This window comes from Lonchura striata, chromosome 15 (assembly GCF_050655825.1).
Source record: "Lonchura striata isolate lonStrDom1 chromosome 15, ASM5065582v1, whole genome shotgun sequence".
Taxonomy (NCBI): domain Eukaryota; kingdom Metazoa; phylum Chordata; class Aves; order Passeriformes; family Estrildidae; genus Lonchura; species Lonchura striata.
Window position 1 is genome coordinate 12,566,274 of NC_140717.1, and position 120,599 is coordinate 12,686,872.

Here is a 120,599-nt window from a genome sequence, read left to right on the forward strand (position 1 = left end):
AGGTCCGAGCGAGGCTGCCCCCGTTAGCACAAGTCCATTATTGCTTCCCCAAAATCCTTGCCGCAGGTTCTTTGTGCCGCTTCACGTGTGCGAGGGCCTGCGGGAAGGGGGCATCCCCCTTATGAACTCTTGTTCATAATGGTCCCACATGGGCACGGGCAGCTCCCGAGCACCCCCTCAGCAGCTCCCTGTGAGCCTCCAGGGCTCACCCACCTCCCTCCATCCCTTCTCCCCCCGCTCCTTCCTCACAGCACTGAGGTTTGGCCACATTTGGGGAGATCTGTCTCCATACTGAGTTTTGAGGAGTTTTGAGTGTATCTGGCTTATTCTTTGGTCCTCTCCGCCTCCCCCACCGAGGGAAGCGCCAGCAGCTTTCCAAGCATCCATAATCATGGATTATTATCCCTAATGGTGGCAAGGGGAGAGCAGACACCCAGGGCCCATTTTCCAAAAACGTGAAGCTGCTCCAGTCACTACTTCTGATCCAGCAAATGCTGAAGGTTGGGAAATTAAAATAATAGCTAGATCTGCTTTCAGGAAAGCGACTCCTCTGTGCAATTATAACACGTATTATCCTCCCTGTGAAAATACATTATATTGAATAAATTCCCTCTCAGAGCAGGGCTATTCATACTGCTCATTTGTTTCAGTTCAAACATTTTTAGCTCATCTCTCTGGCAGGTTCTGGTGCAGTTTTATACCTTCTCTGCGGCTTATTTATCTGCTTCCCCGTGTTGCAATAGAGGCCGGCGATAAGAATAAAACCATTACAGATTTGTGAACAGCACTTAGATTTTTCAGAGATAATTTAATCAAAGCTATTAGGAAGGCAGGAAGAAAGATTGCTCTTTATTCAGGGGGGAAAAAAGAGATATAAAAAGGAGCCTTCATTCTTCTCAGAAAATGTTTTAGCCACCTGAAGTCACTCACAAGGACTTGAAAGGGTGACGGCGTCTTTGCCAGGGAAGAGATCCATCCTGGAATAGCAAACTTCAAAAGGTGGGTGTTTTGGCACTGCCTTCAAGAAGACACTATTAAGCAGTTCTGACCTCCCCATTTCCATCCTTTTTCTCCTTTTTTTTTGAAGACTTTACAGAGGAGAAACACTTGTGATTCAGGGAACCCGTGAATACTTTGCCAGAACATAAATTTCCCCCAGCGATGTTGGGAACACAAGGAGAGCCTTAATCTGCTAATGAATGAGCTCTGCAAAGTGAGACCGGCTCCGCTGCCACTTCCAGAGGGATTGAATTGCAGGGAGGAAGCTGGAGGAGAGAGATTTTTAAAAGTCCTTCTGCTTTAGCACAAATAAATAATGCATCAGCACGTCTGGGGTGGCGGCGGGTGAGTCCCTCCCCTGAGGCCCTGGGGAGCCCACCCGAAGTTTTCCATGCTCCCAAAACAGGAATAACATGGGATTGTAGTGACAGGACAACGGGAATGGCTTCAAACTGGCAGAGAGTAGGTTTAGATTAAATGTGAGGAAGAAATTCTTCCCTGTGAGGGAGGCGAGGCCCTGGCAGTGGTTGCCCAGAGAATCTGTGGTTGCCTCATCCCTGGAAGTGTCCAGGGCCAGGTTGAATGGGGCTTGGAGCAACCTGGGATTGTGGAAGGTGTCTCTGCCCATGGCCAGGGGTGGAACAGGATGAGCTTTAATGTCCCTCCCAACTCCAGCCATTCATTGATTCTCTTCTCTGATTCTGTGCTCTTTCAGATAACGATATCCCTTTAATTTAATATCATTATTTTTGACCGGCACTGGCAATTTGGAGCACGGAGTGTCTCCATCTCTCATCCTGACAAATGCATGCTGTAATTCTTTGCCCAAAATGTCACTCTGCCCTGGCAATGCCTGGCCCTCGGAACGAGAAAGATTTCCTGGGGATTAAAACCGGGCCATTACTCTCCACTTTAAATGCATTCAAGGTTCTGAAAGCTGTATCTGCTCTCGTTCTTTTTGTACGAAAAGTTATTGACTTATCAAGGTTAAAATCCATTCCGTATGGCCCAATAAAACAGGGATATCTCCGCATCCGTGCTGTCATTTGCAGGTCCGTTTTCATGGCAACAGGGCTCTTTTCTGCACATTAAACGGTTCAGTTGTGCAAAGTTCAGACATTACATAAACACAGAGGTAACAACAACAAAAAAAAAAAATCAATGAGCTCATAGGCATGGAAAGAGGAGATAGCATTGATCGGGGCCGCTGTCGATATTTGGGATCGCTGGCTCCTGCCCCGCACGCAGCCCTCCCGTGCTGGCAGCAGGGACACAAAGGGATGATGAAGGACATGGAGGGGGAAATGGCACCTTCAGCTCCCTGCCAGCCCCTGCCTGTATTTAATGTCACCAGGGCACAGCAAGGGACGCAGGGGTGCCCACCCACCCCGCTGAGGTTTATCGGTGCCAGCGGTGCTGTTGCTCGGCTGGTTTTGGCTCACAACCCCACTTCCCATTCCCATCAAATCCTTGGAGGTTTCCCCCAGCTCCCAGCTGTTTCCAAATGCAGCATTCCAGGGGGATGGGGTCTAAGAGGTGGCTCCAGGCAAGGACAGCACACCTGGGGGACACAAACACTGCCCTGGCAGCACCAAGTTGAGGACACGGAGCACTGGTGGGGCACAGGGTGTTGGGGTGAGGGATTTTGATGCTGATGGGAGATGTCAAGCTTTTTGCTTCCCAGTCAGAGGGGAGAGAGAGATTCCGGTGTTAAAATGCTTGTTAGAGGAGAGACACCAACATCTGTTGGGAAAGCAAATGGAGAGTGGAGTGAGAGAGCCAGGGGCAGCCAGGCGTGAAGAGGAGGAGGAGGAGGAGGAAGAGGAAGGAAGGCAGGAATGGGGGGGTCTCTCCAAGCTGCTGCTGTGGCACAGAGGATCTGCTGCCCCTCACCCTGTGCCAGTGCATGGGCACATTCCTGGATCCCAAATCTCACCAGAGTGAGAGTAGAATTTGGCCACAAAGAAAAACTGGTCCCTTACAGCTCCTTGCTGGGATCCTCGGGGCCAGAAGCTCCCTGAGTGCTGGGGCTAGACTGGGAGAGCTGGATCCAGGGATCACAGAGGCCATGGAGGGCACGGAGGGCAGGTGGCTGATCCAGGCTCACAAAGCTCCTGTTTAGGCAAGGAGCCATGTCCAGCAGCATCCTCCCTGCTGTCCCCTCCAGGTGCCACTGCTCTGGGTGGGCACAGGGGTAGAGCTGGGCAGCATTCGGGGGCAGCTGCCTGGGGTGCTGCAGGGTCAGCAAGGCAGAAGCTCCCGTCCTCTGCTCTTGCTTTCCCCTGGTTTATTTATAGATTCAGGAAGTTATTCAGCTGAAACAAATCCCCATTCCAGCCGGGTCCCGGGGCCAGCAGCGCCTGCGTTCTCTCCCAGCACATCAGCATTTTCTGGGGGTACTCACAGCCCCACAACACCACCCTGGCATCTGCAGGGCCAGAGGGTAGCCTGGGCAGGGTGGCAGTCCCCAGGTGGCAGGTGGTGACACAAAAGCCACCCTGAGAGCAAGCCAGGATGGACCGTCCATGGTGGGGGGGATCAGGGTGTGGGGTGAGGGGCTGGGGTCTACCTTACCCTCCCTCCCAGCCCCCAACCCCCTTGACAGTGATGCCGGGAGCGAGTGCTCACTGCCAGCCTGAGTCTATTTTTATTCCCTGCTTAAAAATATCCCTGTCCGGGTCACTGGCATATGATAGATCATCGTTCCTGTGACTCCCCTCAGGGTCTTCCCAGCTCCAACACAAGGAGCAGAGTCCAGCTTCCTGCAAGAGCCCCCATCCTGTAAAAGCACCGAGGGCACACCACAGAAATACACACGTGCTCCTGGGGCTGGATGTGATGAACAGCAGCCCCAGCCCTGCCCCAGCATGGCCCTGTGCCAGCTCTGCATCCCAGCACTGACCAGGAGCATCCTGAGGTAACTGTGTCCTCACTCTCCACCATCACTGCCCAAACAGATCCTGCGCCTTTTTCTTCCATCCTGATGGTATTTTGTGAAAAATTCAGCCTATTTCACCAAAATCTTGGGTGAGATTGTGAGCAGTGAGATGGGAGCATAAGGAGGAGCCAATTCCAGCCTGTGGAGCATTTCCTATCCCTGTGAGTCCTGAGGCTCCGATGCCACCTGAGATAAGGTGCTGACTGACAGGTGATTTGGTTTTATCTCACTGGGAATGTTTCACATCCGGCACTGGCTGTCCCACAGCCTCTTTGTGCTGGAGTGCTCAAAGCCATCCCTGGGTGGAGGCAAGGCCACGAGGTTCCAGGGATGTCCCCAGGCTCCATCTGCAGAGGGGACCCTCTATGGGCACAGCAAAAGTGCCGCTCCCAGGAAGGGCTCAGTGGGCACAGCTGGGTGTTGTCCTGTGGCCATCACCTCCTCCTCCTGGTCCCCAGGGTGCCAGGGCCTCAGAACCCATCACAGGGAATTTGCCAGCTCCTTGGCAAAGCCTTTTGGCTCTGTGAGTGACCATTTCCTGGAAGAGGACATGATCAGGGCCAGGCCTGATGGTGCTGCTGGGCTTGTTCCTGCCCCATTCCTTGCACATGGTGTTACCTCCCCTTCCCCCTCCCTTCAATATTTCATTTCCCTCCCATTGCTCACTAACCAGTTTCCTTCTGCCCCAAAATTCTTGATTGTGGTATTTAAGTGCATTTATGGAGCATTGCTGGGATGTGCTGCCAGCCTCGATTACAGGGTGGTCCCTGCCCTGCCAAGGGGGGCAGCCCCAGGAAGCTGAGCCACAGGAACGAAAGCAGAGAGAGATGGAGATTCCCAGGAGATCTTCACCTTTAACTTATTTGCTTCTTTCCCCTCCAAATCTGCTGACATTTAGAAAAGGGGAATCGTTGCAATTTGCTTGTTTCAGCAGGTTCCCCCTCTCCCCTGTGCTGCTCCCAGCTCTGCTGGGCTGTCAGCAGCCCCAGCACCATGAAGGCACCGACTGTGGTGGGAGAAGGAAAGTGAATGATCCCTGAACCTTCCACAGTGGGACAGAGCAGTGCCCAGGGCACCAAGCAACACCCAGCAGCTCTAGGCAATGCCACATGGTGGGACCAGAACCCCTGTGCCCCCCATCAGGGCTGCCAGGAGGGCTGGCACAGCCCCTCAGCCTTTCAGCCAGGGAAGCACCCGATTCAATGCTCCTGACAGTCAGGAATTTCAAATGATTTATTAAAAATGTATAGAGCCGGGTTGTCGGTGTCGCTGCTCTGATAAGAGCATCATCTCCCGTGGCAGCCGCCGGGTTTGTGCTCCTCTCCCTCAGCCTGCTCCAGGGGGAAGGATCCTTCCACCTGCATATTAATTTTTGGCACATTGCTGCAGGCAAACCCATCCAGATTCCATGAGGTGCTACAGCTGAGCCATCACCTCTGGGAAAGCATTATTGAGTCCCCTGCCCACACCTCTGCCTGTCCCCTGGCCAGCCTGGCCGTGGCACTGTGGCCAGGCCAGCACCAGCTCAGCTCCTCCTGCCCCTTCTGCCCCTTTTGGCTCCTCGGGATCTGGGGCTCCTTTCCTGATGACTCACAGCACCCAGGGAAGGTTAATGGAGACAGAGAGCACAAGGAACTCCATTCCCACGTGGTGTATTCCAGAGAAGGAGAAATGGGACATCTTGGCAGCTCTGCCATCCATCCACGCCATCCATGTCCCTGTTACCTGGCACTGGGACCTCCCCGTGTCCTCAGCAGGATGTGCCCAAGCCCTTTGCCTCCACAGCAGATGATCAATTTATATCAGGATTTTCTCCTGTTTTTTTCCAAAAGTTCTTTCTCTACAGCACCCTGGCTTTCCCTGGAAGCCCAGCTGGCAGCACTGGGCATCCCCAGCCCTGCTTGGGCTGTGATTGTTCCATGGGACCATCCTCACCATCCTCACCATCCTCACCATCCTCAGCTTGGGGCTGGGGATGAGGCAGCCAGGTCTCGGTGCCGAGCCAGCTCATCCGTCCCCATCAGCACAGCCTTTGTGTGACACCAGGACCGTGCAAATCAGGCTCTGTGTGCCCCCGAGCCAGGCTCTGCACGGAGCCAGCCCCAAAATCCCTCCTGGAAAAGGCACAGCACTCTTGGGCAAGAGCCTTGTTGTTCCAGGATGTTGCTCCCACGTGAGAGCTGCCAAGCCCAGTGGATTGGCAGGACCACCCCACCTGCTGTGGCATCCTGCTCCCAGATCCCACTCCCAGAACCCTGCTCCCAATATCCAGCTTCTGGAAGTCAGCTCCCAGCACCCAGCTTGCAGCTGGCCCCAGGAATATGCTCCCAACATCCCACTCCCAAAATCCCTCCTCTCACAGCCCAGTCACGCCACACCCTCTCCCAATTTTGAGGTCAGTTATGGCTCAGAAACTAGCACGGTGCCCAGGTGTACAATCCCAATTAGGCTTTGCTTAAAACCAATTAACCACCGTGATAAGTTTTCCATTTTGGAGCTGGGACAGCTGCTGTCCTGCTGGGCCGCTCAGAGCTGGGTGCCAGCAGAGCTGCCACAGCCTGGGGCTGCCCTTGTGTTGGGGGGACACCCCTGACCCCACCTTGTCACCCGGGGTGGCTTCCCAGCCCTGAGTCCCCATAGATGGTGCTGAGCACTGGGGTGGTCCCTGTGCCACCTCTGGGGACACATGGGGACACCCACATCGGGCTGACAGCCCGGGGTGCCGGAGGCCTTGGCTCCTGCTGCATCCCACGGCAGTGGGGATCCCATGGGAGCAGCGAGGAGGTGGCAGCTCTGGATGGGGCCGGGCATCTCCGGGCTCTGGGGCCGGGGGGCTGAGCATGGCTGAGCTTTCCGTGTGCTGCCGGTGCCCTCCTGCCGCGGGCTTTGATCCGCACGGCCAAAGAGCAAAGGCAGCGCCTTTGTGTGCCGGGAGGCTTTGAAGTCTCCCAAAATGGGACACAGGGGGGTGACTGGCCCCTCTCTGCCAGCCCAGCCCTACTTTCACTCCTGTTTTATTTCCTTCTTCCCAATTAGGAGCCACCTCCGGTAATAAAACCTGTAAACTTTCCCTGGCTGGTGTTGGGGGCTGTGACACCTCACAGAACCTCCTGGGGGGTCCCAAAATGCTCCCTCCCACCCTCTGTGGCCAAACTGACATGTTCCTCCAGCACAGTGACTTTCCCCACTCCGGGTGGAACAGGCAGGTCCTGCCCAGCGGGTGACACTAATTATCTCTGTCCTTAATTCTCATCCCGTTTTTAATTTCCCATTCCAACAGCAGGCACAAAAAGCGGCTCTTTTCCAACCCCCCTTTTCCCTTTCCGTGGCTCCGCTGAGCCCCGGGAGGTTGAGCGGAGCCCAGTGGGGACGTGTGAGCCTGGGTTTTTTTGTGAGAAAAATGCGCATTGATCATTTCTGGGAATCAGGCTGTGTTTTTTACTCTGAAGCATCCATTATACACAGCTGCTTAATTGACGAGCGCTGCCGAGTCACCTCGGCTGCCGGAGTAAAACAGCCTAAAAGCTCCAGCGCAGAGGAAGTCCACGCTTTATAAATTGATTCAGTGGGAGAGAGAGAGAGCGAGTGAAAAAAAACATTAATTACAGATGCTTCTGTGGGCACTGTTTTATGGCAGTGAGACCAGGATGTGGGCAATTCTCCTAAATGTGCTGATTAGACAGCACTTCATGTCTGGGAGCACATTAAATGGGCTCTGTAAAGCTATTAAAGATGCAGCGCCATAAAGAATTGACAAGAGCGAGAGGCAGCGGCGCAGCCCCGGGCTCTTGCTGGGCTCCAGCTCAGCTCCTGCCCCATTCCTGCCCTGGGCTCCTTCCCAGCTCCTGTCCCGGGTTCCTGCCCAGCCTCTGGAAACTCCCGCTGTCCAGAGGACAAACCCCCTGAGACCAAACAGCATGAAAGGCTTTGGGTGCTGCTCTAGTTCACCCCAGTCTTTGCCACCCCAGGGCAGGCAGGAGCCGGGGAGGAAGGAGCCATCCCTGCCGTGGCTCCGGGATCTGATCCCAGCAGGCCGCAGTGACCCCGGCGCGGTGGGCGCGGGGCTGGCCGGGCGTGCGATGTTAACACAGCGCAAATCAATTTGTCAGGACACAGCTCACCAATTAGCGCTGCTGGGATTATTACTCATTTGCGCACTGCAGGTTTCAGGGAATTAATCAAGGGCTCACGGGTAGCCGGGACAGCCGGGGAGGGAAGGGTGATGCTGGCACCCGGCACAGCCGATGGTGCCTGGAGCCGTGCTGGAGGCATCCGGTGTTTCCCTGGCACCAGGGGGATTTGGCCCTTGGAGGACACCCCAAAATATCAACCATCCCCTTCCCTGGAGCCCCACATGCCCACCCACACCCCAGCGGTGCCAGATCCTGACTGTGGTGGGACATGGAGCAGATAGAACCGAGCTCAATGCAAAATGACACTTCCCACATCATCCCAGGGAGGTGACACTGAACGGTGTCACCCATCCTCACCTGGCTTGGGGAGCAAGCAGGGCCCTGGTCCTGGCATAGCAGTGGAGGCACTGAGGGAAGCAGGTGCCAGTGCCAGGGGTTTTTGGCATCAAATGGGTCACCCAGGTGGGATTGTGAGCAGGAATGGAGACACGTGTGAGCAAACAGGATGGGAATTCACACCCCGGGCTGTCAACTAAAGCAGTGTGGGCTGGGCTGTTCACTGCTGGATCCCACTCTCCAGCAGTGAACCTCCACCTTCTCAGGGACCCTGTCCCTGCCCTGCTCAGGGGGACACTGGATCCAGGTGCCCTGGGGGTTCCCCAGCTGGGGGTCCCTGGGCTGCCTGGCTGAGGATGCTGATGAGAGCTGGGAGTTGTGTGCAGTGCCAGCCCCAGCCCGCCGTCCCTCTGATGGATAATCGATCCCTGCGAGCCGGGGAGAGACACCCTGTCCAAACGCATCAGCCTTGAAATGCCAACCTCCCTAATGCGATTTTACAATCTCCTATAATCGAGTGGCAGCGAAACTTCCCTTTCCCCAGGCTCCCCTCCCCTAGCAGGGCACGTGGATTGTGGCTGCATCCCCCCCAGAGCTGTGCTCTCCATGGGGGTCAACTCCTCTCTGGGATGAGATGTGGCCTCAGGGTGTCCTGAGGTGCCAGGGGCAACTTTCTGGCAGCCTCCGGGGCTGATGAACCTCAGCCCCAAAATATGGCCATGCTGATGTTCAGCCATCCCAAATCCACCTCCCTGGGGTCCCTGCAGCTGGGTGAGCACCCCTTGCCTTCCCAGCCCCCCAGAATTGCAAATGAAGCCCCAAGCAGTGCCGTGGGTATTTGGGAGTCTTGTGCCCCACCACAGGCTCCACAACCTCTCCCAGGGCCCAGGGGAGGGTGCAGAGCTGTCATTGCTGAGATCCCAACACCTTTTTTTTTTTTTTTTTTTGTGGGAACAAAGCCACAGCAGCCCCTTGGCCCCGTGTAAACCCCAAAGTCAGGCTGGGGGATGCAGGGAGGTCTGGCAGGACCATGAGGCTGAGCCTGCTGGGAACTCAAGGTTAGTGCTGGTAATTAAGGGCTGGGATTTGCATGCAGCAAACGACTCCAGCTAATTGCAGGTTTAAAAGGAAAATGATCGGACAGAGGATTGTTTGCAAAATTGGGGCACGGCGGAGGAAGGGAGGCGGAGGAAGGGATGCTCTGCTCGGCTCTGGAGGTCACCAGGGTGCCTGAGCCATCCCCCTGCACTGCTGGGGACAGCACAGCTGGGTGGCCGTGGTAGGAGCTGGCAGTGCCACGATGGCCACAGGGTTGGACTATCAGGTCAGTGAGTCCCGAGGGATGCAGAGTGACCCCCAGCTCTGGAGCTGCTCCTTTTGGGGCCCCCAGGCCAGGCTCCCAGACCCCCCACACTTGGGCAGAGTGTGGCACTGTGGCTGCTGGGCCACTGCCAACTTACACCCCACCCCCCCAAAAAAAAAATAGTTACAAACACTAAGGTGCTGAATTGATTCATTTAATTTTCCCTTCTCATTTGATCAAGAGCAGGGTGACATTTGGCAAAAGTTGCTGATGAGGGATTGAATGATTAATTGTCATGACAACCATTCCTGGTTAATGACAGGGATGAGATTGTGCCGGCATAAAAGCCGGGAGAGTGGCCTTGAGTGCCGCGGTGCTAAATTACCAGGCATGTCACTGTTTGTGCTTTTGGTAAAACGTGGCCATGCGTTTCTAATGAGAGGTTAACTGTGTCCCCAAAGTAATTACAACTGATTGAAGAGGTAGTTAGTAATTAGAGGATTAACTGTAATGAGTCTCACCTGCAGCTGTTGCCATAGTTACAGTATTTTAGATGATCGGAGTTAAAGTAGGACGAGGTGCTGGCAGAGGTGGTTCTGCCCCTTGGGGCACCCTGGGGGGCTTGGGTGGGCTGACGCCCCCTGCACCCACCACCCCACGGGCTGTCCCATGGGCTGGGCATGGAGCTGCCAGGGAATCCCATCCCAAAGCCCCGGGATGCTGGAGCAGAGCATCCCCCACGTCCCTGCCAGCCCTGGGCACCGGGGCGAGGCAGCAGGTGGGAGCCCCAGGGCTGGCTCTGCCAGCAGATTTCCAAGGGCAGGAAAGTCACCAAAAAAGCTTAAATCCTCAAATTCTGACAGCCAGGGCTGGCTCTCTCTGGGAGCTGGGAAGAGAGGAGCACAAGCAGGGATGGGGATGTCCCCAGAGCATCGGTGGCATCCTCCAGGGTCCCTGAGCTCTGACTGCACCAAAGGTCCACCTCCACTGCCCAACCTGAGCTTGTTCCAACTCTCCCGATCCTCTGCTTTCACGGCTGACAATTTACAGGCCCATGTAAAACCTCCAAGTACAGTATCTTTAATTATTCCATCCATAAATGATAAGAGCCATTCATTTCAGGGCTCTCATTACGAATTTATACCCCTGTTTAATGTGCTCACTAGCAGCAGACATCCCACAGCTCGCAGAGAAATATTGAACAATCCTTTCTGGAAGAGCCAAGCGGATACTGCCGGAGCTATTTTGGACTTGGGAAGAGAGATGGGCAAAGCAGGGGGGATTGGGCTTTAAAATCAAGAGTGAACCCCTCACCCCAGGGAGATTTGGGGGTTCCAAGGGCAGGTGGCTCAAAGCTTTTCATCCAGGTGCTTCCCAAGTGGAATTCTGCTGCTGGATTTTTTTTTTTTTTTTTTCTGGATGTGCTGATGGTTGAAAGTGAGTTTCATTTTGATAGAAGTATAAAAATAGAGCTTCATATTTATATATATGACTATAACTACGGGGAGGCTTTTGCAAAGGCTTAACTTGAAATAAAAAATAAAAAACATTAAAAAAAAAAAAGTGAAATCCCAAATATTCACATTTCCAAGCAAATACCCTGAGCTGGTTTGACCTTTCAAGATTTTTTCCTGGTTTATTTTGCAACACAAAAACCTGTGTGCTCCCAGGTTGGGATCAACCCCTCCCACGCCGTTCGCCTTTGGGAGCTGCCACCTCTGTTTTTGCTTTTCCACGGGGACAGGATGGTCCAAATGCACTTGCCCAGTTTTCAGTTTCCCAGGATTTCAAGGCATTTCCCTTGTCCTGTTGGTGATGTCCTGAGTCCCACAGGTGATGGGGAAAAGGAGTGGGCATCATCCAGCCCCCAACACCACATCCATCAGCCACGCTGGTGTTTTCCAGCCATCCGTGATGGAACCATGGAATCCTGGTTGGGCTGGGAAGGGACGTTAAAGTTCATCCAGTTCCACCCCCTGCCATGGGCTGGGACACCTGGCACTAGACCAACTTGCTCCAAGCTTGTCCCCAAATTTTGGGCCAGGACGTGTCTTTACAGAGACTTTCAAACCACTTCTGCAGAGCCTGGAGGGAAAATACACCACGTCTGCTGTAAATTGGCAAAAAAGCCCCAAATGTAACATAATTAATGGGAATATTGGCGCTCAGGTCTTGGGGTTTTTTCAACAAATCTTAAATTTAGAAGCTGCCAGGGCTCCTTTAAAGAGGCATTAATTGGAGGTGCTGTAATTGCCCAGGAGGAGTAGCTTCTGTGAGAGATAAGCTCATAATGAGCTGTCAGTGCTCGGTGGCTTTGGAGTAGGAACACCCAAATTAATAAACAGGGATAATTGGAAGGAATCAGGAAGCCTTGCTGGTCCCTGCAATCCCTGCTGGACCTGGAGATCACTGGGTGCAATGCTGGGTGGGTGGGTGGATGGATGGATGGATGGATGGATGGATGGATGGATGGATGGATGGATGGATGGATGGGAAGCCCTCCAGGTGGGATGTTCCCTGGAGGGGATGGTGCCTGGCTGTGGTCCTTGGCAGGTGGGACACAGCCCAGATGCAAAATTTGATGTTTGGGATGCTCAGGGGATGGGATGCAGGTGGGATATTCATGGGAAGGGATGCTCATTGAATGGGATGCTCATTGAATGGGATGCTCAATGAATGGGATGCTCCCCAGGTAGGATGTGACACCTGGTGGGTGGGATACCCCCTGGATGAGCTTCTCTGGATGATTCTCCCACATGACCCATGGAATGCTCACAAGGCAGGACAGGACTCTCCCTGGACACGATGGGATGCAGCATGCCCTGCTCACCTCCCCTTCCACCCCTGCCCTTGGCTGAGCACCCCAGATCATCCCACCACACCAGCTCCGCTTTCCTCCAAAATTAAAAATACAATGCTTGGAAACCCTTCCACTCGTGTTGGGCTCGGAAAACACCAGGCTGCCTCCCCCTCCTTTTTAATAACATCCAAACTGTGGAGCTAAACTACTTGACAGAGGCCTTTAAATATGTGCAAATATATATTTGGACTCAGTCGTTTTTTTTTTTTTTTCCTTTTTCCCGGAGGCTCTTCCATTAGGTAATATTTGTTGCCAACATTAATTTCATTAGATTTTCATGGCATTTTAATAGGAGCCCCGGTGGTTTTTTGCATATATTAGCATGCGGGAGGAAGGAGAGTCACCAAATTAGAGTAAAAAAATCTGGAGTAGAGGCAGCAAAGGGAAATTCCTGGGAGTGGGGGAGAAGGGGAGCCGTGCCATTCCAGGTCTGGCTCTTTCTCCTCGGCTCCGGAACCTGCCAGCCCTTAATGAAGATATTTCCACCCTGATTGTCAGCGGAGCCTGATTAGAGCCCGAACCCGCGTGGAAGAGCTCGCAAATTAAATACGTGTTGATTATGCAAACTCGATCCCGGGTTTATCCTTCATAAATAAGGCATGAGCCGGGCTCGGCTCTCCGAGGGCGATATTTATTGTATGCAAATCGGGCACGGGGCTGGGAGGAGAAGTCATCAACTGTTTATCAGGAGGGGACTGCCAGAAGCTTGGGAATAATCACCCGGGAAGAGCTGGGAATGGGTGGAGGAGGAGGTGGGATGGGGCCGGACAGGGGTGGCACCGAAATGCCCGCGGGCACCTGCCTGGCACCGAGCCCGGCGGCTGGATTGTAAGGTGGATGAGTGTTTTGATGTCTAACGGCATATTTTGGGGTGTACAGGGGTATTTTGGGGTGTATAGAGGTTTTTTGGGGTGTATAAACCGGCACCAAGCCGTGAGCCTGCAGGGAGGGGTTTTAGGGTGGACACGAATATTTTGGTGTCTAAAGGGATATTTTTCAGGTGTGCAAGAGTGTTTTACTCTGCATGGGGATGTTTTATTGTGTATAGGGATATTTTGGGATGCACGGGAGTGTTTCAGGGTGTACAGGAATATTTTGGGGTGTATAGGTGTATTTTAGGGTGCATAGGGATCTTTTGGGGCGCATAGGAATATTTTGGTGTGTATAGGAGTGTTTTACTCTGCACAGGAGTGTATAGGTGTGTTTTAGGATACAAACAGGTATCTTAGAGATCACAGGACACTTTTTAGTGTGCACAGGGATATTTCAGTGTGTTGTAGGTGCATTTTAGAGAGTGTAGGGGTATTTTATTCTGCACAGGGGCATTTCATCACCCACAGGTGCCTGTTCCTGTGCACAGCTGTGCCCCATTCGATGCCATGCAATTCCCAGGAGCTGGGCTCCAGGATGTCCAGCACCTCCAGAGCTCCCATGGGCTTCCAGCAGAATAAAAAATAGCATTTAAAGTTTTTAGAAAAACCAGCCCTGGCAGTCTGTGTGGTCCTGCCTGGCGGTGCCCCTTCAGGGAGCTCTGGCAAGGAACCTGTGATGATGATAAATGCATCCAGGGCAGGTTTGTCTTTTTTTTTTTTTCCCTTTCCCCCCCACATCATTTTATAGGAAATACATGTTGGAAATGAAATTGAAATGAAAATGAATAAATATTTCATAGAATACAATTACCGTGGCTCAGGACCAAGACAACTGCAGCAGCTCCTGCTGCACACAGCACGTTTGCAATTCAGCGGCAAAGAATTGCTCTCTGGGCTTTTAATCTGCCTTTTTTTTTGCCAACACAAATAATCCCCCAGCCCCCAGCAGGGAGCTGCCCATGGCAAGGCCTGGATCCAGACATTCCCCATCACCCCAGGGCCACCTTGGGTGCACGCTGGATTTGCCAGCCCATTAAAAAAAGTCAAGTTAAATTCAATTCTTTGCCGTAAAAGTGAGAAAAGAGTGAAAAGCCAGCAGGGAGCAGCCTGGAAGGGCTCAGCCTCAATAAAAAGTGACTCGGTGTCTGCCCTCTCCGTGCTGCTGCAGCTCCCGTGGAGCCAGGGACAAACATCGCTGGGACACGCCGTGCCTTCCAGCCACCACTAGAAGAAAAAGAGCTTTTTTCCGGAGCGCAGCGGGGAGCGGAGGATTTATGGGAAACAATTTGGTGGCGAAAGTTGGGTTGGTTTGTTTGCTTTGGCGGCCGGGGGCTGTGACAGCAGCCAGCGCCCATCCCGAGCGATGCTGTTGGGATGTCCCAACTTCTCCGGCTCCGCGGGCACATGTGCCAGTGCGTGCCCAAGCCAGGGCTGTCTGGCACTGCCAAAATCGCCAGGAGCATCCTCCTCCCTCTCCGTGACACCCGGGGGACACTCGGTGCTTCAGCCGGAGGGGACGGGAATTGTCCCCATCCTCCTCAGCCGGCCTGCAAACCCAAGGAGAAGCGCAAACCCCGCAGCCATCCCCATCCGGGCCCCCCTTCTCTCCTCCCGGTGGGGCTTTGATGCCGGCGGCGGAGGGAGCGGGGCCGCTTTGAACAGGAATTACAGGGAAAACTCAACAAAATGGCACAGCCGCGGCGGCGGCGTCGTGTTCTCCCAAAGCAGGAATAAAACAGACGCGCAGACGGTGCTTTGCAAACAATTTAATTTGCCTGATGCTTTGATATAGATGAGGATGCGGCGAGGCGGGCGCGGGGAGAGATGAAAAGCGCTGTCGGAGGAGGAGGGGGGGGCTGCGCTGTGTGAGATGTGCCGAGCACCGTGAGAGATGTGAGATGTGAGATGTGCCCGTGAGAGCTGTGCCCGTGTGAGATGTGCCCATGAGAGATGTGAGATGTGAGATGAGCCTGTGAGAGCTGTGCCAGTGTGAGATGTGAGATGTGCCCATGAGAGCTGTGCCCATGTGAGATGTGCCCGTGTGAGATGTGCCCATGAGAGATGTGAGATGTAAGATGAGCCCGTGAGAGATGTGCCCATGAGAGTTGTGCCCATGAGAGCTGTGCCCATAAAAGATGTCCCCATGTGAGATGTACCCGTGAGAGACGTGACATGTGCCCATGAGAGATGTGAGAGGTGAGATGTGAGATGAGCCCGTGTGAGATGTGCCCATGAAAGATGTGCCTGTGTGAGATGTGAGATGTGCCCATGAGAGCTGTTCCTGTGTAAGATGTGCCCATGAGAGCTGTGCCCATGAAAGATGTCCCCGTGTGAGATGTGCCCGTGAGAGATGTGCCCTGCACGGTGTGAGAGGTGCCAGTGGTGGCCCCAAAGTTCCTCTGCCATCTCCCACCTGCTGAAGTGACCACGAGCTCCCACAGGACTGGGACTGCACCAGGAGCACCACGCACTGCAGGGACATCACCCCAGGGACACTCGGGGACATCCAGTGCCACTCGGGGACATCCAGTGCCACTCGGGGACATCCAGTGCCACTCGGGGACATCCAGTGCCACTCAGGGACACTCTGTGGCCGGAGCAATGTGAGACTCCAGGCTGTCACAGCAGCCAGGGCTGGGGCAGGTGCAAAGCCCTCATATCGTGTTGGGATATCCAAACATCCCCAGCTCCGAGGGGACACGAGCCAGTGTCACCCAGCACTGCCCACACGGGGCTGGGTCAGTGAGAAACCTTCACCTCCCACCTCCCAGCCCGCCCTGCCATCGGTGCCAGGGTGACTCCAAGCTCCTGCAGGAGCAGGACTGCACCGTGAGCATCACCTGCTGGGACACAGCTGCCACCCAGGGACACCCTGGGTGCCACCCAGCCCTGCCCGATGGCCACGCCGGGCTGGGGCTGTGGGAAACCTCCACCCCCAGCAGCTGAAGAGGCGGGGCTGGCAGCGTGTGAGGAGCAGGGCTGTCAGATATGGGGCACGCTGAAATATTAATGGAACTAACATTTCAATTACCTTTTATCTGTACAGGCTCAGGCTGCGGCGAGGGGGTTGGGGCGGGCCCCCCCCCCGCGTGCTGTCACCCAGACATTCATGCTGTGCTGGTTCTTTTTATTGGTTTTCATCACTTTTGACATTGCCAACAATGAACCTTGAAGTAAATTTTCAGTAGTGACTGTGTCAGTGGAAAACCGTCTCCCTGTCATTTTTCTAAATTAGGCAATGATTCCCAGTCCTTGGGGCTGGCGTGGGAGGGGGAGCGGTGGGGCTGAGCAGCAGGAAGGGGTGGCCATGGGGAGCCTCCTCCGAGCCCCCCCAGCCCAAGCACCAGCACCTCAGCAGGACAGGGGACTGTCACCTCCTGCAGACACCCCTCACCTCCCTCCTGACACTGCAAAACCTGCCCCGAGCTGCTCCCAGATGTGCCCCAGCACCAGATGTGCCCCAGTGGCAGGGCCAGCAGCGGAGCCATGGTCCAAGCACCCACCCTGGCCCCCCCATGGCACCTGTGACCCCCTCCCCGCCGTGCCAGCAGCCTCCAGCCATCGGTCACCCCAAAACCTGGCACTGCCACCCCTGTGTGCCAGCCCTCGGGGGTGTAGCTGCTCCTCAATCCCGGGCTGGCTCCCTGCTCCAGCATTTCCTTGCCTTTGCTGGTCCTGGGAGCACTCAGGGCCGCCATGCCTCCTCTCCATCGCCACCCATCCCCATCCCACACCCCTCGGTGGTGCCAGGATCGTCCTTCCAGGCTGGCAGAGCTGCCTGGCACGTGGGCACACCTCACCTCTGCTCCGCCGCGGCCCCTCCTCGCCCCGGGGTGGGGGACTGAGCAGAACTTTAATTTTAATGTTCATTGAGCATGTAAAGGGGAAAAAAAAAAAAATCAATTTAATAACCTCTCTTCACAAACAGTGCCTGGAGGCTGCTCGGCACACGCGGCTCCGGGAACTTCACGAAGTCTTTTGTGCCGCTTTTGATGGCGGGGATTAAACGGAGACGGGAGGGGGAACAGCTCCGGTGCTCCCCCGTGGAGCTGGGACGGCTCCAGCCCCACATTGTCAGCACGAGATCCTGGAGATGAAGGGCACAGAGGGGTGTGGGGGCTCAGATATATCACGGGGAAAAACCCCTTTCTTGGCTTTTCCAAAACGAATGCTGCTCCTCCATCACCCACTCCCCAAAAACAGCTTCACCCTGAGGATGGGGCAGGAGTGGGGGGCTCTGGCTGGACAGCCAGGGAAGGATTTCTTGTCGAGCTCCGTGTGATTCCTGGAGAAATCATTCAACAAATGCAGCTCGATGCAGGGCAGGAGCCCCGGTGCTGTGGTGGGAGCAGTTTGCTTCCCAAAATCCAGCCCCAGAGCCGTGATGGGGTGATGGGCACCATCCCCATCTCTGCAGCAGCGTCCCCACCCACACAGAAACAAGTGGTTGTTGATTCCAACCTCCTTGTCTGCAAGTTTCGTCAGGGTTACAAATCCCAGTGTTATTCAAATTGCATCAATTATTCAATTCCTGCTGCTGGGAGGGTGATGGGAAGGTGGCTGGCGCTGAGCAGCACCCACCCGGCCTCCTTGGAGCATTTCTGATTCCCATGGGATGGCTTTGATCCTGTTAACCCGTGCCTTTGCCTCCTGTGGAATCAGCGAATTGCTCCAGAGCCACTTACAAGTTCGTATCCAAGAGGCAATTTGCAGTGGAAAGGATTTGAATAAACTTTCTATTGACTTTAAGAGCAATTTTCCCAGCAATTTTCCCAGCCCAGCACCTGGCATCCACCTCGGGTGGTGGGGCGGGCAGGGGCGAGCGATGCCAGGGCCCTGCCCCTCCTCATCCCATCCCCATCCCAGCCCCAGGGCAGGCGATGCTCCAGAGCTTCCCCATCACTTCCAGGGGGAAAACCCACTCCCAACACCATCACCCTGGGGGTCTTGGCCCCAAGGTGTCACCAGCAAAGGGACTGCCGTGGATGCCACCATCAGCTCCGCCGTGCCACCCTCTCCCAGCCCGAGGAGGGGTGAAAAGTCGCTGTCATCGGTGTCACCGGGATTTATGGCCCTGCCCCAGGCCCCCCGGCACTCCTTGTCCCCAGGGTCGGCTCTGGGGACACCGGCTCTGTCCCCACCACGGGGCTCTGGGGACCGCGGGGACCAGTGTGGGGGGAGATAAATCCCATTTCTGCGGGCGCTGAAAGGGGCGCTCAGGGCTCCTCTGGGGGCTGCTGTGGGGTGAGCCCTGCAGCATTCCCGGGAGAGGAACAATCCCATATTCCATTCCGTGCATCCTCCCCTCGCCTCGCTGCCTCCTCCATTCCCCAGGCTGAGATTCCCGCTAGGATTGAGGAGGAATAGGAGAGAATGCTCCGGGGAGCTGCGAGCTCCAGCCTTCACCCACAGGACCCACCGAGGCTGAAACATCCCCTTGATGCTCCAGATTCTGCTCTGCATACCCCCCACTTCATTTTATTCTTCTGGAGGAAACCAGAGACAGGTTTTGCCCGAGATCTCCAATATTGGTTCTTTCCCACTGGGAAATTGTATAAAATTCCAGAGAAACGATGCAGCCGGCGCTGGCAGCCACAGACCCAGAGCTGCTCAGAAATTGCCTCAGTTAAATGAAATCGAAATAAAATCAGAGACGTGGATGACATGCAAAGGTGGGTGATGGCACACGGGTCCCCCTCCACCCCCTCCCGCACTCCATCCCCACCCCCGCATCCCGACCCTGCTCCTGCCATCCCCGCCTCGCTGCCTCCCCTCAAATGGGGGCCCAGATTTCTTTGCTTTCGGTGACTTTTTGCAGGCACGAGGATGATTAACACATCAAAAGGCTGTTTTGCTTTGCTTAACAATATTATCTGCTTAACTGCCCCGTTAATTGAATCAGGCAGCGTTTGTTTGTGCAGGGGGAGTCACCCCAACAAGTCTATTTTATTTTGATGACTTTTGTGTCCTATTAGTGGTTTTTAATGCTGGCTCTGGGCAAGGAAAGCAGGATGGACGTGGAGCGGTCCCAGTGTTTTATCCATTAAATCCTGGCTCCTGGATTCTGTCCAGCACCTGAGGGCGAGGTTGGCACAAGGGGCAGGGATGGGACCCTCAGGGAGGACAGAGCCATCCCTGCTGCCCTGCAAGTGCCAGGTGAGCGCCTCAGGTGCCCCGAGCGTCCCCAGCCCCCCAGATTCAGCCCTGTGCCAGGTGCCAACATCCTTCCTGCCTCCAGATCCCCCTGCAGGGCTGGGAGGTGACAAGGACAGTGTCACCCCCCGGGAATGTGGTGGCTGGGGTCCCTCAGTGGGACCACAGGGAGGGTTGGGAGTGGGGTGGGTGCCCTGCAACCCCAGCTGGTGTCCCAGTTTCCCAGTCCTTCTGCAGCCCCTCCATCTCAGGGTGGAAACTCCGCCAGACTGGGAGAACGGCCCCGGGGGTCCCCCCAAATCACCCACTGAGGTTTTCCCCCCGCGGAGCCTCTGAGACCCCCCTGAAGCCCCCCCGGCTCGCTCTCCCCATCCCCTCCCAAGGCTCCTTCGCCTGAACTGCACGAAATCAGATTAAGGGCAGCACACAAAGCCCCGAGCAGGAACCAACACCGGCTGGGCCGGGAACGGAGGTGGCTGAGCCCCGTGTCCCCCACATGTCCCTGTCCCACCGCGGGCAGCGTGGGGACACAAGGACATCGCCCAGATGGGCCCGCTGTGCCTGGAGGCTTTCCAAGCCCTCCTGGCAACAGGAGGAGATGCGGGGATGTCTCAGGGGTGATGGGGACACTGAGGGCAGCTGGGGACGCTGCGTGGGGACAGTGACCCCAGCCAGCAGCTTCAGGTGCTCACGGCTCGGCCCGGGCGCTGCAGAGCCGGGGATTTTTATCCTTCCACTGTAACCGGGGCCGCCGCATCCCTGCTCCCCTTTTCCTCCTGTTCGCGGTGCTCCAGCCGGGCTGGGCTGGGACAGGCTGGGGACAGGCTGGGGACAGGCTGGGAGCGGGGGAGACGGGATCGCTGGAGAATCCAGACAGCAAAAAATCCGGCTCTGAAAAGAGCCGCTGATGCCTCATTAGCAACTTTGAAAAGCATCCGGTGAAAAAGCCTCTGCCCTTGTGCTGGGGGGTTTCTGCTCATTCCTCCTCTTGTCCTTGATTAATAAGGACATTTGCATGTAAATTGGCTCCTGAATCCTTCCCAGCGGTGCCGGCTCGGGTCTGGCCCCACCTGAGGCTCTCCCAGCCTGCACCCACTGCTCTGGCAAGGTCCGTGTGCCCCCGGCACGGCCTGGCACGGCCTGGCACGGCACGGCTTTGGCCAGGCTGGCACACGGAGCTGGGACACGAATGTCTCCTCTGCTCTGCAGTAACCGGCTTGAGTCACCAGCGTCTGCAGGGCTGGGACACGGGGCAGGGACACAGGACCGGGACAAGGGACAGGGATGCAGGGCAGGAAGGTGCAGCTGGGGCTGGGACATGGAGCTGGGGCACAGGACAAGGACACAGAGCTGGGACGTGGAATGGGGACACGGAACAGTGAGAGGGAGCAGGGACAGGGAGCAGGGACAGGGACTGGGGACACAGGGTCCCCTGGGGGAGCTGCCAGCTGCTGCCCAGCCGTGTGAGCAGCTCCGCTGTGGATCCTACAAAGGCTTTTCCAGTTGCTGGAACTCGCTCCTGCCCGCACTCCCCTGGGATGGCATTTTCCAAAACAAATTTGCTGGATGCATGTGGGGAAGTGCCTCTCTGCCTGTTTGATGTCTGTTCCCACATCGTGTCCTTTTAAAAAGCAACTTTTTGTTCACGGAAAACACTGCCCGGCTCTTCCCTCTCCTCTCTGCCAGCCTCGCTGGATGCAGGACAGGACAGAGGGGACAGGCCAGGTGCCACCAGCGCTGCCCCTGTGCCACTGCTGCTGCCACTTTCAGAGCAGAGGTGTGAGGAGGAGGAGAAACAACCCTGACTGTGGGAAGGTAGCACAGGGAGCAAAGCTCACCCCGCCAGCCATGGCAGGGAAAGGAGACCAGGGGACAGCCAGGGGACAGGGGTGTCACCTGCACCCTCCCATTGGGTACACCTGGACCACCATGGCAGGGAGCTGCTCCTCCAGGGTCCTGCAGAGCTGGAGGGGTCCCACACCCCCAGAAGGCACAGCCAGGCTCCATCTGCCCCCCGACCCAACCTTGGGGACCTCAGCACCCATCAGGGCAAAGCCAAGCCCGCGAGGGGCCGTGGAGCCACCAACGATGTGACAGCAGTGCCAGCAGGGACTGGGGGGAAACCAAAGAGGAGAAGGGCGCTATTTGTAGCTGGGCACAGAGTGCCACCGCCACCGCCGTCACTGTGTCACTGTCACCTCCTGCCAGCCCCTCGGTGGTAGATGGAGGGGGCTGGCTCCAGGCGCGGCGTCGCAGGGATGGCCGGGAGCCAGCGCTGCCACCGCTGGGGTGACGCCGATGTCCCAAACACGGAGCGAAGGACGACAGCGAATTCCCCAGCCCCCGCTAATCAGCAGCCGGTGCTTAATTGGCACATTTCTGCCCGGCTGGCGTCTCTGCCAAGGAGGGAACCTCGGCGCTGCCGGCAGCCGTGGCCTCCCGTGCCCTCGGTGGGGACAGAGCGGGGACAACCAGGGCCACCCAGGGCGTCATGGCTCGACCACATCCCTCAACCTTGGATGTCCCCATGCCAGTGGCAGCACCGTGTCCCCCGGAGCAGCCGTCCCGTGGCAGGGGTGCCGCCGCTGGCGCGAGCCCCCGGTTGTGTCGCTCCCGAGCTGCCAGCGCGAATCAAAGGATCTGCCACGCACGCCGCAGCCCTTTCTTCTCATATCACTCACACCACTGCCACGCTGCATTGTGACAATGGGGTGTAATTAAGGTGTCAGCATATCATTTAGCCTTTTCAATATAAAACCGCGAGACGGGCTGGGAAATCTGTAGTGTTCTCTGTAATGAGGAATGTAGGGGGGAAAGAGAAGTGGAGGTAGTGGCTTGGCCAGGGCGGGACAAAAGGCACCTCTGTGGTGTGGGGTGCTGGAGGATGCAGGGCACTGGGCTGGCACGCTGCTGTGGGCAGCTGTGCTCTGCTGGGACCATCCTGTTCAGGAGGGAGAGGGGACCCTGCTAGGGCCAGGCACTGCCAAGGCTCCGGAGCATCCCTGGGGGCTGCAGGAGCCAGCAGCACCCAGAGAAAGGGACTGGCAGTGCCACGCAGGGCATTCCAGGTGTGTCCCACCCGGAAATCATGCTCAGATGCTGCTCCCACCCAGTGGGGGCCTTGCAGAGCTCCGTGGGACACACAAGGAGCTCATGGCATGAGCGGTGACAAGGGATGGAGCCATGTGTGCCACGAGCTCACTCTGGTGCCACAGCAGCACCAGTTTGATCAGTGCTGCGTCCACCACGCTGCTGTTGGGGCCATCCTGGCCCTGTTAATATTTTTCCCAATTCCCAGCAGTTCATACAAGACCCCAGCTGCATCTCCCCAAAACTGGCACATCCCTGTTCCTCCCACCATCCCATGGGCACCGCAGTGCTCCGGGGCCGGCTGCAATCCAGAGGACAGCGAGCGAGTTCAACACCATCAATAATCCCTGATGGCTACAGAAAGCGCTTTCCCGAGGAATAAATTCTTGCTGCATCAAAAGGAAGCTGCAAATCAATGCAGGAATCGCTCATTCTGAACGATGGGAACTCGTCTCGCTACAGTGGGAAGCGTTAGCTGGGAACGAGGAGGGGGGACACAGGGCCGAGAGCAGCAGTCCCCTCCAGAAAATAGGAACCAAAATTAATGATGGGCTGAAATGGCAGTGGTGTGATCCATCCCGGTGTCCCTGCTCATCCTGCCGCTGTGCCAGCCCTCAGAGCACGGCTGCAAACTCCTGACCCTGCTGCCTGCGGAGCAAATTCCAAATTCCACTAGGAATTTTTTTTTTTTTTTTTTTTTTTCTGCCTTGTATGATCCCTGACAACTTTTCCGTGCGGCGCATCCCACTCGGGCCGGGCTGTTCAAAGCCGCAGCGGTGGTCCCGGAGCAGCCTCCGCCTCCATCCCCGCCTTTGTCTGCGCCGGCTCCGGCTCTCAGGGCACTTTGGGAGAGATGGATGTGCGGCCCCGCCGAGGCAGACATGTTCCAGGCGAGATCCTGGGAAGAGGTTTCCTTAGCAACAATAATGAAGTGTGAGCGAGAGAAAAGCACTCCCGGCTCTGCTCCCTTCTCTGGGGATTCCCAGCAGGTTTGGGGACCCCAAGAGGAGGCGTTCCAAGTGTCCGGGATGAGTGCTGGAAGATGCTGGCATGGGGAGAGGGGGATCTGGGTGCCAGCACAGCGTGTGTGGAGAAGCCAAACCGGAGCAGCAGTGGTGACCCTGGCACTGCCCGGGCATCCCACAGAGCAGCCTCGCCTCCCAAGCCTCCGAGCTGCCCCCGCTCAAGAGGATGGAGATCATGGAAGCAGCCCCTGAATCCCAGCTCTGGTGGGAAGCCCTGGAATGGATGACCCATCCCTGGCAGCACCAGGAGGCACGACCTGCCCGGCAGCTCCTGCTGGGATGCTTGGGAAGCGGGATGTGCTGTCCATCCTCCAGGTAACATCTGCTGGAGCAAGGGCCAGGGGCGGCTGTGCCAGCACAGCCCCTGCTCCATGCCCCAGGTCCAGCGGGACCCTCCGGACCCCTCAGGGAGCTGCGGCTCCTCTGCTGCTCCAGCCTGATCCGTGCTCCAGCCTCAGCTCCGCGCCCCCTCCTCCCGGCCGGCGGGGACGGGGATGGCACTGTGCCTCGAATCACAATTACAGTAAATAAATCCTATTAGAAGGACTTTTACTACCGCATGCTCCTCATTACAATCTGCCCAAACCCCCGGCTCCTGGGATCGCCCTGGTAATGAGGCCGGGATGGATGGATGCGGGAAAATTAACGCTGCTACAAGTTAATTTGTTTATATTAGCACGCGGCGGCTGGCGGGGGGTGGGTGCCATCCCGCTGGAGCAGCGCAGGGATGAGGATCCCTCGTGGCACCTGGATCACAGCGTGTCACCGTCCCCTCAGCCACCACCTGGCTGCTCCTGCCCTTGGGGACAGCACTGTCCCACCCCAGGGCGGGACAGGCAGATGGCAGTGAGGAAACAGCCCGCTGGATGAGGTCACATCTCATTAATAAAGGCTAATTAAGAGTAAATCATCAAAAAGAGGGGTTGGAGTTGTCTGAATAACCCACGCAGGTGCTGCAGGTAATTAACTCAGGGCTGTGACAGCTCCTGTGGCACCAAGGGGTCACCAGGAACATCCCTGTCCCCATCCTCTGCCCCGTGGCCACCAAGTGTCCCCCATGGCACCAAGAGCCATTCCTGTAGGAACAGCTGGGCCTTCCTTGGGCTTGGAACATATAGATCCCACCATTAATAATACATACATTTATTAAAATTAAACCACCGGCAGATATTACATCCAGCAGCCCTGAATTATGGATAGACCTCAGCCCAACCTTTGTTTTTAATTAAAAAGCCCCTTTCAGTAATTCCATTAAAGCAGCAGCTTATGTTTTCCTCCTCTCCCCCCCTTTCAAGCGCAATCCGGCAGCGTTCGGGTTGCGCTGATGAAACGGCTTTGAAGTTTCATGAATTGCTGATGTAATTGAATAAAAATAATATTAAGGGGAGAGAAGGGGCGGGGGCAGAGAGACAGAGAGAGAGACTTTTCTCTAAACCTAAATCCTAATGAAATCACCTTAGCGCGCCGAGCGGAGTGACAGCGAGCCGCTGGATTTGTGCATATTCCCCTAATCCTAAACCCATTAGGCAGGAGGCTCCGTGCAAACCACATGTTGCAGATTACAGCCGGGGAAAAAGGCTCCCACAAAACTCCAAACTTCCCTCTAATTGCCAGGGGAGACACAGACACTCCCTCCCCACTCTGAGGGTGGGAGGTACAGCTCAGACCCCCCCTTGCCAGCAGGTCATTAATGGGTTTTTTTGGGAATTAAGGAGGGAAAATTTCCAATTATTTTGCTGTGTACTGTCATTAATGGAAATAGGAATTTTTGCCGTCCCTCAGCTGCTTTTGGAAGAGTGGCTGCCCCCAGGGATGCTCTGCTGGAGGGGATGTTTGGGATGAGCTCTGGTGGCTGCTGGTGCTTCCAGAGCCCAGGTGGGAAGGGGACCAGGATCTCTGGGACTGGGAAGAGAAAGAAGCTGTCCTGCCCATGGGAGAGGAACCTGCTCTAGTGGAAGGTGTCCCTGTCCATGGCACAGGGTTGGAAGGAGATGATTCTCAAGGTCCCTTCCAACCCAAACCATTCCAGGATTCCATGATCCTATGGCAAACTTGCCTTTCCTCTTTTCTCTCTCTCCTAATTCCTTCCTTCCCAATTTAAGCTCCTTTCCAGGATAATGCAATAAAGACATGAAGCACCTAATTTTCGGTGGGGGACAACAGACACGACGGTGTATTTACCCAGTCAAACCATTATGAAATCCTACAATTAAGGCTTCAATCAGATAAATGCAATTACATAATACGATCTTATACGATATAATTAAAAACATCTGCAATCAAACCGAAGCTGATGGTACAGTATTCCTTAATCAGAAATTATCCACCTCCAGCAGAGAGGTTCCATCCCAGAATCTGGTGGGACATGGTGGGGACAGTGCCATCCCCACCATGGGAGGGAGGATGATGGTGGCCATGAGGAGCTGGAGGGACCTTTGGGCCAGCCCATCTGGTCCCTGCCTTGCTGTGCCCCCAAATCCATGCCCACCTCCCCTGGGACACAGGCTCAGCAGGCACGGTGGCACACAGAGGTCATGCCATGAACAAGGAAGGTGTCCCCAGCCCTGCTGGGGTCTCAGGCTGGCAGTCCCTGCCTGCAAACCAACCAGGGAGTCTTGCTGAGAATGGGAATGGACATCAACACCCACTTTTGGTTGTGCTGGCCACGGCAGTCCCCCATCCTGCTGCTGTGCCAGGCTGTGGCTCCAGGGCGTTGTGCCCAGCCCTGGCGCGGCCCCGCAGCCGCCGGCTGGCACCAAATGAAGACAAATGGGCTGGGTGACACATCAGCATCCATTTACTGATGGCAGCACCGTGTCGGGAACGCTGGGGATGTGCCAGCACCAGCAGGAGGAGTGGCAGAGCTGGGGCCAGCACCTCACCCTGGGGTCGCAGGGGGTCAGCAGGGTCAGCCTTGGGCTTCCACACCCCCAGCTCAGCTCTGCCCAGAGCCCACACAGAGCTGTTGGCAAGAGAAGGAGCTGGGTGGGATCCACCCTGGCAGCACGGTCCTGCCACATCCCCATGGCTCTGAGCCCCTCACCCCTGCAGCCCCAGCTCCTGCCCTCCCTCACACCTGCCTCTCACTGGGAGTTTTTGGGGGTGCACACAAGAACCTCCTTGCCGGTGCTGACTCAGGTGGCTCCGGCATCCAAAACCAGCACGTGGCATTCCCAGCTCTGGAAGGGATATCCCAGCACTGAAGGAGATATTCCAGCCCTGGAAAAGATATTCCAGCACTGAAGGGATATCCCAGCACTGAAGGAGATATTCCAGCCCTGGAAAAGATATTCCAGCACTGAAGGGATATCACAGCACTGAAGGAGATATCCCAGCACTGGAAGGGATATTCCAGCCCTGGAAAAGATATTCCAGCCCTGAAGGGATATCCCAGCACTGAAGGGATATCCCAGGACTGAAGGAGATATCCCAGCACTGGAAGGGATATTCCAGCTCTGGAAGGGATATCCCAGCTCTGGAAGGGATATCCCAGCACTGAAGGGGATATTCCAGCTCTGGAAGGGATATTCCAGCACTGAAGGAGATATCCCAGCACTGGAAGGGATATTCCAGCCCTGGAAAAGATATTCCAGCACTGAAGGGATATCCCAGCACTGAAGGGATATCCCAGCACTGAAGGGATATCCCAGGACTGAAGGGGATATCCCAGCACTGGAAGGGATATCCCAGCTCTGGAAGGGACATCCTGCCCATGCAGTGGCCATGCTGCAGTTGTCCAGGGGGTTCAGGAGCAGCCTTGGGATGAGGCAGCAGCACCGACCCCGCCAACCTTTTCCACGCCCTGACCTTTCCCCAGCCCCTCTCGGAAATGCCACGGAGCTCCTCGCCCGGCCAGACAAAATGTCAGGGAAGGTGGATGGAATATTTCCAGCCGCTGTGCCGGGAGCTGCAGGGGGATTTCCTCAGTGCTGCGAGTGGCTCTGGAGGGAGCACGGGCTATGCTCCAGCCTGTCCCCATCCTTGTCCCCATCCTCATCCCTGTGCCACCCCGGCGCGGGGCCGAGCCGCGCTCGGCTGGCTGCGAGCGTTTAAGCAGAATTGAGTGTGTGTTCAGGCACTTTCAAACACAAGTAATCTTCATCTGGGAGACGGGAAGTGAAATATGTTATTGCCGAGCACAGTAAATTACCCGTGCCAGCCCCGGCGGATAAAACATCGCCGTCGCCGGCCGGCGCAGTCACTCACCCGCGCTGGGCCGCCACCGCCCCATCAATTACACAACAAACGGCTGCTGGTCAGCCTGGACACGGCACCGGGACTCGTGTGGCCACCGTGGCACCGGGACCCGCCCTGGCACCAGGCAGGCACCCGGTGTCGGTGGATGGATTCCTTCTGGAAAGCACCAGGAGGTCAGCGGGAGTTGGGGATGGACTGGCACTTCCAGCAGCTCCTCCAAGCAGCTCGTGCCGGCTGGTTCAGCTCCTGCTCCCCGGAGTGGCCCCAGCGGGGTGTCCTTGTCATCGTGGTGATGCTGCTTCGTCAGGGCTAACGAGCTGCTGTGGCAGCGGAAGCACCCGGGGAAGGCGGGAGGCGAGCGTGCAGCTCCCCCTCCTTTATTTTCCTGGGAAAGACCTTCAGAAAGCCAACCCCGGGCCCATAAAATAAATAAAATAAATTCCTGCAACTTTAACAATCATTGTGTTGGATTTGGGAGATGTTATTCCTCGTGACAGACAAGGGCAATTATCTGCTATCCGCCAGCAGTTTTAGCCTAATTTCATTACTGCTGTGCAATTCTTCCCGAGCCGCCAGTCTATCACTGTCTCCCAGAAAGGATTAGCCGGCACTTTCTTCATCTTCAAATGAATTTTAGCTGTCATGCCCTTGATGAATAGAAGAGGGAGGACGGTGAACCCACGCCGGTGAGCAGCAGCCTGGCTGTGCCACGGCGCCAGCACCGGGACCGTGCCAGAGCATCACCGGAGCTGCCTGGATGTGCCCTGGGATTTCCTGCCATGCAGGATGAATTGGCCACTGGGTTTTTTGGAGAGCACCCTGGAAGCGGGCAGGGCTCAAAGGTGGTGCCCGGCATCCAGGAGGGATTAAAATGACAGGATCTGTAATACAAGGAAATAATGAACACGCCATCCTTCCCCCTCACCAGGAGATGCTTATCTGTCAGCCCGGTCCACTGAGGGATAGAGAAAAGCAATTTCAACTTCAGAGCTGAAACTGCAGAGATGTTGCAGGGAGAATGTCCGGGAAACGCTGTCCCAGGAGGATCCAGCACGGTCCCAGAGCTGATGGGAGAATTGAGGCTTCATTTTCCTGGCCGAGCTGGAATAAGGCACACGGATCCCAGCTCAATGTGTGCCAGCATGCCTTGTCCCCGTGGCCTCAAGCTGTGCCAGGAGGACATCAGGAGGAATTTCCTCATGGAAAAGGTGGTCATGCCTTAGCAGGGGCTGTCCAGGGAGGTTTGGAATCCCCATCCCTGGGGAAGTGTCCAAAGAAGGCCTGGATGTGGCACTCAGTGCTCTGGGCTGGTGACAAAGTGGGGATCAGGCACAGCTTGGAGGTCTTTCCCAAGCTGAATGATCCTGGGATTCTGTAAAATAGCAGAACCCACCAGCAAGGAGAGCCCAGCTGCCCTCAGGACACCCAGAGGGGTGCAGAGCCCATCCCGGGTCCCCCCAGGACGTCACCTTGCGTAAACGGAAGCTTGGGAGCCGGGGGCTGGCACTGCCCCAGGGCTCCGTTATTTTTGTAAACGTTCATTCCCACCCGGCACAGCATCCTGGCAGAATATTTTAGCACCTTTAATGCAATTTCCTTCTCCCCCTGAAATATCATTTTAATAGAACCCAGCCACACCGTGTACCTGCTCCCTAATAAACCTCTGCGACTTTAATGAACTAAATAGCAAATTACTTTTTTATTCAAGAATGAAATTTCATCATATTCATAATTCATATTTTATTTCAGACATCTGCTGCTGATTACATTACATTTAACTAAAATTAGATGATGCTCAGAATGTAATTAAGCCCCTGCCAAATTCTCTGGCCCACCAATACCAGCCTCGCTCAGCGGGGGCCGCTTGGAACCTAATATGTAATTAGGAGCTATTTTCTAGCTGTTTTTAAAGTCTGAAAATTAGCTGCCTTTATTAATCACACAGACAAATATAAAGCAGAGCCAACGCTTGCTGAAATTTCTAAAAAGGATTTTTTTTTAATTATACACCACATAGCGCTGAGACTCATTTTGAATGTTGATTTGTTGTGCACTGACATTTTGACAACTAGTTCTCAATTTGTCTGTCGTAGTTAGGCAACAACAAAGCAGACGGTAATACTTAACTTTCAAAACCTTCAGCACGCTGGGAGGGGAGAGGGATGGGGGGGGACGGGCTCCCCACGAGCCCTGGGAGTGGGGGTGTCCCAAAATCCCTGGGGATGGGAAGCAGAGGGGACAAGGGATGTGACAGATGCACAAATCGCCCTTAAAATGACTTGGGGGATGTCCTTACTCGCCCCGGGGGACCCCCACACTTCCCAAACCCTCCCAGGACACGGCACTGGCCCTGCAGGCCGTGCAGGGGGTCCCAGTGCCACCTCCTGTCCCCAGGAGGGACCCCTGGAGCAGCGGGAGCCCCAGGGGTGTGAGCAGCCCCCTGTGACTGCGCGCTGACATTTCCTCTCTCTCCCTGACCCCGTTCCTGCTCTCTCCGTGATCTCCAATAATGTCACTGCCTCCTCAGCATCTACTCAGTGGAGCAGAAAGAAGGCACTGCTGACACCGAGTGCAAACAAACAATAATACCATCTGTGCCTGCCAGGGCCGGGCGGGGAGCGCCGGGTCCGGCTCAGGGGAGGATGTGCCAGGGGGCAGGAGCCCTCCAGAGCCATCCCAGGGATGGGGAAAGACACCCCGGCACTGGCTGTGAAGGACAAGGAAGATTTAAAAGGTATTTTTATTCCAAGTGTTTCCCTTTTTGTTGTCCAGCTCTCACCGGACCCCCACGCTCTGCAATTCCTCAATCCCTCCTTCAGGCTGCAGCACAGCCTCCCCTCCCAGTCCCTGTGCTGGCTATTAGAGGCAAAGCCAGGCTCGTTAGTCTTGCTGCAGAGCTCGTAATGTGAAAAATGAAGCTCAAGAAAAATTAGCCAAATTACCAGGCTAATCCTTCAGCAGCAATCGCTGCCCTGCTGCACATCCGTCCCGCGGGGTGCCTGGGAGAGGAGGGGCTGATCCGTGGGGAGAACACGCTCCACAGGCTGCAGTTTTGCTTCCAAAGCAGCAAAACACAAGAGACAGAGCTGTGCCTCCTTCTGCCCCACTCCGTGTCCCCGTGGGGCACCAGTCCCACGGCAGCAGCTGCTCCTGCTGCCCCAGGCCGAGGAGGGGCAGGGATGGTTTCTGGGTGTCTCAGGAGTCACTGTGACCTCGGTGGGAGTGCAGGGGTGATTCCCGTGTGGAAGGTGGGCTCAGGAACATTCCAGCCACCCCTCGGGCTATCCCGCTGGGTGTAGCAATGCCCCTGCAGAGCGTTTGATGGAGCGGGTGAAGGAGGAGTTTGGAAAGGACTGAACGGGCACTCCCGACTCACAGATGGATGTGAAATCTGTGCTCGCTCCAGACTGGGACTGGCTCCAGCTGCTGACTTCGGCAGAGCTGGTCCCTGTGGCACAGGGAAGGCAGATCCCAGCAGTGCCTGTGTCACCCTGGACCCTTCCTGCAGACCCCAGAATGGGTCACCCTCCTGCCACGACACTGCCACCACTCTCCCTGCCCCGGAATGTCACCACTTCACTCTGCCACAGAGCAGAGCGGGATGAGCACTCAGGTTGGACATCAGGAGGAATTTCCCAATGGAAAGCATGGTCAGGCCTTGACAGAGGCTGCCCAGGGAGCTTTGAGTCCCCATCCCTGGAGGTGTCCAATAAATGCCTGGATGTGACACTCAGTGCTCTGGGCTGGGTGGGAAAGTGGAGATTGGTCCTAGGTTGGACTTGATGACCTTGGAAAGCTTTCCCAAGCGGAATGATCCCGGGATTCTGTGAATTTCCCCTCAGTTCTAGTCCCCAGCCCTCAGAGCCAACAAGGCTCAGCCCCAGACATGCTGTTTTGAAAGGAAGTTCCCGTGTTGGATCTGGCATCTCTTTGTGCCAACATCACAAAGTCGACACATGTAAGTGGTTAAAGTCAACACGCTCCCAGATCCTCACATTGATTACACTGTATTAGAAAATGGTAAATTATTTATCAGCCTTTCTGACTTGTGATTAGTGTAAAGCAGCTCTCAGATGCAAATTGGAATTGTAATTAGACATGTAGAAAGGCAGCATCTGAGACCTGCTTTCCCGAAGCAGTGTAAGGTGCTTTTTTCCTTTTGTATCCAGAATAATTATCAAAGAACACTTTGCACATAAAAAAACCCATGGATTTATTAAAACCAGAGACAGTTTTACATGGGATCAGGGAACTAAAGCTGGTCACCACAATGCTGAGAGTTCAGAGCTAGAACATCTCAGCTTCTCACACTTGACTTTTTTTATCCCTGGTCTGGAAGAGGAAGGCAAATGCCCCACCTCTGCCAATTCATTACTCAGCTTTGAGTGAAGTGATTCTTGAACACAGCTACACTTAAAAACCCACTTTAAAAACCCACCCCAGACAAACAGAGTGATGATAAAACCCCCTTGGCAGGTACAGCAGAGACCACAGTCCCTCAGAGTCAGCTCACAACTCCCAGAAATTCTGGCCTCAGCCACTTCCCCTTCATTCTGTGGCACAGCTCATTAAAATTTCAGGAGTAAAAAATGCATTTACATTTCTGTAATAAGTCTAAATGCATTTAGGTTTTACAGTTTGTCAACTGCAACTTATGGTGAGCTTTTGAGGACGTGGTTTGGGTTTCTTTCCCCTACTTAATTACACCAAAGTAAACCCAACACCAGGCAGGGTCAGGGACATGCTGGTTCAAGACTGAAGTGTGAGAGAAAAGCTTTTACAAGGAGGAATTTTAAGCCTGCCCTTGGCCTGGAGCTGCCATCCTTGCAGGTGCTGTTTGAGTCAGCCCTTGAACATGTGAATAAAAACCAGAGCCTGACTACAGGACTCTGATTATCAGCCCAAGCAGAGATTATGGAAAAGAGTGAAAATCAGTAATTTCACTAGAATTGCACTTTATCTTGCATTTTAATCAACCAACACTTAATTAATAGTGGGGAAGAGCTGTATTAAAGGTTTCCTCTTCACTAGGAATGTAGTGCAGAAGAAACAGAGACCTGAGCATCAAGCCCTGAGCTGCCAAAGATGCTCTTCACCCAAAAATGTCAAAGCACCATGCACATCCACCTTGCCAGCTCCCACAGGACAGCAGGGATGAGGGAAGAGACACCACAAGCATCTGAAGCAGCAAAGTGTCATTATCCACCCTGGAATCCAGCCAAGCCCCTCTTCTCCTGCCCCTTGGGATCAGCACAGCAGTTGAGGAAGGAAATTCAAACCAGGATTTTTGAGAGCCTTGGTCAAACACCACTGGGTGGACGTTCCCAGGTCCCCATTGCAGCCCCAAATCCCAGTGACACCAGGCCCCAAACTGGCTCCATACCCATGTCTGGAGGCCCTCAGCCACACAGGAGAGGGGACAGAAGTTTCCAGGCATCTGGGCACACAAAGCTCCAAGGACGTGGTGCCAAGAGCTCAGAGGCAGCAGCTCAGCTCTGGGCGAGCGCGTGCAGCACTTGGGCACTCAGAGAGGAGCAGGAGTGCAGGGTCACCCCGGGGGCCCCAATCTTGGTCTCCCAGCATTCAAATCCACAGGCACACAAGTCTTGCTTGGCTGCTTCCACGGCCAGTGGGGAGGTGTCTGCCAAGAGCAAGGCAAGAGCAGCCAGAGAGTCAGTTCAGCCACTGCAGGGAGAGGGAAAGGGCCATGGCTCCTCGAAACACAGCCCCTGGCACAGGGCCAGCGCCCTCGGGGGCTGACACACATAAATGAACACTCTGAATCAGCCCTGGATCACACACTGCAACCCACAGTACCAGGCAGTGCTGGGACACATCCCACCCATCCCTCCAGAGCCAGACCAGTGATTCCTCTGCTCCCGGACCTGCCCCCCCCCCAGAGCTATGAGGAAGAGGAAGATGCCCAAGGGGCTGTACTGACCTGGTGGCAGCAGGGTGATGCCACAGCCACCCCCACCAGCTCCAGTCAGTTTGCTGTGCAGTCCGTGGGATGCTGTCACCTGGCACAGCCTGTCCAGGGAGGGGTGGCCCACTCCAAGCACATTTAAGTGGTGTTGGTTTATGTCAAAGAATTCCTAAAAGCAACCACAAAGAGAGGAGATGAGCACACAAGGAGACAGAGGCTCTTTACAGCAGTGGCAGCCCTGCCTTCCCAACCACCTCATTTCTGCAGAAATTTGGCCACCAGCACAAAGGAGCAAGGTCAGGCCAGAGTCTGAGCTCTGAGCTGCTCGTGTGTCCCTGTCCCCCATCACAACTTGCACAGTGACAGGAGTACAACAGCTCCTGCACCTTCCAAGAAAATCCTGATCACTGCAAGCTGCCAGCAGGAATTTTTTCCAGAGTTCTCCAATGCCTCCTGACTGCTTCTCCTCTGCCCTGTCACTCGAGTGCTGAGCAGGAGGCTGTGCAAGGCCCCTCGCCGGCCGTGGGAAGGGCACCGAGCCAGCAGCTCTCATTCCTGGCTGTCACCCTGCCCTGCTCTGCAATCTATCCAGCAAAGCCAAAGCCAGGGACTTCTGACACGGCTGAGGCATCTCTGGAGAGGTGACACAGAGGGACGTCCCTTTGTTTGCTCTGTGCTGCACTTCTCCCTCCTCACAGGCAGGGCCTGGGCTGGGAGCCAAGGAGCCTCAGCAGCACCACGCTGGCAATCTGGCACCCAGCTCAAGTGGGGTCGAGAGGGTCCTTCCCTCTGGAAGCAGCACAGGCCCCTCTCTGAGCAAGCCCACCCTCCTGGCAGAGCTGAAGGAGCATCCCTGCCATGCCTCCCAGCCAGCCAGACCTGCTACTCCTGGAGAAAGCTGCCCCAGCGGCAAGATCCCAACAGCCCAAGGATGGACAACACCACACAGAAGTGGAAGTTACAGCTTCTCCCCTCCCAGCAGGACAGGTGAGGAATTCGGGAGCAGAGGGAGAGGCTTGGCCTGTGCTTGGAGCAGGACTAGGAGCAGACACTGGCTCCCTGAGCACCACAGGGCCCTCCCAGCCCTGTGCTCCCTCCCCCAGCAAGCAGCACTGAGCTCTTGCCTGCCTGCAGCTCCCAGTGGGCCAGGAGGAGCTCTGTGCACAGGGAGCAGCAGGGCAGGTGTCAGGCACATCCCCCTTCCTCAGTTCCACATGGGAATCCTGCCAGCACCACACAGGAGGGGACACTGCAGAAAGAATCCCTCTCCCCTCTCCAGAGCATTTCTTCCCAGAGTTTAAGGCACTGTGGGAAGAGCAAGGAGTGGGTGGCAGGCAGAGCTCAGCCATCACCCACCCCAGGCTGGGGAGGACACCCGTCCATCCAGAGGCCTCTTTATATGCCTGAGTGAGGGCACAGCACTGCCTGTGATGATCCAAGACACCTGTCATCTCCTGATCCAAAATCTGCCAGGAATCCAATGACAGCTTATGACACACTAGACTAGTTCCATGGCTCAAATACAGCACTGGCCAGAGCTGCACATTTCAGAAACAGCCCAAAAGATGTATTTATATATCTATGTGCTGCATCTAATCAGCTGGGCCTCTGTGGGCTCTTCAAGCACTAGACAAAACAAGATTCAAGACAGGAACCTGCTCACTGCAGTGCTGATTCCTGAGTGTGGGACACAAGGATGCTTTGGCATTTTCCATGTGAAGATCTCAAAGCACAACTCAAATTATCCCCTCTCTTCCCTGTCCCCTGACACTTCTGACAGCCTGAGGATGTGGAATTAAGACGAGGAGCTGTGTGAAGCTGTGCTGTGAACAGACTGCAGACCTCTCCCAGCTGATGGCAGCTCAACCCACCCTGGGGTGTCCAGAATCTCACCATCCCCCTGATGCCAAGGGAGCAGGACTCTGCTATGAATCCAATGGGAGCAATTCAGAATAAGAGCAAGGACGAGCAGAGGTCCTCCTGAGAGCCAAGGGGAAACATCCAGATACCACAAGGACTGGTACCAAACGGTTCCTGAGTGTCCAAGCTGGCTCCCAGGGCCAGGCCAGGTTAGCCACAGCTGGGACACAGCCACACATCCCTCCCCCACGGTGCTGTGGAGCAGCATTACAGCACTCTCAGCACTTCTTCCACTCAGAAGCCTGTTCCTCCCCCCTCCCCAGCCTCTGCTCTTTGAGCAAAGCCAAGACAAACAGATCTTTGTGTGCACCTCGTGCATCAATGTCAGGTCAGCTCTGGGCACAGCTCTGTCTGTGGCTCTGCGGAGCCAGGATGAGCGTGGAGCAGCAGGAGCTGGCTGGGAACCAGTCAGTCCATCACAAACCAGTGGCTCTGGGCTCTCCTCACTCCAGCCCTGGCAGTGACAGAGCAGTTGCTTCACATGCAGTGACTGCCAGAGCCGTGGCACTCAATGCAAGAGAAACAAACCCTCCAGAGCCCCAGGCCTGCCCCTCCCTCCCTGCACACAGTTGGGAAGAGGCACCAGCAGCAGCTTCTGCCTCCAGGCTCCAGGAAGGGCATTAAAAGCAGCACACCCAGACCACGGTTTCGCTTGGAACTGAACATTTCCTGCTATCACTTTTTTTTTTTCTCAGACCTAATGTTCTTTAAATGACATTTTGATGTTCAACAGTAACAGTGGCTAAAAATACTGGCGAACAAGCCCCTTACCTCCAGCACAGGGTAATGCTCTGGTGATGGATTTGCAGGCATCGCTTCCAGAACACTTTGGCACTCCTGAGAAATGGCATCGATGGAGTCCAGCACTGGGTTCATTATGGCAGGGAACTGGAAAGGGGGAAGGAGGGATGTCAGGTGTCTGCTTGCTGCTCTTCCAATACCTCTGGTTGGAAACTGGTCCCAGTCTCTTTGAGCTGGACAATACCTCACTCATTCCCAGCAGGGCAATGGTAACCAGTTCCTGACTGCAGAAAAGTGAGGAAGAGAAGGAAACAGGCCAGAGGAAGGAACTGCTCTTTTCATGATTGCAAAGTGGTGATTTTAACTCCTGTTAAACTGGAGGAAGGGAGGAGATGAGCTCAAACCCCATTCCCAAGCAGCTGGGAGACAGGAATACAGTGGCTACAGGAGAGATGTCCCAAAAGATCGCTGTGGGACCTGCAGTCCCACATGAGGGGAGTCCCTGAATGAGGGTTATTTCCCAAAGGTTATCCCCCACATCTCCATCCCACAACCACCTGCACCTTCAGGATCTTCTCCTTTACACCAGCCACCAGGATCTTGGTGCTCCGAGGGACTTTTGTGTTGGTCAGCAAGATCCTCAGTGTGGGCACCCTGAAAGCAACAGGAAACAGAATCTCAGAGCGCTTTGGACTGAAAGGGACCTTAAAGCTCATCTCATCCCAACCCTCTGCCATGGGCAGGGAACATCTCCTGGCCTCTGTCCTTCACACTCCCCAAGCCTACAGCTTTTTCTGCCTCAAATGGCCTCTTTGAGCAGGATAAGGAGTCCCATTCATTTTACAGGACTTCAGCAGGTGTTTCAGTGCTGGATGGGTTCAGGCTTGTTCCTCCTGGATACAAGGAACAACTGTACTAGAGCTATAAATAGGACTGTAATGTATTTACTAAAATCCACGTTCTTCAAGCAAATTTTTTCCTTTGAAATACTCTCTACAAGAGTAGCCAGTAGTGGCCATTAACTGCTAATAGAGCAATTTCATGCACTGTGAAAGATTTTAATGGAGTTAGATTATACTTCTCTGGCAGGAGGCAGAGGGAACACACAGGACCCAGATTTCTCTCTGCCAATGGGTTTTCCCACCACCAGGTAAGCACAAAGTTCCCCCTCCCCACAATGTCATTTGCTGCCAGGAGCAGATCCATTCCTGCTGCCCATAATGCCATGAAATTAATATTGATCCTTTGTGCTGTGTTCATCTAATGTCAGATAATGACCAAACGTTTTGTTGTCCCCATCCACCCCAACAACTGAGGCTGCCCACACCCAAAATGGGGCTGCAGAACCCTTCCCACACTCCAGCCATCTCCCATCATCCTCATACCCTCCAACACCCACCCAGAGCCTCTCTGACACGTTCCACCCACCGTGTGTGAGGGTTATTTTTAAACTCCAATATTACCTCTTTAACGGTGTGATTTTTCCTGCTTGGTATCTCAGGGCTCCACCTAAAGTAAAATACATGTATTGTCTCACTACAGAGTGAGCTGAGAGATAACACAGGTCTTTCATCTTCAGAACCTCACTCACAGCCTGTGACAATAATTGCAAGAAACACCAGCTAAATGAACCATGTTCTCCAGCAGCACGGCCCTGTCTCACCCTGCTGTCTTAATGAGAGAGTCTGGCTGAATGTGCTCAACCCAAGGCCTTTCCCTTTGCCCTCCTCTACTCCAGGATCCATTAAATAATTTTTGAAAAGGCAAAGTTTGGCCAGTGTGAAATCTCTCCTGAGAAAACAGAATCCAGCAGCGATTCCCTGTGGCAGAGCCAAGCACATGGGATTCCATGGACTGAACGTGTGCACTGGTGTCAGCAGCCATCCAGCAGCACGGAATTTCATTGTCCAGAAGGAATGTCTCACTTGGCTCCTACCCTCACAGAGGCACTTGTGATTAGGTCTCATTAGAAAGATTATTAACAGTCTCCAAAGACACTTTCAAAACACTGGGAAATCTCTGCTAATTGAAACTAAATGACAGCTGTCCAACTGCATTTTACCCTGCATTATCCCTGGGACAGGATTAGGTTTTTTTGTTCACTGCAGAATGTTTAAAAATCAGTTATTTGCAGTGAGGTCTCTGCCCCATGGCACCTGCCCAGGAGGACAGAGCTCTGGTGTTCCTGCAGCCCATTCCCAACATTCCAGCTGGCTCCAGGCCCAGCTCACAGATGGGGCAAACTGAGACAGGGGAAGAATTCCCTGTGCTCAGGCCAAAGCAGGGAGCTGAATTTGGGAGCTTCTGCCCAAGAAGCAGCAAACACACCTACCCCAGGTGCCAACAGCATTGTCCACACCCGATGGATTGCCATGGATCACCCGCTCCCCTCGGAAGGCCCAGCTGTTAATCAGAGTCAGCTCTTCTTCTGTCCACCTGGAAGACAAGGAAATAACTCCAACACAAACCACTCCAAACCAGTGCATAGGGAGGGTTCAGGGGCAAGATCCCAGCCCTGGTCTGGTGTTGATCAGATTTAATGGAATTCAAGTCCAGACTCATCCCCACCTCACCGAACAGGGTGTGTTACCACACACACTGGAAAGGCTGAGGGAGTTGGGATTGTTCAGCCTGGAGAGGAGAAGCTTTGGGGTCACCTAATTCCAGTGCCTGAAGGGGCTACACGAAAGATGGAGAGAGGCTATTTACAACGGCCTGGAATGATAGGACAATGGGGAATGGCCTTAAGTTGACAGAGATCAACAGGTTTAGATTGGATACTAGGGAAAAATTCTTCCCTAGTGAGGGTGGTGGGGCCCTCGTTGGGCAGGGACATCTTCCACTATCCCAGGTTGCTCCAAGTCCCATCCAACCTGGCCTTGGACACTTCCAGGGATGGGGCAGCCCCAGCTTCCCTGGGCAGCCTGTGCCAGAGCCTCACCACTCTCACAGGGAGGAATTCCCAGTATTCCATCTAATCCTGCTCTCAGTCTGAGCACAAAAACACACCTCTGACCCTCCCTGCACACCACAAGTGCATTCAACAGGTATTCCATGCTGAGGCACTGGCACAAATCCACGTTTTGGGAAAGCCTCACAGCATCTTGCAAGGCAAGGCAGAAATTCCATGAGCCACCTGCTATCTAGAAACCATTCCCCTTTACTCCTGCTTCCCTGGGCTTTGGCTGAATGTCCTTATCCTTGTCCACACACCTCGCATTCCACCTGCCAGGATTTAATCTGGGAACATTCAGGAAACAGCTCACACCAGCAGCCTCAGGAACAGGAGTAAATCACTTGTTTTTAATCCTCTTTGAGAGGCTGCGATTCCTCCCGACACAGGAGCCTTTCTATCCCGCTGTTCTTTTCTTGCAAAAAAAAAAGCAAAACCCTTCTGAAGTCTGACACTCCCAGCTCTCTGCATGCCAGCTGGAAGGCAGGAATTATGCTGGATCCATGCTGAAGCCACGGAGGGCGAGCAGGGAATGAAGACATCCTCACTGCACCACTCAGAGCTGCCCTTTTATTTCCCAATTTGGGAGATTTGCTCAAGCACAAAGTGCTCCCAACAAGAACCTGTTTCTGGGTCAGACTGCAAATTCTGGTTCAGAAGCAGAACACAGAACCACCCCCCTTGATGTCTTGCTCTCAGCCCCACAAAAAATCCCACACAATAGAGGGTCTGCCCCTCCAGCTTTGATTTTTAACAGCTTCAAACAGAGCTCCCTCTCACAGGGGCACAGCACTCCAGGCTTCCAAAGGGGAGCTCCAAGGGCAGAAGGAAAGAAACTCTCTTTCATCAGGTACTGATAAAAGGGAAAGACAGGCAGGAGATCAGGAGGAAATGTAGCACATGCAGAAAAGAATTCATGGGAAATGCAAAAAGAAATCCCAGAAAGGATCCTCGAGGACTCAAAGCAAAACCTGGAAGATGCTCAGAGCCAGAGGAGACCGAGTTTGAAAAATTTCAGTGTGTTTTATTTGACTGGAAAAAATAAAGCCTTTTCCCCCCTTTTCAGGTATGTTTATCTGACCCTAAACAAGGGAAACGGGGAGTTTTACAAAGTCTGGGAGAGGGCTGGGAACTCTGGGCATGGACAGGAGATGGGCTCTCGGTGTCAGTTGTGGTGACAGCCAAGAGAAACCAGCAGAGGTGGCAGTGCCAGAATTCCTGCAGGTAAAAGGAAAGGTGGGGCACAGGGAGCAGAGCTGTGCATCCCAGGCTGGAATTCCTTACCTGGCTGTGGATTCTCCCTCCTGCAGTGGGCAGGAGATGGCTCCACACACCATGAGCAGGGCTGCAGCCAGGCACACAGCATAGGCAGCACTGGATCCCAGCCCTGCTCCCGTGGGCAGCTCCGACCACACCACAATCTCCACGCTGGGAACATCCCTGGTAAAACAGACAGGGACTGACACAAGCACCCTGAATTCCATCTCCAGCCAACGTTTAAAAGGCAAAGGAGGCCAGTTAGGACTGATCAAAGGGAAAGCTGATTGAGAACTTGCAACATCAGCACATGCATCTGACACTCTGGGGCTTCAGGAGGGCTCATTCCTGAATGGAGCAGCCTTGGCCAAGCCATTGTGCTGGAATAAAGCCCTCCTGAGTGGATCCATGATTGGCACAGCTTGTCAGGCTGCTAGCAGGGGCAGTTTGTAACCAAATACCTGAGCAGCACCATAAAGAGCCCCTTCAGAGGTTGCTGTAAACAGGATTGCAAACACATTTCTGAATAAAGTGTAAACATCCCAAATGTGTATTTGCACAGCCACATCCCACTGGAGCAAGAGGCTGGTGGGGAAGATGGAACATGGACATATCCATGTCCCTTTGCTCCACTGAACACACCTGGGTTGTGTTACAGACCCCAGAATCAAACCTAGGAAGTTTTCAGGGTTGCTGAGTGACAGCCCCAGTGCCACCCTAAGAGTGCAAGGAAACCACAACCCAGTTCTTTATCCTTGGATTTCCTGGATGAGAATAGGGAAGTTGGGCTCTGCTGTGGTTTCTGACACTGCCCTGAGCACCCATCCAGTCACACCAAGATCATTGACAGTGCTGGGGCAAGGCTGAGAACTGGAATAGCCCCAAGTTCCCAGAGTTTTTTTAGGCAGATTCAGCCCATAAAGAGATCAGACTCAGTTCAGACAATAAATTCACAGTTTATTTCTGTTTTTCCAGCCTAAGCCAGGATGACAGGAGCTGCCTGCTGGAGGGAGGGGTGTGTGTGTTGCGACTGTGGCATGAACTGCTCTGGTTTCAGCCCTCAAAACTAAGTGAGAGCAGAGACTCCCAGCTCACCTGCCTGAAGCAGCCACCCACCACCAAAATTTTGGGGCAGGAGTGGAGCCTTACCCATACTTAGCAGAAATAGCCAGGCACATATACAGGAAGGCAAGAGTAGCAAGACTTTCTGGAGCTGAAGCCCCAGCAGCAATTCCAGCAAACTCCCTCAGTGCATCCAGCTGTTCTACACTGGGGGACTTGGACTCATCTTCATCAGCTATGGAAGCAAGCAGGGGAGAGTTTAAACACTTAAAAACCAGGGAATTGTTACACTGAGAGCAGTATTTGCAACAAAACCTTCTGTTACAGCAGGCAGAAACAGCTGGGGCCAATTTCAGGTTCTACCTGAGGATCTGTGATAAAATAAAAGCAAAATCTCCACCAGGCACTCTGAAATCCCAGGGTTTCCACACTCCACACTTCCTGCCTACACCTCCCAGTGCATCCATCCATACTCACTATGGAAAACACGGCAAGTCACAAACTCTTCATTAAAGAATGGGGATTTTGGAACTGGGATATCCTGGGGCTCCAGCCAGTACAAGGTGCTGCAGAAATTCCCATGAGGGCTGGTGTGGGACAGACAGGCAGGAAAACAGGCTCAGGCTGGCTCCTGCCTGTGTCACAACATTGCCCGAGCCACAACAGCACCAGAACAAGTCCCTGGAACCCAAACCAGGAGGGGACAGGGCCACCTGAGCATCAGCAGGGTCACAAGGGGAATGTAAGTAACTGAGAGGAGCAGGGACAGGTCAGTGAGTGGGGTCAGAGACAGGGGGGACAAATAACCCCACGAGGGTCCCTGCAGAGTCACCCCACGGGGGTTCTGCGAGGTCACCTCATGGCGGGAGTCCCAGCACGGTCACCGGGGTGCAGCGGGCACCGAACGGTCCCGAGAGCCCCTCAGTGCCCCGGGGCAGCGCCTCCTTCCTTTCCCCGGGCCTTGCCTGCGATCCGCCCGCGCAGGGCCCGCAGCCCGGGGCTGTCCCAGCTCCTCCGGACGCCGACGCCGGGCAGGGAGACGCTGAGCCGGCCCTCAGCGCCGGGCCGCAGGCGGAGAAACGTCCGCAGGTCCAGCGCCACGGCCAGGGCCACCTGCGGGCGGAGAACGGGGCTCAGCGAGGCCGCACCGAGCTGGGCGGCCCTCACGGTGCCCGCCGTGCCCTCACCGAGCTGGGCAGCCCTCGCCGTGCCCTCACCGAGCTGGGCAGCCCTCGCCGTGCCCTCAGCGATCTGGGCAGCCCTCACGGTGCCCGCCGTGCCCTCACCTTGCCCAGCACCACCGCGTGCTCCCCGTGCAGGATCACTTTGCCCGGCGCCGACACCGCCAGCTCCCGCCGCCACATCGCCGCCGCCGCCTCACGGCCCACGCCGACTGACAGCCCCACCCACCAATCGCAGCCGCGCCCTTGTCCCGCCTCCCTGCGCTCAGCCAATAGCAGGGCGCGCTGAGAGGGCGGGACTTGCGGGCGGCCAATGGGAAGGGGGCGTGGCGGGGTGGCGCGGCGCTGGGGTGACGGCGTGGGCTGAGGGCGGGACGGTGACGGCGGCCGGGAGGGATGTGGCGGCGGGCGGCGGCGGCGGGACGGGGACTGCGGGGCATGGCGGGGCGGGCAGGTGAGCGTGGGAGGGCCGGGACCCGCTCTCGGTGTCGTTCCGTCCCTCACGGTGTGCTTCTTCCCCTCACAGCGCCCCCCGCCCCCACGGTGTCCCCTCACGGTTTGTGCCTCCACAGCCCCGAGCGCGCCGCTGCCGAGCGGGCCCCGAGGATCTACACGAGGACGGGAGACTCAGGTAGAGCCCGGGGGGCACCGGGGAGCCGCGGGCAGAGCTGCCCAGCCCAGCCCTGAGCGCCTTCCCCCTTTCCCAAAGGATTCTCCAGCACCTTCACCGGGGAGCGGCGGCCCAAGGGCGACCGCATCTTCGAGGCCCTGGGAGCCACGGACGAGCTGAGCTCGGCCATCGGGTAAGGACCGGCTGGGAGCATCCAAACCACATGGAAAAGCGTGGTTGTTGTGATTTCTTCATTCCCAGATAACTCTTGTTTTGTTTTTTTCACTCTAACCAAGGCTGGCTGGTGAGTTTAGCAGTGAAAAGGGCCACACGTTTGTTGATCAACTTCATAAAGTGAGTATTAAGGATAATCTTCATCCAGTGCTATAAAAACATGCACTCCTTAATTTTAACCACAGTGCTCCCACTGACACACAGGAATTGAATACATTTAGGATTTCAATATATAAATCTTTAAGACTCCCTTGATTGCTCTCTAAGAGGCAAATTTATTTAACCAAGAAGGAAGCTGATAGATCAAATTATTAGTTATGGGCAGACAGATTAATCTCTAGATTTATCCCAAGTGAGGTCCACATTGTGAACATGAGTTTTGTCGTAACAGAACTCCATGTTTGAAACTGGGACACAAACCAAGCATAAGGGCAGAGCAGTGACACAGGTCCTGCCTGGGCAGCCTGTGAGTTTGCCAGGCAAACTGAGCACAGGAATGCAAAAAGCCACGGCTGGGAGTGACAGCAGCTGTGATTTTTGTCCAGGTGCAGTGCATGCTGCAGGATGTGGGCTCCAACCTCGCCACGCCGCTCTCCTCGGCCAGGGAGGCTCACCGGAGTAAGTCCTGCCTTTCCTGGAGTGGCAGGGCTTGGGCACAGCCTGGCGTGGGTGGTTGGGATGCTGAGGGATGGATTTGGTTTCTTAGGACTTGCTGATCCAAGAAAGCAAAATCGGAGTATGTGACATTCACATTCTCTGGACAGAGAGACATAATTCTGTCTCTCAGGGGTAGTAGCGCTGAGAGAAGAAAATCTTTATCTCTGCTCCTTTGTTTTCCCTATGTGGGATGTGGTGTGGAGGTTGTTTACCTGCAGTGATTGCTGGGTTGGGTTCTGGTGAAGGTTGTTTGGGGTCAGTGACCAGTGGATCCAGCTGTGGCTTGGGTTCTCAGCACAGAGTCACAAGCTTGTAGTTAGTTAGATAGGTAAATAAGTATGTAGAATACTATAATTTTAATAAAGCTGTCCTTCAGCCTTCTGATCTGAAGCCAGACATCATAATTTTCTTCCCTGAGTCGGGGATCACCACATTTTTCACTATACTAGTTCAGTTTTTTGTCTGAATCACTTTTTTTCAGCTGATTCTTCTTTCCCCTCTGTAGAACGAACGTCGTTCAGTGAGAAGCCCGTCCTGGAGCTGGAGCAGTGGATTGACAGTTACTCAGAGCAGCTCCCTCCCCTCAGAGCCTTCATCCTGCCCGTAGGTGCTGCCTGTGCCCCTCACTTCCTTGGGGTAGCCCTGCTCCACTGCTCACCATGGGAAAACAGCCTGGGAGGCTGCTATTTCCATAGGCAAGCACTGAGAGAAAAGCAGAGACGAGGAGCTGGGAGTTACTTCTGCCCACCCTGCTGCACTGGGATGTCCCTCCCTTGCCTGGCCATGGCACAGGGATCAGCTCCATGTGTGTGGGAGGGGAGGGGGAGCTGTCCCTGCTGGTGCAGACACTGAGTGGTGTTCCCTTGCTGTTCCAGTCTGGAGGCAGGAGCAGTGCTGCTCTCCACTTTTCCCGAGCCGTGTGCCGCAGGGCTGAGAGGTGGTGAGTGCTGTGCTGGGATCACCCTGAGGAAAGGGGATGGGGACACCCCAGTGATACAAACCAGGGCTGGGCTGGGGGCTCAAGCCAAGCTTTTGTGTGTTTAATCCAATTCCAGCCAGGCTCTCTTCCTTCCCCTTAGCTGGGTCATCCAACCTAAACCTTTTGGGATTCTTAAGCCCCATCCAAACTGGCCTTGGAGACTTCCAGAGATGAGATATCCACAGCTTCTCTGGGCAGCCTTGCCAGGGCCTCACCACCCTCACAGGGAAGAATTTCTTCCCGATATCCCATTTAACCCTGCCCTCTGGCAGTGGGAATCCATTCCCTCTGTCCTGTCACTCCAGGCCCTTGTAAATAAAATAGTCTCTCTGTTCAGTGATATCCCAGACACAAACATTTCTGGCATCATTTACCCTGCCCAGATCCCTCTGGGAAGCAAAAGTCCTTCATTTCTGCAGGAGTCAAACTGGGGACCCCAGGAGAGGTTTGGGGTGGGAGGAGGCTCCAGCCTTTGTGCACTCAGAGCTGGAAAATTAAACACCAGCATTTCCCTTTGCTTTTCCCAGTGTGGTCCCTTTAGTCCAAGCAGGGGAAGCAGATCCAAACGTGGCCAAGTATTTAAACAGGTAAAAAAATAAAACCCCAACCTGTTGCCCTGTCCTACTGAAGCATTCCCTTAGTCCTGGGAATGGAACTGGGGGGTTTTGCTTCTCAACAAGCTTCTCTTCTGGATAAGATCCCTGGTTTTCCTGCTTTTCCCTTGCTTTCCAGGCTCAGTGATTATCTCTTTGTCCTGGCACGTTATGCTGCAATGAAGGAAGGGAAGGAAGAGAAAATCTACATAAAACCTGAGCCCTAGCTGGAGCTGGAATGTCTTTTCCTTTATTATGGAAAACTAAATCCAGTTGACTGCTTTTGTCAATCAAGGAAGGGAGAGAGAGCAAGCCTGGAGTGGAAATGGGAGCTGCCAAGGATTTCCATGTGACATAACCAGGAACTTGTTGATAAATCCTGAGAAGAACAGAATCACAGAATACCTGAGTTGGAAGGGACTCAGACACATCTGTCCTATCCCTGGGCCTGGCCCACACATCCCATTTGAGGATGGCTCTGGAGTCACTGCTTCTCCCAGGTGGGAGTGAGGCAGGAGAATTCCTTAACATTTTGGAGATGCCTTCATTTCCCTGGGCAGCAGCAGGTGCTGTGGGAAGGCTCTGACAGGACTCTGAGGGATGATGAAGGGAAAACAATCAGCTCCTCCTTTGAAGGCACAGCACTCGTGTGGAGCAGCAGCTGGAGGCCTTTGGGAATTGTGTCCACAGCTCTGGAATAATAAATGTGAATTTCCTTGTACCAAAGGGCCACAAACTGTCACGTTTTAACACCGAGCCCTGTGTGCTTTGCTGCTCCAAGTCCCTTCCAATCCATCAGCTCTGGCTGGAGCTGAGCTGTACAGATTTACAGGAATGCACCAAGAATTCCTTGGCTCTGGCTGCCTCTTGTTGTGCATGTGAGGAATGTCTGTGCTGACAATCCTGTGCATCCTCTGCCAGGAACGAGGCTCACAGAATGGAGGGGGTGAAGCAGGAAAGGCCAAATCCCAGGATCTGTGTGCTGGGGTTGTCTCCACATGGAGCTGTCCCTTGGAATGGTGGGACCAGCTGCAGGAACAGCTGGAGGAGCAGAGCCCAGGGTTTGGGAGCACCCAGGGCACTGAGGCTGCAGGAAAAGGGGTTGGGGTGAGGAGCTGGGTGAGAGGGGCAGCACCCCAAGGGTTCCTCCCAGGGTGTCTGTGCTGACCCTGGAACATTGCTGGAGGGAGCTCACACCCACATCACACACACAGTTCCAGCTTTGCACTCATGTCCAAACTGCTTCCAGCTTGGAAATACTACTGGGAAGAGCCCATGGGAAGCCTGCTGGTGTAATTTTTCCCCCTGGGAATGGTGTGGGCTGCAAGGTGGTGATGCAGCTTTTAAATCCATCCTGCCCCTTCTCCCGTTCAATTATTTGAGTAGAACCAACCTTAAACTTGTTCTCCAAAGAATCTCTGGCTCTGTGTCCCTTTTTTGGCCAGTAAAAAATGCCCAGGAATGAGTGAGGAGTGCCCAGCACTAACAGATCCCCTGGCTCATCACTCACCTGGGTTTGAGGCAGATATTTCATGCCTCTTGTTAATGCACATTTTTCATGGAGTAATTTTCCAAGCCTCAGCCTGGAACACATCCTGGTGACAAATGCTCTGGATTTGGATGGTCCCATCAGCTGCAGTGTCACCTCAGCCATTCCCTCTGCCTGCTCCTTCCAGTTTTACGAGAGCTCTGGCTCTGAGACTGAATCTCAGGAATCAAGAGGCTTTTCAAGTTTAATTTAATAAAATCCTTTGCAATATAAATTCTTCATGAATGCTCCATAAATCAGCTTGGGGAGGGATTTATAGTATTTCCCTTTTTTTTTTCCAGCTGGGGGATAGAAATCTCACGACTGTTTGGGGACCTAAGCTGGCATTGTTTGGATTGCAAGGAGAAATAAATCAAGCTACTACATTTAACATGATGGAGAGATTAAATTTACTGGGGTGCTCCCAGCTGCCCCCTCCCTCTCTACCCACAGCAGTTCTTTCTGGAGGGCTGAGGCAGAGGGAGGTGTTGGGGTGACCCTCATGTGTCACTAAGCAGGGCTTGACTTTAGGAGGGAGTTGAGACAAGGCTGCAGCTCAGCAGGGCTGGGCCAGGGCCAGAATATTCTGAGAATTCTCCCCAGAGTTACAGGACAGCCATGGGCTCTTGAGCTGGGGGGCTCACCTGGGGAAAAGGAGGCTCAGGAGGGACCTGCTGGCTCTGCACAAATCCCTGACAGGAGGGGACAGCCTGGAGGGGTCATGCTCTGCTCCCAGGGAACAGGGACAGGAAACTGCATCAAACTGTGCCAGGGGAGGGTCAGGTTGGACACCAGGAGGAATTTCCTCATGGAAAGGGTGGTCAGGGACTGGAAGGGGCTGCCCGGGAAGGATTGGAGTCCCCATCCCTGGAGGTGTCCAAGGAACGTGTTCCTGTGTCACTCAGTGCTCTGGGCTGGTGACAAGGTGGGGATCGGGCACAAGTTGGACTCGATGGTCTTGGAGGGCTTTTCCAACCTGGATGATCCTGGGATTCTGGGATTCCTCAGGCTCTGGTGCACCCTCCTCACCAGGCTGGAGCAGAGCACCGGGCAGCTGAGCTGGCCCTGCTCCCGACCCCACAAGGTCAGCCAGGCAGCAGTAGCAGAGTGACCAAAACAAAACCCAGCCTCTAAATCCAAATAAACCTCCCTTGCTCTGGGCTGGCAGTTGTTTTTCCAAGCTCTTTGTCTCTTCCCAGCCATACAGCATAGGGATTCCAGTGCCTGCACCTCATTAATATCACGGGGGAAGGCAGATGCTTTGTCCAGGCTGCCCAGCTCCAGCGCCCAGCAACATTCCTGCCTCGCAGGGTGCCTGATCTGGGATTGCTCCAGAGCTGCCAGCACAGCCATATGTTGCTAAGGGTCGTTTATTCTTGTTTGTAAAATGTATGGCTGCTCCCAGCTTCCACACTGTCAAAACGAGAAGAACTGGCCCCAAAATCTCTTGCTGCATGATTGGATCAGATGCCTGTACATCTGTTAACGCTGTAGGAGCTGTAAAATGGAATAAGTTGGGCTATAACTCAAGCACCTCGATTACCACCACGATGTGGGAGCAGCAGAACGGCTGCTGCTCCACCAGCGATGACACAAACATCCATTGTGCCAAGTCAGATGTAAATTTACACAAGGCAGCATTTCCTGGGCCAGGGCTCAGAAGGGAGGAGAGGAATGAGAGCCCCAACCTTGACAGGATGTGCTGGAGCCCCAGCCTGCTGAGTTTTGGGGTGCACAGCCCTGGCAGTGGGGAGCCAAGAGCTCCACTGGAGCTGCAGGAGCAGAGAGGATCACAGGTCCTCCAGCAGGGCAAGTCCTGTGTGCTCCTGAAATCCCCTTTTAGCCTGGAAATGGGCAAGGAAAAACTCCCCAAAGCAGCCCAGGGCAGGAACCATCAGCCCCGTGCCTGACAGGAGCAGGTTGAGTTGCCTGGGACCCTCAGCTCACCCTGTGCTGCAGCCTGGCCCAAAGTGCCCACTCCAGTGCCCACCTCACCCCAGTGCCCCCTCCCCACCTCGGCAGGGCAGGCACAGAGAGGCAGAGCAACACAGGGAGGGCTCAAACCACCCCAGGGGAACTGTAGAGGGTCAGGATTGAAGAACTTGACCTCAGAAACAGCCACAAAAGCAGCTTGTGAGCACCAGTCCAGTGCCACTTACCCAGGTGGTGACACTGCCAAGTGCCACATGGTGTGATCAGTCCAGCACCTGCTGCAGGAGCTGCTGCACCTCTTGGTAAATGGGAGCAAACACAAAAATGAGCTGCAGAGACATCAGGAATGAGCAGACAGGAGCACAGCACAGCCCCCTCTCCATCCTAACCTGGAATCCAGCACAGGGCACAGGTGCATAACAGGGATCAAACAGAGGGAATATCAGCCTGGGTGTGAGCCAGGGGTTTGGGACAGCCTGTAGGAGCAGGAGAGGGGCAGCAGGAGCTGCTGTTTGCCCCTGAACACCCAATGCCTGTAGCAGGTTGGGACACCCAGCTCTGCTCTGTGCCAGCACTGAGCGAACACAAAGCTCCAGGGATCTCTTTCATCCCCGAGGGATCTCTCCCATCCTCCAGGGATTCCCCCACAAGCTCCTCACCCCACAGTGCCCAATTTTATGGTCCCAAGGCCTGGGATAGCCATGGCCACATCTCGGTGGCCCCGAGCGATGCGTGCCCACATCCCGGCCAATGCCAGGGAAGCAGGGGCTGTGCAGGCCTGGCTGCTGCCAGCTCTGCCTTGGCAGCAGCTGCTCTGGCCTTGCTTTTTGCAATTCCTGACAGTGCCAGATGCCTCTGTGTCAAAACAATGGCACTTGCACACTGACTGGGAGCCTCTCCCTCGCTCCCACCGTGCTCCCCTCCCAGCAGAGCCAGAGCGCTGGGAATGGCCGGGGGGCAGGAGGGCTCCAGGCAGGGATGGAGGGGCAGTGAAGGGCTCCAAACCTGGAGCCAGAGGGAAGCTGGAGCAGCAGGCACAGCTCACTCCTCCAAGGAGCTTCCAGCATCAGGCCCAGGCAGAAACACACAATATTATAATATTAAGATCAAAGCCGATGTCAGCTCCAGCAGCTGCTCCTTGGGGCTGCCCCCATTCCTGCACTGGGGGATCCCACTTGGATTTCCAGCCCGTTTCTCTCTCCACCAGTGGTTCCAGTCACCATTCCCAGATGTACCCTGAGCATTGCTGATCCCAGCACCTGCCCCTGCATCTGAGGAGCATCAACACCCTCAGGAAGGACCAAGGTCCCAACACTCTGCAGGACCAGGCAGAGCTTCTGCAACCATGTTCCAACATGAGCAAATCCTGCTTCAAACAATGCTGCCAAGTCACTTTGGGCTCAGCAGGCCTCATATCCCCACCATCTGGAGCACCCCACAGATCCCAGCTCTCAGGGGCACCAGGAACCAGCCTGGCAACAGGAATTCCCATGGAAGCAGCCTGGCAGATTCACGGAATCCCAGACTGGTTTCAGTTGGAAGGAACCTCAGAGCTCATCCCATTCCACCTCCTGCCATGGGCAGGGACAACTTCCACTATCCCAGGTGGCTTCCAAGCTCTGTTCAGCCTGGCCTTGGACATTTCCAGGGATCCAGGGGCAGTCACAGTTGCTCTGGACACCCTGTGCCAGGGCCTGCCCACCCTTGGAATAAAAGCAGGTGCTCTCTGAGAGGTGCCAGGGCCCCAATGCCCAGCTCTGCTCTGCCAGGAGTACCTCACCAGCACATTCCCTGCCCTAGGAAAGGACCAGGAGACACCCAACCATCCAAACTCATCCCAGCTTTATTTTCTCTGCAGGTCAGACACACAGGGATGGAACCAAGGTCTCCAAGACAGCAATTCTTGGATGGAAAAGATCCTTGTGAATCCCCTGTGGCAAAACCATCCCTGGGCAGAAATCACAGAGCAGACAGGGACTGACACAGCCTCCCTGGGACACAGGAATCATCCCCTCCACAGGAATCCTTGCCTGCATCCACTGGGAATTTCCCAGACATTTATCACATTTTCCACACCAGCTCCAGCACGGGAGCAGTGTCTGTAGTGCAACATCTCCAGGTTTGGAGGGACCAAGCTAAGTCTGCAGTAAGATTTTTTTTCTAGGAATTGTACTCCTGAGGAACAAAGGGAAAAGGGGAGCAAGGATTTGATCTCAGTGTTCAACAACTCATTTCACTGAAGGCTCATTGTGCTCTAGTCAGACACACTGCATTTCCTAGAAGGAAAAAGGAGATTTTGGGTGATATTTAAACTCTGAGAGGTCCAAGGCAGTGCCTAAACCTCCCAACTACACAGTCACCAACTGGTTAATGCCAAAATGTTCTATGTATTAAAACAAACAAACAAAAAAAATTACTATCATCTTTCATTTCTGTGACTCACAGCCCAGTGTCCTCAACCCTCTGGATGCAGACATTCCAGTCTGCACCAACACTTCCCATCACTCCTGTTTAATCTCACTGATCTGACAGAGAAGAAGGATCCTGACATTGCTTTCCAGATGCATTTCCAGGCATTGGTTCTAAAAAAAGGGTTATTTCTCTGAAATCCATCTGAAGCACGACAGGAGGAGGATGAAGCCAAGGCCATCTCGCTGCTCGGTGCCGAGGGTTTTCCGACCCCTTGGAAATCTTGTGAAATCCTGTGGCTAAGGGGACTCTTCCAGAGCCCAGGGTGTGGAGCCCTGTGCTCTGCTAGCTCACCCGGGCACAGGGACCCCATGGGATGGACCAGGCAGGACAGCAGGAGAGGTGGGCTATGGCCAGGGAGGGGAATGAGGATCCCCAGTGCCACAGGGAGGGAAGGAGAGAGAAAAAACCCTGGGCAGAAGCCAGCAGCCTGTGCAGGAGCTTGTTTCAGCAGCGAGGTGAAGGGGAGAAGGTGACTGGCTTTTAACCCTGTCCCCAAGAGGGCAATGCCATGGCTCTGCTCTGTGCCAGAATCCCAGCAGGGCCAGGACAGCCCAGGAGCAGCCCAGTCTCTCTCCAGCCTGGGCCAGGGCAGGGCTCGCAGCAGCTCAAGGGACCAAAGATGGGAAGCTGCAGAGACACTTTAGGGGTGTCTCAGAAATAGCAGGAAGGATCCACATCTGTCCAAGTCACCCCCTGCAAAAGCTGCCCTCTCCAGGCAAACACCAACTGACAGAAGTAAGGCCAGAAAGAGACAAAGTGAGCAAAATAAAAGAGTTTGGCAACAAAGCAAATGTGGCTCTTACACAGAGAGCCTGCCCTGGGTCCAAACAATTCCCTAAGAAAGGGCCTGCAAGCAAAGGGAAACCTCCATCCTGGAGGGATTTTGCCAGTGGAGGTTTCCAGAGGATTTGACACATTCCCCTGGTTCCAGAGAGGAACCTGCCCCACCTGAGCACTGTGCTGGGGAGCCTGAGTGTGTGCCAGCTCCTGTCCTCTGGAAACCAAGGACAATTAAACCTGTAGTGCTCCTGAGAAATTGAGACATGACTCTTTCTGTCCCAAGGCCTGGGCCTGCCAGGAGCCTGGCAGAGGCACAGCTGGCTGAGCCCACTCCTGCTGCTCCAGCCCTTAACCTCTGGCATTCCAAAGCCTTCCCAAGAGCCACAGGGTCCAACTGCTCCTGCTGAAGCTGCTGCTTCCCTGTGATTCCTTCTCCAAGAAACATCCAGGACCCTGCAGGAACAGGGACACCTGGAATCCTCCTGTCCTGGGAAAGCAGTGCCCATCCAGGCACTTCCAATGCTGACATCTCCTTGTGGGCTCTGCCATCCCTCTGCCTTTGTGCAGCTTCCCAGACTCACTTCCAGCCAGCCCAGCTCCTGGGGAAGGAAAAAGCAGCACTCCCATGGCAGCAGCTGCCCAGCCTGCTGGGGATCTCACTGTCACTAATCTGAGTGGCACTTGGAGCATTCCTTCTGTGCTCCCCCGGGGTTTGCTTTTAAGGATGATTTCCGTGGGTGTCAAGTGAAGGGCTTAAGCTCAGGCCCATCCCCTCCTCCAGCCTGGAGCCGTGCCTAAGAAAAACCAGCTCTGAGCCCAGCAGCTCTTCCCTGGATCCCTGTGAACCTCCACTACCAGCTGCCCCTCCAGGCCTCGAGCAAGAGCTCGGCTTGCACGCAGCAGCTCTGGGCTCCACGTAGGAAGGGCTCCCCCTTCCAGCAGCAGCTCCAAGCCCCATCCCGAGCCCAGGCTGTGCCTAGGACAGCTCGAAGCCGGTGTTCATGCTGATGGCGTAGCGCAGCTTCTCCCGCAGGATGCTCTTCTTGCTGTAGTTGGGGAGCTTGAGGAGGTTGAAACACGTGGAAGAGGTCGGGAGGCGCCCGCCCGGCTCCTTCTTGCGGATGGTGAAGAAGCCGCGTAAAACGCTGCCCAGGGTGTCCCCCGTGTCCTGCAAGGGCACAGAGCTGTCACCTCCCTCCCTGCTCCTGGCACAGAGGCACGGGGCAGAGGTGCCAGCACAAACCCGGCTCTGGGAACAGTGAGCTAAAGCCCAAGCTCAGTTTCACACCCCTCTCCAAGGAGCTCTGCTTGTAACTCACTGCCTGATATGGGCAGGGTGTGCAGGGAGATGGGTGGGACACAGGGGGATAACACAACCCTGGGGGAACACAGGGAATCCAGGCAGGAAGAGTCTGGAGCTGCTGTGTGTGTGTGCAGCCATGAGCATCCTATTGGGCTGTTTTTAGGTACAGAATCCTAGAAGGGTTTGGGTTGGAAGGGACCTTAAAGCTCATCCTGTTCCGTCCCCTTGACATGGGCAGGAGACATCTTCCACTATCCCAGGTTGTTCCAAGTCCCATCCAGCCTGGCTTGGACCTTCCAGGGATGTGGCAGCCACAGCTTCTCTGGACACCCTGTGCCAGGGCCTTAGCAGCCTCACAGGGAAGAATTTCTCCCTGATATCTAATCCTAACACTTAATCTTCCCATGTTAAGGGTTTCCAGGTCAGATGGAGGGGAGGAAGCTGGGCAGGGAATTCCCAAGCTCTGAGCAGGATGCCTACCTGGTCATCAGACACTTCCACGCAGCGGATGGAGAAAGGAGGCTTGAGGTAGGCAAAGCCCAGAAGTGGAGGCCTGGAGCAGCTGGTGACAAACTGGAAAAGTGCCACATGGTGATGATGGGAGAAGAACAGCCACACAGTGACACAGATCCAGCACTGCTGGGACTGGCACTGAGCACCCCCCAGCGTGTGTCTGGCAGCCTTTGGAGAGTGCCACCTCTGCAGGGCCATTCATGGTGATACCACAGCACCCACAGAGCCCTGCTGGGCACTTCCAGCTGTCAGGAATTCTGGTGCCCCTTCAAAGAGCACCCAGGTAACTGGTGAACAGCCCTGGCCCCACCACCCCAGATCCCAGCTGGGCAGGGACGGCTCCTCACTCACCTTGAGGAACATGGCTCTCTCCTCAGGGCTGAAGTCATTGGCCAGGATGTCCCAGAGCCAGATGATGACTCGGTGACTGCCATGGAAGCCCCCATAGTACACCGTGTGTTTCCTGGGGAGAGAAAGGCTCTGACAGGCCTGCCATTGCAGCAGGAGGGGCACAAGTGCTGGAAGAATCACTCAGGTGTGATGGTTTGGGTTGGAAGGGACCTTAAAGCTCATCTTGTTGCATCCCCTGCCACAGGCAGGGACAAATCCCAGTAGCCCAGGCTGCCCCAAGCCTGTCCAACACCTGCCACAGGTCAGGGTTCACTGCTGACACTGAGCCCCCAGCACTTGATCAGAGGAAAGGCAAAAGCAGGCAGGAATCCTGCTCCCAGAACCAATGCAAGAAAGGACCCACCCCAAATTAGCCTTAATGAACACATTCCAAAGCTCCGTTCCTTTCTTCTCCTCACATTCCAAGCAGGAACAGCAAACTTGTGGCCAAGTCACTGTCACTGTCAAGCCACCAGGAGCTGTGCAAAGGAAAAGCTCAGCTCCCAGGCCAGACGAGGGATGGCCAGCAGCCCCAGCTGTCACTCACTTCAGGTCCTCGAGGTCGATCTCAGCGTTGTCCCCGGAGATGAGGCGCTGCAGCTCGGGCGTGGAGAACATGCGGATCCACTCGGGCTTGATGATGGACCTGAAGCCGCCGATGAGAGCGGCGGTCTGGCTCTTGATCTGGGTGTGCATCCGGAAATGTGCCATCAGGTGGATGTAGCTGATCCTGTGGGACAGGCAGGTGCCACGGGGGACATGGAGCTGCCAGGGGTACCCAGCACCCACCACTGAGCTGTCCTTGATGTGTTTGTCCAGCCCCAAAAAGGACTGGGACAGCCTGGACAGGGTTATACTTCCCCCTCCAGGCCCTGCTGGTTATTTAAGCAGATGTTTTTCCACCTCATTCCCCCCTCTGGGACTCTGCTCATTTCTCAGAGCTCCTGCCTAGCAAAGGGACTAATCGGCTTTAATAATTCCTTGATCAACCTTGGCTGGACACAGCTCCAACTCCTTTTAACAGCTCAGCTCTCCAGGCAGACTCCTCTAGATCTGACCAACAGCTCACTGGGTTCTGCTGCCCCATGGCTGGAGAAACACCACACCAAAACCATCAAGCAGATTCCCACCTTCCTGTAGGATGTGGGAAAGTTGAACTTTCTGTTAGACAGAGGCTCTTCCCCTTCTCACCTCCAGGCAGAACACCTGAACTTGCTGATTCTTCTTCAGCAGCTCCCACACAGACCCCACCACAATTCCACTGCCTGGGTTTTTGGCAAGGTCACCCCAGCATCTCCAGGCAGAGCTGTTTCCAGATTGCTGTCATTCCCAACACTTCTGCTCCCTTCCAATTCCCAATTTTGGGTGCAGAAGCTTCAAATTTCTGCTGTAAATTACTAGAGCAGCATCCAGGACTTTCAACTTTTTTTCCTCAAGCTGACTTGTGACAAGCCTGAGGAAGATGCTTTCAAATGCAAACTCCCTGGCCAGAGCTGGAGAAGAGAAAAGCCTGGAAACATCAGGCTGCAAAGCACAGATCCAGGTGGGATCCAGCTTCCATTTGTCAGGAAAAAGATAACAACCCCCAGATCACCAGTTCAAACACACATTTGCTTAATAGATATTTCGTTCTGCTTTTATGAGCACTGATGGGGATAGAGAAGGAAATAAAAAAAAAAAAAAAAGGAACAAAAAGGTGGGGTCGGTTTGCAGGCTCCGGAGTTGACATTTCTGATAACGATCTAAAAGCCGGTTATCTGTGAAAACAGCCCCGGGGCTCGGTGTCTCCTCTGATTTCCTGGCTCTAAAGAACGACTGTCGAGTACATTTGAATTCAGCACTGTCTGCTCGGAACACGGTGCTTTATACAACTGCCACATGTTATCATTCTGAGGAGATCTGTCTGCTCCAAGGTGTCTTTGAGCATCTGTGCCCTCTGTGTTCACGACTGTGTGCCTGAATTGCTTTGAATCCATCTGTCTGTATCCATCACCATCATTAAATCCTGCAAAATCTCCCTGACTGGGTGCCTTTGACCTCAGAAGTGCTGTTTCAAGAAGTAAATTGTCAATTTTTATTTTGCAAATCAAATTTAATACAATTTCTGCCGATGAACTGTAACCAGCAAATTCTATTAAGATATTTATGTGCTCCTTCTCCTCCAATCTATCTCAATTCATTCCAGATGCAAGCCCAAGGAACCAGAATAAAGTATTGTGCAGTGGTGACCTTAAAAATCTAATTGCTGTACTCACTTATTTTCATTGGTAACGGGAATGGTCTTCCCTCCAGGAACAAGTTCATGGCAAACCAGCTGAGGGAAGAAATGATTGGATTGCTAATTACTGCCTGGAACCACAATGGAAGGAAATGCCATGCTAAGCTGTTACCTCCCCATAAAACATTTATTTTTTACAATAAAACAGCAGGATTTAAAATTTAAGTAATAATCCTACTTCTGCCTCAAACCAGTTTCACTTAACTATTAAGAGAGTAATTGAACAGTAGGAACTGCAGCTCTCCCACCAGTGGAGCCAGCCCTTCTCCAAGGAAGCCTCCTCTGCAGTCTGATCCATCACTGCTGAACCACACACAAATCAATTCCAAGAGCCCTGGGGGACTGTCACCATCCCAGAATCCAGAGGCTGAGCAAGCTCAGAGCGCTCAGCCTGACAGCACAACCTGAAGTTGGCTGAGCCGCAGGTCTCCTGCAGGAGCTCCTGGAGCTCTGTCCCTCCAGCTGGGCACTCCAGGCAGGAAGGCAGAGAGCCAGGAGGGATCTCCCAGTGCCTGGTGATCTCCTCCAGCTCAGGGCCAGTGCAGGACCCTCCAGGTGCTGCTGCAGAGTCCCCACTCCTCTTTGCCCAAGCTGAGGCAGCACATCCTCATTCCTACTTTAGAGGCCTCTGTGCCTCAGCTCCTGGTGAATTCCAAGGTCAGACTGAAGCCCAGCACAGGGAATGTGACATGGCTGTGGCTACAGGGACACAGAGTTCAGCCAGGGTGACCCACCTGGCTCCTTCAGCACAACCAAAGCACTGGGGAAACAGGAGTGCCCAGGTTATTTTTAATCTCAGTGAACCACAGCTTTCAGTGTCTCATTGCTGAGCTCCATATCCTGCTCCTATGTTCATTTTTTACATGGAAGAACCCTCCAAGCTGAAACCTCAGCAATCCTGAGGCAGTAGCAGGTGTCCTCCATGGCTCCCCATGGAATTTGCAGCACAACACTGCCAGCAAAAAGCATTTTTATCTTATCTCTTCAGATTTTCCAGCTCTGCACACAGAGCTTCACAGGGCTCAATGCAACCAAGTACCTCCAAGTCTTCCTAAGGGAGTGCCAAACAGCTTTTCATTCTCTAGGCCAAGAGACCTCCTGACACACTTGGGAGTTTCCCTGACTCCCTGATAGAAACATCAATGTGGAAAGAAAAGGAATTTCTCCTATTCACAGACTTCTCTTAAGAGGGGCACACCAGTTATGCAGGGGAAGCATTAAACACTTTTCAACCCTAGAAGCAGAAAAATTAAGGGTCAGAGGGGAACCTCTTCTTGTGGAAAAAGCTGTTCTCTGCCCACAGGTAAATACTGAATCCCATGGCTGAGCTCAGACAAGCTGAGAGGACACAGCAAAGGTAAGGTCCAACAAATCACTGAATAAAAACCTACCTGACCCATCACATCTTCATCATAGGACAGTGTCAAGCCCAGGTCACTGATATCACCATCGTAACGCTGGAGAACAACAGGGAAGAAGGAAAAAAAAAGGGAAAGAAGGTCAGGGTTCAGCAACAGAACCACCAGTCACTCCCAGTTTCTAACGACAGGCAGCAATCAGGGAGGGGAATGACAGGAAAATTATTGCTCCAACCTTAATTGAAGTGAGATTTTTATAGAACTCCGAGTCCAAGGAGGGCAGTTCATCCACGGAGCTGTAGAAGACACTGTGGTGGTGCCCAAGGAGTTGACTCAAAAAGAAGGAAGCAAATGGAACATCCACAACTATTCCCTGTGGACAAGAAGAATGCACAGGTAAGGTTCTGCCACACACTTGTGGTTGTGGCATCTTTGGTTACCTGTACGGCAGATCTTGTGATGTGGAACAAGTGCAAAGACCACTTTGCAAGGCACCAAAATCAGCTACAAACCTCACATCCTCTTAAAATCCATCAATTAGTAAGGCAGGTGCAAAAAGGCACCTGGGGACTCCATGTGCTCTTTAAAAGAACTGCATTACATGGTTTGAACTGGAAGAGGGGAAATTTAGTCAGATACATGGAAAAATCCTTCCTTGTGAGGGAAGTGAGGCCCTGGCAGAGGTTGCCCAGAGAAGCTGTGGCTGCTCCTGGATCCCTGTAAGTGTCCAAGGTCAGGCTGGACAGGAATTGGAGCAACCAGGGATGGTGGAAGGTGTCCTTGCCCATGGGAAGGAGATTGGACTAGAAAGTCCAACCAACCCAAATCATTCTGTCAGTCATTCTGACATTTCATCCTCCTTTTTGCCTTATGTCCCTTTGAGGTATCCACAAACAGTTGTTTGTAAGGTGGAACACCAAAAAACACACTGGTGTCCCAGCACCATGAGGAACAATCAAGGCATGACAAGGTTTTACCTCCATGATTATTTGTAATACATGCCTAAAGAAATTCCAGCCTGTTCCACTAAGAGGATCTTTATCCAAGCCATTTTTCCAAACTCCACTCTTCAATAACACCCCCCCAAGCAGGACAGGTGCCCTCAAAGTCACCATCACTGACAAGATCCCAGCCTGGTGCTTCTGGCTTACCTCATACACAGCCTTCCCAAGCATCTTCCCCACAAACTCAAAGAGCTGCAGGTAGTTCTCATGGATGTAGGATGTTGGGGATGGATACAGCCTCTCATCACCACTGGTGGTCTGCACAAAGAGAAAAGAGCCCAGTGAGCCAGAATGGCTTTGCCTGCACCAGGTCACCTCAGGTGGCACCCGTGTCCTACCTTGAACAGGTTCAGTGCAGGGTCGAACACCTTTTTAATGATCTCTTCCAGGAACTCTTTGAAGACCCCATCTTGATCAATACCAGCCTCATCGACCCCCAGGTCATTGACAAACTTCACCCTGATCACTCCTTTCATGGCGTTCTGGGAAAGCTGCCGGAGCTGTTCGTACCCATCCTACACAGAGCAGAAAATCCAGAGGGCAATCCCAGAGAGAGACACATGAAAAATCCACCCAGAGATGCAGCAGAGACAGGACACAGGCCCACCACAGAAATTTCCATTTGTCATTGAGTCTTTAGCTCAAAAATCCAGCATTTTCCAAGTCAAAATTCCAGGTTTGCAGCAGCCTGAGCTGAATGAGGATCCAGCATTCTCCTGGAACACAGTTCTGGGACTGGATCCCTCAGCAGCCCCAGAGAAGGTAAAACACACCCCCCTGCCCTGTTTTTTGTCAGGCCAGACTGCTGCTGGCTTGTGTCCCTCACCTCGAGCATGCGGGAGCGGCGGATGGTGATGTGGGTGACGTGAGGGGACGCCGAGCTCGTCTCCACCAGCCCCAGCTTCTCCTTCTCCTTTGTGACCATGTTCCGGAAAAGCAGCACCCTCTACAAAAAGAAAACAAATGGGCAATCCATGAGTATCCTCATCCTGCAGGGCAGCAGGGATCTGGGAGGCTCCTGACACACAGAACTGCTGCTGGTTGTCCTGATCCCAGCTATTCCCAATGGTGCCACTTTCAGCCTGTGTGTGCAGCTGCACACACAGATCAGTTCTGTCTCAACACAGAGATCAAGATATTTGAAGGAAATGCACTAGGAAGGGGTGAGGACACAGATCAGTCCTCTCTCAGTGACAGAATCAAGACATTTAGAGGAAATCTATTGGGGAAGGTGAGGATGAAGCAGTTGACTTTTACTCGGCTGGCATTTCAAAAGAAGCTCCATGTCACAAAATGTTCCAGCCACGTGTCCCTCCCACCCCAATGGCCACCCAGGCCATTGATTCCCAGCCTCCACCCTCTACCCCCATCCTACTCACGTTCTTGTGAGGAATGACATGTGGGATGTACTGCAGGAGCAGCTGGGCTCGTTTCTTGTCCTTGTCCAGCTCCTGGAAGAGCACGCTGGGTTTGAGGTCCCTTGACAAAGAAAGGCAGAGATTCAGAGATCCCTGAGAAATACCCAGGTGTGGGAGAGAGGGAACAGGCAGTGATTCCAAAGATGACTGAAGTGCTCAGTGTACACACTAAGAAGGTAAAAGAGCCCAGGGACACCCAAGCTCTTGGGTGCTGAGTCAGTATTCAAAGCACCACCTAAACCTCCCACAACACGAGGGGCGACCTTAACTGCAACCACAGGCAGCAGTTCCCCCCTCAATCCCACAGGCAGAATGTCAATAAGGAATCCCAAATCAGGCTCCCCAGAGGATGTGGAGCAGTGGGACAAGCCTGGAGCTGTCCAGGATCCCTGCCCTGGGCCACTCACTTGCGCAGCCAGTGATCCTCGGGAGCGAAGCGCCGCCGACAGTCCCGCTCGTACAGCACCATGAGCCAGCCATGGACAGAATGGAACAGCTCCAGGGTCTCCCCTCGGGCATTCTCTGCACAAAAGGAACAAGGCAGCAAAGTCCAGGCACCCTTGGCACCAGCAGAAGCCATACCTTGATTATCCTCCCCACAGTAACAGCACTAGGCTGTTTTACAGACCTACACGGCCTCTGGAGGGAAGGATTTTGTGCCTCTGGGAAGAGAGATTGTCTCTTCTTTAAACAGAGCTAATCAAAGCCATCTCATTTCCCATCAGAACTGGAATACCTCAGCTAATTACCAGAGAGCTGAGCTGTACCCAAATTATACCAGCAGAGAGATCCACAGCAGATTCTACAGAGACCCAAGCAAGCTGTTCTGCCTGGTCACAGAACTGCTCTGCTCTTGTCCAACACATGGCCCAGCCTTGCTAAAGCTCATCTCTGCCAAAAACCAACATGCCCATCATGTCTGTTACACAAATCCTTACTGGAAATAGGGAAGTGCTCTGGATTTGGCACAAAGCATGATTGTGGCATCTGGACATCAAAAGACTGGGACATATTCCCATATTGAACGTGCTTTTTGTGCCAAGGAATAATTAGCAGAAGCTTCAAATTCCAAAATTAATGCCATTTGTGGTTCTAACAGTAACATCAACTCAATCTACTAAAAGTACTCACCTACAATTCCATCCCAGATCATCTTAAACACGAAGGAATTCAGGAAAGAAGAGATGGTCACCAGCTCTTCCAGTTTGAATGAAATCTGCTCTTCGTAGACCTCAATGTCATCCAGAATCCTGTCAGAGCAAACAAATGCAAATGCACAAGTGTAAATTTAATTCCCTGTTGAAATTTTCATAAAGGCACATTATCCTTTAGCAGCAGCTCTTATTTCTATGACAACTGACACCCATGAGGATCTAAAGTCATAAACAACCAAACCTTATTTATGGATTTTGACTGATAGCAGATCTTAACAGAAGATGGTATGAGAGGCTGAGATACAAGCAAAGTCAGTGTTTCAGGCTTAAAAGGACTTTTTCCATTCCCAAGAAAATTTTTTCCTCATTCAAGAGGAGAGAATTGTCTCTGGTGACCAACAAGGGCAATTTTACACCCCCTTTCCCATCTTTTGTGTTGTTCCTTTTCCTCCTCATACTCAGTTTTCTCACCAGCTGCAAGCAGCACACAGCTGAGGGGAAAAAAGTACTTTTGAAGCTTTTTATTTCTCAGGACTCAATCCCAAAAGCTTGCTCCTTCACCTTGCCTACTTATCTTCATGAAAAAGCTTAAATGTTTCTCTTGAACCTGAAGGAACAAAACAGCTCCATGTCACAAATTCAGGAATTCCCATCCATGAGCTACCTACGTGATGAGGTGACGGGAGCAGTCACAGAAGAGCATCAACATGGCCAACAGCCTCTTGGATTCCTCTGTGTCGTTGTTCAAACACTCCAAAAAGAGTTTTAACCCCCCCTGTGGTCCCAGCTCACAGATGAAAGCCCACAGTTTGGGCAGCAGGTCATCCAGGTAAGTGAGACCTATGAAAACATAAAGTGCACTTGGTAAAGCTCATTGTGCTGCTTGTGAAATCTCAGAGAGGTGAGACTTGAAGCTGAAAGAGCCTTTTGCAAAGCAGAAGAGGAACATGAGCATCCCATTTGGCTCCCAGGGCTGTCTGCATTAACAGGAGGTAGACAATCACCAGGAAAGCACAAAAAAAAAATCCCATAACTTTTAATGAGGCTTTGTTTGCACATCTTGAACCTTTTCCCCGTAATTCTTTGGCAACTTCAGCAAATAATGAATTCCTGTGATCCCACATCCACCTTAGGGATGAGAACACAACAGGGCTGCACCCATGGTCATCACAAAGCATCCAAAGCTCTGGAATTGCTCCCTGCTCTGCCCACAGGACCAAAACAGTGCTGATGTCCTCCTCTACCCCTTCCCAAGACAGGCAACTTGTTCTCAAGTATGAAAGCATTCAGTGTTTCCAACCACAAAAAGATTAATATTGCCAGGCTCCCCAAAAACCCTGACTCAGGCTGAAGATTGAGAGGGAGTAAGCAAGGTTTCATGAGAGGAAAACTTGCTTTAATTTGTATTCTTGAGAGTTTGTGCTTGAACAAGTGGTGCTGAATGTTATTGATCCCACAGATGATTCAGGATGGAACAAGCCTTCCCCAGCCAGTCAATAACCTGCTGGCAGTGATAAAACTCCCAACAAATCAACAGAAATAAGGAAATCTCTTTTTTTTTTTTCCCTCTCCACTGGAAAGGATTTGAGCAGCAGGGAGGTGGCCTGACCTGTGAGGATCTGCAGGCGGATCTGGGTGAGGGTGGTCAGGGTGGTTTGGTACAGGACACAGATGCTGCAAACCTTCTGCACCTCGGCAGAGTCCACGCGCTTCCCTCCCACCGGCTTCAGGATGTTCCGGACTGAGGCCGACTTCTGGAAAGCTCTCTTGAACAGGTCTGGGGGCAGAAACACAGGAGGAATGCAGAGTTAGATGGGATTTTGAGAAGGAATTCTTCCCTGTGAGGCAGGTGAGGCCTTGGCACAGGGTGCCCAGAGAAGCTGTGGCTGCCCCTGGATCCCTGGAAGTGTCCCAGGGCAGGTTGGATGAAGCTCTGAGCAGCCTGGGATAGTGGGAGGTGTCCCAGCCCATGGCCCCAATTCCCTTCCAACTCCACCATTCCACATGTTCTATAGGACAAGGTGAAAAGAATGAGCTGCAAGTGCCCTTCCATCCCAAACCACTCGTGATCCATGATCCTGACTGCAGCAAATAATGACCACAGGATCCAGTGTTATGGGCAACAGCTAGAAAATATCAGATTTTCAGTTCTCTTATCCCAAATCCTTTTTCTGCAGGACCACCACACCTCACAGGTGCAGGATCGAGCTTCACCTTGCTTTCCACTTGGGAAGCCGAGCTCTAATATTCCCTTGGAAGTCTTAAGTTTTGCCAAAAGCACTTCAGCTACTTGAGAAAATGATGAAAAGAAACTGCTAAAATAAGCAAATATTTTTCTAGCACTAAAGAAAGAGACTTGCCCCAGGTCACAGAAGCATTCCAAGGAGGAATTACGAGTAGGAGGCATCACATCCCCACCTAAGCAGCAGCAGCTACTGCAAGTAATTATTCAAAGCTTTTGGCAGAAGTGGAAAAGTCAAAGCCCTGCGACTTTAGGAAAGAGATCCACATAAACACACACACATAGACAAAAAAAACCCCAAAATCCTCCAGAACTGACTTTTCATAGGAAGGCTGTTCTGAGGGGAGATTGGCTGTGCTGGCAGCTGAGCTATCTCCTGATTTTCCAGCAGTTTCTTGCTGAGCACATCACTGAAGAGGATCCGGATCATGTGGACCCCCCAGAGGTGCTGCAGCTGCTTGGTCAGCAGGGGCATGGACTCGTTCAGCCTGGAAGACAGAGCAGGAGGACAGGTTAGAAGGCAGCTTGGAATAAAATACCAGGCAGTGATACTGATCCATTTAGCTCATAATCCAAACTGGAATATGCACCCACCCATGGAATAGTCTGTGCAGGAATGCTACAGTTTATTGTACAGCTAGAACCCGAAATGTCTGAGAAATTATGTCTGTTCATCTCAAAACATAAAACACTTTGCAACACATAAAAAAAATTAAAAAATAAAAGGAGAGGCTTCATCATCTCTCCTAGTGAGGTCCTGCCCACTCACCCATAATCCACAGTCTGTGAGAACCAGCCCAGCACAGGGTGCCAGTGGGTGAGGTTGGATTTCTTCTGGGACACGTACTTCTGGCAGTAGGAGAGCATGTGGATGAGCACCCCCACAAAATGAGCTGTCTCCTCCACCAGCACCTGGTCGTTCAGGGAGCCCAGGAACACCAGATTGCCTGGAGGAAGGACCAGCACAGCAAGGCTTAAAGAGGAACAGATGCTGTGGGACAGGGGTTAGAGGTGAAGTGAATCCTTTCCCAGTCCCAGGAGAGGATTTGTGTCACCAGTGATCTCAGAAGCCACCCTGCAGGAAGCCATTTCCAGCACACATCAATCCCTGAGGTAACATGTCCCTTTGGCCACCTTTCCCACCTTTTCCCCTTTCCCACCAACACCTTCTACAAAATACTAGAAGCTACAACCCCTGGTTATCTCAGAGTCCCAACTGATAATCTTGTTACTTTTGCAGAAATGTGAATTAAAATCTGCAGCAGCATTTAGGAGAAGGAGAGCCAAGTCTGCCACACTCCAAGACTTGCTCAGAGTCCAAGCGAAAAGCTGGCAGAGATGATACATGACATGGATACAAGAGCAAATCTCTGGCCCTTCTTCCCTTTGCAAAGGTTTTAAACCTTGTCTGTAACATCCCAAAATACACCTCAGTTATTATTTAGAGAAAATTATCAAAATAACAATTAAAAATGATGAGTTGGAAGCAGCTCTGCCCCATGGAAAATGAAGATCTGAATCAAGACTCTTTTTCAAATCCAATAAAAGAGGTGGAGGTGCTCACCCAGCAAGCAGAGAGTGTGACTGCCCTCCAGGCACACGCAGACATCTCGGCACTGGGACTCCCGGCTCAGGAACAGGATGAATTTCCGGAAGAGATCGTGGGATTCCATCACTGCCAGGCGCTGGGAGACAGCATGGAAGGGCCAGTGAGGCTGGGAAGCACCACATTCCCCACTCCTGATCTGCCAGCAGCACTTGGCACTGGCTTTTCTTCCCAAATAAATCACCACGTTGAGGCTGTTGCCCCACAGAGTGTTTGACACGGAGCTGGGCTGGGAAATAAAACCCCTGGCAGGTGAACAGGTCATGCTGGAGATGGAATCAGACCTTTGCAATGATATGTCTGCAAGAACACAGGAATTGCCCATTTGGCACAAAACCTGCCTGTCTGCACCAAGCAGATTGAGCTGGATTAATGGGCAGCACATTTGTCACCCCCACAGAGCCTTTGCCACCAAAAAGGGTGATTTTGGCATTGGTTCTGTCTGTGGTTATGGAAAAGGAAGAGCAAGGGCATGAAAAATTCAAGCTGTGGGTCATATATGCTTTTTTAGGTATTTTAGGGCAGTTCAGCCCATCATCCCACTGGTATTAGTAACTTCTGCATTAGAAATCCAGAGCATTTGCAAGGCTTTCACAACAGAGAACTAAAAATGGCAAAGAGAAATGCCAAAGCTCTGTTCCAAGAGCTGATAAAATGGAGTAAGAAGTGGCCTGGTGTGATAATCAGTCCCCTGAGATCACCCACTTACCTCAGGGGTGAGAGTAGCAAGGTGAGTCATTATAGCAGGCACAGACATGACATGGATCAGGAAGGACCTCAGCAGATTGTCTGAGAACTGTGCAGCAACCACAGGGCTACAGAGAGAGAGAGAGACACTTCAGAGCTCAACCCAGCCTGGGAAAGCAATACAGCCTCCAACTGAGCCATCCAGCACTGGATCCTGGGAATTTCCTCAGCAAGAACCACAGAAACAGGGAATGGGTTGGAAGAGAACTTACAGCTCAGCCCACCCCACACCCCTACCATGGGCAGGGACACCTTCCACTATCCCAGCCTGCTCCAAGCCCTTTCCAACCTGGCTTTGAAGCATCCCAGGGAAAAGATTGTTCACCCACACTTCTGCTCTAAGAGCAAGTTCACCCTGAACTGAACTGCACCCTCAAGTTTAGGCTCACACTAATTCCTGACTTAAAGCCACTCTAATCTGAAAAAGGGTGACTGCAAAGTGAGCCATTTGCCTAAAGCAACTTCTTTCCTCAGGGTGATATTCTCAATGGCACAAAACCCCAGAAATAATGACTAGTCTTAAAAAAAAAAAAAAAAAAACACTAAAAAAAAGCCAAGTTTGGCTGCAAATCCCCTCAAGCAGCTCCACCTGACTCACCGCAAAGCAAGGGAAAAGATGGCAGTTAAGGAACCTTTGGACAGGGAAGGTCTGGATCTTGCCAAGCCATTAGTTAGCAAAATCTGGAATGAAAAAGAGAAATCAAAATATAAAAACCTTGTAGTACTCAGAAAAACAAAATACTATTACTCCTGAAAGTCATTAAGTTTATTTAATGCAGAGAATAAGAACATCAGAGCAGCCTAAAATCCAGTTCATACAAGTTATTTGGCAGAACTAGAAGGACTTCAGGTTAATAATGGCACAAGAGAGATACTGCAATGAAATCAGACACTCCGCAGGACTTATTTCCCTAGAACCTGTGCTCACAGGCTTTAAAAATTAACAGACAAGGCTCAGAGTTTGGTAATGTAATTCTTATTTAAAAGATTCATTATATCAGTTCCTTTTCCCAGCAGAGCAGCAAACAAACCCAACCAATATAATGTGGCAGGTGCAAAGTTTGTCAAAATTATGTAGGACTTGTCCTTGTCCATCTCATGATGGGGTGATTAAGCAGGATTTAGGTTCAGCAGCAGTGACAGAAGGGGAAGGGTGGATTTGGTCTCACTCTACTTGAGAAATTTTTGCTTTGCTTGAGAAAAATATAATCATGCACAAATCACTGGCAGCTCATCCCTGAGACCCCAACACAGACCCAAAGAGCTCCTCAGGAGAGGGGGACAGGCAGGGCTGGGGCTGGTTGGGGTGAAGTTGGGACTGTGGCAGCTCAGACTGACCTGCAGCACGGAGTAGAAGCCCTTCTGGTTCAGGTGGCCCATGATGTTGGCACAGATGTGGTTCATGGCAGGTCTCAGGGTCTCACCTTTGGGTTAAAGCACTCGTGTCACTCCCACAGCACCACAGCCCCACTCTGGCTCCCCCACACAAAGGTTTGTCACTGCCCAAAGTCCTTGTCCTTCTACACAAACCCATCATTCTGTCAGCATTTTACACTGTATTGTTTAGGCTCTAAGAGTCTCATTTCCTCTCACTACTTATCTGCCTTTCCTACATCTATTTCCTACAAAACCCCAAAGTTAAGAGCACATTCCCTTACCCTCTGAACACTTACTGTGTGAGGGTTGCTGGAATATTATAAAAATGCTGTAACAACTGTTGGTGTCCTAAGGGAAACAGTCTAATCCCAAAGGGAAGAGTCTAATCCCAAGGGAATCCTTAATCTGGGCAAACACAGGAGCAGAATGAATCTTTGTGGCAACCAAGGTGCAGAAACAGAACCCCAGAAGGGTTTGGGTTGGAAAGAATGTTAAGGATCATCCCATCCCAAACCCCTGCAAAGGGCAGGGACACCTCCCACTATGCCAGGTTGCTCCAAACCCTCTCCAACCTGGCCTTGGACATTTCCAGGGATGGAGCAGCCACAGCTTCTCTGGAACTTGTGGCAGAGCATTCAGTAAATTTTAACACCAAGTCCCAAATCAGTGAGATTTGGATGCACCAACCTTTTCCCCGGAGGATCTTCCAGGTGGAAGTGTCTGTGAAGGTGACCAGCATTGTGAGGTGCAAGTTCACCAGTCTGGAGTCCTGCAGGATGTCAGGCTGGGATAACAAACAGCAGAGTTAACAAATCCACTGAGCCTTGTGCCCCCTGCCAAATGCAGGGAGAGAAAACACAGGAATAGTCCTCACCTTGAGCTGCTTGAGGAATTCACAGCAAAACCACAGGATGTCTTTGATCTGTTTGATCCAGAGGAGGGTGAGGTCCTTGGAGAGTGCCAGTGACACGTACCACACCTGAGCAAGGGGGGATGGACAGAGGGATCAGGGCTTGTGCTACTGCTGGGCAGAGTTTGGGAACTGAACCCAGCAGTGGGACCAAGATGCTCCTCTCCCCAAATTCTCACATCACCCACGCCAGAAACCAAGTGTCCTTTAACTCCCGTGGCTGCACAGAGTAAAAATATCCCAGGAATACTAAAGGACTTTCCACAGTGGAATTCCCACAGTGCTCAAGGGTTTCTGAAATCTAAAAATTACATATTAGCAAAGTAAATCCCCACACAGAGAGTTAAAAATGACCACCAAGCCCTCCCCACTCCAAAGCAAACCCCCCCTGCTGACCTTGGGCTCGTTCTCCACATCCATGCTGTTCAGGATACAACGGCACAGCTTCTCAAACCTCTGGGAAAATCCAAAGGTGGGATTAGTTCTAACTACAGGAAGTGCTGTTCTGGAAAAGCACAAGAACAGTTCAGCAAAGGGAGGAAGATCTCTCTGTCTCAAATTAGCAAATGTTCCCAGCACATTCCCTACAAGAATCCTCATGGCTCCTTCCCTGGGAGCACACACATCCTGCTGCTGCTGTGCAGAATTCCTTCCTTGGGAACACAGGGGTTTTTTTTGGGTGCTGTACCAACAGAAAACTGCATCTGAGCACAGATTTCCATGGGACAGAGATTAACAAAATCCCTCACTGCTGCTGCCATTGGAACACAGCTTTCCATTCTGCAGCTGGTTTCCTTCCAGTCAGCCCTCACAGCTTCCTGGGATCATCATTTCAGGGCTTCACTCTGAACCCACAAGTTCAGGGAATGGTGAGAAAAGCTGCTGGGGTACAAACAGCCTTCCCTGTGCCAGCACAGATCTCTGGCAGCTGTCCCAATGTACCTGCCTGGGGAACTGGGGTGTGCCAAAATCCTCAGGCACTGCTCAGCTCCTGCAGCTAGCACAGTCACCAGAAAAAACATCCATTAAAGGATGTCCCAAATACAAAACCACTGCTGAAAAATTCAAGGTTTCTCCCATCTCAATCCTACAGGCATATCCCTTCAGGAAGGGCCAGAAGCCAGAGAGAAACTTGCTGAAGGCAAAATATATTGCAAGAACCTCCAAGATCACTGAGTAAAGAATTAAACATATTTAACCTGTCCCCAAAAGCACAGCAGGATGTGAGGGCAGTGTCCTCACCTCCTTGTCCTCCTTGGGATTGAACACAAACAGCAGCTTCCTGGCAATCCTGAACACAGACAGGGCACTTCTTTTACTTGAGCCACATTCATTTGTCCCAAAGAAATCCTCCACCTCTCTCCTAGCAAAGAGGGAAAAACGAGGAGTTAAAAAGCAATCACAGAGCAAAGAATTCATTCCCTGAAGAGCCCCACATGGAAGATGGAGAGAGACTTTTTACAAAGGAAAAAGGGGAATGGACTCAAACTGACACAGGACAGGGTTAGATGGGATACTGGGAAGAAATCCTTCCCTGTGAGGATGGAAGAAGCTGTTGCTGCCTCATCCCTGGAAATGCCCAAGGCCAGGTTGGCGAAAAGTGATGAGGGTTTTGGAATGAGATGAGCTTTAAAGTCCCTTCCAAGCCAAGATGTTGCATGATCCCATGAGTCCCACACACCTGATCTCCCTCTGTAGGTGGCATCGACACAGAAACCTCCTGACCAGAGCCTGGAGCTGCACTGCAGCTCTCTCCCTCTCCTTCAGCTCCCGCCGCTCCTCCCGCGCCTGCCGGGCCTTGTCCAGGAACTGGGCCCTGGAGGATTGGCTGGCACTGAACATGGCTGGAGCCTCAGGGAGCAAAGGATCCTCACAGCAAACAGCCTGGAAAACCAGAGCAGAGTGGAAAAAACACTCATAGAAGGGCAGTTCTTGGCTCCGTGCAGAGGAGGCGAGAATCCGACAGCGGAGGGAAAGTGGGCTAAAAAAAAAATGAAAAAAAAACCCCAGTGACTGTCACGGGGCTGCAGCAGGGACACAAAAACACTGGCAGGGAATCCTTCCAGCACAGCCCACAGCCTGCTGCTGGCTGGGAGATTTTAAGTGGAAAAATAAACAAATCAGTGGTGTTGACACTGTGCTCCACCTCCCCTCTCCAGCATCTGCTCCTTCCTTGGTAACAGATAAGAACAACTCCCGGGCAGGGGCAGGAGGCAAAGGGCACAAGGGACAGCGATTTACTGCCTTTCAGCAGATAAAACACCCAGAGCTTTATAAATAGCAACAAAGCACTCACCTGAGGGGTCACTTATTCAAGGGAAGCGTGTGATGCTCATTTACACGCACACATCGAGAGACTTCGGGCAGCTCCTGCATGGACAAGCACATTCCCTGCGGCTGATTTGGGGACTTAAGACTTTCCCTCCGCAATTCCGAGTCCTTCGGAGCCCATTTACCTCTGGCTGCAGCCGCAAGGAAAACGGTAAGTGGGAGGAGAAGCAGCACCACAGGCAGCTGAGGGGGGTGCGGAGCAGGGACAACCCCGTGTGTGACAGCACGAGAAGGACAAAGCCACCCAGGTGCCACCCCCGGGCAGCCACCCACAGAGGTGCGCTGCGGCTCGCAGGAGTCGCCCACAGCAGCCACAGAGCCCCCTCAGCCCCTCCGGCAGCCGCGCATCCCTCCCGTTCCCACCGCAGCCTCCCCGGGCCCGCACTGCGCTCACCCCGCCGCGCCTCCCCCCGCAGCCCCCCGGCGCTCACCCTCGTCCCGGCGGGCACCGGGCCGGGCCTCACAACCCCGGAACCCCCCGGGAACCCCCCGGGAACCCCCCGGTCCCTCCCGGCTCCGCCGCCAGGCCGCGGCCGCAGCCCCCTCCTCGCACCGTGTCCGCGCTGCCCGTCCGGCCGCCAACCCGCCCCGCCGCTGCCGTTCCGCCGGGCCGCTCACCGGCTGGGCGCAGGGGGAGCGGCCCGCCCTGCGTCCCGCTGGGACCGGGGAGGCCGGGCCGGGCCGGGCCGAGCCGGGCCGAGCCCGTGAGGCGGCGGCGGCGCGGCGCGGGCCCGCCGGGCCATCGGACGGGTTTGGGGGCGCACCGGGCGGCGCCGGAAGGCGGGAGCGGCGGAAGTTCCGCGCCCGGCGCTGCCGCTCGCTCGCTCCGCGGGGCTCGGCCCGTTCATGGTGAGGGGAGAAGGCGGCTCGGGGCCGCGAGGGCGGGGAGGCGCTCTGGTGCTCGCGGGGGAGGAGGGGATGGAGGGGCGGATGGGGGACGGCGGGTGTGAGGGGGTGCGGGCCTCAGCACGGGGGAGGTGATGGGGGGTCCCCTCGGTGGGGCGGGGGGCTTTGGGGCATGGGAAGGGGGCTGAGAGAGGCCGGGGGTTGCGGGTTGCCGTCCTGCCCGCTGCCCTGGGAGGGGTCGGGCTGAGGGTTTTGGGGGTCCGGCCGCCGAGAGCGGTGCGGGTGTTGAGGAGCGGCAGTGCCCAGGGGCGGCATGGAGAGAGGGGTCCCGGGGGGAGTCTGAGCCCCGGTCCGGTGTGGGGAGGGCAGCGCTGCGATTCGGGGTCGTGATGGGATCGATCCCCCTCTGGAACCCCGCGCCCGTTCCTGCCCCAGCTCGGTACCGGAGGGAGCGGGAACGTGAGCTGAGGTTGCTGCCTGTGCATCCCGGAGATGATGGGATCGTCTCCAGGCCACCCCTGCCCCTCCTGCTCCCTCTCCTGTGCCACACAGCTCCGGCTCCTTGGGGAGTTTCACGGCGGTGAAGCAAAAATCCTTCGGTTCGGCTCATCGCGGAGCCCTGGGAGCTGGAGGAGCAGGGATGGAGGGGGTGAATTATCCCACCTTTCCCATCCTGAGGGAAAACAACCGCGAAGGCTCCTAGAGATTAAGGATTTAGCGGCTCTGGGGGCATTTGTGGTGCTGAGCCTCCGTGTGCCTGTGCCCGTGTGACCTCGGTGACAGGAATGTGGCTGGAGGCTGCTGTGTCCGGCTGGATTTTGGTGCTCTGAGCAGTGTGGGAGGGCAGGGAAGAGCAGGAAAGCTCATGTGTGCTCTCCGTGTTTGCTCTAAGAGAAAAAGACTTGAAAACCTGTAGATTTTCTGCATTTTAGCACTTGGGAATCTGTTGATTTCTGCATTTGGACTCACAGGAATCATCTGCTCCACTTGTGTGTGTTGGGAATTGCCCAATTCCATCCCAGATTCTTGATGGAGTAAGAGCTTTAAGCTGTGGAGTTGTGTGAGAAATGAAAGCAGTTGTTGTGGGAAAGCTTGGCTTTGCAGTGCAAAACCCGGTTTAGCAATCCTAGGTGTTTTTTTTTTTGGTTTTTTTTTCCCTGGGGAAAAAAACAGGGACTGTGCCCACCAATGTCCTTCAGTTCCTGAGAGTGAAACATTGAAAACACTTGAGAACTTCACACAGAGCCACAGGAGGAGCCGAGGTGTGAAACACCCGGTGGGAGCAGGGATGTCACACTGCCAGGGTGGCAATTGCTCCTTTGAGCTGGGAATTCCTTCCCTGAAGTGGAAAGTCCTTCCTTGAACTGGGAAGTCTTCCTTGAATTGGGAAGTCCTTCCTTGAGCTGGGAGCTGCTCCCTTAAGCTGGGAAGTCCTCCCTTGAGCTAGGAACTGCACTCTTGAAGTGGGAGCTGCTCCCTTGAACTGGGAATTGCACTCTTGAACTGGGAAGTCCTTCCTTGAACTGGGAAGTCCTCCCTTGAGCTGGGAGCTGCTCCCTTGAGCTGGGAATTCCTTCCTTGAGCTGGGAGCTGCTCCCTTGAGCTGGGAGCTGCACTCTTGAAGTGGGAACTCCTTCCTTGAACTGAGACCTCCTTCCTTGACTGGGAGTTGCACTCTTGAAGTGGGAACTCCTTCCTTGAGCTGGGCATCCCCTTCCTTGCAGGAAGAGATGTCGGGAGAGAGCGTGGTGAGCTCAGCAGTGCCGGCGGCCACGACACGCACGACGTCCTTCAAGGGGAGCAGCCCCAGCTCCAAGTACGTGAAGCTGAATGTGGGAGGGGCCCTGTACTACACCACCATGCAGACCCTGACCAAGCAGGACACCATGCTCAAGGCCATGTTCAGCGGGCGCATGGAAGTGCTCACGGACAGCGAAGGTGAGGATCGGGACCTTCCTGGCGTCCTTCCTGGCCAGGGAAAGTCACTGCGGTCGTGGGAAGGTCACAGGACCTTCTGTTTGAAGGGTTGGAAGGATGGAGGAGCTCTCCTACAAGGGAGGGTTGGGATTGTTCAGCCTGGACAAAAGGCAGGTTTGGGGTGACCTAATTGTGGCTTTCCAGTGCCTGAAGGAGCTACAAGAACCACAGAGGGAGGATATTTATAAAGCCCTGGAGTGGCAGGACCAGAGAATAGGTTTGGATGAGATATTGGGAAGGAATCTTTCCCTGTGAGGGTGGGGAGGCCCTGGCACAGGGTGCCCAGAGAAGCTGTGGCTGTCCCTGGATCCCTGGAAATGTCCAGGACCAGGTTGAATGGGGCTTGGAGCAGCTTGGGATAGTGGGAGGTGTCCCTGCCCATGGCAAGGAGTGGACTTGGACTAAATAATCTTCAAGATTCCTCCCAACCCAAACCCTGCTGTTGTTCCGTGATTCCATGATTGTACAGCTGGGAAAAATGTGGAACAAAAGACAAAGATGATCTGAGTGGTTGCCTGAACAGAAGGACACCAAGAAGTGCCAGAGCTCCTGTCAGGCCCTGGTGACACCTGGAGCATCTTTTCCTTTCAGAATACTGACACTAAAGCTCTGGAGTCCATGGAAAAAGGCGTGGATAGTGATTAGGAATCCTTGAGCTGGGACTTGTGTGTCTTCTTGGAAGCTCAGAATGCCATTCCCTCTTGTCTCCTTGCTTATAAATAAAATATAAAACATACTCTGAACATAGGTATAAACGAGTTAAAAGCTGATTTTTTTTTAAATAAAACAATTATCTCGTGGGACTGTTGACAGCTGATTTCCCTAAAATAGAACCAGTTGCAAAATTTTCAGAAAATTTGGAATTTTATCTCTGCATTCCCACATTGTGGATGTGCCAGAGTTTAATTAGAAGCTCAGCTTTATTTTCACTCTGATGTTTTACCCATAACAATATTTAAAGACCTTTGTCTTTAACAACAGCCTCTGCAAAGCTGAGCCTGGAGGTTCAAACACCTCCCTTGGGATTAGTTAATTACTATTTGAAAAATTTTGTTTGAATTTGCTGAAAATAGAGAAAATACAGTACAGGGTTGGACTGAGTTTTGAATGCTTTAAAATAGTCTGTTTAGAGGTTTATGATAAGCTTACCTGAGATAAAAGGAAGTGAACTTGAAGGAAAAAATGTAAAAATACAACCTGATTAGCTGAATATTCCTGGTTTAGCCAGAAGTCTTTATATTTAAGCTGGGGAAAACAAAGCTGTATTGTTCCAGGTGTAATCCCAGGCCAGGATAAAGCAGGAATGTGGATGCTGTGATTTGGGGCTCTGGACCAAAGGGTCTCTGGGATGCTTATCCTGGGTACAGACCATGGAGGTTGCATTAAAAAAGTCACTCTGTGGGTCAAATTTGGAAAAAAAGTCAAATGGGAATCAACACTGGGTCAAATTTGGGAAAACCCCTTTCATGTGGGAATGAACACCTTGACTGGGAACACTGGAGGAGTGGAAATGTTGTGAACATTCTCCCTTTGCTAAACTTGGGGTGGATCTTCATGTCCCTCCCTGAAGCTGCTTCGCTGAATTTGGTAATTCCAGACTTCCTGTGGTTGGAAATGGATTGGAAATTCCAAATTCATTTTGGAAAGTCACCCTGGCATGATCCCAGTGTCCTGGGCAGGTGTAGGAGGGTTGGGACATCTCATGGCCAGGGTTCAGAGGCTCTGGAAGTGCAGGTGCTGTTTGCACCCCAAATCTGAGGGTAACTGGAGTTTCTCCCACTAAAATCCCAAGTTTGTTTTGCTGTGGCTCCCACATTGTGTGTGTGGGATTGTTCCATGGAACCAGTTTGTGTTTTAAGAGGAATTTGATACTTCCTGTATGTTGTAACACAGACACTCCCATTGCAGCAGTTCTTGCTTTATCTCCCCTTGCCTGGAAACTGGGACAATAGCACTGGGCCTGCTAAAGGAAACACTTTTTATCTGGAATTCTTCAAAATCCTCCTAATTGGTCACACCCAAAACCTGGCACCAAATGAGATGTTTCTTAGGAAAAGAAGCCAGGCTTGGGGAGCAACTGGAAGGAGTTGGGTTTAACCAGTCTGGAATTTGGCACATGGGGTCCTGCTCTGTGTCTGGGATTCAGATCCCAGCTCCTCCTCCCAGCTGAACAATTCCAACCTGCTGCTCCTCAGGCTGGAGGAGAAAAGTCTGGGCTTCTCTGGCTGTGGGTGGCAGATGATTGTTTTCAGCTTACAAATCATTGATTAACTGTAGCAAATCAGTATATTTGGAACATTTTCTTTGGATGGTAATGAGCAGTGAGAAGGATATGAGTTTTCCAGGTGCATCCACCTGTTTAAAGTTCTCTTTTTTTCCTGACTCCCTGCTGCTGTTGATGGGGAAGCTGTTCCTGGTCCAGCTGCTGATAAGAGAGTGGAGCCTCAGGCAGTGTCCAATGTCAGGCTCCTGTTTCACCTGCCAGGGCTTGGTTGGAATATAGCTGGTTTTAGCTGGAATGTTTGGATCCTGTCCCTGAGAATTCCTGTAAGACAAAGATGAATTTCTGAAGGTGTGATGTGTCCATGGACAAAGGCAGTGAGGGGAGGGGTTCTGCCCCCGTGCCCAGCTGAGACCCCACCTGCAGAGCTGCCCCAGCCCCGGGACCCAGCACAGGAGAGAGTCCAGAGGAATCACCAGGATGATCAAAGGGATGGAGCAGCTCTGCTGGGAGGAAAGTCTGGGATTGTTCAGCCTGGAGAAGGGAAGGCTCTGGAGTGGCCTAAGTGTGGCTTCCAGGGCCTGAAGGAGCTGACAAAAAGATGGGGAATGACTATTTGCAAGGGTCTGGAGTGACAGGACAAGTGAGGATGGCTTCAAATTGCCAGAGGGCAGGAGTAGATGGGATATTGGGAAGAAATCCACCCTGTGAGGGTGGTGAGAGGCTGGGATGGAATTCCCAGAGAAGCTGTGGCTGTCCCATCCCTGGAAGCGTCCAAGGCCAGGTTGGACAGGACTCAGAGCAGCCTGGGATAGTGGAAGGTAGCTGCCCATGGCCGGGGGTTGGAACTGGATAAACTTTAGGTTCCCTTCCAACTCAAACCATTCCATGATTCCATACAGCTCATGGATTCCATGTCCTTGTTCCTAAATGGATCACAGGATGTTTTTGGAACACTGCAATTAAAAAATAACTCTGAAAGACTTCAGCCCACTTGTTGGCTTTGCTGTGGCCGAGTGGCACCGGGGTCACTTTCCTGTGACTCATCTCCTTTGGGCTGTTTGGGGAAAGCAGAAGGGTTTTTAAAGCTCTTCTAATGGTCACTCTGATTTTGCAACACTACTGGAAGTGTTTTCTCATCCCCACATGAAAATGAGCAACTCTGCTTCAGTTTCACCATCTGTACAGATTAAGTTGCTGCAGATTTTTGCAGCCTACAAGGAATCACAGAGGAGTTGGAGATGGTAATTCTGCTCTCAACTGGCCCTTTACTTTCCTGTGTGCTCCAGTGAGCTTGGGAAGTATATGCATTTGTGGAATATGGCTTGTGCTTCCTCTTTATCAGAGAATCCCAGAATGGTTTGGGTCAGAAAGGACTTTAAAGCTCACCTTGTTCCACCCCTACCATGGGCAGACACACCTTCCACTAAATCTCCCACTAAAATGGGATTTCTCGCTTTCCACACTGCCAAATGGGCTTTTTTCTGCTCTAGCTGGATTAGCCATTAGTCTGGATCAGTCCTTTGTTCCATCATTTCTTTCTCTAGTTGTTTTTCCAGCCTGTAAAATCACACTTGGAGCACACTTTGTGTTGTCTGTGGACAGCAGGAATGAGGGAGCTGGGAAGCCTGGAGTGAGCTGCTGCAGAATGTCTCGTTTTCCCTCAGAAAAGGCCATGTTCCCTTTCCAGATTGAACCAAATGTTCAGACTTTTCCTCGTAATTCCATTCATGCAGAGCACACAGGGGCTGATTTAACCTACTTTCCTTATTTGTCCAAAATATGACTCCTTCCCCACAAGCGTTTCCTCGCTGCATTCCTGAGCCTCAGCCTGTGAGAGTGGCCATCTGTTCACTCAGGGAAACTCCAGCCTCAGCACTGCCTGACTTTTCCAGGCTCCAGCCTGATCCCAGCAGCGAGAGGTGAAGTGTGGATGCTGCACCCACAGCTTTGGTTTGTAGCTCTTTTCTTCCCTGGAGGAGAGAAGGCTCCAGGGAGACCTTGGAGCACTTTGCAGTGCCTAAAGGGGCTCCAGGAGAGCTGGAAGAGGGACTTTGGACAAGGACATGGAGAGACAAGACAAGAGGGAATGGCTTCCCACTGTCAGAGGCAGGGTTAGATGGGATATTGAGAAGAAGCTATTCCATGTGAGAGTGCTGAGGCCCTGGCACAGGGTCCCCAGAGAGGCTGTGGCTGTTCCATCCATGGAAATGCCCAAGGCCAGGTGGGCAGGGGTTTGGAGCAACCTGGGATAGTGGGAGGTGTCCCTGCCCATGGTAGGGGTGGGACTGGATGGGCTTTAAGTTCCCTTCCAACCCAAACCATTCCATGATTCTCCTCCCACCATGATCCTAAGCTCCAGCTTAGGAGGTGCTGCGCTCTCTGCTCACATTCCCCGTTCCATCCTCACACGCCCAGTTCCATCATGTCCTTCACCAGTTTGCTCTGCCAATGCCTTTTGCCACATTCATCTCAGCTTGTCCTTACTGTGGCCTTCCTTGTCCCCAGGCTGGATCCTGATTGACCGCTGTGGGAAGCACTTTGGGACAATCCTGAACTACCTGCGGGACGGGGCCGTGCCGCTCCCGGAGAGCCGCCGGGAGATCGAGGAGCTGCTGGCCGAGGCCAAGTACTACCTGGTGCAGGGGCTGGTGGATGAATGCCAGGCAGCCCTGCAGGTGGGCACGGGGCTCAGGGGCAGCTGGGGGTGGGCAGCAGCATCTGGGCAGAGCAGGATTTTCTCCTGGTCTTCATGTGTTGGTTTTGGAGGCTTGGGTGGAAATGGGAATTGTTCGTGTTGCCATCTGCTGGAGTCTGGTCACATCTAGGAAAACCAGCTTCTTCCCAGAGCTGCTGGGAGTCCTGTTGTGTTATTTATTATGTTCTGAGGTTCCCATCTTGGGTTGATGCCACTGTCACTGATGTCCTGTCTGAGAGAAGCCTCATTCCAGATCCTGCTGTTTAACTGGGCACAGGACATTCAGTGGTGGAGAGCAGGAATAGACACCTCAGGTACTCCCAGAAGAATGGTGCCAGGCCAGCTACAGCCCAGAAATTACCACAGGGACAGACTGGACATTGCTTCCTTAGCAGAGATCGTTCCCATAAAATGTGGGTGTGCTCTGGGATCTGTTGTCACTCAGCTGCTGTTTGGTTCTTGCTCCCACAGAACAAGGACGCGTACGAGCCCTTCTGCAAGGTCCCGGTGATCACCTCTTCCAAGGAGGAGCAGAAGCTGATTGCAACCTCCAACAAGGTGAGAGAGACTGGGATGTGCCACAGGGAGAGCTGGGGGTGCCCAGCCTAGAGAGAAGAAGGCTTTGGGGAGACCCCAGAGCTTCTTCCAGTGTCTAAAGGGGCTCCAAGAGAGCTGGAGTGCTGGACAAGGGATGGAGTGACAGGATAAGGGTGATGCCTTTAAGCTGAAGGGCAGGGTTAGCTGGGATTAGGAAAAAAATTCTTCCCTGTGAGGGTGGTGAGGCCCTGTCTCAGGTTGCCCAGAGAAGCTGTGGCTGCCCTGAATCCCTGGAAATGTCCAAGGCCAGGTTGGACAGGGCTTGAAGCAACCTGGGATGGAATAAAGTGTCCCTGCAGATAGCACAATCTGATAAGACAAAGGGAAGATAAGAATAGATGAGAATCCAGTCCCAGAAGGGATCAGGAGGGATTGCAGTCCCATTGCCAACCTATGCATCACAGGTTTGCAGCAACAGCAGTAACAACATTGAAATCCCACTGGGAATTTGTCATTGCAGCTTTTCCGTGGGGCCTTGGGCTGAGCTGAGGTTCCAGCTCTGGCTGTGCTCCCTGGAACTCATCTGTGCTTTATTTCTTACAGCCAGCAGTGAAGCTGCTCTATAACAGAAGCAACAACAAATATTCCTACACCAGGTAAGTGACTTCAGCTGGAAGGGTTGGAAGTTTTTCATAGACTAAAATCCACTATAAAAGTTTCCTTTTTCTTCCTCCAGCCCCGATGACAGATTGGTGTTGGCAGGCATTCCATTTTTTCCCAATTAATTTCAAACTGTAGTCAGGAGGGAGTCTGCTGCCATCCATGGAAGGCTGAGCCTGTGCTATTTCTGTGCCAGAGGAGTTCCTCTAATCCTTAGGTGCAGCTGGCAGAGACTCCTGGCCAAGTGCTATCTGCATTCCCATGGACTGCAGTGTGGTAGTTAAACACAGGGAGCTCAGTGAGTGGTGAAATCATCAAACTGGGGGCCTTGTCCTCTTTCCCTTATTCCCTTATAAGTTTCATGACATAACAGTGCCCATCCAGGGTGCTGAGCTCAGGAATGGTTTGATTTGGCTGGTAGGACTTTGCACCTGGGTGAAATGGCCTTAGACAGTTGTTCACAGGGTTGTTGCTGTTGTATTGGTGCTGCTTCAGGTTATCCTGCCTGTAGTGTTGAAATAATAAGAATTAATTTATTTGGTTTGCCCCATCCCTGGAAGTGTCCAAGGCCAGGTTGGATGGGGCTTGGAGCAACCTGAGCTAGTGGAAGGTGTCCCTGCTCATGTCACAGGGGGGCACTGGATGGGCTTTAAGGTCCCTCCAACCCAAACCATGCTGGGATTCTGTGGCACAGGAGTCTGGGCTCTCAGGGCTGTCAGTGCTCGCTGCTCCCACTCTTTCCATGTGCTCTGTAAATTCCTGCTGCTGCCTCCATTCCCACAGCAACTCCGATGATAACATGCTGAAGAACATCGAGCTCTTTGACAAGCTGTCCCTGAGGTTCAACGGGAGGGTGCTGTTCATCAAGGATGTCATTGGGGATGAGATCTGCTGCTGGTCCTTCTACGGGCAGGGCCGCAAGATCGCCGAGGTCTGCTGCACCTCCATCGTTTATGCCACCGAGAAGAAACAGACCAAGGTACAGGAAAACTGGGAATGCTCCAGCCTGGCACCCTGACAGCTGAGCAGGCTGGCACTTTGTCATTGTTCAGCGCTTCCGGAGGATAATCAGTGCATTGAGAGTGGGGCAGCAGCTGGAGCTCATCCTGGGGGCAGTTGGGATATTCCAGAAAGCCCTGTGGTATTCCGTAATGCATTGTGGTATCCATAATGTTCAGTCCAGCACTATTTTCAGACAAATTTGTGCATTTAACTACATTTGGGGTTGGGAGTTACAAGTAGATGACCTAGGGATGGAACTAAATTGTCTTTAAGGTGCCTCCTAACCCAAACCATTCCCTGGCTCTACATCCCCATGTAATGAGGGATCCAGCAATGGAATACCTTCCCTGTATTCTTCCCTTTCTCAGGAGAGATCTGCCTGGTTCTGGCAAAAACCCAACTTGTTGGACTGAAAAGCTGGAAGCAAAAAGTAGAAAGGAGTAGAAAGGACTGTGCCTGAAAGGATTTCTGTGCCTGGGGTTCAGTTAACACTGGATGTCAGGAATCTTAACCACTCACTGCCTGCACTGAGTGACCTTCTCTTCCCTGCCTGCCAGGTGGAGTTCCCAGAAGCCCGAATTTACGAGGAGACCCTGAACATTCTTCTGTACGAATCCCAGGATGGGAGGGGGCCGGACAATGCCCTCCTGGAAGCCACAGGAGGGGCTGCAGGGCGCTCCCACCACCTGGAGGAGGACGAGGAGCGGGAGCGCATCGAGCGCGTGCGGAGGATCCACATCAAGCGCCCGGATGACAGGGCCCACCTGCACCAGTGAGCCTGGGGACCCCCACAGCTCTGGGCAAGGGGCTGCCCTGCAGCAGGATCAGGCAGTGCAACTCCTGTCCAGCACAGTCTGTAAATTGGGATTTGTAACAAACTCTAGGTTATTTGGGGTATTTAAATGCGGTAGTTGTAGGGCGAGGGTCAATGAGGTTACTGGGCAGCCTGGAAAGGCCTGTTGAGCAGCTGGAGAAATGCCCAGAATTTTTAGCACTCTTGTCGTTGCTGTTTTGTGCTGGAGAGAAGGAGGATGGCTTCCTGTGGCTTTGGTAATGATCCTGCACTTTAAAACCAAATCAACAAACAAAAGGTCAGCCAGCCACCCTCCTTCCCTCCAGGTACTCCCTGACCCTCCTGGGCTGGGGGGGGAAGGCAGGGACCTGGACCCAGGGCTGCTGCACAGCTCCCTGGCTCCTGGGAGAGAGCTTGGGGGTGTCTTGGGTGACTCCCCAAAGAAAAATGGCACAGGCTGATGAGATTCCTGGAGTTCTGGGGGCAGAGGGATTCCTCAGAGCAGTGGGAGGGAGCAGGGGCTGCTCCCTCAGGTTCCCCGCAGCTCTCAGGATCTGTTCCTCCAAGGGTTCAGTGGAGCTTCTGCAGCGCTGAGCTGGGGACACCCATCCCTGTTTTATCCCTACAGTTCAAGGTTAAAATTCCTCCCAAAGGAGGAGAATCAGGAGCAAATTGTCCATGGTTGCTTTCCCTAAGAGTGGTGTTGGTACTGGTCAGTGCTTAGAGCTTCTGCCTGAGCCTGGATCTCAGCTGGGGAGTTGGTTTCCAGCAGCTCCCAGGTACCAGGAGTCACAGCAGGTTCAGTCCCCCCATGTTGGGGGGTGCTGGTGGGGGGCAGCAGCCCTGGTTCCCTTCTGGAGCTGATCCAGGAGAGTTGCCTTGCTCTGAGTGAGGGGAAACAGAAGCAGGCAGTGACCCAGAGGCAGATATTCCCTGTTTGACTTCATCCTGAGGCTGTTCCACATCCTCCCAGCCATGGCAGCTGTGTGTGGAAGGGCAGAGCATGGAGAAGGGCACTGCACTGTGGTTTTCTACGAGTGCTTTTCTCTTGTCAATGAATATTTTATCTACCTCCTTGTCTCTTGTTGCCTGCTGTGGAGTCAAGTGACAGCAGTGGTGGGAGGTGGGGTGTCATTCCATAGGGCTGGCAGCAGAGCTACAGCTGTGACAGTTCAGGTCACCAGTCCTGGGAGGCAGAGAAACCTGAGGTAGGAAGTGTTAAACTTGTACTGCAGCAGCACCCGTGGGTGACACCAGAGCACTCTGCCCTGGGCTAGAGTTTCTTTTGACCCTTTCTCTGGAATATTTAGCCCTGGCTTTAATAGCCATGCTCTGTGTTCCTGCTCCTGCCTCAGGGCTGCTAAGGACATGGGAACAGTGTAAAAACCAAAGGTGCTGCAGCAGCACCAGCCACGTTCTTCTGTTCCACAGAGCTCCTTGGTAGAGGCTGAAACACACCAGGAAGTGGCTGTACAGTTTTGGATCATCAATTAAAGCTCAAAGATTTCCAATTTAATCTGAGGCCATTTTTCTAGTAACCAAAGACTTCTCCACGTTGCAGGCAGCTGCTGGCTGTGGCAGGTGGGGTTGTTGTACCTGTCTCCTCTTTCTCCTGCAGCTCTTGATTGTTCACTGAGAGCTCCACAGTCTCCTTGGGGTTCAGCAGCTTCAGCTCTGTCCTGACACCTCAGGGCTTCCAGTTTTTTACTTAAACCTGTTTGCAGCACCCTGTAGGGCTGGAGCAGTGCAGAGGGGGAAGGAGCCAGTGCCTCTCCCCTCAGGGCTGGGATGAGCTGAGGGTGAGCCAGAAAAGTCCTGGATTGCTGTTTCTCCAGCACTGTGTACTTTGACACTTGCTGGTGATGGCTGGGCTGTTTCTGGGCATCTCAGCATCTGGAGCAGCCCTGCTGCCCTTGGGGGTGGAGCTGTGTCTCAGCAGAGGGTGACCAGGGACCAGTCCTGCAGCAAACCCTGCTCCTTCCAGCTGGGAGCTGCACTCCAGCAGGCTCCAACACAGCTCAGCTGTGCTGACCTGCAGACCCCAGACCAAATCCAGTCCTGTGGAGCAGCTTCAGCCCCAGAAGGTGACAGCAGTACTAAGCACCTGACAGGTCACAGCTACGTGATTAACTTTTTTGTAAATAGATCCTTAACTGGCTTCAGGCTTTTCCCTTTCAGGTTATGCAAACTAAGTTCTTAAAAACCAGGGGAGGGCTGTTTTTAATCTTTGTACAGTGCTTTGTACAGCTGTTGGTTTAGCAAAGTCACTCCAGGAGGGTTAAAAGTTTCAATTTCAGTTTTGTTACTGCATTTGTGGGCAGACTCTGCCTTAACTCACTCCTGAGCTCACCCTCGGGGTGCTGGAGTGCTGCAGCCAAGCTGTGCTGTCCTGGGGCCTGTCCTTTACCTGCTGCCCCTGTCCTTGCTCTGGCACACCCTGGCCATGCCCTTGCACAAATGCTCTCAGCCCTGAGCCTCGTTACCCTAAGTGGTTTTACTCTGAGCTCTCAGGTGCAGCTGGGGCTCAGAGCAGGTGTCCTGGGCACAAGCAGCTCTTCAGATTATCCTTCCCTGCCTCCCATGCCAGGGAGAGCAGAGCTGGCTGCTTCCATCCTCCAGCACCAGCAGTGACAGCACAGCCCAGGGGAGCTGAGGAAAGTCCCCTGGGGAAGGGATTTTGTCCCCTCCCAGCTCCTGACATGGGTGGGGCTGCACGAGGAGGGGACAGGGACCAGCCCTGGTGCCCCCTTCCCACCTCTCTCCCTGTAGCACCAAAGCAGCTGCTCCTGCATTTCCCCAAGGCAGGTTGGGATCCCCTGAGCAGCACCTGGGCAAGGCTCCAAGCTCCCACCCTACCTTAGAGCAAAGCATAGGTAGAACCTTTCAGTCTTCATGGAATTGTTTCATGGACAACAGCAAATTCCTGTTCTGTACAATCATTCCCACCCGTCCAGACTTCTGCACAGAACAAGCTTCAGCTGGATTTCAGTGTATGGTTGATGTTTGCAATATGTACTTTTGTTTTTGTTTTTTTTTTTTAATATAACACAATAAATTAGAAGATATTTCATATTTACATCTGTGTCACTTTATTACTTGCTTGGAGCTCGATGGCCTCATGGGCTGTGTGGCTGGAGGAACTTTTGGGATGAAATATCAGATCTCCATCCTAATTAATGTCAGTTTGACCTCCCAGCCCTCCCTGGGGGAGTGGCCCCAGCTGTTGGGATTCTCTCTGGTCAGTTTGCCTTGAGAAAAGTTGGGTTTAGACCTGGGTTAACACTGCTCTGCACTTCTTGCAGTGCTCCTGAGTAGTGATTCAAAGTATAGCTAGAGAAGCCTTTTGGCTTCTGTCCTAATCCTTCCTGATCTCTCAGAGGTAGAGATTTTACCTTGGAATTTTGGGGATTAATGTCCCTGTGACCATGTAACAAGCATCTCCTTCTGGGAATGTTACAGCAACATCAGGGATTTTATTTATCTATAGTTGAATAGTTTTAAGCTATAAAAAAAGAAAAATAAAAGAGCCTAAAAGATGCAAACAAACTCTCAAATCACAGCAGCCCTATGGCATCAGAGATTCCAGGGGAGATGTGAGGGCTGGTCTCATCCTGCAGGCTCCTTTCTGTTCCCAGCCAAGGGAACAGGGACTGGTTCTCATCAAGATTTTCTCGGGGTTGACACCTGGGAGGAGAAGAGGAAGGAGCCATTAAATCAGGAATCCTCAAGGTGCTGGGAAGAGAGGTGATGGTGGAGTTTCTATTTGCCCATTGGTACATAGAGACAATTCCCTCCATCTTGTCTGCAGGATAGAGAACTCCACATGGAATTCTTCCTTGGAGCTTCAGCTCCTCAGAGGACCTGCTTGGGTGACAAGAAGTGCCTTCCCTCCATATCCCAACACATTTCAGACATAACTTGGTTGAGGGAGGCAACAAGAGGTGGAAAACATCCCCTGAGGCTTCATTTTGCTGGTGCACATTGAGGTTTGGTCAGACTCAATTCTCTAAGTGCCCACCCCAGGAGCCAGCCTTGCTCCCCCATCCCTGGGCCAATTCCTGCACAATCCCTGGAGCTGCAGCTCCCAGCCCTGTCGTGGATCACCTCATGCAGGTGACACTGACCGGGTGGTCACCTCCTGCTCTGGGAGGGGTCTCAGTCCCTCCTGGGCTCCCAGGAAGGTGGAGATCCAAAGGAGGAAGCACCAGGTGCCTCCCTGGGCTCAGCTGAGGCCTTACCACTGTGAGCTGCCCAGTTTTGTCCTTGAAGACCTGAGGCTCTGGCCCCACGGTGAACACCATGGTCCCCTCCTTCCCGGAGCCGACGCGGAACCGGAGGCTGGAAGCACAGAATGCCCCTGGAGAGCTCTCCCCACAAGAGGCTTTACTCTAAAACCCCTTTATTTCTGTTCCCTGGGCAAATCTCGTTAGAGGAGCAGATCAGAGCCTCCAGCTTAGGTGAATTTCCTAAACAATTGCATTATCCCAGTGAGCCCAAGGGGTTGATGAAGGGAACGAGGCTGCCCAGCCTGGACTTTTGAGTGTTCCTGGCGCAATTAAGCACTGGAAGCTAAGCAGATCTGACCTGGAGGAAAGCACTGAGCACACCAAATCTAATTAGAGCTGAAATGCAAAGGCCAGGCTGAAAAGCTGGAGCAGAAGTGCAGGTTTCACCTGCCAGCTCCAATTCCCAGAGAGGTTGGAGACATGGACTGCATCCACCTGCCAGGAGCTCGGGGCTGGGACTGGGAGGAATCACATTTTGGGCCTCCTCAATCCTTCTGGGAGAGGAGCATTCGTCCTGAGGTGACCCACAGTTTCCCAGCTGGCTTTCCTGAAGCTAATGGGATCCCCTGTGGTACCACTGAAGCCATGACCTCATGCCCAGGTCACATCAGAAAACTGGGGGAAAAAAAGTGTGTTTAAAGTACAATCACCTAGAAATAAGTTGGGTTTAGACAGGTGAGGCATGGGCAGCTGTCAGAGCACAGCAGCAGTCCTAGCAAGGTACAAGGACTCATTAGCCTGGGAAAAAGGTTGGAATTCTTTTTAATACATTCTCCCTGTGCCTCTGGAAGTCACAAAACCAGAGATGCTGCTGCACCAGACCTGCCCAGCTTTGGGCACTGTCTGCTGGGGATGGATGTCAACAGTCTTGACCTAGTCCAGGCCTAAAAGGTTCTCCCATAAAATTGAGCCTGTCCAGTGCTACCCATCCACTTTCCTGCTTTCCTTACCTTCCCTTCACCACTTTAACGAGGCTTTGCTTGTTGGCCAATATGCAGAGCTTGGTCACTGTCTCAAAGATGTGCTCACACTGCAGTATCACATCTCCCTGGAAACAAAAAAAGAGGGATAAAGTCACCTGGCATCACCCCAGCACGTGATGATGCAGAGAAACTCCTTTGGGATGCCAGAGCAGTGACTACCAAACAGAAGTGACCAATTTAAACACCCTCTCCAGGGATTATTTAGGATTTATTTGGTTTAAAAAGAGGCAGAAGCATGTCCAGAGAAGGGGATGGAAATGGAAAGGGTATGGAGAATCAGCCACGGCAGGAGGGGCTAAGGGAGCTCAGTCTGGAGAAAAGGAGGCTCAGGGGGAATCTTCTCATTCTCCACCACTCCCTGGCAGGTTGGGATTCCAAGTGAAAGTTTTCGTGTTGAGACAGCGAGGATGTAAAGGCCTGGCTGATTACACACTGAACAAACGTCAGGAATTGTGACATTCCAGGAGTTTACAGGATGGTATTGGAAGCATCAGCCCCATGACCTCACTTGAGCCACCATCCCAATTTCCTACCTTCTGCTTGTTGTCCTCAGGAACGTGAATGACCACGATCCCATCGCTCAGGTTACTGGTGGAGATCCCTTCAAAAGAAACCCAAAATTAGAGGGAAACCTACCAAACCCAGCTCCACACCACCCTCAGCTCCTTCCCCCAGGAGAAGCAACCCCAGCCCCATGTGGTTACAGGGGAAATCACATTCCTGAAGGTGGGCTCTGTCCTTCCTAAGAATGAAGAATATTCCCATTCTTAGAGCCAAACACACAAAGTTCCTACTTTGATTAATTAATCTGAATTTTCAAAATATCTTTTGAAGGTCCCTTTATGTCACCCTTTGTCCACAGCACAATTCCAGCAATGGTGATTTAAACCCCTGCAGGAGCTGTTTGCCCCAAACTTTTCCCTGGTTTTAGGCACAGAAGAGGGGGAATGATCCATTCTACCCCTGAACTGTAGTTCCAACAGTGCCAGGATTAAAAAATGTCCACAAACCAGAGCAGGAAAAGTTTGGGTTATTTTTTCTCCCTTCTGTGTCAGTAGAAAGTGATGTCCTCCTGCATTTAAACATTTCAAGGATCTCATAAAATCATCCTTCAAGGCTTTGCCCAGCCTCCAGGCAAAGAGGGACAGAGCATTCAAATATCTTTGCAAGACAAAGTCTCAGAATGCCATCCCTCCTAAAGGATGCCTGGCAGGACAGGAAACCCCACAACAACTCATAGAATCATCATGGAATGGTTTGGGTTGGAAGGAACTTTTAGGATCATCCCGTTCCACCTGTCCCACTGGTCCAGGTTGTTCCTAGTCCCATCCTGCCTTGGAAGATGACTCCCACTGGTACCTTTCAGTGTGGAATACTCGATTTTCTGTTTGATCTTGGCCATCTCCACCACGTAGGCCGAGCTCTGGGTCAGCACCAGGAGCCGCTCCCGCGCCTTGAACCCGTTCCTGTCATATTTTATCACGGGGGTCACATACTGAAAACAACGAGTTGGAATCAGCATTTCCACTACTGCAAGCTCCTGCTCCAGGGGTTTGGATCTTCCTGACTGGAAGCAGCTCAGAGAGGAGCAGTTCTGCCCGTGGAGCTGCAGGTCCCAGCTCACAGGGATCTGGATTCCCTACACTGGGAAATTCAGGAGGCAGAACCCTGGGAATGATGGGGCCCCTGTGCCCTCTATGCCATAACCATGGGGAATGCAGGGACACTCCAGCTCTGCTCCTGCCCTGGAAAGGGCTAGGAATGTTCTTTAAGTTTTCATTAAAAGGGATCTTAAATAAATTATAATTAGGTGTATTTTGAGATTTTTCTCTAATTTAAAAGCAAGGAAATGGCGGCTCTGTTGCTCTTCATCCGTCCCTGTGAGAGCAACCAGCTCCAGGACTCCAGTGAAGGTAATTCCAAGAGTTCTGTCCTTCCCTTACCTTGATGATCTCTGCACGGATCAGCTGCAGCACTTTGGGGTTTAGGTCATTCTCTTCTGAGGAGCAAACCAGAAAGAGAAACTGGGTGTGGGTGCCAGAGCCACAGTCCCAGACAGACACTCCCCACCCCCAAGCAAACTCCAGAGAGCTGGTTTAGCTGTTGTCATTCCAACTGGCTTTTTCCCTTTGGAATGCTTCCTTCCAAACTGAGGGTGGTCATCTCCAGCTGCTCCCAAACCCATTTTGGTGACTTTTCCTGCCTGACAAGTAAATTCACACCGGGAGTTTCTGCCTGTTCTTGAGTGTGCTGTTGGTTCAGACCCTGGTCCATTCCACCCCACAAGGAATTCTGCTCAGGTTTATGGTTTTCTGTCCCAGAGGAATCGCAGTACCCCCAGTCTGAGAACAATCCAGCAGTGATGTCACGTCACCCGATGTGACAGGGAGGCACTCCAATGGCAGGTGATGCTGCCTCTGCCAGGAGGGAATTCCTCTTGGAAAAGAGTCTGTTTGGTCAGGCAGGAATTTACAGAGCCAGGGCTTTGCTGAACTCACTCAGGCGGGTCTCCAGGAAGGGCTGGCTGAGGCTCTCCAGGTACCCCTCCTTCTTCCCACTGAACACGGCGCTGGTCACCACCTTCTGCTGCAGCTGTGGGAGAAGGAACAGCCTTTACCCTCAGAATTCCACCACTGGGAACACCAGCAGAGACAATGCAAACACTGCTACTCCACAGCATCCTTCTGCTCACACCCTGCCCACCTGACTCGTGGAATCTTAGAATTGTGCTGCTTTTCTTCTGGCAGCATTGGGTTATTCTGATGTTACCCCAAATTAGGGGGAAGCAGGGAAAATCCTACCGATTTTTTTTATATTTATGGATATTTTCCAATTATATAGAGAGCAGATTTCATGCCATAAATTAAGCCCCACCTGTCTGCTCTCTCCATTACAAGGGACACTGGAGGAAATCCCTGGCTCCAGAAGTTTGCTCTCCTATGAGGAGAAGTTTGCTCTTATCCTGAGGGAGCAGTAGGATCAGAAGGTGCTGCCTGTGTCCCAGGTGATCCTTAGGGATCACACCTGTTTGAACTCCCACATTTGCATCCCAGGGGTTGGTTACCTGCACTTTCCTCTCGGCAGTGAGCCCTCGGCAGTATTTCCTCACCAGGTTCCTCATGCAGATTTTCTGGAGCATCTCAGATGTCTGCATTAAAAAGCCAGGAAAAAATAAAGTAGGGAAGTTGTTCAAGCAGCTCTGCCTGTGCCATGAGCCTAGAACCCCGTGGGATTAATTTTGTCTTTATTAGGGCTTGTGAGTTCACTCTTCTGTCAGTGCATTTTCCCTTTTTATTGCTTAAACCAACAGGGAGCTTCCTCACTTCTTTTTGAAAGACCAACCACTGTGCTATTCCTCCCATTCCCACCCAAACACAGCAGATTTTGGGGTTTTCCAAAGGCTCTGAGCAGAGGATGAGCCAGCAGCAGATGATTTTAACCCACCCAGAATGTGCACACACTTGGCCACCAAACAGGGGCCACTTCCACCTCTCCCAAAGCCTCCAGAACCCCTCACCTCTTCCAGGATGGAGGGAGGCTGGAGCCAGCTCTTGTCCAAGACATTTTTTGGGAGGTGGTCTCGGAGCTTCATCAGGTAGTGGTACTGTGAAAGCCTCACAAAATCCCTGTTCTCCGGGCAAAGGGGTTTCTTCCGATTGATGAAGCCATTTATGAACCTACAGAAAATATCCCATGACCTCCAGAAATCTATTGAAATGAGGGGAGGGACAGGGCTAAGGGTGATCCTTAGTGTTAGCACTGAGGGTCAGCCATGGAAATCTCAAGCTTTAAAATATTCTAAATATTAAGTGGTGTTTGCCAAAGTTCTGTTGGCCAAACCGCAGCGCTTGGAGCTCAGAAGGAATCAACTCAGGAGCTGAGTTTAGGGGAGTGGAGAGGGAGATGAAGAGAATGGAGGGGCATGAAAAAAACGATGAGGAAATTCTTCCCTGTGATGATGGTGAGACCCTGGCACAGGTTCCCAGAGAAGCTATGGTTGTGTCTGGATCTCTGGAAGTGTCCAAGGCCAGGTTGGACAGGGCTTGGAGCAACCTGGGATAGTGGAAGGTGTCCCCAAGGCAGGGGGTGGGACTGGATGGGCTTGAAGATCCCTTCCAACCCAAACCATTCTGGGATTCTGTGGCTGGGCAGTATGGTTGGGACAGTTACTTCCTGATGGTCTGCACTGCCCACGTCCTCTTCTTGGCCGCCCTCCGTGCCAGGGCTCCTCTCCAGCAGGCCTCCAGCTTGATTGCTGCAAGAGGGAATCAGTGCTGGGCCTTGGCCTCCACATCCACCCAGCAGAAGTTAAAACTGGTTATTTTGCAGCTCTAAAAACCAGCTGGTGGGAACAGCAAGTTTTCTTCTCTGTGGTGGATCAAGTTCCACCTGTGCTGTGGGGCTCAGCATCAAGGCCAGGCCTTGTTCCTGCTCTGCCTCCTGCTGTCCCTGCCCACAAAGATGCTCTGAGCCTGCACTTTACCTCAGCCTGCTGTGACAAGAGGGTTTTTTCCCCCAGGTACCCCAGAATGTCCCCAGTGTGTGACAGAAGGCGCTGCTGCTGCTCAGAGCCGCTCCCACAGCTGAGGCCAAGAGCTGTGAGGGTCCAAACAGAACTAAAGCCACCTCTGGAAAAGCTCTGGGAATGCTCTGGTTGCAGCTGCCACCTCCTCTGACCCAAACAGCACCAAGTTCTGCCCACAGCACCACAGATTTCACAGAATCACAGAATGATGAGGTTGGAAGAGACCTCTAAGATCATCAAGTCCAACCTGTGCCCTAACACCACAACTAGACTATAGCACCAAGTGCCAAGTCCAGCCTTTTTTTAAACATATCCAGAGATGGTGATTCCATCACCTCCCTAGGAAGACAATTCCAGTATTTTATTATTCTTTAAGTGAAATTTTTTTTTCCTAATATCCAACCTAAACCTTCCCTGACGTAGCTGAGGCTGTGTCCTCTTGTTCTGTCAGTGCTGCAGGTGGAAGAGATCGACCCCACCTGTCCTACAACCTCCCTTCAGGAGCTGTAGAGAGCAATAATGTCACCTCTATTTGGGATTTGGGACCTCCCAAGGCTCCAGCCCCTGTGGAAAGCCCAGCCCTAAGAGAATCCCCCATTGCAGAGCCTGTACCTGCTTTCCTCTTCTTCTGGTACGCTCTTTTCCCGAGGAATCCTTTATATTTGGCCTGGAGTCTTGAAACTGGAAAGAAGGCAGAGACATCACTGGCACCTGCAGGGTCAGGGTGGTGAGGAGCTGAGTTCCTGCCCTCCATGGCCCAGGGGACAGAGGGACCACAACGGGACCAGAAGCAGCCCCTGAAGGTACCATGCCCTTCAGTTGTGCTTTTCAAGGAACAGGAACCCCAAGGATGAGACAGAAGAGATCCCAGTCCCAAGGGAAAGGCTCTTGGTGCACCTGGGCATGGGCAGGGAGGTATTCATAGGACTGAGGAGCTCCAAAGTCACATATCCATGACCCAAGCCTGGAGCAACTTTTCTGAGTTTTCCATGGATTCTGAGAGCTATGCAGACCAGGGCTGGGAGAGACCTTAAAGCCCATCCCACCCCATGCCGTGGGCTGGGACACCTTCCACCATCCCAGGTTGCTCCAAGCCCCACCCAAAGCAGAGCCACAGGAAGGTCCCAGACCAAGGGAACTGGATCCTTACTCAGCAGGTGCTTTCTGTACTCAAAGGCATCTTCTGTGGCAAACAGGGTCTTTGGGAAACGGATGAATATTTTGGTTCTGAAAAAGAGACCAGGAGCAGGTTATCCATGGTGAGCCATCCTTCCTGAGCAGGCTCAGAGTCCCCCAGACAGCTGTAATGCCACCCAAACTAAGCGGCCTTGGGTTGCCCAGGGAAGCAGGAGAAGCTGGAGCCCTAACCCAAAGATGGAAGAAATGAGCTTGGATTCAAGCTCCCATGGAAACAGGTAAAAATAATGAGGAAATTTGTGCATCTGGGGTTTTATCTCTCTCCCTGCTCCTGTCACAGACAGGACAGAGGATCCAGGACAGCAAACACTGAGCAGCCAGAGCAAAGAATTTACCTTCCTAATTTGTACTCCTCAGGCTTGTAACCAATGTGTTTGATGAGTCTCTCCACACCCTCTGCTGCTGGCCCATGCCAGTGTGGCCAGGTAGCTGGACAGAGACTTTTATACCTGAAACATCAGCAGGACATCAATGCAAACGACCTAAAATTTGAGGAGACCCTTCCTGAATCTACCCCTGAAATTCCCTCTGCTTTACTCAAGGCAGAAGACGCCAACCCAGACCAAAATGATGTGGACAGGACACAGGCAAGGCGTATTTTTTGAAGCAGAAGGGGTTCTGCTGACAGGTGTCACTGCTGGGGCTGGAGTTTTGCTTGCTCTGCAGCCCTCAGGAGGGCAGGAGTGGTGTCACTGCTGAGGCAGGATGGGAATGAAGAAGAAGTATTTAGTATTACAGAAGGCTGTAATACTAAAATACTATTTATTCCAAATACACTGCTCTTTTATACAGAGCTTTGTAAGGATCAAATCCATTGGTTCTAAAGTGAAAACAACGTACACCATTGGTGTACAGTGCTTGACACACAGTGCTAGAACTTAACTATAAACAATGTGAACAATCAAGAATTATTTACATTCTCTCCAGCTCTTTCTGAGGCGTCTGCCTGGCTAGTAAACTCTCAGTTTCTTTCTTTGGCTGAATGTGAGTCCCACAGAGTGGCTGGCCAGCAGCAGCTGCCTCACCTTTGCAGGAAGAGCTCGTACTTGCGCCGGTACGCGAAGCCGGCCCGCCTCACCCGCAGGTGCTCCATCAGCCCCAGGTACTTCACCTGGTGTCGGATCAGGAAATCATCGAACTTCCCTGCAGCAAGAGCACACCTGCACTGGTCAGCTCTGTCTGGGAAAGCTCACCCACGTGCCCATGAGTTGGGGGACATCAGGAAAGAATCAAATCCCCAGTTACCCACGGGGACAAATTTGCTGCCAGCTTAACCAAGCTGCTTAAACACAAACACATATCCACAACACACACACACTGCACCCTGCCCCAAAGAAATCCCTCTGTCCATTCTTGCACTCTGCAGAGCCCTCAGCCCCAGCCTCACCAGGCTCCTTGTTCTCATTGGGTTTGATGCAGCGGATGTACGAGGGCTCCTTGGACATCAGGATCTCAATCAGACTCGTCAGACTGTTCTTGAACTGGGTTGCAACCTAAGACAGCATCAAAAGGATCTCCTGAGCTCTGGAACTCTTCCCTGCAGGAAGGGGAATCGATTCCCTGCATCCAGCTTAAGCCTGGAAGCAAAAGCTGATGGTGCATTGGTAGCCTGGAGTTTTTGGAGCAGGGTCAGCTGTGCCAGTGCTCAGCTGGAGCATTTGAGCCCTGGCCATGCAGCTGGACACACCAGGCAGCCCTTCAGAGCCCCCTGCTCCTTGGGGGATGTGCTTTGGGATGTCACTTTGCTGGTTGCTCTTTCAGCAGCACCACTGTCCCTCTGCCAGCGAGCTTTCAGGGGTGGATGGCAGCAAAAACATCCACCAAGGGCAGGAATCCCAGAATCCCACAATTTATGGGGTGGGAAGGGACCTCTGGAGACCACCCAGTCCAGCCTCCTACCAAGGCAGGGTCACCCAAAGCAGGTGACACAGGAATGTGTCCCGGTGGGTTTGGAATGACTCCAGGCCCTCCCTGGGAGGCTGTCCCAGGGCTCTGCCACCCTCCATGGAAAGCTCTTCCTCAGGCTGAGGCAGAATTTGCTGTGGTTTAGCTTTTCTTGGGGTTTAGTTTATGTTGTGTTTTAGTTTATGGCCATCAGGACTGAGGAAGGGATCAGTGATTAAACCAAGGCCTGGGGAGCTGAGTTGATATTCAGAATTAAGACTAAAGACATAACTCACAGTCTCTGGTCTCCTCCTGTTGTCCAGCTCTGACAGGAGGAAACAATCCCTGATGATGCTGTTCTTGGAGTTGCACAGCACCTAAAACAGGAGGAGATAAAAGTTGTCCTATTGAGCAGCCCTTCTACTCCTCCTGGGAGCAGCACAGCCCTGAGAACATGCACAGAGATGCCTAAAGATCAGTGCTAAAGAGAAAAGGATGTTTTTGTTTGCTACAGAGAGTAAATAAATCTTCTGCACCAAGCAGCTGATATAAAAGAACAGCATCCCTTTTTTTGTGCTTACCTCCTTCAGGTTTCTGTACAGCAGATCATTATTCTTCTCCAGAAACCCTGAAAAGAAAAATGGAATTAAAAGAAAATAAAAAATATCGCAACATTCACATCCACAAAATTCTCACTGTATTTTGTAATTCCTCTTGCCATCAGGTCAGCATCAGCCAGGGCAGTTTAGGAGCTCAGGAGCTGCAGCCTGGCCACTCTCACTCACCCACAGCACAGTAGGTGACCTCTCCCGCGTAGTGGAGGAGGCGGAAATCCACCCAGTCGATGGATTTCCGCGTCTTCTGATCCGCCAGCTTGCGCCTGCCGGGGGAAAACCCAACAAAACACCAGGAGAAAGAGCAGCAAAGAGATTCCCTCAGTTTGGGGACAGCCACGGCTGGGGGACAGCTGGAAATGTGGTGTTTGATCCTATTGATGGGGCTCTGACTGAGGAGTTATGGTCCTTGAGCAAACCATCATCTCTCCCTGCTGGCAGCTCCCAAACTCCTCAGGATAGCTGGGATTTACTTATTGTCATTGGGCAGTGATCATCCACTCCAGAAATATTAAGATTTCTTCCCATAACATTAATTTAAATACATTTTTACTGCTTATGTGGGGGAAAAATCCACCAGCTCCCTCAACCCCGAAGTGAACCCAGGGGGAAAAGGATTTCAGACACTTTGCCCTAGAGCAAGAACCCAAATATAAAGGAGGAATCCAAGTGTTTGAGAAGAGCAGGAATATTTTAGAAAGCAAGGATTCCTGGGGGAAACAAAAAAGAACCAAACAAGGAAAAAAAAAAAAAGAGCAACTTCACAGTTGAAATTTCAGCTTTGTAAGCAGTCACAAACAGCAGAGCTGAGTGTCACAACAGCACGTTCGTGCATCAAAGCTCCTTCCAAGAGCAGATCCCGTGGAAGTAGCTCCAGCACTTCTATTTAAAGCTTTTAATCAGGCAGAACAGCATTAAAGCACATTGTGGTGACAAGGAAGTTGGCTACACATTTTCCACTTGGCTGTGGTGGAGTTCAGAGCTGCAGGAACAGTGACAGCTCAGCGCTGTGACTCTCAATTGATGACTTGTCACAGCCCTTCAGCAGCTTCTGCAGGGAAGTGCCAGCACAGCCCGGCGCCAACGCACTCAGCTGCCACCAAAATGGGATCCAAACCCCCTCCAAATGGAGTAGGAACCAAAATGTCACTCCTCTGGGGGAGAGGAGCACGAGCATTTTCTCATACAGAACAAGATGGGTGTAAATATTTACATATCCCCACTCAGCCTCAGGCATCTGGCTCCTTGTCACAACATTTTCAACTTTCCCTGGAGTCCCTGGGGATCAAAGCCATCCATGGCCAAAGCCATTTAACCTTCCTGGGCTAAAATCCTGGGCCAAATCCCAGGAGCCCCTAATTTTGGTGTGCAATGACAGACTCAAAGCCCAGCATCAGAGCAGTGATGAGGCAGAGCCCTGCTCACACCTCGCAGCACCCTGGATCCAGCAGTGGAGATTTCCAACATCAGACACTGGGTGGGCTCTTGGATTCCCTCTGGGACAAGGCAGAGATTGTTCCCTCCCCAGCCTGGCATGGATATGGGGTGGGATAGGATACAGAGGGTAAATGCATACGTCACGAAGTGGGCATGATCTCCTACTTTCTCTTCCAGCTTTTCCAAGAAGCTCAAATCAGTTGCTTCCCCAGGCCGTAAACACTCCTCATCCTGGAACAGCAGGCACTGGATCAGAGCTGCTCTGAGCTCATATTCCCTCCTCAACATTTAGGATAACTTTGTCCCACAAACCCAAAGCTCCATTGCAAGGGAAGCAGAACATCCCCCACCTTTAGCTCCCCACAAAACCTCTCATCCTCTGGGTGTTTGTTACAGGAATCTGTGCTCATGTTCTGGATAACACAGACCCATCCCATAATTAGAGGGGAAAATGTGATTAAGAACCATTAGAGCAAGGCACCGGCCTGCATTTTAATTTAGCACAAACTCTGTTCTTACCAGGATGGAGATTATTCCTTTGTGCTTCTGCTCAACCAAGTCACAGATTATTTTGTTGTTAAAATATGGGATTGGTTCCCACTGGAAAAGGGAAAAAGGAAGAACAGTTTTAGATGAAGGCCTCTTCTTTGCAATTTTTAAAGTCATTTGGAACTTGAATAAGATACAGCCTCAGATCCCAGTGCAATGAGTGGTGTGAATTAGGATGCACTGAGGGGAAAGGTGACAGCACAGTGATCCGTGATCCCACTCCAGAGTTCTCCTCCTTCCAGCAGCACACATCATCCTCTGTTCTCTGCATAAATCCTCTCCATCTTCCCATGTTTTACACTGCTGGAATTCCTTATTTTCCAGGGACATTGTCACTGCTGAGCATCTGAGTTTTGGGGAAGATCCTACTTCTTCCTTAAATGATGTCAATTATATCTGGGCTAAATTGCACTTCAAAAGGGCCACAGAAAGAGACCCCTGCAAATCCTACACTTCCCATGGGAACAATAACAATCTAAAAAAGCAGGATGACTTTGACATTGGTGATCAAAATCATTCAGTGTAAAGGCAGTTCAAAGGGAAAAGGGAGGGGGAAATATAATTTATACCTCAATGCCTTCCAGTTCATATTCCTCCTGCTCTGCCTTCAGGGTCATCTCAATCAGCAGCTGCTGCAGCTTCTCATTGCAGTAATTAATGCAGAACTGCTCAAAACTTCAGGGAGGTTAAATGAGCAGCAGGTTTGATGTGCTCCAGGGGCAGTTTTGCTTCTTCCTCCACGGATTAAACCACCCATTCCCATATAGAGACCAAACCCCCATTTCCACAGGGACTGAATTCCCCATTTTTACACGGACCAAACCCCCCATTCCCACACAAACAAGCCCACCCCTTGCTCTCACACTGTTGCACCACAGCCCAAGGCAAAGCTTTTCCTGGAGCAAACCCCTGCACCCAGCTTCTAGTGCCTTGTACCTTACCCTGCTGGGCTGAGGGCACGCTCAGAAATTCATGCAGGAATGTCCTGTACCCCCAGGTCACCCCAAATCCCAGGAACAGCCCGTACCTGTTTGTGTCCAGCACTTCAAAGCCATAAATATCCAGCAGGCCAATAACTGTTTTCTGAGTCGAGTCCTGTCAAAAACACCCCAGCTCTGCCATTGCTCCTTCCCTGCAGGTGGCTGCTCTCACCTGAATTTCAAATCTCAATGGGGAAGCCACTTTAAGGCAGGTAATGAACTGCTAAAACTCTTTAACAGAGAGTAAATAAAGGGTTTTCCAGCTCAGGGCAGGGAGATGTCCCAGCAGCAATTATCCAACATCCCAGATATTTGGTGATGAAGGTTGTAGAGCCTCTCTGGAGAAACTGCTCAGCATTTTAGGAGCATTCAGAACCCCTGACAAGAAACCAACCTTGTTGGCAAGAGAGCCATTGATTTTGTTGACCAGCCAAGTGAAAGTCCTTCCATAAATTGCCTTTGCCACGGCGTCCCGGGCATAGAACGCCAGATCCACGTTCAGCGGGCTGAGCACCTGGAAATAAAAATATCCCAGAGAGGATGAACACCACGGGGGATCAGAGCAAACTTCTGCACAGCCAGGTCACATCTGTGGCTTGGAGAAGCAGCCACGTTGTCCTAGAGCACAGCCACCCTGGACTGCAGCTATTCCTGCAGGGTGTTCGAATGGGATTATCTTTAAGGTCTTTTTTCCAACCCAAACCACTCTGGAATTTCCTGATTTTCCCTACAGCTTTATTTTCCAGCAGTGCTCCTTCAGTCTAGTGTATCCCCACCTGCCAGCAGGTTTGGGGCACTACGTTTTGGTGAGTATCAATTTAGACAAAGCAGGAAAATATTCTGACCTCATTTTACTTCTATATTATTAAAATAAAAATATCAAGTGATCAAAGAGTGGGGTTTACCAGTGTTTTTCTCTGTTTGTGCAGCCCAGTTTCCCCAGGAAGCACCGTGGACTGGGCAAGGGGAAATTGTTTGGCTCAAATACAATTCCCTGTTCCAGCTTTTGAACAGCTCCTGCCTTGTTCAGCAATAAAACTCCAATATATTTTAGTTCAATGTCTCAGGCTGGAAGAAGGGGATGTGGAGGAGGGGGACAGTCAGAGGGATCTGGTTTACACTCAGAAATGTCTCCTCACCCACACCCCAAGCTGGGGGTCTCCCAGATTAATCTGGGACTACAAAAACCTCCCCGGTACCTCCTCGGATCTGGCTTCGATCTTCCTGTGGGTGAGAGCTTCCTGCAGGATGGACAGGTGAGCACCCAGGAGCTGCAGGGAGACAAATATCTGCACTCAGAGCACAGCCACAGGCCCCTGTTTAAATAAATAGCACTGTGTGAGCAGCAGGGCACAACCCCCAGCCCCTCCCCAGCCATGGAAATAAGGAAATTTCAGGGAGAAAACACGAGGTGATTTACAACAAGAGCTGGGCATTTTTAGAGTTGTCCTTTTGGGAATCAATATTTTGTACCAATAAGAAAACCCCAGCAAGGTTCGGGTTTTCCTCCTTGTTGGAACTCAAAATGTCTCTCAGACATTTTTAGAGGTTCCAGGCCTTGGTCAGAAGCATTTTAGACCCTGGCAGGCAGCTGCAAACAGCTGTGATTTTGAGTTTGAGCCATGGAATGAATTACCAACTTTGGAGGTGGAACAAGCAGTCACAAAGAGTTAGATAGTATAGTAGAAGTAGTTATAAAGTAGAGGGGAAAATTTTTTAGTATTGTACAGGGGGGTTTTAGCACCTGTCCAGGGGGTTTTTACTTTGTACATGGGGGTCAGAAGTTCTAAGATGGAGGAAAGTGGGCTGATCCTGTTCTTCCTCCTTCTTCTTCCTCGCCTCCATGTTCTTGGTGATGTTGGCTCTCACAGATTGGTTTAGAGCAGAAAAGCACTTTGTAATATAGGTAGTAGGTATTGGGGGCAAACTATAAACATGTAATATGTAATATATCATATAAAAGAGAGCAGCAGCCCTGGGTGGGGGGAGAGAAGAAGAAGACACAGACAGAGAGGATGTCAGGGTGTGTGTGTGCCTCTGCCTGGGCTGCTGACCAAACAGCCACAGCCCGTGAAGAAAATCTTTTAGATAACTCACAATAAACTGCCTTGAGACCGAATAGCAAGAGCCTGCTCAGTTTTTCTTTGGAATCATGGGTTGGAGGAGAAATTTCACCACCACATGGGACTCCAGAGCAAGGCTGGGGTTCCCACACCTCCTAGCACTGGGATTTCTGAGGCACCTTGGAAATCCACTTGATCTGGGAGCCGTCGCGGATGATGGCGTGGCCATTGCTGTCCTCCTCAAACTGGATGTTCCCAAGGTGCAGGACACTGGCAACGATTCCAAAGAGATGCTGATAATGGGAGATATTCCATTAGAACATGGCTCCTCACAGCCCTCTGGGGTGCTGCTGATCTTTCCTGCCATTAATTAACAGAATTTTGGCCGGGCTGAAGGAGGTGAACCAGAGGATCCAGTACCAACCCTGGCATCATGCTGTTCACCACCCACTCCCTCAATCCCACAGAATCATGGAATCCCAGAGTGGTTTTGGGTGGAAAGGAACTTAGAGATCATTTAGTTCCACCTCTGCCAGGCCAGGGACACCTTCCACCATCCCAGGTTGTTCCAAGCCCCGTCCATCTTTGGACACTTCCAGGGATGGGGCAGCCACAGCTTCTCTGGGACCCAATTCCTTCCCAATATCGAATCCAAACCTACTCCATGGCACTGGGAAGCCATTCCCCTTTGTCCTGTCACTCCAGGCCCTTGTCCAATGTCCCTCTCCATGGTTCTTGTCAGCCCCCTCAGGTCCTCACCGCCCAAAGTGTGTCCTGTTCCACCTTTCACCCCTCTCCACAGCTGCTCCCATCCCTTCAGGAAGAGAGCAGTGCCCTCCTCTCTGGAATCCCTTTGCTCAGTCCCTTTTAACAAGCAGCACCTCGATATCTTTTTCAGTGAAGTCAATGATGGAAAAAGCTTTCCGGACTATTTTCCAGTCATTCTTGTCATTGATAGAAAACACTTTGGCACATCGACCCTAGGCAGCAAAAGAAAGATGAATTAATACAATTAATTGGTAAAGAACTTTTATTATCAGCAAACACAGACACTTCTGGGCACACTGCTTTCATTTCCAGTTCCCTCAGTGAGCTTTTTCACTGTTATTAATCCTGAGCATGGCTCCTTTGATCAAATCTCTCAGTTTATACTGGAAACCCCAAATAAATCAAACCCCTGAGTGAGGAGAGCATCGCCATGAATTGGCTGAAGCTGTGCAGAGCTTGATCTTCCAGCCATCCTTTATTTTTAGGGTAAGAATACCTTCTGCCCAAGGTGCATTTTCCATCCCTACAGTTCCTGATGGAGCCCCAGAGCAGCTCCAGCTCCCACTGACCTGGATGAGGTACGTGTACTTCTGGGGGTTGCGCTCCAGCCCGAGCCAGCAGAGCAGATCCTTGTCTCCCCCCTCCAGCAGCTGGTAGAAAATATGGAAATTCCTCTCTCCGTGGTTTTGGTGGACAACTCGGGATTTCTCAATCAGGTAGCTGAGGATGTGCCCTCCCACTGGAGCTCCCTGGCAGAGCAAAGCAGATCAACACCAAAAATATCAATAAAATCCCTGTGACTGCTGTTTCTTCACTCCCAAGAATGAGGAACAGGCTCAGGAAAAGCCAAATTCTGCTGTCATTTATCTGCCACCTTCTGTCTAAGAGCGTCCAGCAACAGTACAAAGATTTACTGTCTTGTAAAAGTAGCCTGAGCTTTAAAACTCTCTATCAGCTTTTTGTGGAGCACTGCCAGGATTGCCAGCAAGGCTGGAAGTTTCCAGGATGGATAACCAGTGACCTCACCTGCAAAATGCAAGGTCTGCACAAGCAGGGTCACAAATGTGCAGGGTAAGAAGGAATAAATCCTGGGCTGCCTGCTCAGCATCCCGGAGGTTTCTCAGACACAGCTCCTTTTCCCAGCGCTCCACTGAGTTTGTTCTCACCTTAAAATCAAACTGGATATCCATGTACTTCCCAAATCTGCTGGAGTTGTCGTTGCGCAGGGTTTTTGCATTCCCAAAAGCCTGAGGGTAAGCAGAGGGGGAAAGTCACTTCTCACCTCACTGGGACCAAGTAACCAAGATTTGCTGCTTCAACCAAGTCCCATTGAATTTAGAGGGATTAAAGAAACACAAACTAATGCACTTGCATAGCTTTAAAGTGGAATTCAGCTAAACCAATTACTGATTTTTCTTATCTAACCTATAACTGAGGCCCCAAGGAACTGCTGCACGGTGCAGTCTTGTGTTTTCTTGTATTTCTTCCAGCCATCCCCAAAGCAAACCCCCAGATTTAAATTTTCGAACATTAAACGATACTAAATCCCAAATATCCTTTCAGAGGCTGTGCCAATATTGGCCATTCTTGCTGAGGGCTGCAGATTTGCAGGGAATCCTCGAGCAGTGAGGCCACCAACCCCAACCCCTGTGCATTTTGGGCCTCCCTTTGGTTTCTCACCTCGAGGACGGGGTTGGAGAGCAGGAGCCGGTCCCGGACAGTCTGGAGCTGCTCCGTGGTGGGACAGGTGACTGCGTAGTACTGCAGGATCTTCTTGGATGCCTCTGTCTTGCCAGCCCCACTCTCCCCAGAGATGAGGATGAAGTGGTTGTTGTACTCATTGCACATCACCCTGTAGGCGTTGTCAGCTATGGCATAGCTGGGGCAGGCACAGCAGGCGTTTGGAGGGGAAAGATCCATTAGGAATGGCACAGGAGGAGGAATAGCAAAAGTTTCCGAGAGTTTTTACTCCTGGTTTAATTTTACAAGTGTTGGACAAGGGGCATAGAATCCCAAAAGGGGTTGGAAGGGATCGTAGGGATCATCTCATTCTGGGCAGGGACACCCATGTGAAAGTTTGGCTCGAAACCTGAGCCTGACTCAAGGCCTGACAATAAAAACCAGGTCTAGTGACTGTGGACACTACAGCATTACAGGGAAATCCCAAATTAGGAATACCCACAGAGATGCCACGAGAACACTCACAGGTGTGGGGGCAGCTCAAAGAAGTTCACACCCCGGTAAAGCTTCATCTGAGACACTGTGTAAATGTCCAGCTCCTGGTAGGGGTTCACAGACACGAGCAGAGAACCAATGTAGGTCTGCAGGGAGAGAGAGCCCAGTGGGACACCTGCTCCCCCCCAAAATCCCAAAGGAGGAGCCAAGGGACGCCTGCTCCACCCCAAAATCCCAAAAGAGGAGCCAAGTACCTGTAATTATTCACAAATAAATGCCAAAGCTGGTACAGAGCTTGTTATGACAGAACCAGACCAACCAAGCAGAACTCTTCCCAAACTGATACCAAACTTCCAAAATCCCCTTGTTACAAGCAAAGCCGAACCATGAGAGCAAGCTCAGAGCCTGACAATTTCAATGCAAGAATTTGGGATCCCTTGGTGCTTCCAGGACCCTTTTCCTACTAAAGTTAACACAACACAAAATAAAATCCTCAGCCCTTCCCCGACAAACCTTGTCCTGCCTTCCTTCAATCACAGTGTTCCCTTTTCCATCCCCTTCCTATTTCCTGCACATCCTTTAAAATTTTACAAGGCAACCCAGAACAAGCTGAGATTTCTTTTCATGAGTTCAAGTAGATAAATTACTCCTGGGTGATTGCTCTGCTGGGCACTACCAACACCTTGTTAGATACACAGAGGATACTCAACCCTTCCTCCTGGATTGACCAGCGAGGCCACCTCAGGGACGTTTCAGCAGCCACAAGGCCACCTCAGGAGTGGGAATCCAGAGCTTCCCTCTGGCTGCCCTGGCACCCTGGTAGGGGTCAGGAACCCCCCTGGACAGAGCCCCCAGAGACACTGCCTGTGATCTCTGTCCATGGAAAAGAGTTTTCAATCTTACAGGATGAATTACCAGCTCTGAGTGTTTGATATGAGTAATAATTAAGTGTGGCATGGGTGCAAAAGTCAAATTTTAGGATTCTAGATGAGGGGTCCAAAGGGGACAAGATGGAGGAAATTGGGTGTGCCTTGTCCTTTTTCTCCTTCTTCATGCCCTCCATGTTTCACTGTGGTGTTGGCATTTTTCTGTTGGTTCAGGCTGGGGACACACTGTCCAACGTAGGTGACAGATATTGGCACGTTATTGTAAATGCAGCCCAGGGAGTTTCTGGTATTTAATGTTTGTAACATCCCACTGAGGGCAGAGCCCCACACGCTGCCCTGCAGGACAGAGCTGGGCAGGGCAGCAGAACATGTTATAAATAAGCAAAACCAAACAACCTTAAAAACCAACGCAAACAATTTATAACTTCTCCTTTGACAGCACAGCTAAAAACCAAAAACCTTCCACAATCTCAAAATCACCAATACCACAAATTCCAAGGCTCAGGGACACTTACGTAGATGAGGTTCTCCTGGTAGCGCTTCCGAAGGTTGTTGAGGAAAGCAGCCTCGCTGGTGTGGGAGTCCAGAAGGACAAAATCCTGCACCCCGACCTTGTCCCGGGCTATCAGAGCCCCTTCCATGTTGGCGTCGCCGTTCTCGTCCACCTCTTCCTTCTGCAACACAAAGGTTGTGGGCTGCAGGGTCAGGAGGGGGCAGAGAGGGCCCCAAAATCAGCTTTGGACAGGTAATTCCAAGAGATCTTTATTCCAGCCTGTCCGAGGATGGCAATTCCATCCAAGCTCTTCCCAGTCCAGACGTCCCAGACTCGCTGCTGTGAGCAGGAAGATCCCAATTTCCAGAAAAACTGAGACAAACCCAGCCCTGGAGATGTAGTCAGGATCTGAACATTCAATGATTCAATAGTCCAGCCAGAATTTTCCAGGCACAAAGTTGGAATAAACCGTGGAAGGCACCAGAAAACCCCTTCGTTTTTCCCCCTTATGCAGATTTAGGCATAAAAATGGAGAATCCCTGGAAAAGGCTGCAAGGGGTTTGACTGGTAGGCAAAAAAGATGAATCCCACAGCACCGTTCTGCACAAGAATTTTATTCCCAGTGTTTCCCACAGCAGCTCCAAGTCAGCTTTCAGTGCTGGCAGCAGATGTCCCCACACACCAGCGAGAGGCACTGCTGGCAAAACTGATCAGAGAGGACTTGGGGACAGTGAAACCCTGCCCAGCATCCCCCATCCTTCTCCAAAGGCTGAGGGGAAAAAAAAGCTGTCCCTGGCCCAACCAAATCCTCTTGCACCCTCCACTTCTGATTCTTTGTGGTAGAAATTGCCTTTATCTGAGAAATTCTCACTGCTGAGGGTCAAGCTCTATCCCCAGGCTATAAAAAGAAACTGTGCTTTTTATTTACTTAAACCAAACTGCTAATTTCATGCTGGCAAATAAAAAAAAATAAAAAATTTACCTACATAATTCATATGGATTTGTCTACATCACACATACTTTATGTAAATACTGTGCTAAACTTGGGTTTTCAAGGTTTCCTTTTTTACAGACGCCAGGATTACCCAATTGAGAGACAAATTCCTACCCCTAAGGCATCGAATGGGCAGCAATTAATTCAGTAGAGTTGGAGCAGCTTACCTTGGCTAAATTGCCTTGGAGTGAGCTCCCTTGGAGGGTTCTGGGCTGGGACAAGCAGGGCAGGAAGGTGGCCGGGCAGCCAGAGCAGCACCAGGCTGTGCCCAGCCCCGTTGCTGCTCCCCTCCTGCCCTTGGGGACATTGGCTCGTCCCACTTTGCTGCTCCACTGCTCAAGGGGACGTTGTGGTTGTGTGCGAGGTTTTCTCCAAGCGCTACAAGGACAGCCACGCTCTGCTTGTGTAGGGCCACCTCAGGTTCTGCGCCCTTTTTTGAATTTAATTTTGATTTTTTTTCAAAGCAGAAGCTTTGCGCATCGGAAATAGCCCCAAAGGAAAAGGACTCGACCATAGAATATCCTTTATGACCGTGGCAAACTCAGAAAAATCAGTTCTTAAACAGGAATTTTAGAGTTATTCTCATTTTAGTCCGGCCTGTTCTTTGTGTTTGTTTCTTTAAGTGAGAGCTGAGTTTCGAGATTAATGCTCAGCAGCAACAGGACCACAACACTCCAGAAAGATCCCCTGCAAGCAGGTTATTTAAATAAAAAATAAATAAATCAGACCTGCACTCACTTCACACACAGGGAATGTTTTTTTTTGCTTTGCTGACTGTCCCCAGCCCCAGGATACAAAATTCCTCCTTTTTCCTTAGCCAGGGCATGACGTGATTGTGATCGCTTCTCTTTTCTTCAGAAAAATTCCCTAATTTTTCCTTTTAATATTAACATCAATATCTTTTTTCCCCTTTCCCCTGCACGTGACCACTGTCATCCATTTGTTGTGCCTGTCCTTAGCTCAGGCTCCATTGGTTTGGAAGCCAAAATAAAGGATGATTTTTGCATCTCAAAAATCAGCACCTGGACAAACCCTACTGCCAGTTCAGGGAGGAACATGGAAAGGGAAGAGAGAAGAAATAATAATAATAATAATAATAATAATAATAATAATAATAATAATAATATAATTTAATTTAATTTAATTTTTATTATTTTGATTCTGACAAGCTCTCAGAAAAAGCCAGTTTTCCTTTCTCTCCCAGCTGGGAAGCAGGAAAGGATCAGCCTGACTCCCCCTCAGCATCTGCCTGCTCAGGTTTTCTTAACCCACTTCTCACGTATATGTTAATAAGTAAATGACACTGCTCCCCACCAAACAAAACTCCCGGACTCTTTTCTGGGCCATTTTGTGCCCAGATTTTGTCAGTATCTTGCTGGTGCTGATAATTTTATGTTCCCAGCACCCTTTAGTGCCTGTCCCCACCCATTTCTGGAAGCTCACTGCAAGTTTTGTGCTTCCCTGAATAAGAGATACCCCAGGACTCATCAGTGCTCTTTTAAAGGATTATTTCCCTTCCCTCATCACTCGGGAGCCAGGAGATTTCTTTCTCTCCTAAAGACACGAGCTTTATCAGAAAAACCTCTCCCTTACTACAATGAAGGGTTTTGCTTTTCCCACAGGGATTTGGCTGTCGGCAGGGAAAATGCAAGGAACTCTGTGGGATCACAGCACAAAATCCTGAGCTCTGCAGCTCCTGAGACAGAATCAGACAGTTCCTTTGGCAAAATTTGTACCACTTTGAAGCAAGGAAACGGCTTCAAAAAAACAGAAAGAAATTTCACAAAAGTACTTCTCTTCATTGGAGGATCAAAATTTAATTTTTCAGTTGATGCTCCATTGATGTTTCTTTGGTTTCATGTCATAGAACAGAAGAGATGAGGGTGCAGGGGGGGAGGAGGATCACTTATGAGGCCACAGCTATTTTGGAAGCACTGAAAAACCCCAAACCATGCAGGTGAGAGCCTCAGGTGGGCACCAGCTCACCCCGTGGACCTTTGAAATCCTCATAGCTTCCACCCACGCAGGGAACTGCACCAAAAGGTCCAACCCAAGAAATTCAGCTTATTGCGGCCACCAATTCCATCCACAACAGCAAGAAAATCTCCTCAAGGATCCTCCAGACCCCAAACCATCCCGGAGCTGTTGGATTTCCCTTCCACCACCCTGCACATCCCCAGGGGGTTTTATGTCACACCTGCATCCTGCTTTACCTCCACCCTCCCCTCACCTCCTTGTCCAGCCCGTGCTGCTTCCACAGGGATGCCGGGGCTGGAATTGAGTCCCACGGACACCCGGGATCGTGTGTCGGGGCTGTTTGCTGCTCCATCCTCCCTCTTTAATGAATTATCCAAGAGCTGTCAGCCCCGACAGCAGCTCAAGGAGGTTCTGCCTCTCACCAAAACAGGGGATGAACCCATGGGCTCCCACCTTCCTGATGGGCAATTTGGGCAAAGCCGGGCACCAAACACATCCCATCGCTCCTCAGCCCCTTCCCACACTCCCGGCTTGGCTCCCGCTAGAGGTCACTGCAAAACCCACTTTAAGTCGCGGTTTCCATGGGTTTTTCCTTGTTTTTTCCATATGCAACAGGCAGTTTTCATCCCCTCCAACACTTCAAGACTTATCCAAAGCTGGACACAGAAATCCTAAAGCCCAGTTTGGTCTGTTTGTTCAGCTCTGTCTACACCTGACACCACATGGAATATCCTGAGCTGGAAGGGATACAGGGATCATCATCCACTCCTGGTCCTGCACAGACACCCCAACAATCCCACCCTGGGCATCCCTGGCAGTGGTGTCCAAACCCTCCCGGAGCTCTGGAAGCCTCAGGGCTGTGCCCATTCCCTGGGCACCCTCTGGGGGACAAACCTTTCCCTGATACCCAACCTAAACCCCACTGACACAGCTCCAGCATCCTGGAAATTTCTGTGACACCAAACTTTTCATTTTTGCCTGTTCTCTGCAGTTACAACCCTGAGATAAAAGCATATAAAAGTGGTGCCAGGGGAAAGTGCAGTAAGTGAACAGCCCTGGAGTCATCTGGTCCAAAGGAGACACGAGATAAAAAAGACACGAGATTTAAAATAGACACGAGATTCCAAATAGACACAGGATTCCAAACAGACACAGGATTCCAAAATAGACACAGGATTCCAAACAGACACAGGATTCCAAACAGACACAAGATTCCAAATAGACACAGGATTCCAAACAGACACAGGATTCCAAATAGACACAGGATTCCAAAAGGGACACAAGATTCCAAATAGACACAAGATTCCAAACAGACACAGGATTCCAAACAGACACAGGATTCCAAAATAGACACAGGATTCCAAAATAGACACAGGATTCCAAATAGACACAAGATTCCAAATAGACACAAGATTCCAAATAGACACAGGATTCCAAATAGACATGAGATTCCAAATAGAGAGTGCCAGGCTTGCCCAGCACAGCTGAGCTCGGGGCAGCACTGTTAACATACATTCTCTCAGGAACTTGGGAGCTCTGTTTTGGAAATTTTCACTCCTTTGCTGTGAGAAGCAGCAGCTCCCTGACCCACCCTGCTCCAGGAATTCTCTCATTAAGAGTCCTGGCCTGCAGGGATCACAAGAAGGATCCCCTCAGCTCCGCTCCACCCTCGGCTCTCTGGAGGAATTGGCCCCAAGGGCTGTGACCACGGAGAAGGGAAAAGGAAGATGTTGTGCCAGAGGCACTTGGCAGGGTCAGCGGGGGAGCACGGCCACGTCCCGGCAGTCCTGGATCTTCCTCCGGCCGTGACCTCGAGGTCAGGACTCCAGCGCTCCGTAGGGATGCCCCGTGTCTGCTCCAGGAGCAGTCAGGACTCATCCAATTGTCCCCAAAGGAAATTCAGAGTGTCACATCTTGGCAGCAGGACCTGGGGTGACACATCCCCACCCAGGAAGAACAGCCAGCTCAGGGCAGTGGGAATACTTTCCCCCTCCTGAGGAAACCTCGGTGTGGCTCTTGAGAATTCATCTGCTCGGCTTAGTTTTCAGAGAAATGAGAAGGCCATAAAAAAGGGATTAAAGCAGAGCAGATTCCACCACAGGACCAAGTTACGCTCGTCCCATCACAGCAAAGCCAACAAAACAAGATGATTTTTAGATATTTCACTGAGATTTTCCGCAGATCTCTGGAAACCTCGTTCAAATTTCTGACAGAACTGGAATGCTGGATGTGGACCATGCTTGGGAATGCAGCAGCCATGGAAAAGGGATATTTTGTGTGTGCAGGGAGGCACTTTTACTGTCTGGCACTACTGTACACGCTCCTCAAGGCAGGAGAATTCATAAATACAATTATACTGTGGAAAAATTTACACATTGTAACCTAATTTCTTTTCAAAAGAATACAGAATAAGAGGGTTTTAAGGTTAATCAACAGCCCAGGGAAACGCCAAGAGTTCTTAAGGCCTCTTGTCTGTCTCCAGGGCATGGTCTGCTATAGACTTGTTAAAGGGTGACTGTCTGTCTTTCTCAATAGAGGAGAGGTCGAGGTGAACCACTTCACTTTCATAAATCAAAAGAAAGAAAAAAAGTGAGAAAATCTCCCGAGTTCAAACATTTCTTTAAACCCCAAACTTTAAATACTAAATGGGCTTCATGGCTGCCATTTTGAAAAACATTAGTTTGCCAAAGGACCCTTTTGATTCCTATTGGAAAAGCGAGCGCTCACAGATAATCCATTGAGAATCCAAACCCCCACAAAAGGCTCCCTGAAACAATCGCGGCGCTGCTGAAGGACAACATTTTTGTGCCCAAAAGAAAACATTTTAACGCGCTACAATCCATGACACATATATTCCTCCATTTCCTTTCAGTAATTATTCATTAGAAAACATTTAACGTCACTGCGGATTTCACACTGGGCAGTCTGCACACAAAGGAGAAGAGTTGGCCCATTTAGAAGGGGCTGAGGCCGCCTTTTCTCATCCCAGGAGCTCCAAGGCGGAGGGGGCTGCCGGACACAAGGGGCCGGCTAAATTGTGCGGTTAACGGTCAAAGCCCCCCTGCCTACTTTGACACTCATTTAAAGATGACGGGGAACAATAGAGATTTGTTCTTAGCAAACTCTTTCTTGTGCCACGGGGTCCCCGGCGGCCGCGCCGGGCGCTCCGAGGCCTGCGAGCGGCGCCCGGGCCCACCTGCCCCCGGCGCTCCCCACTTTAACACAACGAGACAGGTAAAGAATGTGGGCAGAAAGGGCTCCATTCACCCCGTCAGCTTCAATAAAACAATGGCCTGTCAGGTTCGTGCCAGCGGCTCGCTTTTTTTGGGTGGGTGCCAGCAAGCCCAGGTTAGGCAAACGCTTCAGAGTCCCCAGCTTGTATCAGCACTCCCAGGTTACAGCAGGCAGCCAAGCGTTCAGGCACCTGACTTAGGGTATAAAACAATTCTTTTGGGGTTTATTTTTGCCTCATAGGGAGGGTCCTTTTGCTTCACAAGCACAGAGGTGCTGCCCAAAATTCCGTGCTGATCCCTGCGCCCCAGGCAGGCTGGATGAGTGAGGAAAGCAGCAGCAATTCCACCTCCCTTGGGAAATTTAGGACCAGGTAAAACCCAGCTCAGATCCTGCCGTGACAGAGCACAGACACTGAAGTGCTCATTCTCTCCAGCTGTTGGCTTTTAGATCTGAATTTCAGAGTTTTCTTCATGTTTGGATCTACTGACCAGAGACAGCTCCTTAATGAATCCTGAATCCTTATTAATTGCTCAACAGGATGGTTTATTAGAAAACATCAATTACTGATAAACTCCATAGCTAACCTCCTTATGCTCCAGAGCATTCCCCAGCTGACAGAGCACAGGATTTCCAGCTGAAAAACTAAAATTCAGAGTTAAAAATCCTGGGAATACAGCAAGGCAGATTGATTCAATGTCTAGGAAAAAGAAGGATGGTCCTGGAGTACCTGACAGTCCCTAAGGTACAGGGAGAGGAGTATTTAACCACAGTAAATTCATGTATTCCAAGCTGAACACATCTCCAGGGTGTTGAAGACAGAACAGAGATCCAGAGGAAAACGGCCCCAAAGTCACATTTATGGACACGGCAGGAAGGGCACTGATAAAGCAGGGATTGGGATCATATCTCCCATAGGAATATTTAACACCCCCAAAGACCAAACCCTTTGGGCACCAGGCAGCAGAAAGGAGCCAGCATCAGAACTGAGAGCAGATGGGACAAATGACACCTGGGACAACAAATCCCAGTCCAAACCAAGATCGCAGTTCCAGTTCCCACAGCAAAAACCAGTTTTTATCACTCCATAAGAGCCCCCCACAACATCTGCACACCACAGACTTGCAGAGGCTGCAACACAAGGTCAGATTCAGGAACTGCAGCCAAGGTCACCTAAAGCTCTCTGTGATTTAGGACAGGCCTTGCTCTGGCTCTGCTCTGTCAGGGTTGAGGGGACAGCAGTGCCAGGGCTGCAGTTTTGGGTGGGAGGAGCTGGAGGGGCAGCAAAGAGGCTGGAAGGGCTCATGGTCTGGCTGAGGATTGCCTGGCAGGGCAGGATTTCAGCTGAGCCTGGAGATGCAGCCACAATGGGAATAAAGAGCAAAAACCTCCTCTAAACTCCTCCAGAAAACATCTTCATCTGCCTCTCCCTGGAGCCCTGGCACACAAAGCATTTTAGTATTTTTGAATCCAGGAGGCAGGATTTAAAGGATGTCACCTGAAGCCACACTAGAGCCTCTGGTCCCCACATAGGAGAGGGGCACCAGACCAGACCCTGCAGCTCCAACCAGCAAAGAGTCTCAATACAGGAGTGTCTGTAAAGGAAATAATTCATCTTCTCTTCAAAAACACCCCTTTCCTACCCCTCAAGGTAGCTTGCAGTGCACCAGAACTATTTTTGAGAGTGGGAAGGGCCTGCTTGTCGGCTCTGTGATCATCCAGCAAGGATGGATCATCAAGGGAAGGGAAAAGGAACATTCTGCTCTTGGCTTGTTACAGCCACAGGGACAGAGGAGGGAAATGAAGAGCCACAGTGATCCCCACTGAGAGCATCCAGGTTGGTTCTAAGAAAAGAATAAACTCCAGCATTCCCAGTGTGGCAGGACCTGAGGGCAGGTCCAAACTCCTCCGGGTTTGGGTTTGAGGAAGCATCAAGATTCCCCAGGCAGTCACAGGTTCCCAGGCTCTGGTGTTGCCAGCCACTTTCTCCACTGATAAGAAAAAATTCCCTTTTTTTCCATATAGGTGAAAGTCAGCTCCTTCCCTCCCTCCTTTGGTCCCACCATTCTCTCCAAAATACCCCAAAACTTCTTCTCCCCCTGTTTCTTGGACAAGGATTACAACCACTGCTCCCAGCTTGCCGTTATCCAAAAATTCCCAGTTTAAAGTGCTCATGGGCATAAAACCTTAGGAAGAGCTCTGAACTTACCCCACTTTTCCACATTGCTACAAAAGGCAGCTTAAGGCAGGCCAAGAAGGAAAGAGGAAATATTAATCCCCTCCACACCTTCTGAAGCACAAAATTATTCATTCCATGTGGGATCAAGGGCAGGGCAGAGCAGGTGGAGGCAGAGGGAATTCAGCTGATTCCTAAGTGGCTTCTGGATGCCTGACAGAGGGAAAGTCATCCTCTGAAACAGGGAAAACCTGTTTAAATGGGTCAAAATCACCACATTTTATTGGATTTAGGTGCATGTTTGAATCAGAAAGTGTTGCTATTCCTCGTCTTGAAATTTGAATGTACCTAAAATTAACAAGCTTCTTTTAAAGAATCTCATAATTCTTTGTGAATTATCTTTTTTTATATTTACTTACAGCTAAATGTTATCTGAGGAAGTAGAAATAACTGCAGTGATTTAGATGGAAATCTTTTACCTATTAAAAATAACACTGGAGCACTCTGGAGGAAAGGGATGTGTCACCATTATGAGACTTCCCTGCAAGAATTCCTCACTGAGGACTAGTTACAGGGAATGGAAATTATCCTGGCAGTCAGACTGAGAATTTCCCTGCTGCTGGATGAGGAGCAAAGAGAGCATGTGGGAGGAAAGCAGGGAAGTGGGGAGAAAGGAGAAGGCAGATCCTGCAGCCAGTGCTCTGCCCACATCCCAGCAGAACAATTATCCCAGTAATTATCCCAAATTATCCCGGTAATCAACATGCTCATCCTGTTTGCTGGAATTCTGCCTCGTGTCATTAATACAGTAAATAATCAGGCAGGGAGTCCCATCTGAGGGGGAAAAAGGCCCCTCCAAACCCAAGCTTTCCTGAAGAGGAATTCTTTTTGAGCCTCCTGCAACCAGGAGCGAAAAGAAATTCCCTCTATCAGCTCCAAGCCTCAGTGGTAAAGTCCTCATCCCAGTGGACGGACCCTTCTGCTGCTGAATTTTGGATCATTGAGCAGGGGGATCCACCACCTCTGACTCAGCCACGCCATGCTCAGAGCAGCACCACAGGCAGAGGAAAAATCCCATCTGTGCTGCGACAAGGAAAACTCTGGGGATTCCCCAGGCTTGTCCCCCAGCAGCTCTGAGCTCAGCCCTCAGGAATTCAGCCCCCTGAGAGACCCCTTTGCCTCCCTCTCTGCTGGGGACCCACCAGAGCACACCCACCTTTCACTCCGTGCTCTCACCAGACTTCAGATGTGGAAGGAATTCATTGTGGCTAATTAAAAATTAAATCCTCCCTTGCCTTCGGTCACCGTGTTTCTCTCTCTGCCTCAGCCTGTCACGCTCTGCCTCTGTCACCTTCTCTCTGGGAATAATTTCCTTCCTGGGAAGCTATTCCAGCTCCCAGCACTGCTGCAGGACTAACCTTCCCTGGCCCGGGCTCCGTGTCCCTCCCCAGCTCTGCCCACGCTTTTCCAGGGGAACAGGAGGACAGGAGATGCCCAGGGAGCCTCTTGTCCCTGAGCAAGGGATGCTCAATAAATAAACCAAGGATTAACCAGGTTATTTTGCAGCAGGTGGAACGTTTGCCAGGAAACCACAGGAATTCCAGCCTCACCCAGTTATTTCAGAGGCAGCTCCGGACAGAGAGCGTCGAGGTAACCTGGATGTTTGTCCTGCAAAGTCCATGCCCAGGTTTTGTGGTGGGCTTTGATGTAGATTGCAGTGCACCACCCCAAAACTGGGACCTCTGTGCAAAGAGCCCGGCTCCACAACCTCGGGAGCATTTAGGAAAATTAAATTGGTTTAAGAAACCAGCCTGCACCCGTGTTCGTGGTGCAGTGCTGCTGAATTTCCCCTGGAAGTTTTTGTAAAGTCTCTGATGAGAGAAACTCAGCAGAACACCAAGAAAGCTGCACCTTAATTATAATTTGTTATAAACCTTCCCATTTTAGTATCTTTGTGGCAAAAAAGCATAGCTGGATTGATCCTGGGGTTCCATCTGTCATCTCCTCTGTCAAGACTTCATTACCATGCAAGTGAGATGTCATCCCAGTCCCAGCTTCTGAGATATTTCTGTGTTGAAGTCCAAAAATGCAATTAGCCAGCAGAGAAGGAAAGGGAGCCTTTAGGAGCAGACAGGAATCGAGGAGAAAAGTTGCTCTTACCCCACATTGTCCAGGATAAACTCAATCTGTATTTCTGCACCAGGAAGTTTGGGAAAAGAGTCCTGACATTTGTGACTGAATCACACCAGTTGTGTGCTTTAGAAAAGTATAATTTTCAGATCATTATCCCATCATTTAACCTAGAGAAATGCACCACTCAAATAAACAGTAATATAGATAACAGAAATGTTAAAATCCCAGAGAGACTGGGTTGGAAGGGACCTTAAAAACCCCTCCAGCTCCTACCCCCTGCAGGAAACATCCCATGGAATAAATCTCTCTGTTAATGCAATCTCCCACTAGAGCCACGATAATTTAAGTTACCTGGGTGTCCATCCTGGCTGCTGTTACCAATTATTCCAGAGAAACCATTCACCAGGGGCTTTGAACCTGGGTAAGGTCCCTCAGAACTCTGGGCAGCCGGGCAGGGACGACGTCCTCACCCCAATTGAGCACCTTGAATTATTTACAGACACCAGGGACTTGGGCCTATGGCACTTGCATCCACTTAGTGGCCACTTTTCCAAGATAAGAACTAGAAACCATATCTTCCTCGAGATTAGGTTGCACCTGGGATCCTTGAGAGGTCGGGATGAGCGTTCTGTGTTAATTACAAACCACCCAAATTAGGGAGAGCATCCTTTGGGTGTGTTGAGCTGGAGCCACCCCAGTTTGATGCCACCCTGGAGCAGGTGGTGGGTGCTCAGCTGCTCCTTCAGAATCCAGGGTGGCTGAGGCTGCAGGAGCTGCCTGGAGCTGGGAGCTTTAAGGTTAATAATGTATATTCCCTTGGTTATAGGATCTCCCTTCCCCAGGCTAAGACGTGCTTAAAAATTAACAGTGCAGATATCCCACAAAGGAGGAGCAGGTGCTAAGACTCCACATGAATCTTTCATGTGATTCAAACTCAACAGAGGCAATAATTTTAGCAGCTTCCCTGCGCTGCTGCAGCCTTTGGGATCTCTCCACCTCACTGGGACAGGGCCCAGGGTGGGGACGGATTACCCTGAAGGAATTTTGGAATAAAACTCGTGTGGAGGATGAGGGCCCCACTCTCACATACAGATATTGAATGCTGCCTTTTTCCTCCCCCAGGGTCCTGACGTGGTGTAACCAGATCTGGGGAGAGGCTGCTCCACCTGCACCTCGCCAGCCTCACTCAGCATCAGCTGCTGAAAATCTACACCCCGAGCTCTGAGCCATTCCTCCAGCTGCTTCAACAGGGAGAATATTCATTAAATTCACTCGGGATTTATCCCATTCACTCCCTGGTGCCTCTGAGGCATGGGGACACGTTGCTGTGGGTGTTTGAAGTCGGAACAGAGGGCAGGGAGCAGCACCAAAGCTTTAGGGTAAAAATCCCAGGGATGAACTTCTGGGAAATGAATGTTAACCCTGCCAAGCCACTCAGTTTAGATCGTGGGCACCTTCCAGGAAAGGGAGAGGAAAACAGAGAAATTAATATAATATGAGGTTATCATATTAATATAATAGGATGTAATACAGACATGAAAAGCATATAAATGTGTGTTACTGACTTTGGGGCAGAAACAGAGGAAAACTCATTGATTTATTTAGGGATGTGTTGGAGCAGAGCTGCGAGTGTCACTTAGAGTCACAAGAAATGGAAAACAAAGGGTGCTCGTGGCCACTCAAACTCTCCAGGTAGATCCAATTTTATCCCTCCCAATCCCTTCTTTTGCTGACAGAAAATCCCAAAGTCTGGTTACAGGGACAAAATGAGAATTTTGTAGCTGGAGCCAGGGCGCTGTGATGGGACACGTGGAGCTCTTCAAACTCTCCTTGCAACTCAGGCTTAAGATTTGAACCCAGAATCCTGCTTTCCTCTAGAAAAATCTTTTGTTTCTAACCCACGTTCTTCCTCAAGCTGGTTGAGAGGAAACAGAAACCAAGCAGACAAAAAAAAAATTTTAAAAATTAACCAACACCCCAAAACAATACAGAGGGACAAAGTGGAGATAATTAGATCCTGGTAAAATCCATGAAAACCACAACCTGCTCATTTCTATGGGCAGCTCATGGGATGGCTCCCAGGAAATCATTTCCCTGGGTCCTGTTCTCCCTGGCCTTCCCTCCAGCACAGCTCCTGCTGGCAGAGGGACATTTCAGCAGCTGGCAGTGGCTCCCTGGCACAGCTCCTTTGTGTGCAGAGATCACCTTCAGCGATTATTTATTGCAGCAGTTCAGATTCCTGCCTTCCTGTGACATGATGAATGACTTTTAAGTAACATAATATCTGGTTTCCTCCTCTTTCACACACCCATTTCATTGCCAGGTGTCTTCAGTGACCAGATCCAAAGGGATTGGTTGCAGTCAAAAGAGAAAAAGAAATCCTTTACCACGTGTCCAGCCTCCTCTTGTTCATATTTAATGGAATTCTTGCTTGGGTGAAAATGATTATCAATTATTCACCCCCGATCTCAGTCATTCCAAACATCCCAACTAATAAATAGCACTCCTCTACTGCTGTTAAAAATTCCCAAATATTTTTCTTTTCAATTTTTAAGCTCTTCTCCAGGTAACTGCAAGCTGGCCAGTGAATTATAGAATATAAATGTATATATTAATTAAAGAATAAAGCAGGTAGGCAGGCCAGGAGTGTCAGGAGAGGATCCGAGTGTCTCCCATCACTGCTGGGAACAGCACTGGGAACAAAGTCCTGTCCTTTCAAACCAGCCCTCAGACCTCTCTTTCAGCCCATTTTAACATTTGAAAAGAGTATTTTTTGTCTGGCTAAATTAAACCCTCGACACCTTTTGTTTCTAACCCACATTCTTTCTCAAGCTGGTTGAGAGGAAACAAAAACAAAGCGGAGAAAAAACCCCAAAAAACACCCCAAAACAGCACAGAAGGAACAGGAGATAATTTGATCCTGGTAAAACCCAGGAAAGCACAACCTGCTCTCCATGAGCCTCTCCAAACCCTGCTGCACCTCTGGAACAGAAAAGTGACACACAAGGAAATTCTGCCATTGTTAAGGTTGGAGTTTGAGATTTTTATGTTGCATTTAAAGCCCAGAAAAGGTGAGGCTCAGTCACAGGTTGGACTGGATGGTCTGGGAGGTCTTTTCCACCCTCAGTGATTCTGGGATCAATCCAGAATAATCCATGAGCTTCATGGAGCACCCAGGTGGTGTTGCACAGGCCATCAAATCATGAATTTATCCCATTAAAAGTTCATGTTCACAAGGCAAATGAGGAATCAGGGAAATGTGAGCTCTTCAAATGAACAAATCCTTCTCTGCGTTTGAAATTGGACTGAATTTCTCAGGATGAGGATTTAAAATTTCTTCCTAACAGGAAAATTTAATGGAGCCAGCAATGCTGTGCCCTGACTGGGTAGCTGGAACTTACAGAAGTTCATTACTACAACAAATATGGGATTAATATTTTGGTTAACTCGGCAACAGAAAGGGGGGACACTGAAAACCTTTGGGTCTGGTGTGAATTTTCCTAAAAAATACTGTACAGAACAAGTACAGGCATAAAACCCAGCATCCAAACATGGTTTGGATCTTTCCACAATCTTCCCACAAAAACACACCCCCAAAACTTCAGCTCCACTTCCACAACGGGGATGACAAGTGAAGGATGCCAATCCTTCCTCTCCCTGGTGTGGCTGCAGGGAATATTCCCAGCAAGGCCTAAATGCTTGATGTGCAAAAGGCATAAAAATCCCAAATTTAGACACATGGGATCATGGAAAGCCGCCATAAATCCCAAATACTGATCTACAGAGGCGTGGAAAGCTGCAGTAAATCCCTTTCAGCCTCGCTCCTCGCCCAGGTCACTAAATCTGTATTTTTGGGAGTGTGCTGCTCACTGGCCACAGGCTGGACAAAGGCCTTTTCTCTCCAAGTTCAGCCAAAAGGACAACAGCACATGACAGAGCCCTTGTATCTCCTGGGATTTTGGGGTCACAGAGGGACCTCCTGCAGGGCCAGGGAAGGAGGGGGGCTCTGCCAGCCAGGATAAAGCCAACAAAACCACCTAATGAGTGGAAAAGCTGGGAAGTTCATGCAGTTGGTGCTGGCTGGCTGGAATAGCATTTCCAGGCTGGCTGTGGGCATGGAAAATCATCCCAGAGGTGCCATCACATCAACTTCCAAGTTGAGCTGATAAAAAAAATAACAAACCGCTGTTTTGGTGCTGGTTTTGGAGCTATTTTTGCTCTCCCAGCAGAAGTGACAGCCTCTGTGTGCAGTAAAAGCAAAGCTAGGAGAAAAGCAGAGATCCAGCATGGGCAGGCAGCAAAGGGCTCATCCAGGAGCTTCTCCAGGCTGCAGGAATTCCCTGCTCCAGGAAAGATGCCAGAGGCAGCAGGAGAAGTGAGGCACGACTGAGCTGGGGCTGGGAAGGGTGGCTGGCACCAAGGAGAGCAGAGAGGAAGGAGCAGGGACTGGACAAACACTGGGTTATTTTCTTTGCTCATTTTCCTTGCTCATTTTCTCCAGGGCAATCCCAGCCTCTAGGCCTGATGTAATAGAATTTCCATGATTAGGTGTCTGTTAATTAAACACACAGTATATAATTACTAATGCAAGCTGCCCAGACCCCTGAGAAAAGTAGAGATCCTGCTGTTCCAAACTGAAGGATCCTTGTCTTGGATTCCTCAAGACACTTTGGATCTGTTACTTCTCATAGGAGAAGTGCTGTAGTTTGTTTATTTGACCTTCAAGCAAAGCTGAAGAGGAAAGTACAGAAAATATAAATATATCAGAGGAAACGTCCTTTGAAATGAGTGTTTAACCTCACATGTGCAAAGGAAAAATCCAGTATTTTATCCAAGCCTTCTGTAATTAGGAATTAGGTTCCATGAGTTAGCCAAAGAGTTTTGTGATGGACTAACTGAACTCTGGCAAAGTTAAAGCTTCAATAACAAATGACTTGGGCTTCCAGCCCACAGCTGACTCAAAGAAAGAGCACAGGGAATGATTTACCAAACTGATCTTCCAACTCCTGTGTGGCTGAAAACCACCAGGCGGGTGAGACAAGTCCTTCCTGAGCACAGACTGGAATGTTCCTTCCTTAAGAAAATCCAAGACATGAACATTTATAATATTTACAACAACAGGATGGTTCAATTCTCTATTTATCCAGAGGT

General features: G+C 51.9%; 5 protein-coding genes across 11 annotated transcripts; 2 read left to right on the forward strand and 3 right to left on the reverse strand.

The window, feature by feature from the left end:
• Positions 1–29,586: 29,586 nt before the first annotated feature.
• Positions 29,587–43,144, reverse strand: MVK (mevalonate kinase). 6 transcript variants are annotated; one of them, XM_021544690.3, is made up of 10 exons: positions 43,052–43,144; positions 42,731–42,878; positions 41,853–42,000; positions 40,731–40,886; positions 38,826–38,929; positions 37,957–38,002; positions 37,057–37,147; positions 36,524–36,640; positions 33,848–34,001; positions 29,587–33,547 (listed from the first exon to the last, which is right to left on the reverse strand). In XM_021544690.3, the coding sequence occupies exons 1-10, from the start codon at positions 43,127–43,129 to the stop codon at positions 33,396–33,398; spliced, it is 1,194 nt and encodes a 397-aa protein (XP_021400365.3). In that variant the 5' UTR covers positions 43,130–43,144; the 3' UTR covers positions 29,587–33,395. The 6 variants fall into 6 exon arrangements, with proteins under 6 accessions (XP_021400365.3, XP_085449346.1, XP_085449344.1 ...); XM_085593220.1 differs by having other exon boundaries at positions 29,587–33,591; XM_085593218.1 differs by having other exon boundaries at positions 37,051–37,147.
• Positions 43,145–43,280: 136 nt separating this feature from the next.
• MMAB (metabolism of cobalamin associated B) lies at positions 43,281–47,782 on the forward strand. The gene is made up of 9 exons (XM_021544555.4): positions 43,281–43,400; positions 43,473–43,577; positions 43,656–43,749; positions 43,853–43,910; positions 44,336–44,408; positions 44,953–45,050; positions 45,323–45,387; positions 45,954–46,013; positions 46,159–47,782. Exons 1-9 carry the CDS (start codon positions 43,343–43,345, stop codon positions 46,244–46,246), a joined length of 699 nt encoding a protein of 232 aa, XP_021400230.1. The 5' UTR covers positions 43,281–43,342; the 3' UTR covers positions 46,247–47,782.
• Positions 47,783–51,304: 3,522 nt separating this feature from the next.
• UBE3B (ubiquitin protein ligase E3B) lies at positions 51,305–71,467 on the reverse strand. Its single transcript, XM_021544687.4, has 27 exons — positions 71,328–71,467; positions 70,713–70,915; positions 70,274–70,394; positions 69,428–69,487; positions 68,996–69,100; positions 68,809–68,905; positions 68,083–68,168; positions 67,343–67,425; positions 66,707–66,812; positions 65,956–66,076; positions 65,161–65,338; positions 64,710–64,879; positions 63,759–63,926; positions 62,818–62,989; positions 62,127–62,245; positions 61,403–61,517; positions 60,957–61,056; positions 60,404–60,523; positions 59,916–60,092; positions 59,725–59,835; positions 58,809–58,946; positions 58,607–58,672; positions 57,193–57,251; positions 55,485–55,667; positions 54,899–55,010; positions 54,515–54,607; positions 51,305–53,899 (listed from the first exon to the last, which is right to left on the reverse strand). Exons 2-27 carry the CDS (start codon positions 70,871–70,873, stop codon positions 53,708–53,710), a joined length of 3,213 nt encoding a protein of 1,070 aa, XP_021400362.2. The 5' UTR covers positions 70,874–70,915; positions 71,328–71,467; the 3' UTR covers positions 51,305–53,707.
• On the forward strand, positions 71,372–85,168 carry KCTD10 (potassium channel tetramerization domain containing 10). 2 transcript variants are annotated; one of them, XM_021544689.4, is made up of 7 exons: positions 71,372–71,513; positions 73,933–74,146; positions 78,915–79,084; positions 79,576–79,662; positions 80,245–80,297; positions 81,085–81,280; positions 81,861–85,168. In XM_021544689.4, exons 2-7 carry the CDS (start codon positions 73,939–73,941, stop codon positions 82,077–82,079), a joined length of 933 nt encoding a protein of 310 aa, XP_021400364.2. In that variant the 5' UTR covers positions 71,372–71,513; positions 73,933–73,938; the 3' UTR covers positions 82,080–85,168. The 2 variants fall into 2 exon arrangements, with proteins under 2 accessions (XP_021400364.2, XP_021400363.2); XM_021544688.4 differs by lacking the exon at positions 71,372–71,513 and adding an exon at positions 72,141–72,211.
• On the reverse strand, positions 73,969–118,842 carry MYO1H (myosin IH). The gene is made up of 32 exons (XM_021544588.4): positions 114,532–118,842; positions 104,960–105,118; positions 103,588–103,703; positions 103,063–103,261; positions 102,549–102,629; positions 101,952–102,131; positions 101,496–101,594; positions 100,794–100,907; positions 99,751–99,822; positions 98,946–99,065; positions 98,599–98,666; positions 98,141–98,246; positions 97,542–97,622; positions 97,162–97,253; positions 95,757–95,851; positions 95,553–95,599; positions 95,268–95,348; positions 94,475–94,580; positions 94,113–94,230; positions 93,423–93,536; positions 93,041–93,117; positions 92,503–92,571; positions 91,536–91,620; positions 90,883–91,042; positions 90,430–90,513; positions 89,864–89,957; positions 89,309–89,364; positions 88,725–88,860; positions 87,899–87,966; positions 87,333–87,430; positions 86,335–86,434; positions 73,969–85,780 (listed from the first exon to the last, which is right to left on the reverse strand). The coding sequence occupies exons 2-32, from the start codon at positions 105,083–105,085 to the stop codon at positions 85,757–85,759; spliced, it is 3,066 nt and encodes a 1,021-aa protein (XP_021400263.4). The 5' UTR covers positions 105,086–105,118; positions 114,532–118,842; the 3' UTR covers positions 73,969–85,756.
• Between the last annotated feature and the right edge of the window lie 1,757 nt (positions 118,843–120,599).

What these genes read in the sequence shown, in the direction of transcription:
- MVK (XM_085593216.1), bottom strand. Translation starts at nt 43,129, where the DNA reads ATGTGGCGGCGGGAGCTGGCGGTGTCGGCGCCGGGCAAAGTGATCCTG. An exon ending in ACGCGGTGGTGCTGGGCAAG is followed by an intron (nt 42,879 to 43,051) that starts GTGAGGGCACGG and finishes CTCCGCCCGCAG; the next exon opens with GTGGCCCTGGCCGTGGCGCT. An exon ending in CAATGCTGTTGGCACCTGGG is followed by an intron (nt 38,003 to 38,825) that starts GTAGGTGTGTTT and finishes ATTTTACTTTAG; the next exon opens with GTGGAGCCCTGAGATACCAA.
- KCTD10 (XM_021544688.4), top strand. An exon ending in AACAAATATTCCTACACCAG is followed by an intron (nt 80,298 to 81,084) that starts GTAAGTGACTTC and finishes CCATTCCCACAG; the next exon opens with CAACTCCGATGATAACATGC. An exon ending in CCGAGAAGAAACAGACCAAG is followed by an intron (nt 81,281 to 81,860) that starts GTACAGGAAAAC and finishes CCTGCCTGCCAG; the next exon opens with GTGGAGTTCCCAGAAGCCCG.
- MMAB (XM_021544555.4), top strand. Translation starts at nt 43,343, where the DNA reads ATGTGGCGGCGGGCGGCGGCGGCGGGACGGGGACTGCGGGGCATGGCG. An exon ending in TCAGAGCCTTCATCCTGCCC is followed by an intron (nt 45,051 to 45,322) that starts GTAGGTGCTGCC and finishes TTGCTGTTCCAG; the next exon opens with TCTGGAGGCAGGAGCAGTGC. An exon ending in GTGGCCAAGTATTTAAACAG is followed by an intron (nt 46,014 to 46,158) that starts GTAAAAAAATAA and finishes CTTGCTTTCCAG; the next exon opens with GCTCAGTGATTATCTCTTTG.
- UBE3B (XM_021544687.4), bottom strand. Translation starts at nt 70,873, where the DNA reads ATGTTCAGTGCCAGCCAATCCTCCAGGGCCCAGTTCCTGGACAAGGCC. An exon ending in AAAATCTCACTTCAATTAAG is followed by an intron (nt 58,673 to 58,808) that starts GTTGGAGCAATA and finishes GTTGTTCTCCAG; the next exon opens with CGTTACGATGGTGATATCAG. An exon ending in TGGAAGTGTCTGATGACCAG is followed by an intron (nt 53,900 to 54,514) that starts GTAGGCATCCTG and finishes GTGCCCTTGCAG; the next exon opens with GACACGGGGGACACCCTGGG.
- MYO1H (XM_021544588.4), bottom strand. Translation starts at nt 105,085, where the DNA reads ATGGAAGGGGCTCTGATAGCCCGGGACAAGGTCGGGGTGCAGGATTTT. An exon ending in TCCGTGCAGAGATCATCAAG is followed by an intron (nt 88,861 to 89,308) that starts GTAAGGGAAGGA and finishes CGTTGTTTTCAG; the next exon opens with TATGTGACCCCCGTGATAAA. An exon ending in GTTAAAGTGGTGAAGGGAAG is followed by an intron (nt 86,435 to 87,332) that starts GTAAGGAAAGCA and finishes CTGTGCTTCCAG; the next exon opens with CCTCCGGTTCCGCGTCGGCT.